Consider the following 144,179-nt stretch of genomic DNA (forward strand, 5'->3'; position numbering starts at 1 on the left):
CCGTCTCCCGGATCTTAGGTGTGCCACCGGGGGATCCCTTAGGAAGTGTGTAGCGGTCCATGACATTCGTCTGGGCTGAGCCTCCACGGAGGTTGGTCTTAACTTTCCGTTTGTCACCCTCGGGCTTGCCCGTCATGGCGAGCCGGGTGCCCCGAAGGGAAGCTTGAGAACTGGTCCAAATTGCTCCTTAGAATTCACCCACAAGAACACCAGAGGCAGAGATGAATCAATATGAGTACACAGCCACACAGTCGCTAGTCTCACGCCCAGTGAACTGACATAGAAGCCAGCCGCGATCAGCAGTCACCCCAATGAGTGGTTCAGGAGAAACAAAACCGAAAGTGATGTGGGGCTGCGGGCTGAACACCGTCAGCCGTTGTTGTTGAATTACTGTCCGGATAGAGTCACAACTCAAGGCCCAGGCGATCCCGTGGAGAAGGCCACAAAATACAGGATGGCGTAACTCGGGAACCCGAAGTCCGATTTAGTCGCTGAGAGCAGCTAGTGCATCAGCTGAGCTGTGCCCTCAATGATCTTCCGTCAAATCAGGATATTATCCAGGATAGATGCGGGAGGTGGCAAAGGGTCTCGGGAGCCCTGTGCTCACGCGGCCATCACGGATGCGCGCGAAGCTCCTCCGACAATAGCAATCTTAAGAGGCATTGCATAGCTTTTTACACACTTCGACTCCAATTGGATCACAGTCTCTCTCTCTCTCTCTCTGTCAGTCAGTATCTCTCTGTCAGTCAGTCTCTCTCTGTCAGTCAGTCTCTCCCTCTCAGTCAGTCTCCCTCTCAGTCAGTCTCTCTCTCTGTCAGTCTATCTCTCTCTTTCAGTCAGTCAGTCTGTCTCTCTCTCTCAGTCAGTCAGTCTCTGTCTCTCAGTCAGTCAGTCTCCCTTTCAGTCTCTCAGTCAGTCTCTCTCTTTCTGTCAGTCAGTCTCTCTCCTAGTCAGTCAGTCTCTCTCTCTCTCTCTCTCAGTCAGTCAGTCTCTCTCTCAGTCAGTCGGTCTCTCTTCCTCAGTAAGTCAGTCTCTCTTTCAGTCTGTCTGTCAGTCAGTATCTCAGTCAGTCTTGTTCTTTATGTCAGTCAGTCTCTCTCCTAGTCAGTCAATCTCTCTCTCTCTGTCAGTCAGTCTCTCTGTCAGTCAGTCTCTCTGTCAGTCAGTCTCTGAGTCAGTCAGTCTCTCTCTCTCAGTCAGTCTCTATCCTAGTCAGTCAGTCTCTCTCTCTCTCTGACAGTCTCTCTCTCGCTCTCTCTCTCTCTCTCTCTGTCTCTCTTAGTCAGTCAGCCTTTCTCTCTCTCAGTCAGTCAGTCTCTGACGACGTGAAGATGATGCGTGCACGCCCAGCGGCCATGCAGCGAACTCTGTAGCTTTGGAGCCATGACAGGCCCTGTGACGCTTCTCCGGTGATGCGACGACGACCTTGTAGCAGCGACATGCTTCTCCGGTGATGCGTCGGGTAATAGCTTTGACGTAGGCATGCTTCTTTGGTGATGCGGCGGCGACCTCTGCGGCAGCGACATGCTTCTCTGGCGATGCGACGGCAACAGCTGCGACACGCTTCTTCTCGATGCGTCGCGCTTCCAGCTCACAGCGACACACAGGCTTCCTCAGATAGAATTCCCAGCAAAGAAATTCAGAGGGGAGTTGGTGGTGAAGTCTTTTGTCCCTGACATTTGTACAGGAGGCAAGCACAAGTTCAAGCCCTTGGAGTAATATTCTGCAAGATGATGAAAGGTCTGTAAATGTTCCTTCTCCTTTCCTTGGCAATAAAGAAACCACTGCAGGCCAACCCAGCAAACAGCACACTGGAAGAGGGACAGTCCAAACTCCTGCAGCTTCCTTGGTTCTTCTCATTGGCAAAAGGTTCGTCTTGTTCCCAGAAGTGATCTCTAGTCTTGGGGTCTGGGTCCCCATATTTATACTCAAATTCTCTTTGTTCTCTGAAGGCAGAGAGGCCTCTGCCTAGCCCAAACCAGTTCTGGTCCTTCCTGGAGCACTTTGTTGACAAGACTCATTCTTTCCTTTCACAGTGTAGGCCAGGGACATCAGACACACCACAGGAGGTGGTGCCAGCATTGTGGACGGAAGGCACAGCCCTATTCAGGTACCAGGTGCAACTCATCCCACCCATCTACATGCAGATCTCTCAATTCAGCCCTGTGCTGACTCACCCTGTCTCCTGGAATCCCTCAGCCCCTGTCACTCAAACTCCAGACAAGGAATACACAACCTAGAAGAGGCAGGCTTGGATAGTTAGTCAAGAAAATACCTACTTTCTAAAAGTGGTATTTTCAAACACAGAATGTTAACACCAAGTTTACTAAAAGATGTATTTTATCATTCTGAGTTCAGGCATACTAAACTCGAATTTCTACCTAGTTCCCTGACTGAGTCAGTTAGGATTATAAGATGTTATAATCAAACTGCCCATTATGGCCTATGGGGAACAGGTAGCCTTGCAATAGTGAAAAACGAAAATGGATGTAATTCACTATTAGGACATGCCACACACACCATGGCATGTCCTACCTTATCCTTACAATGCACCCTGCCCTTGGGCCTACCATAGGGGTGGCTGATATGAAAAAAATGGAAGGTTTAGGGCCTGGCAAGTGGGTGCACTTGCCAAGTCGACATGGCAGTATTAGACTGCACACAGGCTCTGCAATGGCAGGCCTGAGACGCACTTTACAAGCTGCTTCTGTGGGTGGCACAACCAGTGCTGCAAGCCCACCAGTAGCATTTGATCTACAAGCCCTGGGCACACATGGTGCACTGTACTAGGGTGTGATAAGTAAATAAAATAACCCAATCATGGAGCCACTAATCAATACATCATTTTAACATAGCGAGCACTTGCACTGTGGCACTGAATAGCAGTGGCAGAGTGGGCTAAAGAACGGTGATGGATTAAACCCAGATTTTTTGACTGGGTGTGAGTGTTTGTTTGGTTCAGATGCTCAGTCCATTACCACCCCCTTTTGTACCACTGAATAGTAGTGGCACAGTGCCCAAAGCATCTAACCAGCAAAACAGATCAAAAATAGAGGAGGCAATCGGTAAAAAATGAAAGGGAGACTCACACCAATGATACCAGGTCTAACAGGGCTAATGGTAAAACATCTGGCCACTGCAACCCTGGGGTCTCCTGAATCTTTGACAATTTCAGTTTGAGAGTACTACTGTACTTCTCAACCAAACCTGCTGACAGGGGGTGATTCGCAGCATGGAACTTCTGTCTGATGTGTAGTCCCTTGCAAATCAGCAGGATAACCTTGGCATTGAAATGACTTCCGTTATCACTCCAGATTAAACGGGGCAAGCCGAAGTGAGGAAAGAACTTCTTCAGGAGGATCTTTGCAGTCGCAATGATTGTATTTTCCTAAGTGGGGTGGGCCTCAACCCATTTACTGAATGCACAGACAACCACTAACACATACTTCAAGTTATTGACCCTGTCCATTTCTATAAAATCCATTTGGAGGATCTCAAAAGGAAAAGTGGAGGGTGCAAAATGACCAGGTGGTGTGGAGGTACCCTTGCCTGTATTGTGCACACCATGAAGTATTTTACCAAATAAGCAGCTGTCTTGGGGATATTGTCATTCTGCCACACGGGGTCTAACAACCTTGCAAATACCCTTGGCACTGATGTGAGCTGGGCCATGTGCCATCGTCACTACAGGAAGAACATATGCCTCTGCCAACATCCATCTATGCTTCCCTGACTTATCAATCCAACATCCCTCATCATTCAAATTTGCTGCACTCTCTTGCCACACCGCTAATTCCTTCATCGTGGCCTCACTCTGGATTTCCTTAACATTCTCGATGGTATCCTCAAACATGGAGAAGTCGGGCACCCACCTAGTGGGACCGGCTACAAACATTCTTTTCATCTTAGTGCGGGCTGTCTCCTTAGCTGTCTGGTCTACAAAAGCGTTCCCCTCACCCACCTGGTCAGTAACCTTCTTATGAGCACTGCACTTCACAATCGCCAATTTCTTAGGGAGTGTCAGGGCGGACAGAAGCCTATATATGAGAGGACCATGCTGAATGCATGTCCCATGGGACATAAGGAACCCTATTTCTGCACAGAGCCGCCCAAAATTATGGGCGGCCCGAAGGTCTACTGGCTGCCAGTATAAATATTAACAACCAGTCCCTTGCTCAATTCACAGGCCGGAATAAGGGCAACTAGCTCAGCTGCCTGAGTGGACTTATAGGGAACTCGTGAGGACTTGACTACCGTGTGCAGCGTAGTAATTGTGTATGCTGCAGTGGTGGTGCTATCTGGTAATTTGAAACAAGAGCCATCGACATATAGTTCCCCTGGGGTTCAGATAAGGGAACCTCAGTCAGGTCTACTCGTCCTTTTGTCGCTTCCTCCATCCGAAAAATGCAATCATGTATGTCAATTTTCTCATTCTCAGAAGGGAGGAGTAGTACCGTGGCTGGATTTAGAGTCGCACCGCGTTTGATAGTAATGTGCTTTTGAAAGAGCGTCAGCTCGTAACCGGTCAGACATGCACTGGTGATGTGCTGCGTCTTTGTATTATTCAAAAGTGTATCCACCGCATGGGGTACCATAACTGTGGGGTCATTATTAAGTACGAGTCCAGCCGATGGTCTTATCGAGACAGTCACGGCAGCCACCGCTCTTAGACAGCTCGGGAGGGCTCGGGCGACAGGGTCAGTCATGGCAGAGAAATAAGCACACAGTTGTTGCTTATCTCCGAATTTTGTGTTAAAACAGAAAGCGCGGTAACCACCCAGCTCATGGACATACAATATGAAGTATTTTGCATAGTCCGGGGTACCAAGCACTGGAGCCGAGCAAAGCGCAGTTTTCAATTGCTCAAAAGACTGCTGACACTCTGGCGTCCAAGGCAGGGGCTCATGCACATCTTTTAGTGTCAGGTGAAACATTGAATAAAGACACCAACTTTCCTTGCATTTCTGTGACGTTAACTACAGGAATGTGCTTGGATCCCCAAACGTCCTACCACACACTTGTCCAAATAAAAACACTATCCCATTTCTATGCCTGGGCCTAGTGCCCGCGATAGGAATGGTCAATGGTAGACCATGCATAAAATAATCCCTGGTGTCTAGTGGTTTTCTGCCGCCCTTGGGGGCCGATGGGCCTACAATATATGGGCGATCTGCTTCTTGTGGGGGGGGGGGGCAGAAAATGGCCATAAATACTTCACCAATAATAGGGAGTGGCCTTTGCAAGGGCCTGCTCCCCATCTAAAATAACTATCCCTGGTGTCTAAAGGTTTCCTGCTCCTGCTCCTGCTCCACCCCTCCCCCTCTCTCCCCCCTTGGAGGCAGATGGGCCTACAAATATGGCTGATCTGCCCCCATGGAAACAGAAAACAGCCAAAATATAGTCCCAATAACGGGGAGAGACCCTTGCCCAATGGGCCATTACCAGGCATGCATTCTGTGTAAACCCCTGGTGTCTAGTGCTTTTCTGATCCTCTTGGAACAGATTATCCTAAAAATATGGCCTATCGGCCCTCAGAAAACAGCCAAAATAATGCCGCCAGAATGGGCAGCAACCCTTGCCCAAGGAGGCACTACTGACATTTATTTGTTTTAAATCCCGGGTATCTAGCAATTTTCTGCCCCCTTTGGGGCAGACCGGCCTAAAAATATGGACTATCTGCCCTCAGAAAACAACCAAAATAATGTCGCCCATAATGGGGAGTGATCCTTGCCCAAGGGGCCACTCCCATTCATGTATTTTTTTTAATGATTTTCTGCCCCCACCCTCCTCTCGCTCATAGGGACAGATTGACTTACAAATATGTCCGATCAGCCCCAGGGGGTAGAAAATGGTCAAAATATATTCCCAATAATAGGGAGTGACCCTTGCCTAAGGGGCCGCTCCCCGCAACTAAATAAAATCCCTTGTGGCTAGAGGACTGGATCCCTGCTTTGGAGGGGTGTGTTCTTTTGGCAACCCCCAAGCTGGGATCCAATTGGGAAAGGAAAATTCTCCACTTTCCAATGGTACCTCTCCTGTGTGCTTCCGTGCTCAGGGGCTGAGATGTGCCCCCGAGCACCTAAGCAGCAAAAGTTAAATGACCCAATCTGCTGACGTCAGCGCGCCATGCGTGTCGATCGTCATTCAATTTGACCCAAAAATATGCCTCCGGCTGCTGCTTGTGAAGGTCTTCCCCAGGTCATGGGTCTAAAAAAAATTTACAAAAAAAGTAATACCTCTGCAGAAAACATCAGATGGATTTCCTGCCACATGTGCCAGGATGGCTTCGAGTGATCTTTGGCACACAAGCACTGAGGTGTAGGATGGCTCCAAGCCGTTTCCACACACGGGTGGTTAAACAATCCTCTTCCTCAATTTCACGCCCATGCTGTAGGCGCCGATAGTAGAAGCACCCCCAAAATAACCATGCTGGAGTTCAGAAATAAAGGAGCAATAAACAGACCTTTAAATTTATTTTGTTTTCATCTTGCCACATTTGCAGTGCATTCACAGACAGAGGTCAAATGTCAGGCTCTGTCTTCTGAGGGAGGTTGGTATTTACTTTTCTTTCTTGAAATTCAAAGTGAAAGGATTCATGTGACAATTTTGCCTGCTACTGGGGGAAATTAACTGAACACAAAATTCAGAATATGCCAGAATTAGGAAAGCACAAATGAAGCACATTTTTTGTAATTCTGAAGTGTGGTGGAAACAAATATTTGAATACTATCAAAACAAATCAATACACTTGGTGATGCCGATCTCCACATATTGTTGTTTGTGCTGTATGGTTGTACCAGCTAAACTGTATGTTTGTGAAAATGTAATGGTAATTTCAATTAAAAATGTGTTGTTTGTATTGGAAGTGCGCTACCACACCATGCATACTCCACTTTACGCCACTCAACTCTCCTCGATGCCCCTCCGTGTCCATCCACTCTAGGACACTCTACTCTATGCCACTTCACACTACACCACTCTACGACCTTTCACTCTATGGCACTTTACTCCATTCTACGCCACTCCACTCTACAACACTATATTCCACTCTATGCCACTCAACAACACTCCACTCTTACACTTTACACCACTCCACTCAACTTTATTCCACTCTACAATGCTTCACTGAATGACACTACTCCATTCTACTCCACGCCATTCTTGTCTACGAAGCTCGCTCTATGACGTTAAATGCCACTCCACTATATGCCCCTCAACTCTATGCCTATCCAATCTGCTTCATCCTACTCCACAACATTCTACACCACTCCACCTCATTCTGTGACCCTACACACTATGCCCCTTCACTCTACTTCACCCTACTACTCCCTACGTCACCCCACCACACTCTCTGACCGTCAAAACTAAGTCATTCAACTCTATACCACTACTCTAAGACAATATACACCACCATAAACCACTCCACAACACTCTATGCCACTCTACTGCACTCTACATCATTCTACCCAAATCTATGACCCTACACTCTAATAATCTATCCCACTTTACACCATTCTACGTTACTCCACTCTACAACATTATATTCCACTGTACGCCACTCAGCAGCATGTCATACCACTCCACTATAGAACACTCAACATCACTTTATTCCACTCTACGACACTTTACTGTATGACACTAGTCTGTTCTATGCCACTCCACTATATGTCAGTCCTGTCTTAGAAACTCACTTTATGTTATGTTATAATATCGGATTTGTAAAGGGCATGGCTGCCCCAGCAACGGGACATCCCAGCGCTGCATCCACAAATTACCAGACTGAAGAGGAAGAATCGGCAGAGGATTATTCAGGGAAAAGCCAGGTCTTTACTGCCCTCCTGAAAACCAAATTATTCTGTATTCTCCTGATAGTGCACGAGAGAGCATTGTAGCGAGAAGAAGCTAAGGCCCAGAATGACCGACCACACTACTCTACGCAACTCCACTTCACTCTATGCCACTCCACTCCACTCCACTCGACACTCTACTTCACCCTACCCCACTTCACAACATTCTACCCCACCATATCCCACTCTATGCCCCTCCACTCTACGCCACTCCATTTCACTTCAGGCCACTCCACTCATCGCACCTCCACTCTTTGATGCTCTCCTTCACACTACTCCACAACATTCTACCCCACTCCATTCCATGCTATGACCTTCCACTCTATGCCACTGAACTCCACACTATGTGACTACACTATACAACACTATACTCCACTGTACACACCTCCACGACAATCCACTCTACACTACAAAACTCCATGCCCCTCTTCTGAATTCTACACCATTCTATGGCCCTCCGCTCTATGATATATCAAAACGGAGGGGCTAGGGGTGCTTAAAGGGCTAGCAAACGTGCCCCTAGGGGATCAAGCATGCACATATGGTATACAAGTTCCTTTTAGAGAGTGTAGAAGACAAAGAGGCCTAGTAGGTCTAACACACTAACCCTATGGTGGAGACAGGGTGTCTCCCACTTTGGGATTTGGGGCCCTCACACACCCGGCTGGGGGCCATGCTTCATCATAGGGCATGCTCCTCGTCAGGCTGGCGCTGCAGTGCCTGACGGTCTTCCGAGCTGGCGGAGAAAGGGGTAGGTCTTCCGGCAATCCAGCCACTGCTGAACCAACGTTAATAATATTAATGTAACCTCCGTCAGTCTTTCAAAGGAGCTAGTGAGCCACCCAAATTGGGTCGGTCTGCTAATAAGGTACCTCATTGCTAGGTTACTTAAGTGTTTGGTTTACACTTGACACGAACACTGGAATCAACCACTGTGTAGGTCGTAGACATTTGGTCCTGAAGAATTGCCACATGATCCTCCTGACACATTGGTCAAGAAACATGTCGACCTCTATTCCGTAGCCACAACTGTCCATTACCTCCGTGGTGACACACCTTTCTCTTGCGACACCAGTTCTCTTGTACTGACGGAGGCACTTCTCTACAGGCAGCTTTCTTCACTCCTCCTCGCCTACACCTCGCCGCACCCGCTTCGCGGGTGCCGCTTCGCGGGTGCCGCTTCGCACAGGAGTGCGTGGGGCTCCGTTTGATCCACAGCAAGGCGGCTTGGGCGTGAGGCTCGGCGGGGCTGCGAGCGTGCGGGGGACTCTATCTACCAGGAGCCCCTGCTAGACCGGGAACCAGCATCCGGTCCGCTCTCCCTGCTGGCCCGCCCCCCGCCCACCTGAGTGCAGTAAAGGCGCCCTCCACCTGATTCTCTTGGGACACCAGTTCTCTTGTACTGACGGAGGCACTTCTCTACAGGCAGCTTTCTTCACTCCTACTCGCCAACACCTCGCCGCACCCGCTTCGCGGGTGCCGCTTCGCACAGGAGTGCGTGGGGCTCCGTTTGATCCACAGCAAGGCGGCTTGGGCGTGAGGCTCGGCGGGGCTGCGAGCGTGCGGGGGACTCTATCTACCAGGAGCCCCTGCTAGACCGGGAACCAGCATCCGGTCCGCTCTCCCTGCTGGCCCGCCCCCCGCCCACCTGAGTGCAGTAAAGGCGCCCTCCACCTGATTCTCTTGGGACACCAGTTCTCTTGTACTGACGGAGGCACTTCTCTACAGGCAGCTTTCTTCACTCCTCCTCGCCTACACCTCGCCGCACCCGCTTTGCGGGTGCCGCTTCGCACAGGAGTGCTAGACCGGGAACCAGCATCCGGTCCGCTCTCCCTGCTGGCCCGCCCCCCGCCTAACACGTTACCCTATAATACACTTTCTAACTCCCGCAGCGCGGGACGCAGCTCGGGGCGAAGACCGGGCTAAGAGCGGGCCGTTTGAGGCCGTTAGAGGCAGGTAGAGACTGGACTGGGCCACCCTATTTGGTCCCACTGCTCTCCCCTACGGATACCACTTTGTTTATAATATCGTGTTTTTATTCCATCCACCATGTCAACCCGGGAGTTCAGAGATAGAGCGGCCAAGTCCAAAGTGAAAAACGGCACTCTAGACGATTTTATTACTAGGACCAACACAGCGATCGACACTGAGATCGCTAAAATGCAGCACAGGGTCTCCATTGAATTAGACGCTGCAAGAAGACTGTCACAGGAGCTAGCGGCAGCCAAAAGATCCTCCCTAGGGCCCATTGCTTGGGCCAAAACCCCCGAGCGCCCACAAGGACCCGACGCCACTGTAACTGATCAATTTCTAGACACCCACCAGCCACAAACAGCGAATACATCTATATCACAGGGGGGGTTTCCGTTTAACTCGACAAATTCCCCACAATCGCATCTGGGTGAAATCCTCGGGCTGGAGAAGGAGGCTGGGGAGGGTCTATTGGCATCGGCGCATAATTGCAATTCTGCACCACCAAAAGGAGTGAATCCTGTCACCCCACGAAATGGTCCATTTAATAAAAGGAAGCGCAATAATACTTCATCATATGCAAGGAAAAAGGCCAAGATACCGACGTCCCAGTTTCTAACCAAGACATCAACCCAGGTATTCCTTGATCCCCTCCTAGTGACTACCATCCAACCTTCTGAAATAAGACCAGAAGTTTTCCCTCCACAACTGGTTATTGCACACGAAAATGAAAACCCCGCAAAAGAAAGTGATACCATTGGGGTCCCACTCTGCACTATAAAAGGGAAGGACGTTGAGTTTTTGACAATTGTGTGGGAAACACTCAAAAAATTGCTTTCCCCCCTAGAAACGAGACTTTCACACATTGAAACCCAGCTCCTGGAAACTGAAAAAAGCATTTTGAACCTGGCAACCATCAGTATGCAGGACAAAGGTCCAATATGTTCACATGGGTCTTGTGCCAACACGGTACTATCGGATGTTATTCCTCCAGTTATCACTGTCCCGGCGGCTCCCCTGATGACCAAGCCCTCGGAATCTATCAATGCTACCCCTTTTCCCACTATTGTTATACCCGCAGCTGTTACTACTACTACTATCCCAAAAACCAAACCGATTCCACTACCACGGCACAAGGTTAACATACATGTCCCCTCCAACAGGGCACCGATGACCACCAACCAATTGGTGTATGACAACCCACCACCAACCCCAGCGACAGTAGGTCAATTAGCACCACCAATGATAGATCACCCAAACCCGAGCTTTAATGGTCGTAATTCCATCCACCCCACAACCCAGAGAGCTAACACCAATAATACTCGTCATTTGGGTTATATTGACCTTCCTCCTGAGGTAAGCTCCTATGTAGTGGTTCTGACAGGGGTCACAGAATTGACTTTCAACCAGCAGGAGGACTTTGTTTCACTAAAGAACAAAGTGATCCACTGGCTTAGTGCCAATAGGCCAATACCCAACCACCTAAGGAGCAAAATCCTTATGGTGCGTAGGGTCCCATGGGTAGGCACCACGCATAAGACCGTTAGTGGTGATTGCGTGATTGTCTCCTTTGAGGACCCTAATACTGCCCACGCCATACACTCCTGGTACTACAACAGCACAAATTCACCAATAGCATCCAGGCCCGTCACTTATTTTTATCCATCCCACTCTTATTCGACCCCGGATGGGAATTGGAGAATGATCACGGAGAGGAAGGGTGGCAGGGGTAGGATACCCAATCAGTGGTCGTATACATGCGGTGGTTGGAATGGGGTATCGACTTCCAACAGATATGGGTGCCTTGAGCCAGTGGATTGACGTCCACACCTGCTCACTACCACAGCTTCAGCACCCGCCCCAACAAGTCGCATGCTTCACCCGACAGGGCTTCCAGCTTCAACTATATTAAATCCACCATTAAGCCAACCGGTCCCTCCCCCACCACAAAATCCCTCGGCGGATTATAACCTTACTGAAGGGTTAGGTAGGCATGAGGTGTCATCATTAAGGTTAGCTAAAACTAAAACCTACAATCCACCTAGGAGTGACAAGGATAGCCCTCCCATTCAGGCCTGCCCAAAACCAAAGTTGGTGCCACTAGTAGAATCCCTCCCCATTGGCCAAAGAGTTTCTACCCTACGCGAATGTCCCTTGCCATTAGCTACTATTGGTAGATAGGAGGCTACAGGAGTAATTTCCATACTCTCCTGGAACGTAGCTGGGCTAGACAACAAAGTAGACTCACTTGAATGGGGGGAATTCGTAGAGGGGTATGATATATGCCTATTTCAGGAGACGTGGGCTAGGGAAAGACATCTCCGTCCGGGTTTTGCCACTTTTGAGATCCAGGCAAAATGGGGAGGAAAGGGCCGCCCTTCAGGGGGTCTTTTGATCTGGGTTGGCACCCATTTGGGTTGTAGGGCCACACACGTGGAAACCAATTCTTTGGATTTCCAGTGTGTATCTCTGGAATGGCCAAATGGAGGAAAAGTAACACTGGTAAATATATATTCGAGACCAGTGGGGGTAGCAGCCACTTCAGGAACAGTCGAGGACCTAGCCTTGTTTCTTGATTTGCTCACTGTCTGCTCTCCAATTATTGTAAGGGGTGATTTTAACCATCAATTCGAACCCCTCCCCGACCACCTGGCGGGTATAACCAGTGACGAGGACGAATTGTGGAACATCCCTACTTTGACCGAGGTACCGGTTAAGGCCTGGACCCCACTCGCTACTCAAATAACATCCTTTACCCTAAGTCACTCACTGAGGGCTTGCAATGGCCGAATAAAAGGGGATATTCCACCTAAACATACCTTTAATAGATTTGGTCATGAGTCACGCATTGACTACATTATGGTCTCGGTCAGGGACTGGGACAAAGTGAAAGACTTTGAAGTAATCTCAAGATCTGACAGTGACCATAATCCGCTCTCTTTAAAATTTGAGCTGCAGGGGCCACACACAACCGAGGCAGATGAAACCCCAGTACACCAGGTGGATCTCGAATTAGTCAGCAATAGACGCAGAATCAAATGGCCCAAATTGCTGGAAAATCCGAGCAACATCGGAAGACTGTATCTCATGGTAGTCCCTGCCCTAGAAGGGGTTGAGCGCTGTTTGAACCAATCAGCTAACGATTTGGAATCACTTTGCACAGGTAACCCTGATGAAACCAACCCCACCCCGTGTAAGCTTGTACAACAGAGTGACCTATTGGACATTCACTCCGAGTTATGCACCAACCTGGCAGAGGTGCTGAACCCGGTGGCCAGGCTTAAGAAGCCCAGGCAGAAACGAGTCACCTGGTTCAGCGCTCCCTGCAGGATAGCGAAGGCTGCATTGCTACAATCACTCAAAGCACGAGACACTCCTAGTAAAATCAAGGAAAAACGACTAGCTTACAAATTAGCCCTTCGCGAAGCTAAAGTAGACTGGGATGAGGGAAACTGGACCAAAATGACAGCTGCCCTTGCATCTCGAGACGCCCGGATTTTCTGGCAGATCGTTAAGCATGGCTCAGCTGAACCGCTTGTAGCAGTAGAGGCCAATATAGCACCATCTGTTTGGGAGGAACACTTTAAAAACCTCTATCAAACACACGTTAGCGACCTCCCGATGACCCCATCGGAAGAACCACTGTATTTAGCCACGGGAAGTCCAGCCACTATGGATGGATTCAGTGTGGAGGAGGTCGCCATGGTAATCATGGCCCTGCCTGCCGGTAAGGCGCCGAGCCTCGACAGGTTGCCAGGCGACCTCTATAAACACGAACCCAAGATCTGGGCTCCTTATCTCAGGGTGTTATTTAACTCAATCCTGAATGGCATGCCAATCCCTTCAACATGGCCGGGCGCAGAGATTGTCCCTATCTTTAAAAAGGGATCGCCTCTGCTACCGGCCAACTACAGGCCAATAAGCCTGATTGACGTGTCACAAAAACTTTTTGCCAAGCTGTTGTTAAATCGCCTGCTTGAGTGGATTAGGGATTGTAATATCCTGAGCCCTTACCAAGCAGGATTCAGGGAGAAGGTTTCAACCATAGACCAGGTCTTTCGGCTTGTCCTCATCTATTGGAAAACGGTGCAGATGGAGGGTGGCAGCCTCTATACTGTATTTGTGGACCTGAGGGCGGCGTTCGACCTGGTCCCCCGGTCCAAGCTGTGGGAGGTGCTGGCTACTCTGGGGGTCCCTGAGGGGTTGTTGAAAATGATAGTTCGACTTCACAGCGCCAATTTCGCTCAGGTGAGATGTGGCAGGATGGGTGCACTGTCCGAGAGGTTCCCCGTTGGCAGGGGGGTAAGACAGGGTTGTGTGCTCGCACCGACCCTGTTTTGCCTCTATGTCAATGGGGTCATCTCCCATTTGGAGGGGATTTCTAACTCCGACGCCCCAAAGTTGGCAGCGGTGAGGGTGCCCGCCATCATGTTTGCCGACGATACCCTGCTGCTATCAAAATCTCCAGCGGGTATCCAGCGCATCCTCGATGGCTTTGTGAACTTCTGTGAGGGCCATGGTTTAGAAATTAACACTCTTAAGACTAAATTCATGGTCCTCAATCCCCCACCGAAATTCCATTTCATCCCCAGAATTGCACAAAGCAAGCTAGAGAGGGTGAAAACCTTTGAATACCTGGGCATCATGCTAAATGACAAATTAACATGGAATTCGCACCTTGAGAAAGTCCTCCTTAAATTGACCCAACACTCGGGGGGGGGATCATGAGCCTCTTGGCGAACAATAAATCCTCAATTAGGCCTATTGGTCCCCCAATGCAGATTTATAAAACACAGGCTAAGGGGGCTGCCATGTATGGGTCTGAACTTTGGGGGCATGTAGGAACATCTGATCTCGTGAAGGTGGAGAACAAATTCATCCGAGGGCTTGTAGGACTCCCTTCCAGCACGCCCCTAGTCCGTCTTAGGTTGGATCTGGGTCTGCGCCCATTAGACGATGAGTTGGCTTTTCGTCCATTGGCCTACTGGCGCAGACTCTGGGCAACCCCAGAATTGGTTAGTTATAGACAGGGACTACAGGAGGTGCTTGCCTTGCCGAACGCTGGAAGAATCCAATGGCTCAAATTTATTAAACTGGAACTGGAGGGCTTGGGACTCTCTAAAATGTGGTCTGACCCCTTGGCTACCTGCCAACTTATTTCCAAAAAGTCACTAGCCAATGTATATCAGGAAAGCAAACGAACTTTACTCTTTCACAAACTCAAACCTGGGTCTCTGACAGATTCTTTTATGTCTTTCAAGGCCGCCTACAAATTTGAACTAATTTTAGACAATGTCTACCCTCCCCTGTTAAGGAAATTATATTTGCAGTGGAGGCATGGGTCCCTCCCAATTCGATCGTTCACATGTAAATGGACCAAGGACGCAACCAGCATTTGCCCAGCATGCAGATCCTCTGATGAATCTGAACTCCACATTCTCTTTTTTTGTCCTGTCTATCGAGAGATCCGTAAACAATGGATAGTCCCACTATGCAGGAACTTGGGTCTGGTGAAGTATTTGGCTGCTTTTAAAGTTTTGAAAACTGATTTGACTGATCCCATTGTGTTCACAGTGGCCAAATACCTAGGCGCTATGTGGAGTATCAGAAGGAAATGTCTTAGGGCTGGCAACTGATTCAATTGCTTATAAGAAACTGAAGTCGAATTTGGGACTGGATTGTGCAATTTTTCGATTTTTGATATTTTACACTGTATAACCTTTCCATGGACCAGTTTTTTAAAATTTATGTTCTATATGCCTTCTCACCAATAACAGTTTTAAAAATAATGTATGCTTTATATGTCTTTTATGGTAAAAACTTTTACCGAAATAAAGATTTTCTGAACTCTGAACTCTGATTTTAATTGGGACCAGTGGACTCTCTGATTGAATTTGATTTAGAGTACCACTGTGCCTCATTTTAGCATTGTCTGCTCATTTCTTTCCCATTCTGCACGCACATCTACACTACGAGGCCCTATACCCGCACTGCACCTAATGGCTTGGGATGAAACAAACGATCTCCGATAAAGAGCCCCATGTAGGGTGCCCATCAGGCGGGAAACAGCCTTCACAATAAAGGCTGAACAACAGATGTCTTTACAATGAAGGCAGAACAATGACAACGTCTTTACCACAAATGTTTTTACGATTTTTTTTACAACGACTATGCCTTTACCATGAATGCCTTGACATGTATGCCTGCCTCAGGGAGACCGAAATGCATTGGTTTCTGATGTTCCCTGGAATTCATTTGATTTGATTTCAAAGTAAAAACTAAACATTTCCACATTGGATCCTTGCGAATCCCTTTTGGAAAACGCACTTGCAGATTTTATAATTCCCCAATTGTATTATTCCAAACACATCCAAAGGTTGAGGAGACAACCGGGGTGTATACACACACACACAAAAAAGGTTGCTCCCGGTTGGAGAAACTCACATATAGGTTTTTTTATTTCATTTAATGGAGACTGTAGCGAAGCCAGTAGGAGACATTAAAATCCATTCAAATACAGCCTAGCGCGTTTCAGTCTACATGCCCTTGTTCACAGGCAAACCAGGGGTGGCATTTGTCAGTTTGCAGTCACCTGATCTGACATTTATAGGGCACACCAAAAAAATCGCAGCCTGTTGCTTCGGTCTCCTTAGAGGGTTAAGGCCGGTGCTTAAGTTTTTTGATGCCCCGACTAGACAGCTTGTGGTCCAGGCAACCGTCATCTCTCGTCTGGACTACGCCAGCTCTCTGCTGGCGGGGGCTAACCAGGCTGAGTTAACACGCCTGCAGCGGGTGCAGAACGCCGCGGCGAGAGCCATTGTTGGACTTCCTAAGTTCTCCCCGGTGTCTCATGTCATCCGCTCCCTGCACTGGCTCCCGGTTAGGAAGCGTATCCTCTTTAAGGTCCTGTGTCTGACCTTTAAAATCCTTAGAGGCATAGGTCCCGAGATCTTGGCCAACTCGATCTCCTTCTATGTCCCTACCCGCAACCTTCGATCACAAGGTCAGGCCCTTGCTGTTGTTCCCAGATTTAGGCTCAGCCGGATGGGAGGCCGTTCCTTTAGGGTGAGAGCTGCGTCACTTTGGAACACCCTCCCGGTTGAAATTCGGCTGATAGAGGACTTGCTGTCGTTTCGTAGAGCCATAAAAACCTTCCTATTTTAGCCCTTCTGTTTTAGCACTTTTTTGTAGCATTCTGCCTTGTTGTGTTATGACTGCTCCGTGTCTCTGCGCCGGGATGCTCCTTTGCTGGAGTCGCTGTGCGCATAACAAATTGTTATAACATAACATAACATAACATTCAAATACTCGCCCCTCAGTAGGCATTCTGCAAGTGCAAGGCATTATGGTTACGGTATACGTAGTGCTGCAATTGTTTCCCTCCAGTGAGTTTGTCGTTACTCCAAGCATACAGAAAGTCAATAAAGCCCCAGTGGGTTGATGAAAATGTCTTGCTTCTAACGGGACCAGTGTGAACAAGGTGGTCCATCCACCGAAACGCGTCTCAGAGCCTTCTGTGTAGTAAAATTATTGTGATTCCACTCCAGTGTGTCGGTACCAGTTTCTTCGAACAAGACCAGGATTGTAGCTTTTATATATATAAGATCAAGGGCAAGTGTTGCCCGAAGCGCGTCGTTCTGAGGAGCAAATAAAGATCTACATGCCTAGGATTTCCAGTGGTTGGTGGTTCTCTGTTTGCCCGTCATTGATTTGGAAGGGCTTGAGAAACTGATCTGTTCGTTGATATATATATATATATATATATATATACCTTGTGTACAGCAATCAATCCTTAAGTTGCCCAAAATTCGAGTGCACACTGGAGCCAATTTCTTTTGAAAAATGTATTCGGGTGTCGGACTATAAATGTTTTTCAAACGATTAAATAAAGTTACCAAACAAACAAAATGGTGTCAGTGACATAGAAACAATTCATATAAGTCTTTGAAAAATGGGCAGACATGTTGGAGTGTCGTTTGTTTGAACTTAACACACTCTTGAAATATATACAATCTTGTCATTTGTAACATAAGTAGTTCTAAAAATGCTGTTAATCACGCATTTCATTCCACTTAATTCACGTTATTTCATTGTTTTAAGGGAAAGGAAAACGGGAATAATTGTTCGTCATTATCCCTTCGTTAGTTTAGTTGTTCCGCCCTGAATGGGCTTTCAACCTCTATTTCTCAAGATTCCATCTACTTTGCAAGTGCTTCATGCTATCAATAAATGTTCATACTTATTTGGCCCTGAATGGGCTATCTCTTTCCTTTTGAAATTAAACTAACTTTATCTGCCCTTATTTACATACAAATAGAATTCTAGATATTCTAGATACATTTTCTTAGTTATTGTATACAGTTGGGTAAAACACAGCTCAGATCGAAACAACCTTGTTATCAAATAATATCCCAGATTACTCCCAAAAACAATCCTAACCAATATGAACCCACATTTCCTCTTCATTGTTCAAACCCATGGAGCCTTGCTTTGCAATTGGATTATGTACTTCGATTCTAGTGCACGTAAGCGTTTGACTCTATCTCCACCCCTTTCTCCTCTCTCAACCTGATCCAAACAGTAAAATTGTAATTGTTCGCTATCACTATTGTGATGAAGTTGAAAATGGCAAGCAACAGGCTTACTGTGATTGGCTGCCAACAATCCGAACCAGTGAGTGTTGACAGCCATCTTGTGACTCAGTAGTACTGAGTCACTAGAAAACAGTAAAACAAAGTTAAAAGTAAAGAAAAGGGGGCAGGGTAGAAACACCCTGACCCGCTAGGACCCCCCTAAATATATACATATACATTTTTTAAACGTCCAAATGCGTGCTGGGTGTGCAAATTCGGACAAAATTGTTTTTAAAAAATGAGCAGGGGCGCCCCCACTTTATTTAAATAAACCCCCAGGTGGGCCAGGTCCCTGGGGCAATCGTATAATTATACCTCCACCTCCTCGGGGCTATGTAAATTAGGTGCAGGAAGGCACACGCCCTCCCGCAGCCCAGGGGACCACCACCACCTCGGGGCTTTGAAAATAGAGGGAGGGGGGCAGCGCGGCCCCTCTCCTGCAGCGCTTGATGGCCCTGGGGACGCCACCCTCCAGGGCCGGTTCTGCAATGTGCAGGGGTGTCCACCACGTGATATTGCTGTTTGCTATGACAGGGCGGAGCATGGCTTCCACCCTGTGATAGCAAACCCTGGTTTGCTTTGTTGAAGCAAGAGGAGGAAAGCGTCCTCTCGCTTCAATAAAGGAAAGGGGAATTGCTTTTGAGCAATGGAAACTGCATGTTAGCAGCTCCTCTTGCCAAAAAGCAATGCCGGCTCCCAAAGCAGGCGGGGAGCCGGCGGGGCATTGGGGCTTCCCCCACAGTCCCCAACAGAGAGGCCAGGCCCAGAGGGATGGGGTCACCGGGGCCAGAATGGGTCTGGGAGGGTGGCCACGCGGCCCCCTCCCCTTTACAACAAAGAAATTGAAATATGTAGATGTGGGCATGTCTCAGGGATGGGGTCCCCGAGGCGAATGTAAATTAATGAAAGTGAACGTTTTTTTTTTCTAAAAAGTTTGGAGTCACGACCCTAGTGCGTCTTTTAGCTGCACTCGAGTACTTCTCAGATGTTTAAAACACCGAGGGGCATATTCTTAAGGACACATCGCCGAGTTAACTGCACTTTATTGCAGCCAAAATGGTGATACATTTAACACACCATTCACAAGCTGGTGCAAACAGCTCATATCACCAATTTACCAGCGATAGCCGCCTCAAAAAACATTGTCACGGATGACCCCAGCAAATATCGCTAATTAGATGCATAGTAGGTGTTCCTGTGCAAAAAGCAGCAAACACACCACTTCGCAACATTCTCAACGACCAGCAAGATCGGCGAAGAGAACGCTAAACAGGCGATAAGGCGCGTTAGCACCTGCTCTGACCTGGTGTAAAGTCAGACTACAACCTGCAACATGAAAGAGAGTCACAGCCACACCTGAACGACAACAGATGCCATGGAGCCAATGATCATGCAGCTCGGACACCCAAGAGTGCCCCGACACCCCCGCCACCACTCCCTTGTCCACCATCCCCCCTGATCCCACCGACAAACAAATGTGACAGCAACCTTCCGAAATCTGGAACGTAACAAATCGGCTTATGTTGCACAATTATAACAATGAAGATGCATGTGAGGTTGGACAAATGCAAATCACAGTCATCTATGGATTTACATATAAAACATTTTATTTACACAAAACAACAAAATAAAAGTAGGTACAGCCATGGCGTGTCATCCCTCGACAATCTGAATCACAGCCTGCAAGACAAAAAGCAAGATAAGATTGTGCGTTATTCGCTCATCAAAGGAGAGAGAGAGAAAGAGAGAAAGAGTGAGAGAGGAAGAGAGAGAGAAAGAGTGAGAGAGGAAGAGAGAGAGAAAGAGTGAGCGATAGAGGAAGAAAGAGAGAGAGAAAGAGTGTGAGAGAGAGAAAGGAAGAGAAGGAGAGGGAACAGGAGTGCCGACACTGCAAACAAAACCCTCACAGCTCACCTTTCCGCCACCGGTGTGTCTCCAACCATGTGCCGGGACATACTGCAGCCCTAAAGCTTACTCATCTGAAACATAGTATAGAATCAGTAATGGGAGAGTACATACAACTGCACACGCCTTCATCGCTGCGCCGCACCTGCGCACCCAGGCTGCTGCACCCCATCCACTCCCACCGCCCAGAGGTGTCTGCCCGCCCCTGCGCACTCAGGCTGCTGCACACCATCCACTCTCACCACCCAGAGGTGACTGCTTGCCGCAGCGCAAACAAGCCTCTCTGCTCACATTCCGCCATTGGTGTGTGTCCAAGAGGGCCCACCACGTGCTAAAGTGACCTTCAAGGCCGGCACCCGCGTCCTTGGCAGCCAGAAGGTCGCACATTTGATTTTGGGTCTTGATATCGCAATGGCCAAGAACATATCAATGCACCGCGCCGAGGAGTAATCTTTGTGAGCTCACAATTCGAATCGGATCTTGATTGCCAGGATTGTGTATCAAGGCCTACGCATCATCATAGGCTGCACACCCAGTCAGCTCTGGTGGCACTAGCTCAGTGGAACTCAAGTCATCGCCACGTGGCGGGAGATCCATGTCGGGCAAAGTGCCTCAGCTGCCACCAACTCTGTGTTTTTCAAGTCATGGGAGAGAATGGAAATGGCGTCGAGCACGTGCGCCTGGCCCTTTTTCTTGGCAGGGTGACATGCCCTGTGACGCCGGTGCTGCATGGGTGTGGTGTGGGTGTAAACCAGCCGTGAGGGAGTGGCTGTGGCATTCTGACAACTATACCTGTGATCAGCAGATCACTACAGGGAACACCTGGGACATGTAGCATTGTCGTTCCTTCCCTGTAAGCGTAAGCGGAGTGGGCTGGCTGAAACACGCATCCTTCATGACTTAACCAATCTGGCAGTTTGAATCCGCGCACCAACCGAGATAGGTACACAATGGAGGCGCGACTCCGCTTTTTTCTCCCCAAAAAATATATATTTTAGTATTTTAATAAAAAAGAAGACATTATATACTTTTAATAACAAACACAAAAAATTACAAAAACTATTTTTAGGATATTAAAGTTACACATTAGCACTAATTTTTTTTTAATTAATGAAAAAACCATAGGTTTAATTATCAATTATAATTAGAAAATAGAATTTGAAAAACCTTTGAAATTCACACAAAAAAACACAGGTTTCAGGGACATTATAGTTAGAAATTAACATTTAAAAAACCTTAGAAATTCACTGAAAAAACCATAGGTGTCAGGGACGTTATAGTTAGAAATTAGCATTTAAAAAACTTTAGAAATTCACTAAAAAAATGTAGGTTTCAGGGACGTTATAGTTAGTTGGACATTTCACTGGTACAAAACCAGAGAAATTCAGCCATTACGGTTAGTAGAGCTAACTATAACTAGCGCCCCCGCATTGCACAGCCGATGACGTCACATATTACATCACTCATGACATGGTCAGTGACATCACTATATATAAATATGGGTTTATACTTGCCTGTAGAGTAGATACATTAATGGAGTAAAGGCAATCGTGGTAAAGGCATAGTAGTTGTAAAAAATAGTTGTTGTTAGAAACTTTAGTGGTTTAGACTAAGTAGTGGTTAAGGATTCGTTGTTTCGTCTGTAGTTGTTCAAGTGGTAGGTGTGTGAGGGCCCCAAATGTTATGTTAATTGGGATTTGTAGAGTGCATAATCACCGGCAGGCCTCGAAGTACTAAGAGAGAATATCTATGGACCCCCCCAGGGGCTGACTGATAGTCCCAGGTCAAAGTGTGTGTTGTGTTCGGGCCTCTCTAAAGAGGAGGGTCATCAGTTTTTTTTCCTGAATGGGAGAAGGGCTTTTTCCTTATGAAGGCTTTCTGGTAGCTTATTCCACAACTGTGGGATCAAGTCGTTGTGTTGAACCGCGGACAGGCCAGCCGGCCTGCATCGGATGACGGGAGGGTACGTCCTGGGACGTATCTCCCCAGGCGCTCCTTGATGTAAACTGGAGCATGTCCATAAAGGGCCTTGTGGGCAATACAGAGGTCCTTGAACCTGGCTGGCTGTTTGATGGGGAGCCAGTATAGCTGTTGCAACAGAGGTGTGGCCCGTGCATGTCTAGGGAGCTTGAAGATCAACCTGGCTGCAACATTCATAGCTACTTGCAGCTTGCCTAACAGCTTTTCAGGAAGTCCAATATAGAGCGCATTGCTGTAGTCGAGGCGGGACACAATCAATGCAGCCACCACCATCCGCAGAGTGGAAAATGAGAGGAGGGGTGACAATTTCCTCCGCTGTCTCAGCAGGCCCACGTAGGTCCCAACCACTGTGGACACTTGATTAGACAACATGAGCTTGTCGTCTATTTTAATGCCTAGGCTTTTTACAACTGGATCCGGTGTGGGTGTGGCGCCCAGCTCCCGTGGCCAAAAGAGGTCAGTCCAAGGGTTGCTTCCTGTGGTGATGGCTAGGACCTCAGTTTTGCCAGGATTTACTTTGAGTGAATTTGCTGTCATCCAGTTGACAATGTATCTCAGGATGTTTTGCACGAGTGAGTGGGCTTGTGAGATATTGTCAATTGTAAGGATTAATTGTGTGTAATCGGCGTAGTTGAACACCTGGCAGTCCATGCGGATCAGGGCCGCCACCAATGGCCTGAGATAGATGTTGAACAGAAGCGAAGATAGTGCCAACCCTTGTGGGACTCCACAGATTAATGCCCCTTTATTGTACACACAGTCAGGAAGGAGGAGATCCCAAAGTGGGAGACACCCTGACTCTACTATAGAGTTAGTGTGTTAGACCGGCTAGGCCTCTTCTTCTTCTACTCTCTCGAAAAGGAACTGTATACCATAGTTGCTTGCTTCCTCCACTCTATGACCCTAGACTCTATACCATAATACTCCACTCTGACATTCTAACACCACTCCACTCTACGACACTCCATACCACTTTCATCCACTCTATGACACTTCACTGTATAACACTACTCCGTTCTGTGCCACTCCACTCTATGCCAGGCTTGTCTGCGACACTCATTCTTTAACACTCTATGCTCCACCAATCTGTACCACTCCACTCTACACCCTTCTACTCTATGTCACTCTACTGTACTGCCACCGTTTCATAGGGAGTCTGGGGATGCTGACGCACTATTTATATATTGAGAATCTGACACTACTTGTAAGTCAGAATGCTGAAAGACCTGACCGCCCAAACCAAAAACCTACAGCATCTAATTGTAGCCTTAACTAAAGAAATAATTAGATTAGTTAGAATTCAATTTTCATCTTCTTCTGTGGAAAGAGGAAAAATAATGTCTCACCTAAAGAGGAGAAGGTGCTCAAAGGAAAGGATAAAAAATCAGAGTAGGATAATAAATAGTTGAACTAAGAGAGGCAGCATACCGCAAAGATATGAGAAAGTATTGGGAAATAATTTCTAATTGCTAAGGGGCAAGAGTAAGGTCTCACCCCATCCCTATAAAGGAAGAGCAATAGAGCAGATATGTCTCAGAGTTGTATGCAGCAAATGATAGGAAGGTCCCAGACTTTTAAGAGGCCCCTTATAGACTGGAAATGGATTTGGGGGCTTTTGGCCACTCCTTTGGCTGAGCATATTCAGGTTCTCATTCATTCTATGATAAGTTTAGGTGCAACGGGCCCGGATGAAGTACCAATCTCAGTTATAAAAAGAGAACCTAAGCTCTTGGGACATTTCCTGGCTCCTGTATTTGCACATTGTTGCTGTCAGACTCTAGTCCCTCCATCATGGTTAGGGAGTATTTTAATTCCATTATTTTACAAGGTAGCCGTAATTTACCATATAATTATTGGCAAATTGCCCTCTGAGATGCAGTAGGAAAATCTTTGCGAGAAGCATTTTCGAAAATTTGCTCTATTGAGTAGAAACTGAAAAGATCATTCATTAGAACAAAATGGCTTCTGGAAAAATCAATCACCAGTAGATAATATCACATCCCTTCAGCTCCTAACCCATAAATATGTGAAAATTAGAGGTTCCTAAATATTTGCAGCTTTTATCAATTTTTCAACCGCATTTGATAAAGTTGACCAACCTACGTTATGGAGAAAGTTATGTGATCTTGGTATCCCAAGGTCCCAGTTCCGTTTAATTATTGCATTACATTCTGCCACATAGTTCCAAGTGCTGATGCTGGGAACAAGGGGTTATTGCCAGTAATTTATACTAAAAATGGCCTGAAGAAAGGCTGCCTTTTGGCTCTGTTGTTGGTGAACCGTTTACATGTCTGAATTGCCTTCCTTTTTGGATAATAGTACGGTCAATTCACCAAAAATTGGGGTAAGGTCAGTGTCTTTCCTGCTATATGCAGATGACATTGTGATCCTGGATTGAACACTGATGGGATTGCTGTCATTGTAGATATTCACGTGTACACATTTTCTGAAAATTAATGTCACTAAGACTAAGATTCTGGTATTTAAAAACGCAACCTCCCAGAGATACCATAATTACAATTGGGTGAAGAAAAATGTAAGGTAGTTAAGGCATATCCATTTCTGGGGAAAATCATGTCGGGAAAGTTGAATGACTCAGATCAGTTCTCTAAGAGTATCGTCAAGGCTAAATTCCAGGCCACCGAACAAAGGGCCTTTTACAATGCTGCATGGAGAAATGAAATGTGAGCACTTACTATCTGAGTATAAGGCCAAAATCCAGTCCCCCGAGCTTTATGCATTGGTATAAATTGATGAGAAGAAATTGGATTTTTTGGGGATAAGACAGAAGGGTTATTTTTAAGGAAACTGTGAATTTAATACACAGGCAGCTCTTCCGCCAATTAGTTTAGAATTTAGGCTACAGAGTGCCTTTGTACAAAGTCTTTCTGCAGTTATTCGCTGGTGCTTTCAGCTATTAAGAAGTGATGTAACATCATAAAGAAATGTTATGCATAAAGAGATCTTTGAAGTTAGAAAAGAAAAGTCCTTGTTTTATAGAAATGTTATCCATGACTTAAGTATGTTTGATTTAAATCAAGAGCGTTAACTTTTCTGGTCTGAGCAGCAACTAATAGCCTATAATAAGCATGTTTCCTCCAATCTAAGTTGTCATTTGGAAGCCGAATAATGTAGGCAAAAATCTACATTTAAGGCGATAGTGAATGCCTTCATTACGAGAAAGCCTCGGCAGTATTTAACTTGCAATATTGACCATGGTGTTAAACATTGCTGGTCTCCACTATGTCTTGATATTGTACCATTAAGGATTTTAACTGTCTGCTGGCATCATTTGCCTAGTTGGTATGTTATATATAATTTTTGTAATTATGGCGTCCAAGATTTATTTGCCCTGCACTGTTCCTCTATCTCCGTAAATTTTTTAGACCCCCGTTTCTGAATTATCAGGTTCAAACAACAGCGGGCGTTTTAGACTTATTATTATCACCTCCTAATGAAATGATTTGTACGCACGTTTTTAAAATACTTTTTACACTTGTACTGATTATGCAGTTATAGATATTGTTATTTATTAATGTCGTTGGTGGCCATTTAATTAAATGTCTAGATTGAACGATGTAAAAACTTGGTCCACATCCTAAATCATGTATTCTGTGATGCTGTATTGTATTGTTTCTGTAGACCTCATAGGAGTCTTCAATCTTGAAATAAAACTTGAACCACACTTCACTGTACGACACTACTCCATTCTATGCTACTCCACTCTACGTGCCTCTACTCTATGCTACTCCTCTCTTTGACACTCTACTCCACTCTATCCTAGGCCACTCTATGGCCCTTCACTCTGCTCTACAACCCTTCACTCTGCTCTACGCCACTCCACTTTACTCCACAACACTCCTCTCTAAGACACTCTACACCACTTTGCTCCACTCTATGTCACTCATCTGTACGACACTCTATGCCACTCTACGCCCCTCCACTCTACACCACTACATGCCACTCAACGCTACTCCACTATACTCTACAAAACTATACTCTAATGTAAGCCACTCCACTATACAACATTCTTCTCCAATCTTCACCACTCCACTCTATGCCACTAAACACTCTAAGATACAACACTCTACTCTATTTTACACCACTCCATGACACTTCACACCACCTTATTCCACTCTACCCCACTCCACTTTAGGACACTACTCCATTCTACGCCACTCCACTCTATGCGACTCCTCTCTTCGACACTCTACTCCACTCTATGTACCCCACTCTACTCTATATACCACTTCACTCTATGACACTATTCCACATCATTCCACTCTGTGGCGCTCCACTACACCCTATGCCTCTTTACCCTACGCCACTCATCTCTACGATACTCAACTCTACACCCCCCCACCCTACTCCACTATACTTTAAGCCACTTTAATCCACTCCATGCCACTCCATGAAACTCTACTCCACCCTACACAACACTCTTCTCCACTCAATGTCACTCCACTCTATGCCATTCTACTCCAATATATGCCACTCCAGTCTGCACCTCTAAACACTCCACTCTGACACTCCACTTTATGACACCGCATGACACTTTTACTCCACTCTGCTGTACAACACTTCTCTCTGTGACACTGTACACCACTCCACTATACACCACTCCATGACATTGTACTCCAATTAATGCCAGTCCACTTTACTCCACTCTATGCCCCTCTACACCACTCAACTGCACTCCAAGCCACTCTGCTCCAATCTATGCCACTCCAGTCTGCAATACTCCACTGCACTCCATTATGCCACTCCGCCCTATGCCCCCTCTCTTCTACGCTACTATCTTTTAGCCATGCTGAACAGCAGCCACGCGGATGTACATCATGGCTAAAACATATTGGCAAAGCCAATAGCTCTTGCATAGGTGAGACCTATGGCTTTGCCAATGCTGGTTTCTCTGGTGTCTCCTGACTATAAATGCTGCTAACTGTACATTAAACTAGAAATGTTTCAACCAAGGGCACTACACAATATCTAATATTAGGAGCATCCTTCACCTGATCTCCAAGATTTTGGACTATCTATCGATCACCTACGTGATTTGTTCAACTTGGTGAAGACATCTGAAGTGCCACGTAAGCCATATTTGTATGATGTCCTCAGGAAGATTAACTTTGATAGCCTTAGATGATCTTTTGAAGATCAAAATTTCCTGGGCTACCTGTTTCAATCTCGAATTGTGTGTTAGAGACTCCAAAATGCTTTTCATTCTGGAAACATATAATTTGGTGTAACGATATCTATGCTGTATTGTAACTTTTCCAAATGTTGTCTCTTTCCACTTTGAAGCCTTATGAGAATTGTATTCCATGTGCGCCTCATCACCGGAGGCTGCATGCACCTTATTTTTCTGGCTCACCCCTTACTTCCCAGAACCGCAACCTAGCACCGGGCTTATAGAGGCTGCAGCAGTCCTTCTAGTAAGAAGCCGCTCGGATCCATTGCCACCCATGCAAAGTGTAAGCCAGGTTTTGTGTACAGACTGTAAACCAGAGGTGCAGTGTCATTTTACAATTACTCCCCCTACAGAGGTGCCCACTGTGGCCGCTACTCCATAGGGGGCGCCAGGGCATCGACTCACCGCCTCGCTCTGCAACTAATTGCTGGAGATGTTACCGCTTTTAATGATTAAATGATCTTGGATCGCTTGCACGTAAAAGCTCTAATCACCTTGGCAGCAGAGGGCCCTACTAGCTGCATTGCACCTCTGTCAGCCTCACACAGTCACAATACAGATCTGACATGCTACACTAGCCTAACAAAGTGTGGTAATTGAGACAATTGTGCTTCAGGGCTTGTCAATCGCGTGCTCTTTTGCTCTATGAGAAAAGGAGTCTAGCTTTAACCCTATCGCGGCTTCTGATTGGGTGTAAGCTCTTGGGCCTGGCTGCTTGCCCGAGTTAGGGTAATTGTGGGCCCTGCTGGAAGCACATCCCAGCTCACATCCAAGAGGCTTGGCCCGGGTGAGTAGTCTTCAGCAGTTTCCCTTTGGAGGAGTGCATGTGTGTCTGCATGCTTGGTTCTGTGTATGAATGTCAGGGTTCCTGACTCTGTATGGGTGCCCGGGAGAGCAAGCATGTTTATATGAATGAACTTGTAATTTTAAGGCCTGTGGGGCGGGAGGTGTTGGAACAGGACCATGGGTGCCAAGAAAAGGCAACATCCGATCTTCTTCCAAAATAGCTGATGGCAGCGGAAGTGGAAAAACTATTAGGACAACTGATACGAACCACAGCATGGCCCAAAGAGACTGCGCTCCATTTTTAGGTCTCGCCTAGCGACGCAGCGCATGCGCTGATCGCTTGCAAGATCTATTGCTGTTGCTTTTCTTTTGGAAGAGGGGTTGGTGACCGCCCTTTCTCCCTTAGGCCACGCCCACTCAGCTCACGCATGGCACCAGTCAGTGCACGCTCAAGCAGTATCTGTAGCTTTAAGAGCGCTCCTTTAAAGCTAGCTCCACTGTACGCTGTGGCAGAGGTCCTTGCTGAGGACCAATGCCTGCTCTGTAGTGTGCAGCACTGCACACCAACCCAGCACCGGCGGATAGAGGCTGCAGCAGTCCTTCTAGTAAGAAGCCGCTCCTCTGGTCCATCTCACCTGCCAGCCTCTGCCGCCTGCGCTCAGGCCGCTGAACCCGTTTGCATTACAGTCACGTCATCGCCGTTTAGTTGTTAAAGACTCTGCCAGGCTCACGGTTTCTATGAAGCTGCACTTGTGCACCCTTCCTGTTATTTTAAGCCCTTGCACTCTTCATATGGATTTATTGTATGCGGTAGCGTAGCAAGAATGTGATGGGCCCTGGTGCAAGCAAGAAAATGCTGCAGAGTGTAAAATGTGCCCCTGAGGGCTCTGGGCCTGTTGCATGGCACCTACTGCACCAATGGTAGCTGTGCAGCTGATTTTATGGGAGACAGTGGCCAGCTCATGCAAATAACTTGAAAGAGATGAAATAGTTAATCCCGTTATTTGCTCGTTAGATTTTGTGAGGGCTGCTGAGCCCCTACAGCCAAAGTGTCCATGGCTATGCTACTGTGACCACGTTCATTGTTAGTGATCGACCAAGCAGAGGCCTCGCAGCTAACTTAAATCAGTACTTTCTCCCTTTAGAGCAGCAGGCTGTAGCCAAATCTACGCTCAGGGCGCCGGACTGACACTGCCTGTCAGTGCTTGTCCCTCACACGTCAGGAGGGACTGATCAGATAACCGCTGAGGTAAAGGTGAAGCAGTGTTTACTCTCTTCACTCATGATGAGGCAATGCCTGAGCAGAGCCAAGGAGCGAAAAATAATGAAGTGTGTGCAGCTCTTGAGAGAGGCCTGGGCCCATTGACTGGACAGCAATAGGCACTGCAGCCAAGAAGCCCAAATAAACATGGTGCACACTGCCAAGGCCGAGCTGCCATTTTAACCCTCCCCTAGGGTAGAACTGGATAGGCTAACTCCTACATTTCACAGAGTTTGGATATGGAAAATAAGGTGAAAAATGAAGCAATTGTTGTGCTGGAAAGTCCATTTATTGATGGAAAAGCGACAATAGGAAATTGTAAGAGGAATCAGTTAAATATATTTGTAATAAGCCGCCAAGGTACCTCAATGTGCTGGTTCCGTCTGGGTGAACCTGCAGGTCACAAGTGAAAATCCCAGAAAGGCCATCCTGGAATTTCATCCTTCAACGATTGATACGGTAAAGGTCATTCACATGGGTGATTTAGAACATGTTGCATACCGGGTGTACACAAGTGAAATAAAAACAGTGGTATTAAGCCCTACATTTAAATCAGCACAAACCTTTCCAAGGGAACGCTGTTGTGGTCTTTGTACTTTCTCAAGAGAAAATTCTGGATTTGAAGGACATCAACGTCACATATGAACGGATGTATGACGTTACAACGCAACTTTTACAACGCAAAATCTATTACAACGCATACATTTACAACGCAAGTTTTTACAACGCATATACCTTTACAACGCATACCATTACAACGTAAGTATTGGTAAGTATATATTAATTTTTTTATGTAAATTAATTAAAATTAATAAAATATCATTTAATTTAATTAAATTAATTTAATTTAAATTTAATTTTACTTTATTTTTACACTGTACCCCTGAACCCCAAAAACCCAAAAATGACCCTGAACCCTAAAAAAAACCTTTACCCAAAAACTAAAAACTGACCCTGAATCCTAAAAATGCCCCTTTACCCAAAAACCCAAAACTGACCCTGAACCCTAAAAATACCCCTTTACCCAAAAACTAAAAACTGACCCTGAACCCCAAAAATACCCCATTTACCCAAAAACTAAAAACTGACCCTGAACCCTAAAAATACCCCTTTACCCAAAAACCCAAAACTGACCCTGAACCCTAAAAATACCCCTTTACCCAAAAAACCAAAACTATAACATTTGAAATATAATTATATACTTACCAATACTTACGTTGTAATGGTATGCGTTGTAAAAACATACGTTGTAAATGTATGCGTTGTAATAGTTTTTGCGTTGTAAAAGTTTCGTTGTAATGGTAGTGCGTTGTAAATGTTGTTTCCCCATATGAACATCTTATGTAACAAAATACCATCCTTCTTGTGAGCTGTCCGGCGTTATTTTGGCGCACAGAGGGGGGCAGAAGGACACAGGAAGCTGAATGAATGTTGTGAAATAAAGCGATGGGATGCTAGGGACAAAGCTTACAGTGTTTACCCACTAGCACTTTCCATACATAATTGAGCCCAACAATTCACTATCAAAATTATATACAGTACAAGTTTATGAAATCCAATCAATCTGAACATTTCTAGCATTCCATTTCATCATTTTTAGCTCTTCTGTGCCATTACAGCGCCGCATTGCAGTCAAGTACATACCACTCCACAACACAAAACACCATTCCACATAATTGCACTCCTCAACACAATCCAACTCCACATAATACCAGTACACCCAATACCACATAATTTCTATCCACACAATGTACTGCACACCATGCCACATAATTCCACTACGAAAATGCACTCCACCCAACACAATTCCGCCCAACAACTAGTAACAATTCCAATGCAGCCCACATAATTCCACTACACACCACAAGCATACACTCCATAACTCATGGGTAAAACACATTGTAATTTACAATGCCAATAGCTCTAACTCAAGCAAATGCGAGACCTATTGCATTCCCAATGCGTGTCATCAGTCAGTCGCTCTGACTGAAAAATCATCGGGTTTCTGTATGCAGCTTTCAAAATGGTTTGTGGTAGTAGTGTAGGGGAGGATGACTTGCAGGGCCGGCCATAGCGGGCACCGGGCAATCCCCCGGTGCGCTGCACAGGTGGGGGTCGGTTTTGGGCACCTGGGGGCGTTTTTGTCGGAGGGCCTGTACCAAATCGGCCGAAAACCCTGTACCAAATCGGCCGAAAACCGGCCCAGCAAAGAGCTCGGCGGGACCTCCAACCGGGGAGTGATGACTTGGTGGATGGTGCCTCATTACAGCTCTGCCTCCGTGCAAGGGAAAGCTATATGCGGACTACGCTGCACTTGTGGAACCTGCTGAACCGGTGAAATAGCTGCAGCGTTTAAAGTTTTCACATTTTCAGATTTCATGCGTGACTGGCTTTTTTTCTATCAGGCATGTGTGCTCGCTCTGTTGTGAAATCATCAACACAAATATCAGAATGCAAAGAAATGAATGTCAAACAGACGAGCTAGAAACGTTGACGCTCTGCTTTTACATCAGGGGAGTAGGTTCCAATAGTGCACCAGGTACAGTGGCACCGCCGCCTTGGAGTGTGAGCTGCCCTCTTCATCTCGATTAGTTGCAGTTTGCAATAGCAGCCCGTGGCTGGGAGGCCCCGTTTTCTTGCTTGCATTATTAGGGCGCAGGGTGGCCCTGCTGAGCCTCTGCGTGTTCGTGTTCAGTAAAAAAGGGAAACATTACGGTCCTGTACAGTGCAAGTTCTGGGTGCTTTTTCTAATATTCTCCGTCTCTCCTCATTGCACACGGTCAAAGATCAAGCAGCCGCTACTGACGGACACAGACATATTTTTAAAACTTCAAAAGGCTGCAACACAGACACTGCCCTTTGAAATACCTCTGTTAGCACTATTTTCTGATGGAAAAGCCAGTCACAAGCATAGTTTCTGCTCTTGCAGTCTGAGCGGTTCCTCCTCAGACCATCTTGTTAAATCCTAGAGGTGGTAAATAATTTGTTAAAAAGCCATAAATGCACTGTGTGGAATCTACATTCTTTGGCGAGAAGGCACCCCAAACTCACATTGCTATGGTCGCTCGGGACCCTTCAGTGTTCGCATTTATGCCCTACCTATACGAAAGCTCATCCTGCGCCACTGCTGGAAACACTTGTAGGAGATACATTTAACAAGCATTTACAATGCAATGGTTTTGCCTTTGTTAAAGTTAGAGCTATTGGCATTGCTCTTGACATTATTTTTATTTATGTTTTTTTAACATAAATAAATGGCATTGTCATTTACAATGCCACTAGCTTTATCTCTCGCAAATGACACCCACAAACACACACACAGAGCCCTTCCACACACACACCCACACAGAGCGCCCCACACACACAGCCACACAGAGCCCCCCCACACACACAGCCACACAGAGCCCCCCACACACACAGCCACACAGAGCCCCCCACACACACAGCCACACAAAGCCCCCCACACACACAGCCACACAAAGCACCCCACACACACCCACAGAGCACTCTACACACATTTACACAGCACAAGCAGGCAACAGGGGCACACGGAGGCACAAGCAGGCAACAGGGGCACACGGAGGCACAAGCAGGCAACAGGGGCACACAGAGGCACAAGCAGGCAACAGGGGCACACAGAGGCACAAGCAGGCAACAGGGGCACACAGAGGCACAAGCAGGCAACAGGGGCACACAGAGGCACAAGCAAGCAATAGGGGCACGAAAACGGAGGCACAAGCAGGCAACAGGGGCACACGGAGGCACAAGCAGGCAACAGGGGCACACGGAGGCACAAGCAAGCAACAGGGGCACACGGAGGCACAAGCAAGCAACAGGGGCACACGGAGGCACAAGCAGACAACAGGGGCACACGGAGGCACAAGCAGGCAACAGGGGCACACGGAGGCACAAGCAGGCAACAGTGGCACACGGAGGCACAAGCAGGCAACAGGGGCACACGGAGGCAGAAGCAGGCAACAGGGGCACACGGAGGCACAAGCAGGCGACAGGGGCACGAAAACGGAGGCACAAGCAGGCGACAGGGGCACACGGAGGCACAAGCAGGCGACAGGGGCACACGGAGGCACAAGCAGGCGACAGGGGCACACGGAGGCACAAGCAGGCAACAGGAATCCTTGCAAAATTTGTTTGTGTGCTTTTCGATAGCATAATTTCTATGGGCATGTATTAAAAAGAGGAAGCAGGTTGGCACATAAGACGACTTAAAATTGACTTACATTTTTACTGTATTATGTATATAGATTAAATGATTTTTAACTTAATCTATATGGTAGCACTCTTAAGACTCAGGATTTAAGCTATCTTTTATAACGTCTTTTTTCTAAAATGTGACTGTAAATATTTTTATGATACTTTTATGATCTGTGTAAGATCGAATAAAGGATTTGATTGATTGACTACTGCTAGTCCACTGAACAACATTAGGCCATGTGTTAGTTGACACCTACTTTGGTATTATAATCCCCAACAGAACTGAGCCAGAAGAGTGTCCGAAGCTTAACTGCAATAGTGGATAAACATTTCACATTAAAAAAATTAAAGTTGGCTCAAAATCAGTGTTTCCTGCAAAGTGTCTTTTGCATAGAGACCATTTGCAGTTTGAGTTGTGCAGACTAACGAAAAAGCATTGGAATAATGAGCTCCAGATCATGCTGGATTTCAGATCCTGTATTTGGAAGGTTATCTTCGATGAAGAAGCATCATAGCAGCATTAAAAAACTTAAATGTGCAAAGAGAAAGGACCCTTCAACTTGACAGCATATTTTTCTCTTTTGCTAAATATGGCGAGTATGAAATGTAACGAGTCTTAAAACTGACCTGAATGTTTACCTAGACAGAAATATGGTAAGGAATGTGTGCCCTCTCCTTGTATCGAGATGAATCTAGTAATATGATCGCACCACCGAAAGACGCGACCTCCGTCAGCAAGCACTACTCTCCAGCCATGTAGCACCTGCGTGACTGTCCCTAAAGCTGGAGCAGCAGCCTATGAGCAAAATATTTATCCGGAGAATAAACTTCTCAGAAGAAAGTTCTCACTCGAGAAAAGCAGCCCATGGGCAGAAATCGAAAAGCACCCTCCAAGTTAAAAGGCTGTTGCCAGAGATTCAGTTCCTGATCATAACTTCAGATCTCTCTGTACCGGAGAGAGAAAAAAACAGGCCAGTCAGCCTGAGGGATTTCACCACCATAGAAGAATCACTTGGCCAAGCTCCCTGCACTCCGTCCCACAGCGGGACTTAAACACCTGAATTATCGATAGCAGCGAGAGCCGAGAAACAGCTCATCGGTAATGAAGGAAAAAAAGCACACCATGGCCGTCATATAGGAGTCCTCTTAGTCACATACGAGGCGGCTCAGACAGAACTCAAAGAGACCACTCAACGGGAGGTCACAAAATATCACGGGAGGGATGCCTGTCCCTATGAACTTCACCTTTAGTTCCATATCACATAAGACACCGAAGATCACAGAAGAGAAGCCCTGAGAGAAAACATAGAGATGAGAACCTTAACGGTTCGGTGCTATGTGGCAACTGCACACACAATGAGGAAGTCGTCTCACCCTCGAAGAGGCGCACGAAGACGGCTGTTCGGCAGCGCCCCTTTGCTCAGCACCCCTCGTCTCCTCCAGCTGAATCCCCAACACCAAGGAGGGGTCCCAGTTCCAGCCCAGCTGCTTGCACATCCCACAGGCAGTGAGGGGAGCGCGAGGCGACACACCCGGACGGCTAAGCCTAGCTGCTAAGCACCTGTTCACGCTCCTGTGCTTCTCACGTGCTTGTTTGTCTCCCCCGTCCCCTCCTCCTTGGCGCTCACACTCCCCTAGGCATACCTCGGTGCACACAGTCCCCTAGGTCTGCCTCTTTCCGTTCCCTCCTGGGGGTCCCGGGAAGCTGCCTCCTCCTCCTCCTCCGTGGGCTCCTCTCCCAGCGCTGCGGCCGCACACCTTTTGCCCAGCAGCTTCTTGGCGGCCTCGTCCTGGCCCAGCTTACAACAAACCGCAAACCGAGGGGAAAAAGGCAGCCAATCACCGCGCAGGTCGCCCGGCGAGCCTCCCGCAGCCTGAAGCAATGGCAGCGCGGCTCCCGGGTGACGTCGGCGGTTGTTCCCTCGGCTTCTCCGCGGCCGCGAGGCCAGCATCAGGCAACAAGCGGGAGGGGGCGGGAAAGGGGGGTGGAGAGACGCAGAAGTGCCGGCAATGCCGGACCAGACTCGGGGGCGTTCCCGGCGTCGCGTGACGTCGGCAAAAGGGAAAGAATGTCAGGAACGCCCCCGTGTCTGGTCCGGCATTGACGGACAGGCCCCTCGTCCAATGGCAAGGCTCCGTTTACGGAGCCAGCCAATCAATGACGAGGGCCGACCCAAAGCACCCTACAGTTCTCAACAGGATTTCGCCTGCGCGAAAAGCTGCGCAGAGCGCAGCTTTCGCTAGGCAAAACCTAAAAAAGAATTGTACAATCACATTTACGCATAATATTAGCACCTCATTTGTGGATGATGATTGAAAAAAATCCTAAATCTCTACGGAAATATGTGGTCTCTTCAGCTGAACTCTGTGGTATATTCTGCACTCTTCACTTGCGCCCTCCGTAGCGGCCCAAAGATGGCACCAACACGAGGCATTTTGGAACTTGGCACCTCAGTCAAGCGCCTTGTTCACTCACTCAATGGAGAAAAAAACCTCGAAGATGCACTTCTCCGAACAGCCGCTGAGGGGCAATAGTACACAACGTAAATTAATCTATAGAAGATTCAAGCTACAAAACTAAAGGCAATTATATAGTAAAGCCCGTCCATCCATCCAATGGACCACGAGTTAATGCAACAAAAAATGGCGAGTTAAGAAACTTGAAGTTTTCTGCACAAACTAACACTTCCTACCCTCTCGTAATAGAGCAGAGATAAAGGTCTCGCCCCTTTGCTCACAGTAGTTCATCGCGCCAAGATAGAACCGCAGCGCATCTTGGCCCACGGAGGCGCCAGCCGAGGAGACTTGCTGCCATGCGAATGACTAATAGGATTTCCTCCCACACACGGCCCGAGGGTGCGAGCACCTGCTGTGTGAGCTCACCTTGGGCCTGAGGTTTTACATTCACTCAATTAATAATTGCATGATTGTAGGTCTGTATTGACACTGCAGCTGTCGCCGGCCTAATGTGATCAACTCCCTAGGAAGCATTAGTGAGAGGGGCTTTCGCTCCGCCCACATGTTGACTTTCTTGGGTACAGCGTTTGTTGAGCAGAAGGTGTGAAAACAAGTGTGTGCTATTTATTTCTTGTGGAAAGCTTATGCTCAGCAGAGCAGGACTGAACTGATTATGGGGACAATCCAATGATCAAAGCTATAGGTCTGATCTGTTTATTATAAAAGATCTCACCAAGACAGTAGGCCCGATGTATTTGTTGAGAAACGCATATGTTAAAGCCCAATGGTGGATTGTCATAGGCTCCGTTAACCCCTGTAGACGGGTATTGTGTGAGATGGGACCTCAAATGCTACTGCAGGAGGAAAGGGGTTTGGAGTGGGACACCCCAGCTGGCAAACCATAGGGATTGAATCATTGTATTGTGGTAATCCTTGTTAGTTCCTCTTTAAAGGGGGCTGTTAATTGTTTTGCACATACTTGCAATTTTAAGACTGACTGGCATTTGCCTTATGAAAAGGCTGTCGCTGAATTCTCTCGGCCTGACGGGTTATAGAGACCAGCCAATGATAGAGGCTGCAGGTGTGCTTGGTTGATTGCTACGTCATATACCATAGGTCTAATCTGTTTATTATGAACTGTAATGACAAAAGCAGAGGACCGAGGAATTTTTTGTGAAAACAATATGTTAAAGTCAATAGGCATGTACGGGAGGGTGGTGAACCCTATAAACAGATTTGATAAGGAATCTCAGGTTTTTTTGTGGAAGGCAAGGGTTTGCTCTCAGTCACCCCTTCAGATAAACTTTGGGTGTAGAAGATTTACACTTTTAGAATCCTCTAAACTCTAATTTTGAACATATTTGTGATTTTATTATAGTATGCCTAATTGTTGCCGTGTGAGATAACTTAAATGCAGTGCAGTATGCCTGAGCTAGGCATGGTGACAAGACATTAGAAAGGCTGTGGGCCTTAGTGTTTTACTAGGAAACATTAAATCAGATGCCATAGCTCAGATCTGTTTATTGTAAAAAAAAAAAATGAACATAAAGGAAGTAGGACTGACATATTTATTGTGAAACACACACAACAAAGCTAATAGACATTTAAGAGCGGCCAGTAATTATATGGTGTTAAAGCCTGTAGACAGCAGTGGCGGCTCCAACGCAATCTAAAAACGTCAGCGTGGTGAGGCACTCTGTGTGTTAATCAATATATTTTAACTCTTCTTAACGTGTTCGTTCATTTAGGTGCACTTGGGGTACCGCCCTCTGACTCCAGGGCGTAAGTAAAATATCACTGGAGGAACGCTGGCTGTGACACACCTCACGTCCCCAAATTGCACTCTGGACGGTTGCACGTCCCTTTCAAAAAACGTAAACCATATATAAGCCAAAAAAATCTGTAGTTATACAGATATAGAGGACCGTCACCCCACTGCCGGGCTCAGAGCCAGGAAATGTAGAATAAAACGATGTTCCTGCATAGTTTTAATTTACATTTGCCAGCTCTTAGCCAGCGCCGTTGGGAGGGGCAGGTCCGAGGTATGGGAGGGGGAGGAGAAGTGCTAGTGCACTCCACTCCCTAAGTGCTCATGTGTGTATGGCTGGCCGTCTCAGGCCAACCAAAACACACATGCACACTTAGGTTTTCTCCAGCCCAGCTGCAATGAGCAGTCGGACTGGAGAAAGCCCACAGCAGACTTCCTGGTTTGAGCAGGGCGTATTTCCTGCCTGCTCAGACCAATCCCCCTTTGCAGAGTCTGTCCCAGGGGCTGCTGGGACCAGTAGGCAGGAAGAGGAGAGAAGGCACGGCGAGACGAGATGCTGGAGCGTCTGGCGGTTAAAGGTAAGTTTTATATTGTATTTCCCATCTCCCCCGCGTGACCCCACCCGCCTCACCACCAGTGGTTGAAGGAGGGGAAAAAAAAGTAGGGGCACTTGAGTGGAGAATCAGGGGGCAGGAATAAGCGAAGATTGGATCAGTGGGCGGAGTCAGGGGTGTGGCTAGAAGTAGCAAAACATACCAATTTTTTGTACGTTTAGCATTTAACTGACCAGTTACAGCTTATAACGTTATTTAATTCAAACAATGGATAAACATGTGTATTTGAGGTTTAATTAAGGAAAAAGCAAACACTCATAGGTAATACAGGTTTATGTAAAGCGTGCAAAATATAAGCAGGAACAACATGTTACCTTAATGCCTTTACTCTCATTGTAAAGTGTGGCTCAATGGTTAGAGCGGCAGACCCTGATGCAGAGGTCTAGCACGGGACCAGGGTTTAATTCCCCGCCTCGACGGGTCTTGGGCTCAAAAATTCCACGGACCTGATAATTCTCGCCTCGGTGCCTATTCCAATCATGGAGTCCCACTCTGCAACTCTGGGCAATAGCTTGCTTAATCTCCACAACGGCCCCCACAACGCTAAGGATGCCTGGCCTCCACCTTGGGGGTGCCCAGGAGTGGACACCTCACAGGGAAAGCCAGGATGGGTTCCACAGCTGTATTCGTACAAGCACCTTGAGACCCTTGCGGGTGAGTAGTGCGCTATACAAGTATCTATTTACATTTTTTTACATTTACATTGTTCAGAAATCCATGAGTATTTTTTGTTTCAAACATTGAGGACATGAATACAGGGCTCCTCCTGTGCACATGTATTAAGGAGGGCTCAGAAAAGAAAGGGACTCTTCAGGAGAATCTAGACTCAAGGAAACCCACAAAGGCTCCTTCATATTTATGTCAGCCAGCCAGCTGCTCAATCATAATATAGCAAAAAGAACAACTGGTGGATAGAATGCAGAATAATGTCATACATTTACCCCAGTACAGAGATCTGGGCCTGAATCCATAGTTTTTTGCTCACCATGCCATTCCAGTTTGGACCCAGCCATATGCAAATCAGTCTTGATGCTGCGCCCAATGGGAACAGTCCAGGCCGAACTGCCAGGCCAGGTCCTCCCTGGACTGGAAACAACCATCCTATGACCCGTTTTGGGCTTTCAGCCCTCCTCAGCCAGGATAGCTTGATTCCAGTGGCATGGAGAGCACAGGACCCGCGTCTGGGCATACAGGTCCCACTCGGGGTGACAAAAGCAAAAAGAACAACTGATGGGCAGAATGTAGAACAATGTCATACATTCACCCCAGTACAGAGATCTGGGCCTAAATCCATTGTTTTTTTGCTCACCATGCCATTCCAGTTTCCTCTTCTGCCCCATCACTTCGCCTGCCCCGTCCCTTCTCCTGCCCGTCCCTTCTCCTGGCCAATCCCTTCTCCTGCCCCGTCACCTCTCCTGCCCCATCACCACTCCATCCCGGTCACCTCTCCTTTCCTGTTGCCTCTCCTGGCCCGTCACTGCTCCTGCCCCGTCACTGCTCCTGCCCCGTCACTGCCCTTGCCCCATCACTTTTCCTGCCCATTCACCGCTCCTGCCCGTTCACCGCTCCTGCCCGATCACTTCTCCTGCCCCGTTCACTGCTCCTATCCGTTCACTGCCCCTATCCGTTCACTGCCCCTATCCGTTCACTGCCCCTGCCCGGTTACCGCTCCTGCTTATGACTAATCACCGCTCCTGCCCCGTCACTTCTCCTGCCCCGTCACTGCTCCTGCCCCGTCACTGCCCCTGCCCCGTCACTGCCCCTGCCCCGTCACTGCCCCTGCCCCATCACTTTTCCTGCCTGTTCACCGCTCCTGCCCGATCACCGCTCCTGCCCGATGACCGCTCCTGCCCCGTTCACCGCTCCTGCCCCGTTCACTGCTCCTATCCGTTCACTGCCCCTATCCGTTCACTGCCCCTGCCCGGTTACCGCTCCTGCCCTGTTACCGCTCCTGCTCATGACTAATCACCGCTCCTGCCCAGTCACTTCTCCTGCCCCGTAACCTCTCCTTTCCTGTCACCTCTCCTGTCCCGTCACTGCTCTTGCCCAGTCACTGCTCTTGCCCAGTCACTGCTCCTGCCCCGTCACTGCTCCTGCCCCGTCACTGCTCCTGCCCAGTCACTGCTCCTGCCCCGTCACTGCTCCTGCCCCGTCACTGCTTCTGCCCCGTCACTGCTTCTGCCCCGTCACTGCTTCTGCCCCGTCACTGCTCCTGCCCCGTCACTGCCCCTGCCCCGTCACTTTTCCTGCCCGTTCACCGCTCCTGCCCGTTCACCGCTCCTGCCGATCACTTCTCCTGCCCCGTTTACTGCTCCTATCCGTTCACTGCCCCTATCCGTTCACTGCCCCTATCCGTTCACTGCCCCTACCCAGTTACCGCTCCTACTCATGAAGAATCACCGCTCCTGCCCCGTCACTTCTCCTGCCCCGTCACTTCTCCTGCCCCATCACTTCTCCTGCCCCGTAACCTCTCCTTTCCTGTCGCCTCTCCTGTCCCGTCACTGCTCTTGCCCAGTCAATTCTCCTGCCCCGTCAATTCTCCTGCCCCGTCACTTCTCCTGCCCCGTCACTTCTCCTGCCCCGTCACTTCTCCTGCCCCGTCACTTCTCCTGCCCCGTCACTTCTCCTGCCCCGTCACTGCTCCTGCCCCGTCACTGCTCCTGCCCAGTCACTGCTCCTGCTCCGTCACTGCTCCTGCCCCGTCACTGCCCCTGCCCCGTCACTGCCCCTGCCCCGTCACTGCCCCTGCCCCGTCACTGCCCCTACCCCATCACTTTTCCTGCCCGTTCACCGCCCCTGCCCGATCACCGCTCCTGCCCGATCACTTCTCCTGCCCTGCTCACTGCTCCTATCCGTTCACTGCCCCTATCCGTTCACTGCCCCTGCCCGGTTACTGCTCCTGCTCATGACTAATCACCGCTCCTGCCCCGTCACTTCTCCTGCCCCGTCACTTCTCCTGCCCTGTAACCTCTCCTTTCCTGTCGCCTCTCCTGTCCCGTCACTGCTCTTGCCCAGTCAATTCTCCTGCCCCGTCACTTCTCCTGCCCCGTAACCTCTCCTTTCCTGTAACTTCTCCTGCCCCGTCACTGCTCCTGCCCGGTCACTGCTCCTGCCCGGTCACTGCTCCTGCCCGGTCACTGCTCCTGCCCGGTCACTGCTCCTGCCCGGTCACCTCTCCTTTCCTGTCACCTCTTCTGTCCGGTCACTGCTCTTGCCCAGTCAATTCTCCTGCCCCGTCACTTCTCCTGCCCCGTAACCTCTCCTTTCCTGTAACTTCTCCTGCCCCGTCACTGCTCCTGCCCGGTCACTGCTCCTGCCCGGTCACTGCTCCTGCCCGGTCACTGCTCCTGCCCGGTCACTGCTCCTGCCCGGTCACTGCTCCTGCCCGGTCACCGCTCCTGCCCGGTCACCTCTCCTTTCCTGTCACCTCTTCTGTCCGGTCACTGCTCCTGCCCAGTTCACTCTGTGTAGAACATTGACAAATTACACAAGGGGGCAAGTTCCCCATAGTACTCTGTTTGGGGAAAGCTCCTCTGTTATGCCCTCCTCTTTCTTGAGCTCGCCCATGTGCTTCTCCCCATTACTGCCCCACAAGCGGCCTCCGTGTTGCTTTCCACCAATCCTTGGATTGCCTTTTCTCCTTCCTTTCCACTCTTGCTTTTGTGTCCCCTTCAGCTCTCTCCAACTGTTGCTCCTGCGTCCCTACTGTCTTGCTGCAGTGCCCCCCACCCTTCCGTTCACTTACAAAAAAAACACACCTTTGCACATTAATTTTTTTAGTTACCTGGTACAACTTGGATCAGTAATAAAAAGGTTTTTAAAGCAACACGTAATTTTGTAGGGGCTCACATGTATGGTGCGTGCGCCTATAAATACACACAGGTGGCCATGTCGAAGGCTTTCGTATTATTATTTTTTTACTTTAGCCACCCTGCATTGAATCACTGGTGTTGTGAAGCATTGCTGAAAACCATTGCCATTTATAGTGGCTCACACCGGCGACACCTAACGGCTTTATCTGCACATGATATGCAAAAAGGCAGGCAGCGGGCGGGCGCATTGTCATTCCAAAGGGGATAATCAGCCTCAATCGGAATGACAATGGGCCTGCCCTCAGTCTGTGAGAGCTCAGGGAGGGGCTGCTGCAGCCTCTGGAGCTCAACAGAGAAGTGCGAGCTGCCCCTGGGCCACCACGCAAGCTGCATGAAAAAGTAATTTTTTAAATAAAGTACAACTATTCTTGCCGTCCCGGGATGCTTCTTTGAAAGAAAGAAGTAGGGGAACGGACTGAAATATTTTTTTTAAGTAGGGGCACGCCGTGCCCTTCCGTCCCCGCCCACTTCTACCACTGCTCACCACCCGTCCTTTATGGCGGCCGCCGCTGGTAGACAGGTGCTATTTTGTCACATGTATTGTCACAGATTACCGTAGCAGGCAAGGAGTTTTGTTAAACACTCGCGACAAACCCTGTGGGTAGATTTGCACTATGGTAAGCCTTGTTCGGCTCTCATAAAAGGAGTAATATACTGCTTTGCCAAATGTAATTTTGTATATTTGTAATTCTATGACTAAATGTCAGATGGATGGGTTGTAGGCAAGCTTACCTTCATTTCAGTAGGTCTGTGTTGGCAATGATAAGGCCTGATTAGTACATTGGTGAAAAGTGGGAAGAGTGCATGTATGATGAGTTTTAATTATAATAACCCAGATCTTCCGGCCTCACCAACGCTTGTTCTATATGTGAATTAGTTTGTTTTCCTCTATTATATTTGTATGCATTTTTAGAATCCATATATTGACTCTTTGGAAACAACTGCCTACACGATGGGAAAGAGCCAGGATTCCTTATTTCCTTTATCTAGTAATATTACAGGAAACCAAAGATTCCACTTCTTTGATTAGGAGTGCAAAGTTATAACAGCCAACAGATGATGTAGAAAAAATTCCACTTCACTTTTCTTTGCTGTGGATATCAATGTTTTGACTTCTACAGTTACCTGCTAAACGGACCCAGCCATGGATGCTTTTTATAAAAATTGGTAAACAGTCTTTTATTAAAATATTTCGATAAATGTCAATTGGGGAAGACAACGAAATACTTACTTACCAGGAGTAGTTTTACAGCATGAAGTTTTCTGGCTGAACAAGCTGTGCATCTAATCCGCCATCTAGTGGTTTGGTCCAGAATCGTGTTTCACCTGTCTTCTCTTTTTAGGTCTCGCCTACGCAGAGCGCATGCGCGGTTTAGGAGACCTTTAGCCATCGTGCAGCTCTTTTTAGAAGCACATACTCGTGCTTGTTGCGGCATATGCCTTGCGGTAGTGCTCAGTGGCGCGCCACAAGCACGAGTATGTGCTTCTAAAAAGAACAGGCTGCGCACGTACGCACGCACCACTTGCGTGCTTGTTAATCTTGCTCTCTCATTCCCTGTTAGGGCTTTTGATTTGCTGTATATGATCCGCCTCACAAACATGATACCTTGGTGTCATCATTGTTCTATACCATTTGTCTCAGTTTAAGCAGCCCCTCAGCTCTGTTCATGCTAATGGACAAAGCTTCTCTTTCAGGAATGCTGCCTGTCTGCTAGTTAAGTGAGATGCTGCTCTCCTAACCTGTGACCTTGCGCCGGTTTTCTTCAGGACTATGCGCATGTTGACTTCACTCCAAACTTTGGTAGGTGCACGGCTCACAATGCTGGCTTTCATTGTAATGGCTCAATAGATACGGTTTGACCGTGGACTTCTAAAACTCGTCTTGAACCCTTAATTGCTAGGCCCATACCTGCCTCGAGTTCCTAATGCTCTGCCTCACGCGTTGCCGGTAAACAACCTTTACAACGCAACTTTTACATCGCAGAGCCTTTACAACGCAACCATTACAACGCAAACTATTACAACGCATTGCTCTGGGGGGCGCTCTAGGATAGGGAATAGGTTAATTTACTATCCAATAACCTTCCCTAGTGTCCACGGGGACTGGAGTTGGAATAGTAAATTAAACTATTCACTATCCAGCACCCCAAAGCACTATGTGTTGTAATGGACTGCGTTGTAATACTTGCTTTGTAAAGGCATGCGATGTAAAAGCATGCGTTGTAATGTCATACATCCCGCGTTGCCAGCATGTGGTTGCCTTGTTGGGAGGTTTGCAGACTAGGCAGGTGGAGAGCGGTTTACACTCCTCACTGAAGCAAATGTTGCTGGGGATCACAGATCACCTTGCAGCAGGTGTTGTTTTCCTTCCCATCACTTCTTTTTTTTGGGGCAGTTTTCATGTAGCGCGAACTTGGCCTGAAGGTATTGGACCCTTTTACAGGAGCACCAGTTACATTACACAAGAACACATTCATTTTTGTAAGCCACGGGGAGATTAATTGATTTGCCCAGAATCCTAGGATGTTGAGCGGAAGTAGAGACACAAACTTTGTTCCCCAGCTCGGCAGCTCTGGCCGTGTGCCACATCCTTTGTTTGTGCTGTGGTAGGTGATACGTTTGTTCTGGCCAGCTCCCCCTGCACTCACCGGACCTCATAAATGTCTCTCCTGCTGCTCTGTTTGCTCCCAGCGAGAACACGGCCTGGCTGGACAGACTGCTGGAGAGCAGGAGCCATTTTGCCTGCCCCCTCCTGTCACTGGTAGATTAACGATGGGGGCTTCTCATTTTCACTCACAATCAGGGCACTGTTATAGAAGCTGGTACCGCAGTGCTGTAAATGGGCAGGTAATATTCGGAACTTAGTATCTACGCTTCCTTAATTTGAAAGGGAGAATACCTGCACTTCTCAGCACTGCTGCAATTTGCAATGCCTTTAATGGGAGGGAACCAGCATTTCACAGGAGCAGACAGGTACTCCAGTGATTACCTGCACTTTTGTATATCAATTTAAAACACTGTGGTACCGCATACGTTTCTCTCAGCCTAATGCTTGTGGGGGCAGGGAATGTTGCGGCAATTCATTACTACAGCGCTCTGTGGTGGATTTCTTGGGAAAAAGTTATTTTATAAAATAATTTTGTATATATCGATAGTATTTCTTCTCCTTCTCTCTTCATCAGTGTGTAACCTGCAGACATAGTTTGAATCTGAGTGAATTAGCTCGGTTGGTTGACTTGACATTTGCAGTTATTTCTTTGACTGTAGTTTCTATTTGTGCTTGTTTTGCTTCTTGTCTCTAGCTTACTGTGGGTTTCATTTCCATTCTCTGTGCGGTCCGTTGGGCCTCTCTTCTGCAGTCTGTGGTTTGTCTGCTCACCTCTTCTGGTCCATCCCCCCCCCCCCCACCTGCGGCGCCTCAGTGAGCTGTGCACTTGAACAGATGTAGGTCTGTTATTTGCACGCCTTTTCGATATGTGCGCGATTCGGCACGTATCTCTTGCTTATAATTAAAATAACCCGGTTCTTAAGTAGCAGTTGGTAGTACTGATTTTCTTGGTTCTATAGCACTGTAACTCACGGCTGTTGGGACCTGCCTCGCTCTAAGCGGCATCAGGGAAATGAAAAACTCCACTGGCCTGTGACCGTAAACCCTAGCTGGTGCAGCAGTTGAATTGTCTTTTGTGTGTTTTGAAGACATTCCTTTTGTGACCTGGCCTTTATTAGCCAGTCGTCTAAGTAAGGGAAGACATGTATTTGCTGTCTTCTTAGGTGTGCTGCAACCACTGCTAGGCATTTTGTGAACACCCTTGGTGCTGTAGTGACTCCAAACGGAAGGACTTTGAACTGATAATGTTGTCCTTCTACTACAAACCTGAGGTATTTTCTGTGGGCTTTGTGAATTGGGATAGGAAAGAGGGCATCTTTTAGATCCAGTGTAGAAAGAAAGTCCCCTTTCTTCAGTAAAGAAAGTACCTGTTGGAGCGTGACCATGTGGAAATGTTCCGAATTTATGTATGCATTGAGAGGTCTGAGGTCTAGTATTGGCCTTAGAGATCCGTCTTTTTTAGGAATTAGAAAGTATAGAGAGTATACTCCTGTTCCCTGTTGATGTTGTGGAACCTTCTCTATGGCATGCTTTTGTAGCAGTGATAGTACTTCCTGTTTTAATAATGTCAGATGATCTTGACTCATTGGACGCTGTCTGGGGGGGATGTTTGGTGGGGTAGCCGTGAGTTCTAGGCAATAACCATGTTGGATAATATGTCTCACCCACCTGTCTGATGTGATGTTTTCCCAGACAGGTAGGAACTGTGATAGGCGTCCCCCGACCGGTGCTGCATGGTCTGGGGGGAGCTGTATGAAGTCACTGTTTTGGGGTAGGAGAGTTGCGGTTGTTGTTGTTTCCGCGACCTCTACCCTTGTTGTTACCTCTGTAACTGCCTATAGAATTCCCTCTAGGGGATGTTGGTGTAAAAGAGGTTGATTGCTGGCTTGTGCCTGTATTCTTTGATCCGCCTCTATAGGTGGACCTACGAAAGGAACCCCTCTGAGATGGCTGTTGCAATGCTCCCATTGACTTAGCCATTTGTGTCCTTTTTCATCTTTTCTAACGCCTCATCTGTACCTGAGCCGAAGAGTGTTTTCCCATCAAAAGGCTGGTTCAATAAAGAAGTTTGTACCTCCTGTTTGAACCCTGAGACCCTGAACCATGCATGTCTTCTTAACATGATACTGGTGTTTATAGATCTTGCCGCAGTGTCTGCTGCGTCTAAGGCGCATTTAATGGAAGTGTTGGTTATTATCTTCCCTTCTTGTATCAGCTGATCTGCCCTTTTTGATGTTCCTTAGGGAGATGTGTAATGAGTTTTTCTTACTCATCATAATGAGCTCTATCATAACGTGCAAGTAGCGCCTGAGTATTTGCTATGCGCCAGCTGTTTGCCGCCTGGGATGGTACTCTTTTGCCAGAGGCATCTATTTACTTGGACTCCTTGTCAGGAGGAGGAGCTTCTCCTGCTGTTAGTTAGTTTGACCTCTTACGAGCGTTTGAGACTACTAAGGAGTCCAGAGGTATTTGTCCCTTAATAAATACTGGGTCTTTTGGGGCTGCCCTATACTTTTTGTCAATTCTTGGGTTTAACACCCTAGCCCTCACAGGATCTTTAAATATATCTGATGTGTGAGTGAGGAGACCCTTAAGCATTGGTAGTGTCCCTGAGGATTTTTGTGCAGCAGGTAGTGTTTCTAAAAGGAAATCTTTTATCTAAGTTTCCGCATGTAAATCTACCTTGTGGTATTTTGCTGCCGCCCTATTAATCAATTGTGCAAAACCCGAATTATCATCAGGGGGGAGAGGGTTTTGAGGGATACAGGTCAGGGTCATTATCATTATCGGACACTGCGTCATAATCTTCCCATGGGTCTGTGTCTTCTGGGATAGTATTGTTATCATCCCTAGGAAGGTCCCCATCCCCTGTGTCACTTTCTACATCTGTTTGAGGTGTAGATGGGCGTGGTGTAGAAGGTTGAGGGATAGCTGGCAGAGTATGAGGCAGAGGAGAAGAGGGTGAGTCCATAGGCTGTGGAGAAAGGGGAGGAGTTGTATTTGTCCCCCTCGTTCTATTCCTAGGAGGAGGAGCTTTCTCCTCCAACGGTTGAGTCTTCCTCTTTTTAGGTAGTTTTGTTACCACCTTGCCAGTTTGTGGATCAATGAACAAAGTCTTTTGTTTTGGATCCGTTTGTTGCTCCTGTGTCGGTAACGAAGTCTTTGGGTCCGAAAGGTGCTTTTGCTTGTGTGTCTCGGTGTTATGTGTTTTCGGCACCGAGTGTTTGCTCGAGTCCGATTTTTTCGGTGTCGAGGGAGTCTTCGACGTCGAAGCATGTTTCTGTTTCGACATGGAATGTTTAGACTGCAAGCTCTCTTTGGTATGGAGCTTTGGTGTCGATGTCGACCGTTTCTCGGATCCGACATAGTGGGAGGCCGAGTGTTTCGGTTTCGTTGCCGAGCCCGAAGGCGGGGCGTCGGAAACTTTTTTCGGTTGTCTGACCGGGCTCGAATGCGGGGTCGACACCAATCGGGGTCGGTTTTTTGGTAAAGGGACGTCGTCACTCACGGTTTGCTGAACGTCGACTTCTTCGACATCAGACTCGTCCGCTTCTGACCCGACCCGTTCTAATCTTCTTCTTCCTCCTCAGGGTGTTGGACCTCGAACAGTTCTGGGATTGCATCTGACTCCATCCTCGACATCTCGTGTCTTCGGGCTCGACGGTTTCTAATCGTCGACTTGGAGGAGAAAGCCGCACAGGCTTCACAGTCCCTGGATTCGTGGTCAGGTGATAAACAGAGGTTGCACACCTCGTGTAGGTCCTTGTGTGAGAATTTAGCACCACATGTTGGACATTTTTTGAATGGAGTCCTTTCCATGGACTCCGGGCTGGACTATGACTACATGGGCCTCCCGGTCTCGTCGACGTAGAGTTGGAATTTATTGTTGTTGACGTCGAAGCGCGTCGAAATGGGAACGAACTCGCGCTCGATAAACAATACAGTCGAATTGGAAAGGGAATACGTGCCGAAATATAACTTCTTTCTCGAAGTCGATCCGGAGCTCTTCGATTCTCATCCGAACCCGATGGCGGAAAAAAACAATCTAAGGATGGAGCCGATGCCCAATGCGCACTATCACCCAAGGGAGGAGTCACCAGCCTCGTGACTACAAAAGACTTCTCCAAGAGAAAAACAAGTGCAATCATCCGAGCCCAACACCAGATGGCGATCTATTCATATATGTACCATCTGCAGCCCATATGCCTCGAACCCTGTGTTTCTGGGCAAATCACTTAATCTCCTCGTGCCTAACAAAAAAAATGAACTTGTCCTTCTGTAACGAAACTGGTGCTCATATATAGCACTTCGATACCGGATGTCTCGGGTCTACTTCGCGCTATAAAAAAATCTAAAAAATAAAAATGACCCTCCCCCAGCGACTTATTCCCTAGGAGGGGGACTCCTCAAACGGATCTGGAGCGCTTCGAAGCCAGCCTCCGCATTACGTGGAAGTCGCTATTGGACCCTGTTGGTCATTTGTTTATATTACTTGTGTTTTGTTTTTCCTTTCAGGTCTACACATTTTGTCTGTGGGGCCTTCCCGCAGATGACAAACTGTCACACTTAACATTGGAGGGTCATGGAGGTGCAGATGCATGCAGTAATGTTTCCTCTTTCAGGGCTCTGCTCAATTCATCCCCAGTATGGCGGGCTTCGTTTTGGCTTTCTTTGAGCTGCCTCCACTTGGAGACGATTTGGCCGATAGTGGATTCCTGCTCCATTCAGACACAAAGTAACCTTTCGTGCTATCTCTTCTCCATAGGTAGAGCACCCTAATTACACCAACTGGCTTCATGTCTCTGCTGGGAGACACTAAACTAAAATCTCTGAATGTGCGGGGCTGAAACTTCCCCCAAAAAAACAGAAACAAATCTAGCGAAACATATTACAACATGACCCCGATGTTTTCCTTCGGCAGGAGACCCACCTGTTGGGGGCTGATCACTACCGTATGGCACACCCGAGATACCCCAGACGACATTGGGCATACACAAATACCAAAACACTTTGGGTGGCCATTCTCTGTCAAGGAGAGGTCTATACATCTGTTACCAAAGTGGTACAGGATGGGGAGGGCCGATATCTGGCCCTACATCTCCTTCGGGGGCAGCCGAGGTTTACATTGCTCAACGTATATACACCAAACAGGACACTTACCTTATTGCATATTGCAAGAACAATGGGAGGGGGTGGAATGTGAGATTATCATATGTGGGGATTTTAATCTGGTGTGGGACCCCGTCCTAGACCACCGCGGTGCCACATTTCAACATGCGGGGACCATGTCCTCTAACCTCAAGCATGACATTGAGAATCTGGGCTTAGTAGATGCATGGCGATATAAACACTCCGACACGCGGGATTACTCTTTTTACTCAATCACAAGTGCATACCTCCTACTCCCAAATAGACTACGCCTTAGTGATTCACTCCCTCCTTCAGACACCTAGGCGCTGAAGAACTCTCACACATCTCTGTTTCAGACCATGCACATTTAGAATTGATGCAGCCCGGCAGTACTTTTTCTAAGAAGAGCCCGCCGCCCTGGGGCTTACCCCCTCACCTCCTACGGACCCGGTGAATGTGGCAGAGATATGCAAGGGCATCACTGATTACTTCGCCCTAATACTCTCCCCGAAACCTCCCTACACACTCTTTGGGACGGATTTAAAGGAACCATCCGGGATACAATCACATCTGTCGCTATTGCTCAGGCACGGGAGGCCAGACTTGTAGAATCTAACTTAAAGGTGGAAATTAAACAATTAGAGCAATAGGACAAAGCCATAACCTCCCGTCGCACCAAATGGCAGCTCGCTGTGCAGATAACTTTGCACACACCGGACAGAAAAGGCTGAGTGTGCACTACTGGCGCTGAAACAAAGCTACTACGAGGGGGGCAACAAGGTGGGCAGATTCCTAGCTTGTAGACTTTGTCAGGCATGTGCCAAGAGGCATATTAGCAAATTGTGTATGGGGTACGAGGGATGGGCAATACTGGAACAAGACAAGCTCCAAGCCTTTCATGATTATTATCAAAGGTTATACTCCAGGGACAATCCACCCCCAGAGCAGATCGAAGCATATTTGAACATCTGTGAATGGGAACCTTTACATCCACGCCATGTGGATCACCTTGATGAACCGATTACTCTCGAGCAACTACATTCAGCGGTCTGGGCTCTACCCCTGGGAAACCCCAGGGCCTGATGGCCTCTCAGCTTTGTTTTTATCAACTCTTATTACCCGACCTAAAAAAACACGTAGTGCGGCTATTTAATTCCTTCACACATAAAACAGGCCTCATGCCAATGATGGCCTCTGCTGAAATCTCTTATACCCAAGGCAGGCAACGATCCAAACTCGTGCTCTTCCTATCGCCTCCATAGACTTACTCAACACAGATGCAAAGCTGTTTAGTAAAATCCTGGCCTCTAGGCTCAAACCCTATCTTCCAGGCCTTATCAACCCGGATCAGGTTGGCTTTATTTGCCATACACAGAGTGCAGACAACGTCCACCGCACAGCTCACCTAGTTGAAAAATCGCAAGGTTATGATATCCCACCATGCCTTCTCTCAATGGACGCGGAAAAGGCCTTTGATATGGTAAAGTGATCCTTCCTCCGTGCTGTGTTAGTAAAGATTGGGCTGGGTTGGCTCTCCAAGATAATGGCCTCATATGTGGCACTGGTAACCACTGTACGGGTAAAGGGACAAATCATGAGGCCTGTAACCATTCTACGAGGAATGGCTCAGAGGTGCCCACTATCGCCCATATTATATGCCCTAGTGGTCGAGTCCATTGCCATTGTAATCTGTAACATGGACACTATGAAAGCCATTTCCTTTGGTGTCAAACACCACAAGATTAGCCTCTGTGAGGATGACCTTTTCGCACTCTCAGCCCGAAGTCTCCTTTCCAAGCATTGTGACCTGCCTGCAGGCCTATGAGGCAGTCTTGGGCTTCTGCATCAATATGGCCAAGTGATCTGTACTGAACTTGACTATCTCAGCTCAGGCTCTTCTGGCTCTGCAGAGCCATGTGCCCTTTCAGTGGTCCCAGGAAGCCATTAGATATCTGGGTCTCAGCCTCACTCCCACGCCTTCTTCTTGGGACTCGCGCTGATTGGCCCCACCTCTGCCGCTCCATCCTGGGCGACTTTCAGAGGTGGAAGCCCCTTCACATCTCCTGGATGGGGGGGTGGGAGGGGGGGGGGGCGGTGAATGTTGTAAAAATTAATGTTCTCCTGCGGACATTTTATCTCTTCCAGACCTGCAGGACGATATTCTATGCCTACATCGGGAAATTTGAACCTTTATTTGGATTGTAACAACTCCGGATTGCTAATTCACTCCCGCAGTATAGAGGAGGCTTAGCATGCTCTAATCTTCTTGAGTATTACTGGGCAGCCTACCTGCATCACATTTCCGAGTGAGAAGCACTGGTTCCACATGGACAGAGCAGTGGCATGGCGGCCTTTGTGAGACCTGCACTGGCTGCCCAAGCACGCCCAGCCGCTTAGTGCTACCCCTACTCGGACGGTCCTACACATCGGGGACAAACTGGCCCTAAAGAAAGGTCTGACCACCTTTCCCTCCCCAAACACACCAAGTACACGGAACTCCGATTTCCCTCCAGCGCTTTCACCTCTCATTTCGCCTCTGGAGCGATGGGGATAGTCGGGCACTTGGTGATCTCTGCACGGGAGACGTCATGAAGTTCTTTGACCAGTGCAGAGCGGACTATCAATTCACGGATGCTTCACGGCTCCAATATTGCCAACTGTGGCACTGGGCCTTACAAGCCTCGGTTTATTCTGTGGCCACTAGTCCCAACACGCTCTTTGAGAAGCTGGTCCAAGCTTTTGAATGGTTCAAGAGGCCTCATCTCTAACACTTACCATACGCTTCAGCACTCACCAGTACTGCGCACACATGCCCATCAGTCAACGAGGCACAATACCGCACAGGACGATATAACGTCCAAACATTGGGAGACATTATGGTGAGATATACCCAATACCTACGGCAGTCTCTCGATCAGAGAAACAGCATATAAATTGATGTTTCAATGGTATCACACACCGGTCCGTCTCGCTGCGGTCTACCCGAGTACTTACCCTCTCTGCCGGCGTTGTAATGAGGACACAGGGGACCTCCACTATATTTGGTGGTCGTGCAAAGTAATTACTACATATTGGAAGGAGATACTGGGCCATATTAAAGACCTTGTAGGCTACCAACTCCCAGCCTCGTATATCACACTCATCTTGGGTGTCAGACCTCTGTCCTTAGGAAGCTTATCAGTTATCTGCTCTTAGCGGTGCGGCAACTTATAGCAAAGGAACGGATATCAAACAACCTAACTAAGACAGAGACAAAGTTCCAATGCCGGTGGAAGCCCCTAATTCACCATCTCATGCACATAGAATTCCCCTGCTTCAGCCCCATGAAACTCTAGATGCTCCAGCTTTTTTACTAAAACTGGCCTTTGCACCCCATATCACTGTATCAGCCAACGCTGGATGGAGTGGAATGCCATGCACCTTTCTCAGCGCAGGATTCTATTGCCCCAACTCATGCCCTACATGCAGTGAACCAGGACCTGTACTTACCTTATCTTTTATACAACCTTTAAATGTATATGTGAAGGGTTTTTCTTTTGTCTTGGTTGTTTCTTTCAGTGTACTCAATCCTGAGGTGTCGCTAGACGATCTAGTGAGCATTTATTAGATGCTATTTCACTGTGACTTACTGTTTCTTGTACGTATCTGGTGCTGCTTTATTGATGCGTAACTACTTGTGCGAATAGGTCTCCTGCTATTGTGCTACTCTGACAGAACTTCCTATTGTTCCTATGCACCAACAATGACACCATGATGTGTTTGTTTTGCCTTTTTGATATACAATAAAAAGACCTCGAGTAAAAAAATATTCCACATAAGAACTACACTCGCATGCAGTTTCCAAGCACGCCTCAATCTTGCCTGCAAGATTCATTACTATTTTAGCAGTGGGACTGAGGCGCAACTCTCTGGGAATAGTTCTGTTCCTGATGTTTAGTAAACTTGATCAGCGAAGGTCCAGATCAAACGCCACTCAACCGGTTACAGAAAATTCCTGGACACGCTTGTTAAAGGCCAGGAGGCAAAAAACAGCTTTATTTTAAAAACTGTACAAATCCTTATCCACAGTATAAACAACCCCTCCCACCCACCCAGATTTTCTATATAGCAAAAGATGATATTTTGTAAATTAGAGTTAAAAACAAAGTCCTCGTTTTTCACAATGTTTTGTCTCAGAATTTAGTAACAAAGTTGGTTTTGCATAGCACATATGCCCCTCACCTCCCTGGTGATGAAGCACGGGTAAAGTCCAGGGTCAGACAGTTCATCTCCATCACTGGAACAGCCAGAAAATAAATGGTTTAGAACGCCATCGATGGCACAGTTCAAAGGCCGGTGGGTGACCTAGGAATAGTCGAGGGTGGAGTAATGGGCGGGGAGTTGTTTTACCAGCAGGCTTTTCATACCCATAGTTAAACCAGTCCATTATCTAGGAGTTAATCTCAGTTTACAGACCAACCAATGGTCAGGTGATTTACCCTCTCATTGAAACTCTCAGCAAGGATGAGCTAACTTCTCTTCCCTCTATTTGAAGAATCAAGAGAAAGTGCTAAACCCAGTCCTTACATCAGATTAATGCAAGCAGTATCCTATTCCCAGTAGTTGGATCGATCCATGACAAGAGATTTCTCTCTGGCCCGCTGCAATTGGACCAGCCAACAGCAGACGTTCACACGAGTTCAGGGGGGAAAATGGCATCACACTTGTCTGAGCTGTTCAGTGGTGGCAAGATGACCAGAGAGGCGCAAAGCATCCAGCAAACATGTTCTCTAAAAGTCCGTTATTCAAAAAATTAAATAAAGAATAAATAATTGATTGTTGCTCCATTCATTGGCCTAGAGACATGGCATACCATGGTAGTTGAACAGATGGGGTCTCAGACTGCTAGGCGGCTCAGTAACGTAGTGAATGCCAAGGAGCAGCCAGAAAGCTCAGTCACCCGGTCCACCATCTCCTGCACGGCTGGAAGTGAAGGGTACTGCAGGGCAGCGCCTTTGGTGGCCAGCACTACCACTTTCAGGGCCTGACATAATGCGTTGCTGGAGGTGGTCACCTGCGCCCGCAGCTCTTGGGAAGCTAGCAGGCGCGCTAGTGTGTCACCGATAAAGACCAGCTTGTGCGCTGTGACAATTACAAACTTGCCATGGGAGATGAAGACCTTTGGTGGCTGGTTGCCACGGACGCTGGCAAAGAATGAGTCTATGGCAGTTAACAAGGTGGTGTAGTGCCCTTGGCACTGCCCGGCATAGAAGTGGAGGAGCTGCAGGTCTTCATGTGACGGATCTGGTGACCTCTCTCCAGGGTTATTCTGCAATAGAGAAACAAAAAGTGAGAACATTGAACTCTTTACCAGCTAAGAGATCAGACATTCCCACTCCCAATCCCAATCCAACATGAACTGTCAACTGAGAGGCAAGGAATTCCCATTACCGCTTTACGTGAAAATAGAGAGAACTGTCCACTAGTTTAACAAACTCAAGCTCCCTTTTGTAGGAGAGGCATTTCCTGCATACTTTGGGATGATGAGATGGGGTGAGGTTGCTTGCAGGTCAGATTCGGAATTAAATGACAGTATCTGGTTTTCGAGTCTTGACAAACAAGGGCAACAGACCCGATTTGTAAACTTGGCAATTTCTAGAGCTCACATATGTATGTGGTGGTGTGGTAGAGGGGGTGAAAAGATGTTAAGAGGAAGCACACTGGATGTGGCAAAGGTTCATCATTGCTCTTTGTGCCTGATGCCTTTCAGGTACCGAGGTACTTCCCCATCGCCAGAGTAGCTATCGCCCCTCTGCAACTCACTAGAATCAGCGGAGAGCTTCCCAATATGTGCCTGGTCCATTCAAGGCACATGGTGCTTTCATCATATACCAAGTTCACTATTTTAGATACCCTCTCGCCCCAAGGACCCACAGCCTGGCCAGGTACTTTCTTCCATCTACGTCTCACCAGAGCCCTTAAGTAGAGATAAAGACAGGATAAACTGCCTTCTCGATTATATGGATACTCCTAGTCTTTGCAGTCTGTCCTCTTTGCAGCTGACTGGAAACTGATTTCCCAAAACAAAATGCTGCAGTAAGGACAAGAAGTATGACAGAAACAAATTCCTGACCAGGCTGCAAACAAATAGCCTTTAAAGACCTTCCTGGCCAAAATCTTAAAATAACAAGCATTTGCAATGCAATAGGTCTCGCATTTGCGAGAGTTGGAGCTATTGGCATTGTAAATGACAATGCCTTTTATTCGTTTTGAAAACCTGCAAGCGGTGCATGAACATGCACTTTGTACATATAGCCCTTGCTTATTAGAAGCAAGTGTGGCAGTAAAAGAGACTGCCAGTCTTGCTTCTCATAAGCAAGGACTATAAGTACAAAGTGCTTGTTTACGCACAGCTTGCAGGTTTTCAAACACATAAATAAAAGGCATTGTCATTTACAATGCCAATAGCTCAAACTCTCGCAAATGCGAGACCTTTTACATTGCAAATGCTTGTTACAGCCTGAGGCAGGACCGACAGTGTCACAATAATGACACGTTTCCTTATTCACGCCCAAACGGAAGTCCCCTCCCACCGGATGGCTCGGTTTTCAGATTCTTTCCGCCCATGAAATGATAGAGCGCTGCTAATACCCTGGGTATCTGGTGGGATTTATCTGTTCACTGTTTATGAGGACGTGAATGGAGATGCACGTTATGCTCTAGTGACAGACAGTGCAGCTCGTGTGCATTGCACGTCGGTTACAACAAATATTTCCAGGGCACCATTGGTAATTTTCAAAGGATGGAAGGAGAAGCTGCTCACAGTCGGGAAAGTGACCCTCACACGGGTGTCTTCCCTGGTGCTAGCCCCACAGCTTGGTCTGGAATGGGGGGGTGGGGCTGCCACTGCTACCCCAGGCATGCCTTAGCTACCCCCTGCACGTGCTTTATTCCCACACTACTCCTGGCACTTGGGTGAATTGATACCATTAATGGGGATAACTTCAGTGCATGTGAAGTGGGCGGGGCTCGCAGCACATGGCCCGCCCATCTCTTCACCTACTCATACCGGTATGTGGCGGAGAGTATTCTTAAGTTCATGTCTACTCTACAAGCAGCAGCTGAGAGGCGCGCACAGTTCAAGTCTAGGTGCTAGTGTTCTTTCTGCCCGGAAACTGGGGTGGCAGAGAGCTCCAACTCCCGTGTTTTGTGAGTTTATGTGGACATGTAATATTACAAAATTAATAGAGGAGTTGGCCTAACGGCTAAGGCGCTCGACCTCGGACCTGGGGATCTGGGTTCGAGTCTCGGTAACGACGCCAAAACCTCCTGTGATTCTGGGCAAATCACTTAATCTCCCCGTGCCTAAAAAAAAAATAAAAAATGAAAGTGTGTCCCCTCATGTAAAAACGTAACTTGTGCAATGTAAAGCGCTCTGATAACGGATTCGGTTCGGTTCTAGTTCGCGCTATATAAAACTAAAAAATATATATATATATATATATATATATATATATATATATATATATATATATATATATATATATATATATATATGTTTATATAGAACCTTATGGTTGTTTATTTACATATATATTGTGGTTGGTTGGAAAATGAACAAAAGCATGTCGGGTAGTTGAATAAATGACTTTATTATATTAAACTATATTATATAAATAAAATAAAAATGGAAAAAAAATACAGCAAGGTATTTATTATTGTGCTCAAGATTTTCGTATGTTTTATACCATAAATGTATGTATCCATTCATGTCTGGTAGTTGGATAAAATAACTGAATAAAAAACTTTGATAACAAAACGACGTTTTATCCAAATTGCATACTTTTTTTTTACCAAAGTTTTTGTTGCGTGTGCAAGTGTTTGTATGTAGGTATGTTTGTGTATCTGCACGATTTGTCCACAACATACGAGAAACAGTGGGTCTCACTACTCTGCGAGGTGCGTAATTAACAAATAAAAGTGTGTGTACGCATGTTTGTGTGTGTGTATGTGTGCGTGAGAGACCACGTGAAAGTTTGTGTGATCGATCTGTGTTCACATGGGTGTTGTGTGAGACAGGCTGGAAGAGAAGAAAGACCAAAAGTGAAAACAAAACTGGAAATTGGAATGCATGGGAGGGGAGAGAGAGAGTGAAAGAAAGTGAAAGCGAAACAAAGTGGACGAAACAATAGGAAGAGGGAGCGCTAAATAAAGAAATATGAGAAATAAGGCAATGAAAAAGAGAGGAGAAAGAAAGAAACGTACGCGTCTATGAGCGAGTGAGGTATAGAAGGAAGGAAAGATCTACGAGAAAGGAGAGGGAGAGAGGAGATTAAAAACGATGAAATGGGAGCGAAAGGGAAATAGAAATAACAGGAGAGGAGGAAGGAGGATAGAGGAAGCGAAAGAAGGGAGGAATGCGTTTGTATGAGTGTGCACAGGTGAGAGAGGGTGAAATGGCAAGGCAGTGAGACTTGGGACGTCTGCAGACACTCGACAACTGTGATCAGCTGTTTTAAAGAATGCGCAGACTCTGCTTTGGCTTGATAATGGCCTGCGCAAACACACAAGTGCCTTCAAGGTCAACAAACTGGGAAGGGCACCTTGCCCCGAATCAGTCAACGGAACTGGCAACAGTTTTTTTATTAATTTAAATAAGTCTTTGGTAAAGCGCTGTGCCTTGACTGCAAAGACAACAAACCTGACCATAAACTAACCAAGGAGTTCAGCCAAACGGGGTGAAAAACCCTTACGTGGCAGTCTGATCAAAGGCCCCGAAAAACACTTGTCAATAAAAATGTTTATAAAAACTCTTTGCTGGTGTCCAGCGCAGTGCGCCTCTTGCCTAAACTTAGCTTTCCGTCCCACGAGGCGAAGGGGCAGCAGAGTGCCATCTGCGTGTCCTGTCTTAGAAACATAAGAGCGCAAGCTGTCCCTTATTACTCACTGTGTCAGGAATGTGCTGTGGGAGGGGAAGGCGCTACTTCCCTGAGCACCGGTTTATTTTGGTGAGACACACGCTGCTCCGGTTCATGCCGGGGACTGTAGTTGTGCGACTTGCCTCCCTACTGATTTCTGAAGGTGGGTGAACTACAAGACCCATTAAAGATGCAGTAAGGGCCCTGCTTTACCACTGCGTGCGATCGGAGTCAAGAGTAAGTTGATGAGGTCGAGAGGGCGGTTCCGGGCAGCCCTCAACTAGTTCAGCTGCATGTCATAGCCAGTACAGCTCTGTTGCAGCTCTGTTTTTGCCTCATAAACTACTCATACGGAAAACCATATTGGTATCGTGGGTGGAGGCCCTGAAGACACGCGTGGAAGGAAAGGCGACAGCTCACACTTAAATGCTGTGTCCGCACACAGCACCTTATCACAGACAGTGACAATGGTTTGTTGTTCTGTGCCAGGCACCATGGGCAATGGAATGAACAAGGTAACGTGTGCTGTGACTGCCCATAATTTCTGTTCTGTTACCGTAGCATGGGTTTGTTGGTTCGGTCCGGGTGAATAATGTGATTAAAGGAGAGCCTAGGGAATGTGTGAAAATAAAATGCGGTCCGTTCACAAGCTGGTAAATGGAAGCAGCTGACATCAGATTGTCCGGTTGGGCGGAGCCTAAGGGAGACAGGGAGGTCACCAACCTCGCTTCCAAAAGAAAAGCGACGACAATAGATCTCGCAAGCGAGCAGCGCATGCGCTGTGTTGCTAGGCAAGACCTAAAAAGCATATGGAGTGGCTCATTCTGTTGTCCTACTGGTGTCTACAAAGAGTGAATGCCTCTCAAAAGCCACAGGTGCGGTCTTTGCTCTGCTGGGGCCAGTATGAACTCTCTGGGAGTATAGTGGGAAACACAAAGATATTTTACCTATGAAAGAGACACATTTTTGGGAGAGTAGTTCCACGGTGCAGTGGTGCTAACCATGATAGGCAGAATAAGCTTAAAGACAGGGGCAAAGCCATTGCTCTGTGCATTTGTGTGCAACTCAGAGTCTTTCAATACTTTTGACGGAGTAAGACTCAGGAAACAATGGCGCCAAATGAGAGCTCTGCAGGAGGCAGGTATCAGTGACATTTATGATCACATTGGTCAAAGATTAAAATGACAAAATCAACCTGGGCAGAGAATCCATTCCAACAGAGGCGTGCGGCAGGGCTGCATGCTCAAGAACTTAATAATGCTTGGCTCCAACATCTTACCGCATTGCATAAAATACTCAATTGAGACCATTTTAGTTTAAGATATAATGAAGTCCAACGGTATAGTGATTATCATGCTAATATGTACATTTTGGTCAAATGCTAATGTTTTATGCAGCGGATTATCATGTGTTATAGACTGACTATAATTGTTTATGTGTGTTAATGCAACCAAATTCAATTATTAAATGTTAATTACAGGTCCGTGGGAAGTGTTCCTCTCCTTGAATTTCTTAACATTTGCAGATTAAGGAAAATGATGCATCTGACATTGGTATAACTGTCCATCTTGTTGCCTAGTTAGGTACATCGCAAGTCACATAAGCATCAGACACTCCAAGTGTTTGCCCTGCTACAGCATAATTTGCAGTCAGGAATTCATGGCAGGTCATGCAATGCCTTCTAGGCAGAGGAAGACTGAGGTTTAAGGTGGGACACACAAATAATTATTTTCTTGGGCAGATTAAAGTGAATCGCTTATTTTTGAATGAAAAGAAATACAACAGGACAACAAACCGCCATGTCTTTGTGGAAGACCTTATAATGGACTTTATCTCATGTACTCAAAAGCTGTACTTTTCCTTGGCGAGGTGACTGTTGCCAGAAATGCAGACTTCGAGGTGACATAATGAAGGCCACAAGAAGCCTCCAAACTAGAAAGGTTTGTGCATGACAGAAGATAACATACAATTTAAATCACATTGAAGAGCGAGGCTTGTTCTGAACCAAGAGAAGCAAAATAACAATGAAAATGAACTCAGGGCCTGATTCAGATCTTGGCAGATGGCTTACTCCTTCACAATAGTGACGGATATCCTGTCCGCCGAAATATAAACCCCATTATATCCTATGGGATTTCTATTTCAGCGGACACGATAGCCGTCACCGGTGTGACGGAGTAACCCTTCCACCAAGGTCTAAATCAGGCCCTTGGTCTTGAAAGAAAAGCGTTCATGATACTGGGCTTGATACTTTACAATAAATCACTCATAGGTTGGCATGAAAGGATGCTCTTAATGTTGCTTCTCTCTATAGAACCCAGTAGCAAAATCTAGACTCCTTGCTCTCATACTGCCCGCTGTGTGCCATGATTAATCTTCACTGGCAGAACTCGCGATGACAAGGTTCTTGCCTTAAATGCCAAAAATTAGAATCAACAGGTCTTCGGAAAGCCTGCTCTAAAGTTCAGCAATGGAATGGAGTAATGAATATCTAACTAGTCCTGCTTGCGTCACCCCCTACTGTGTAGCTGATAAACACTAGATTCTCATGGATGAATGTCACTAGTGACCACTGACGGGTTAATCATTCACGTGCTGGTCTGATTTGTAGGAAAGCCCTAGTACTAGCTAACTCGACAATCAATCATCCACAGTAATTTCACCATCGGGAAATGTGGGAAGATAATGCTTCTGTCTGATAGGAGGAGACACGAGAACTAAAACTAGTTAAGACAAAACATACTACTGCTGAAAAAGAAGGATACGGACATTTCTCTAGCCAGCCCAGCAGGAAAGTATTCCTGGAAGCAGGAATATCCAACGCGACCCACGGTGGCTGGAGCCACTTTTGAACCAAGGATGACCTGGTGAAGACTGCTTGTTTGCAATCTTACTTCATGTGGATAACCAGATTATCTGTCACTGATTGGCGCCAAGCCTGGACGCCCTTGTTTTAGGGAGAGCACCTCTCTTTCCAAGTGGTTACAGCCTAGTTAGGAAGTATTCTTCAGGCATACAGGAATACAGTACCAGTGGAGTGAGGCTAAAGGACATCTGTCGCTTAATGCCCGTCCACTGACTGAAACTGAACATGCAATTCAATACTGAAGAGTTTACAGTATACTTCAGCTGTCGCTCAAAGTAAGTGGCACAGACCCCAGGTGTAGAGAGGGTAAGGATTCAGCGACACCCGCAGTCGCTAAAGGTCCTCGGCACAGTTTGTGAGGGTGGGGTAGAGAGATTCCTCAGTTCCCTGACAAGATGCGGGATGGGAACACCAAAGCAAGCGCACACTGGATCACTCATTGTTCGTAAGCCTGCAGCTGCACTTGTCCTCGCAGTGTCTAGTGACGAACAGAACAAGGCCCCATCATGCTGTGAAATACAACTGAAACTGTTACCAACAGCACCAGCGAGTGCACGGAATACTACAGAAACAAGAGAAAGGGTGGCGAGCCTGCTTCTCTCGAACTTACAAAGAAGGCTTGTTTGTCAGGAGTTCAGGAGCCCAAGTTTCATTCTCCAGGTTATTCATAAACACACAGATGGATACAGGCACCTCATACACTAACTAAAGGTGCTGTGCCTGGTCAAAATGCACTGCTTTCTCTTTTACAATTAAACTTTTTCATCGTCCACGATGTAGGCAGCAAGATTCGACACAGAAACATAGAAAACGTCACCGTTGATGCTTTTATTTGAGCAGCGTAAAGTCTACATCTGCCTTTTAGCGGGCCATCATCCAAATAGAAAGTTAGCTCTATTATTCTACATTTGATATTCCTCCATGTCCAGTTGCCATGATGGCCTGGGGTGACAATGAATGATATCTGCAAAGGATGCACCTGGTGGGTGGTTTTGAATCCAGTCTGCATGTCCCTGGCGTACGAGTGGGTAGTTTTAGTTCGCAGAGGCGCTTGGTGGGTTGCATCCATGTGGATTCTCCTAGCCTTACGGCGGACACGTACAACTTTTTAACTTTGCTGTTGGGAACGGTCACCGGATCAGCCATCCTGAAATGCTAATATCAAGTTGAACACCAAGACCCACAGGCATGTGTGTGCACTTGCGCCGTGCAGGTTTTCCCAAAGCCATTGTCTGAATGAGTGCCTGGATTTCCAACATGGTGATGCACCAAAGTGGATAAAGGAATAGCGCTTCGACTTGTGAACACCGATGTGCACCGCAGAATGCAAGCAAACACACACAGGAGCACTCTTTGGCCCCGTGGTTTGTGTTCTTGTTGATGCCAGCGCCATAGGTTCATCCCAGTGGGGAGCAAAAAGTAAGCCAGAAAAATGAAATCCCCGTTCACCTTCTGAAGATATTGATTGTTTGATAATGGGTATCTACCTTCTGACGAGGACAAGCGCCCTAGATAGGTGTGGCTGCATGTGCCTGGATAATGGGGACTTAGTGGTACTGGTGTTGGTGTGGATTTTTGTTCTCTTTCGGTTGGCACACCTAGGGCGACCTAAAACACGGCAGTCTGGTATACCAATGTGTACACCGATTGCAGGGCTGCAGCGTTTCCCTCTAGGATTCTTTGTGTGAGAATCAAGAACTGGGTTTGAAATTGTTCAGGTTCTTCAAAATGCACCAAACTTGCTTCTCAGGAATTGTTTTGGTCCTAGGACCCTGTAAGGAGTGCGGCATAACCGCAAAATGCAAGCATCCAGCAAAAAGGCAATCGATATTTTAGGGATTCAATCAACCATACTCCGATGCTGTTTGATTGGCACCACGGCAGGAGTAGCGCCCTTGCAGTGCCTTGGGGATCCTGGTGGAAGTGCATCCTGTGCTGACACAAGCTACTCAATGCTTTTGCTTCAATCAGTCCACCCAAGCACATGCAGCAGCAGGGCACTCATGCGGACAAACAGTGCTGATGAAGACAACATGTATACTGGCAGCAACCGCCATCACCTAACTAGCACGTGCACCTTGAAGTGAGCTCCCTCACCCAGACAGGAAGTCTTCCATCCTGCACTGATTCAAGGATGACCTGTGGACCAGGTCACATCTTCGACATGGACAGGAGGCGGCTGCTCAGAGACATTGGTCAAGCTGACCATGTATGGAGAATACGGTCCAGGCGCAAGGACAGCAGGGTAAATACAAGAACTAGTCTGGCTCCGATGCCTGTCCAAACTTTAATCTTCATTTACCTTCCTGTTCACTTCCAGTTTAAGACTGTTCCCCAAAACTGACTGAATCCCCATCTTCACATGCCCTCCATTCTCAAGCAGTTTGTGCTCCTCTTTCTCGTGTCTGGTCAGGGAAGCAGTGCATTTGTCCTCTAGGCTCCTGTTCGGATCTCGGTAACCTGAAGCCAATCATCTGTTACCTTCCACAGGCGCAGGCTCTGCATACCTGCTGCAGCAGCCAGCTGCTAGTATTGGGTATTCTGACCCATAACCTCCCTGATGAGGATCTGCTTTACTTGGCAATCCTACCTCCTGTGTCACCTTCCAAAGCTACCTCCCGCCTGTGAGGTCTTCTGCATCCTGTGTCTATGCTTCCAGGCTCTGCATTCCTTCCTATCCTACCGCACAGTGTCCCCGCCATGCCGCCCCAGGTGCAACGCTCTGCAGCACTTCCCATCCCAGCTCCACCCACAGCGGGGAGCCCTGCACAGCCGTAGAAAGAGTACTGGGAGTCCCAAGCGTAAGGGTCATGTTGGTACCTTGGAGAGCTGCTCGTGGATCACCGCGTCCAGTTCTGGGGAGGTCCCTGGAGATAGCTCCTCTAGCGTGTCCGAAGGGCTCTCCGGGTCTATGAAGGGCTGGCCATTCTGATGAGGTGCGCGCACTCCTGGAAGGCCACTACCCTTATGCGAGTTGGGTTTCTCAGCTTCCTGCAGGGAAGAAGCAAAAATTGTATTTAGTAGAGTCAACAAGACAGAAGAAAGAAACCGAACAAGGGACAGAAGAATGCGCAACCCTGTCGACATCGAGAGCAACAATAGTCCATTAGAGCGCTAAGATTGGGAAAACTAGGCATAAAAACTCTAGTATCAGGCAGTATTTAATTTGAGCAGGTGGTTTCTGGTCCTCTGCACCAGCACTTAATTGTCAGCACCGGATCTACTGACCCTCCACCGTTTGGTGGCGCTGTCTGTTCAGTTTTGAGATGAGCACAACAATCATGTTTATTAAGTCAATTTTCATTCAAAATGAATAATTTCAGCCTTTCATCATTATTATAGCTTTGTGTGGTCTGAAATAGTCTGAATTGTCACACTCCTAGGAGTGTGATAGTTAGGCTTTATGTTGGTACTGTCATTGCCAGCACTGGCAGGGGCAATGGGAGGTGGAGGAGGGCCCTGGCACTTAATGTTTTACAAATTAAGTACTGGTATCAGGACGCAGAGCAACAGAACCAGTGGCAGGGAAGGAGGCTAGTGCCCCAAGACACTATAAAAGATTGCTGTGTTAGAGAGGAGCGAAAGAGAGCCGGGGAGCAGAACACAAGCCACACAGTGGGTGTCAACGAAGGATGGAAAGGCATCAAGACACCACACAAGAGCGTGGGTATCAGAGGTGGGACATGTGGGGGTTGGTGTAAGGAAATGTTGCAAAAGCCCTATATGCCATAGGAGCGCTGGCGCAGTGCATGCTACAAGAGGATCAGTCATGGGAGGGCCATAAGGGAGGGGCAATTCATGTGCCAGCCCTATGCTGATCTTGTGGGGGGATGCGCCAGGAACACCAGCACGGGCATGTGGGAAGAGAGGTCGTCCATAGGAGAACAGGGTATGAGAAGCAGTACTGGGGTGAAGTGGAAGAAGCACGAGCCCTGAGACTGCAGAAAGAGCAAAAGCTGTGAGCGTGCTGTAGGAGGGCTGGCTCGTGGGGCACAGCAGAAGCGCTAGATGAACCTAGATACATACATGGAGAATAGTTTGTAGCTTGAAACTCTAGGTTCATGTGCTGCTCATACTCTATCTACTTGTTACATCTTGAAAGATCTTTGGGAAATGTTTTCATATTACTTTTGCAAGTCAATCATAGAAAGAGCCAAGACCCCTTGATTATGTTGATCATAAACCCAAAATTCCCACTTAGTGACCACCATCTTCAGATTCTTTTTATTCACCCTGTTTGGTGTGCTGCGTATATTTTTCCCCGCTTAAAACAATATTTACGTTTCAAACATTAATCGGCAATCTATGTGGTGGCTGTAGCTCTTAGGACTCTAAAAATATTTTAACAACTTTTATCTGGTAGTTTTGGATATGCCAGATTCCCAGATACCTGTACCCTTGAGGATGCAGAACTAAATGACACTACAAAACAAACCTTTTCCACTTTGCCACATAACACGTTTGTGTGGTGGATTTTACTGACCTCTCTTTAAACATTCATAGACTTAGGTGGTCATTTTGAGTGGCCAAGTGTTAGGACCTCAGAAGCCATGCTGGCAAGTTTTAATATTTGATCTCTGGATGCAATATCTGATCCTCTTCCATTGTTAGGTGAGAAAGCAGTCATTTACATCTGCTATCGTTTTATGATCGTGCAGTATTTGTGAATACCTTACTTGACGCACCCATTGACGTGAGAAAATGGTCATCTCTGAGGACCTCACATTTACTGAGGACCTGTGAAATTTGGGGAAAGTTTAGGCAAATTTCCTGTACCGATTGGGCAATAAGAATGCATTCGCTGCGACTCTGGGTGTGTGTACTGTGCCATGAAGTCTCCACATTTTTTGTTGGTGTTGCAAATAAATCTAGTACGTGCACCCCATACTGAAAAGATCTCTTTCACCGTGGAATCGTCTAAATGCCAACCATGATGTATTTTAAATAGGTCTGCCTGTGCATTTGCTTTTCCTGTTCGATGCTATGTTACCAAAGAAATGTTGTTTTGAATTGAATAATGCTATGTCTACTGTGCTGGGTTTGTCAGAGGGAACTTTGTCTCTCCTTGTTTGTTGATGCAAATCACTCGAATAGTTTTGCCTGTAAGCATTTGCACCATTTACCCCTTTTCTCTGGTATGAAAGGGTTTCACGTTAATCTGTGAGCCCCATCCATCCGTGTTTTGAAACAGCCTTTCCAGCTATGGAGTCCCCTGGTCCTGAGTTTGGAACGTTGCACGTACACGCCCCACCCGTGTGTGTGATGCATTTTTATCACCGTTACACTTGGGGCCGGTGATCTGAATGTCCTCCTCTGTTCATTCTTTGTGGTTTGGTGCTCCGTAGCTGATAAACACTAGATTACCATGGCTGAATGTCACTAGTGACCACTGACTGGTTAATCATTCACGACTGGTCTCATTTGTAAGAAAGCACGTAGTACTAGATGACTCGACAACCAATCACCCACCATCATTTCCCCACCAGAGAGTGACATCCGATGCAGGGCGCCGCTTTCGGAAATGCCAGAATTCTGTTTTTGCACTCACACTAGCATCTCTCTTTGGGGGAAACTGTTTCGTGCCCAAGTGAGTCTTGTGTGGAAATGGTGTAGTGAGATCACTGCACTGAGCCTGTTCTGGCCTTGCTGACCGAAGTTCCTCTCTAAGAGCCAGTCCTCAGGGTAGGGGATTAAATGGACTGGCTGTTGACCTGTGGACCGGGTACACTCTGCCAACACCAGCAGGCATTCTGTAAATGCTATTGGGGCTGGAGCTGTGACTAAAGGGAGCACTCTGCATTAATAACGCCTGCCCACTTCTTCAAACCTTCAATAGTTTCAAATACATTGTTACGTGACAATAGGCATATTTGGGGTGTAATGTTGGAGGCGGTCCTATTTTTCGAACATTGTCGGTCACTTCCTGCAGTATTCCCTGGTATACCATCAGCGCTATAATGTGGTAGGATACGTTTCTATCTTTCATTGACAGGAAACGCCCATCTGTTCCCGTATTTGTGCTTCCTTTTCACATTTGCATGGACTTACGGTCTATCCTTACCTCAGGTCACCTCTTAGCGTGGGTGTCTTTAGACAAGCATTTGCAATGCAATAAGTCTCGCATTTACGCAAGTTTGAGCTATTGGCAATGTAAATGACAATGCATTTTATTTATGTTTTGCGTTTTAAAACATAAATAAAAGGCACTGTCATTTATAATACTAATAGCTCAAAGTCACGTAAATGCGAGAACTATTGCATTGCAAATGCTTGTTTGCCAACGTCAAGTTTTTTGTCTCTGGTGTGTCTATGGAATCCATTCACAAATCCTTCTCTGCAGATCTTTAGTGCTTCATCGTTGCTCTGTCCAATCTTACTCTAGCTATCAAATTCCAAAATATTTCATATAGATTTGCTTTTTTGATAAATCCTGAAACCACAAGCGCTTAGTGTTATACAGCTCAAAAGCCCTACGCCCCTTTTCATTTATTTCTAATGCCTTTGCTCATCATATTGCACTTTAAAAAACAGTGTGTTATAGCAAGCATTCCAGTTAGCATCAGGACAGCAACATGAAACACATTTCCTGCTTCTCAGATGCTTCAGTCAATGTGGAATAGAACACAGGCAGGGGGGGGGGGGCACACCCCTACAGAGGGCCCCCCTTTAGCCCAAAGAATGCATATGAGATATGACCTATTACATTACGCCCTGGGTAAGACTAAGGCCTGAAGGCCACGCACCTGTCAGACAATGTTGTCCACTTGTTAAAGTAGATCTTCACAGAACCCTAGTTTGCTGTAAACGCGTTCATTACCCAGATCAGTAACTAACTAGCATTACAATACCTCGTAAATTCCCTTCAGAATCACCAGTGAAACGGATGTTCGCTTTATGATCCAAAATCTAAATAAAAGTATGAATTTCTCTTAAGCTTACCTACATAACCATACCGTTCCAAGTGTGCTTCTCATGACCTCACACATTCAATCACACGTGACAACAAGCATTGGCAGAGCTAGTAGGTTTTGCCTTTGGGACCTGTTGGCTTTGCCAGTGGTTTTAGCCATGCGGCACAGCATCCCCGAGGCTGTCCTGCATGACAAAAGGATTTAACAAAGAAAAGCTTTTGAAGTACCACAACAAAGGAGGCCACAGAATGTTTGGTCATTCAATTGCAAGAGTTCTAAGAAATGGCTTGTGCAGTGAACCGTGATTGTCACCCACACAGGGTCCTCAGTGACCTAAACAACAGGGTCCTACCTATCTCCCTGCCTTTGTGAATACTGTGGAAGGTAGTGTGAGCAGTGGCACTGGTGAATGCTCAGCACGAGACAGAGTTGCGCCATGATCTTGCCCGGCAAGTCAGTCAATTGAAGAAAACCCAACAGAGCCCCATGCTACAGGAATGATGATGGATTGGCAGAGGTTTTAATTTCCACCTGGAGAACCGTGCAAGCATATTTAGAGGGCTTTGTGACCATAACACCCAGTAGGCAGCCATCTTGCCAAATCCGTGAACTCAGTGAAATGAAACAGAGGATGAAACTACTTGGAAGTCCTATTATGTGTGAAAAACATACATGCAACACACATTCTTACATATGCATATCTTATCTAGAACTGAGAAGCAAGGCTACAATTACTACTAATAAGGTAATGAGGGACATATAAAAATACATATTTTTGGAAGCATGCATTGTTCAGCCAATTGCATGAGATCTTTGCTCCAGTTTTTTTCTCAGTCAAAGAGCTGCTACGAGTGACCCACCCAGCGTCTATCATTTTTTCCGATGAGCAATGCTTCCCCACTTGCTTGTGTGTGCTTGGGTGTCGGGATGCCTTTATCTTGCAAAGGCCTGAAACGGATCTATACAGTGTGTAGTGTCACGTAGCAGTCTGTGAAATTTGTGTAAATTTGCTCTGGCGTAATTAATTAAAATTTCAGATAACTTAATCAAAATCACGCATCATTACTCGAAAAGCAAAGCCAAAATGTTTTCAATATTTTAGTGTGATATGCGCCTTTGCGTCCATTTTGGATTGTGCCGAGGCCCTCACGCTATACTTTTGCTGGCAACAGCACGTATTTATGCAGCATGGCTTAAGGGCATGATTTCGAGAATTTTGTGTACTAAGCGTAAAGCGAGATTACGCCACCATAATGGAACTTTCACTCGGGTCTTGTGTCTTGCTGAATTCAGTGGGTAGTTCTTTTGGGCCGGACCATGTTCAAGCTAAATAATTGCTTTCTTTTTTAACACAATTATGTAATTAAGTTTTCAGTCTGAAAGTGCAGGCAGTAAATACCAGTCCCGGTGCTTTTGTTGAGGGCGAGCGGGCATGTTTTCGGCATAAATAACACCTTATCTAAAGAACAGGAAATATGATATCGTTGTTAGTTCAGTGTAGGCACTGTAAACCGTGGAAATTAAGTTGTACTCCTTGAACCTGTCGCCTTCTGAGTACCCCCCTGCATTAAGAGAGGCTTGGCATCTTTTTCAGATCATGTTTCAGAAGCCAAGACTATCACAGAAATGATATGATCCTTACTTTTGTGTATGCCGCGATGCAAAGAGAGAACGTTTGTTGAGATGTATTCAAAATGCTTTTAGCGTGGAAAATTGCAATTGCTCAGCTAATTAGACAAGAACACAACAGCATGTAAATCTAGGCCAGGGACTGTCCTCAGTTGATTTCTCACCCTATTTTCCTCTGCAGCCGTTTCCTTTCAGAGGCCCTGTAGGGTTAAGGGGGGGCCGGGTCTCGGTGCGCTCGTGTGTATGTGTGCGCGCAAGTGTGTATGTGTGCGGCGGCGGGGGGTGCCTCTGTATGTGTGTGTGCGTGTATGTGCGCTCGTGTGTGTGTCTCTGCTTGTGCGCTCGTGTGTGTGTGCGCATGCGTAAGCAAGGGGAGGTGTGGCTGTGTGTGTTAGAGCTTCCCAGGAGACAGGAGATGTGCACACGCGCGCGCGGCCCGCTCCGATCCCATTTATGCGAGTGGCCATCTCTTGTCTCCTGGGAAGCTGAGCCGGTGACTATAGGTCTCTGGCGAGACCGCGCTTTCACGCGGTAATCGCCACGAGACCTAATAAAGGTAATGGCCAGGTATGTTCCGGAATGTCCAATTCACGCTCTTTTTCCTCTAATTACTATTCTGGGATCTTGAATGTTTACAAGAGGTTTTCTTCCTTTGAAATTCTTTTGGTGTCAAGGAATTTCTTTTCAATGCCAAACGGTTTTTGGGGCAGTTACACTCCAGAGTGACCGTGTTTTTTTATGGGTGTACACCGGGTCTGGTCGACTTGGAAAGACAACGAGCGAAGGTGAATTATAACCCTTGCATTAACTCTTCCCAGCATCTTTTCACTTTGACCTGAAAGACAATTTGTCTGTACTGAGAGACAGTACCCTTTCTTTCTTTCTTCTTTTCAGCCACTAATATGCCGTTCGACATTAAATATGTTCTCAATTTGAGAGAGAATTTTTTTGCTTATACCCTCGAGTCCGAGTTTTATGGTTGTGAAAACATGTCTCTGTCTGAGGCAATGACTTTGATTTTTCTCACACCGACAAGTCCTTGAGGACTTGGCCAAAGGCTCAATTTAAGTTTAAACAATTGATTCTAGAATGTTAGATTTGGGGAAAATGTTCTCCACGTGTTTTGTTTGCCCCTGACTCGACCCCTCGTCATCAAATTTAAACCCAAATCAAACAAGTGCTGCTCCAAAGACACACGGTTACTTGAATCTGATCTCTACGTCACAATGCAGTGATCCCAATGTTGTCCCCTTCTAATTTTTAATACCTTTGGTCTGATATGGAACAAGAAACAAACCCTTCAGTCTTGTGTTTATGTGGAAGAACAATTACATGAATTACACAGGTCATTCAACATAATTTTTCAAAGATAACCCTGGTAGAACAGAAATGAAGCCCTCTTCATAGTCAAAGATCCTGAAAAAAGGAGAAAGCAAAACATCCTAGTACATGCGTGCTCTCCAACCTGGACCTGCTCTGGTCAAAGAGTGTTGAATTCTAATGTGATCCTACGTTGATACACTTGCTGTTATTCTTTCTCTATTTATTTTAAAGCTGATGAAGAACCTCAGATTACATTATAAAAAAAAGAGTTGTCCTCCTTAATGAAAATGATTAGCTCCTTAAAGCTTCTGAAGCCACTGATAGAAGAAAAAAAAAAAAAGAATATAAAGATGGTAGTCACACACAAGGGCACAGCGGGCTCAAGGCCGACCTAATCAAGAGGTAGTGTTTCCATCTATGGTCGATGGCCAAAATAAATAATTTCTGAAACCCATTCGCACCCAACCACTAGCTGGAGGAATAATGCACAGCATGTGACTTACAGCATGGGCGGATGCTGAAAAAAAGGGGGCGTTACAGAAGTACTAGCGGTGAGTTGCTGTGGGAGTACTGACTCTTGGGAGGTGTTGGAGTTCTGTCAGTGGTGCACTCACCTTGAGATGGACGTAGTCGTACTCCTCAGTTAGTTTGATGCCTTCATACTCATTTGGCCCTAGCTCTGCTTTGCCAGATATGAAGACTGGCGGTGGAGGTGGCAGCGGCCGGTCCTGGATGCTTCCTTTGCGTATAAAGGCTGGCGAGGCGCTCTCGGTCACAAGGCGCTCCGCACTGAGCTGAGTGGGCAGGGCAGGCAGCGGCCGGCGTGAAAGGCTCTCATTGGATGGCAGCCGTGGCCTCTGGAAAAGCAGGTTGGCATTAGCCTGGACCAGCCCAGCCACACTTGCACTGCTTTCGGAAATCTGGCAAAGCAAGGATGGCAGAAGAGAGCTCGTTTCGCCGCCCTTCACTGGCGTCTTAATGCTCTTAGCCCGCCGCCCTCCAGATGACTCTGGTACACCAACTCCACCACGTGGAAGACTACGCAGGGCTTCTTCCAGCAGCTCTAGGTGCCTAGCCAGACGCTGGTGTAATGTCGGGTCCGAGGCCTGCGTAGATCCCATAACTGCCACCTGTGCAAAGCCAATGAAGTCCTTCAGGGCCTCGCGCAGCGGCTCCGTGTCCGGCATCTCTGGTGGGTGCGTACCAGCAAAGCCCGCCAAGAGGCCCTGCAGGCACTGGTGCAGTCGTGCTAGCGTCTCGAGTGCCGATACAACATCGACCACTAGTTCCTTGACAACGGGCGGTGCATCCTTGCCAGAGCCAGACTCTACAGAGGACTTGGAACGGCTGCTGCCAGCACTAGAAATGGATAGACGGTGGAGGGCAGTAGGGGGAGAGCATGGCTCTTCAAGTGCTAGGGCTGGCACGTCGTAAACCAAGCCGTCTGCCTCTGCACAAAGCACCTCTTCAGGGACCTCATAGAGGTTCAGCAGGGCCGAGGCCCTCTTCAGGTTGGATGGAGCAGAATAGACATCCTCGTCATCTTCTTCCTCCAGAGCTTCCTCAGCCATCTTCTGGAAGGCAGGTGGCACATCATAGATGTCTTCTGGGATCTGCTCGGGCTCGGGACAGCTCGTGGGCACGGGCTGTGGGGCCACCCGTGCTACCTTCTTGCCAAAGGAAGTTGGGGTATCATAGACTTCACTGGGTGAGTGCGGTGCTTTCAAGGGGTCTCGGAGCGGATGGGGGTGGTCATAAACCTGCAGATGGAGAGAAGAGAAACAAAGCAACAGGTGAGACAAACCAATACATACCCTACCTCTCTGCTCCAAGCCAAGGGTCAGTAATTCACCATTTTCAGACTGTTCAAATTGCACTGCACACCACCTCCAAGTCCCTGGCCTCCGTTACCTAGCTATCAACTTGTCAGATGCTGCGATTCAACCAGTCTGGTTATTTAAATAACTGCACTAAATTGGCTTGGACAGAACACTAATCTCCACAAACTTAATTGTGCGCCGGTCTGTGGCAGAGTGTGTGCTGTACACATAACAAAAACAACAACTTGTAGATCCATATTTATAATGGGAAAAGCAAATGTATACATCTCAGCGTGCTAAACGTTGCCAGCTGAAATCCAGAACTTGCTCTTTATCGCCTCTGCTATGGTCAGACGAGCATCTCTCCACAGTCGCCCCTTCTTCTGGTCTGCCCTACTCAAGTGTCCCCACATCTTCACGCGCTGCACACACCACAAATCCGCTTCTAGGTCTCATCTCCCTCTGCCAAGCAGACTCGGAAGAAAATGATGGCAGCTATAATCCCAAACTTTGTATCTCCCCAAATGAAAACTGGAGTGAAGAACACAGTGGGGACGAAAGGTCCTTGAGAAGCATACTAACAAGATAGTACTGGAACTGAACAACACAAGCGCGTCATTAGAAGAGGGCCTTAAATCACCACTCACAAGAAGGGATCTACGCAATGCTACAAGAACTATAATATGCAAGCACAAATGCAGAGACAAACCAGAACAAAGCCCTAGCCCCAAAAGCTTAAGCCCCCAACCCCGCCAAAAGAAACAATCCACCACAAAGTACCACCCTAGAAAGAAAATCTAACAAAGCACCACTCCTAGCAAGCACATTCAACAAACACTCAAAATATGAGTCATGAAACCCAGCCCTGAGATAGGAGACCGGATCCTAAAGCCCAAAAGTGGGAGCCCATAATATCGCACTAGCCCTGATCTCAGGAGGTGCCTGGAAAACAAGGACTGCCTCCCCAGCCCACCAAAAACTGCTGGAAGTAATGCAGGCATTGCCTTTGTGGGTGTGCGCTTGCAACTAGGAATAGTGAGGAAGGTGTAAGTAAAGTGAACACTGGTCATTATAGTAGTGAGGATATGTTGAGTGCGTAGTATTAGCCTACATACATTTATTCTCCCTCCTCGAAACACTCCTGAATCACAGGTCTGGACTCCCTGGAGTTGGCTACCGCGGCAGAACCAGAGACGCCATTATGTATCGCCGATAGAACGTCAAAACGGAAGTCATTCATACTTAATCACCAGATTTTCGCCTCTTTCTAATGAACATTTCCCTTACCGCCTACCCATGACTAATAAGAGCAAGCAGCTTTGGCTACATACAGAGGTTGCGACCTATGCCATCCCTTTATATGGACCTGGACCGTATCCTACTGTAACCTGTGCCCAGCCATCTTAATTACCAGGTTATCAGTTTCCCTCAATTTATTAGCTGGAGACGATTTCCTTTAGCATCTCTTTTTTATGTTTGAAAGCTTTATTGAAATAAATGGTATATAACAATAAGGTGACATCAGTAGAAAGACAAAAACAGAGTGCAGAGGAAAAGTATATGGACTACTGATGACAACACTCGTAATCTAAGCATTTTCCAAATTTTTTGGGGAGGGAGGGGGATGGAGAAAAGGGGGAAATGACCCGAGACTGGTTCGCATGGTGTTATATGGTTGTCACTGCCTTTATTGAGAAGACTCCTGTGGACTGTTTGATTTGCTTAAGCTCCACCCCTATGGAGCTTTGCTTCTTTAAAATGAAGAGCCTGGGAGCCCACGATACCACATATCCGGTGGTTAACCCACATGTATGCAGATGACCCTTGAAATACCTGCTAGCATGTTCACACCCTGAAGAAGGAACTGTGTATATGTTTGTCTTTTTGTTCCGAAACGCGCTTAGGCATTTTTCTAGTTTAGTCCTTGTTTATGTATTGTTGTTCATTAAATTATTTCATAGTGTGTCTTTGTTAGATGTTAAAAATGTTCATTTAGTTAATGTCTGAAATGTAATATTGTGTAAGTTGCCTTGTGTTCTTCACCATGGGTCTTTGTTTATCTATTGTTCATACCGCCATATGAGAAAGCAAGCAATTTTTTAATGTGCTTTTAAGTGTTTATCTTATTTAACTTTTTGATACCAATAAAATGTGAAATTATATCATGTGGTAATGTTTCATAATCTGCGGGCCAACTATTTATTTAGTATGGAGTAGTTACCCTTTAAAGTATAATTATATGGAGGAGGTTTTTGTTCTTTACGTTGGCTTATGCCATACCACAACCAAAATCAGACAGCAACCCAGATCACTGTTACACGCACTAGAAATATGTGCATATAGTGTTAGAGTCCGTATGCTATGTCCAGACCAAATCATTAACTGGCGGTCAGTTTGGGAATAAGTGCACCCACATCCTTCAGGCGCTATGAAAAGTATAAAGATGTTACTTTAAAAAAATAAAAAGATGTTACTGCCTCCAGAAGGATTAGCCTCGGGGGAAGGCTGGGACCTCTGCTCCTGGCTAGCTTCTGCAGAGCTGAATGGGTTGATACCACTCTGGAGCTGCCGATGAAGGCGGGAATTCAGTAAACCATTGGCACTAGGAGGTTTTGGCACTTACCACCCGCAGCACTTGCTGCACGCAACAACCAAGCCCTGCAGGTAAGATGGGTAGTGAAGGCGGAAGGGCGTGGCGCATTTTCTGAGGGGGTCATGGTGTAGGTGATGAACCTAACTTCAGACCCCGTTGATCGGTGGTGCTTTGCAGGGTCCTACTCACCCTCTTCAGCTGTTTTACAGCTACAGGTACTCATTAAGTGAGATACTATTGCACAATAGCATAGATTTAGGATTGTGTCCCGATGACCAGGCAGGGGACACAGACGCCACCAAACGGACTCACTAGCACGGCTTCATCCCCTCAGTGTACCACTACCGTCCGCAACATCTGTATTAATAAATGAATTAAAATAATGACGTAAACTAGCTAGCACTTGAGAGGTCTAAAGCCCAGACTTACTGCATTCTCTTTCTGGGCCTTTATGTGACAGAGGCCAAGTTGTTGAGATTTTTATGATGTGGAACTGTACGCTCCACAGAGGAGGGAAATTCCTCGGGGGGGGGGGGGGTAAAAGTGGCCACAATCACTAGTTGACTCCACTGAAATCCGAGGTCCACGCTTGGACTCGATCCGGAGGCCACGTGTACAGGGCGGGATTCTCCTACTGTGGACTGAGGGAGCTTCACATTCCGCCCGAGGCACTACACCCGCTCCGGGGCTCCAGAAGACGAAGGCCAGCCACCAGCGCTTGGAAGCCTGCTATCAAGGCACCCACCATACCTGCCTTCAAAAACGTTAAGATATGTCCCGAGTCTCAAACACACGTGACTCCTCAGCTGCCCTCAGCGCGATAGCCTATAGGAGTGACATACCACCGACCCCAGGCGGACAGAAACCAGAAGCCACTATTTTCTAATTATAAAAAGTCTTAAAAAAAAATTCACGCCCCCACTCCTGTTCTACAGAGCCAAGTCTCACTGCCGGCGTTACCCCAGATAATAAAATTTAGCACGAACATGGGTATGAAAGGCGTCCCTATCTACCAGCTGCAAGACCCCCGGGCCTGTCTCTTCGCCAGGCACTCGCTGTCCACACAGTCACCGAAATATTCAATCTATTCACCCAGGAACCTGCAGGTCGGCTCGCTGGTTAACATGCCACACTGAACAGCCGACCCTTCGAGGCCACCCCGCTCTAGATGCCCCTCCCTCCGGCCGCCATCTTTCCAGGCCAGGGCTTTTCTGTGGCAAGACACTGGCACTACGACGGATGGTGCAACTGAGTTTTTTCAATGAAAAGGAACCAAAACTTCAACTCCAAGATCACAACAGGTTATCAAGTGAAAGGTCAGGGCGGAAACAGGTGAATCATGCAGATGACATATACATTGACACCACACTCCCGCCGCGCCAAAACCAATGTATACAATGCTTCCAAATACAAGACCAGGCACGTCACTAACACATGTGCACACAATACACCCATGCCACGCCAACAGTTCGCAATTTCAAACCTCATAATAGTAAGGCAAACTGAAGACCGTGCCTACAGCGAAGACACTACACTAGTTAGCAGATGGCACAGTAAGCAAACTAAGCCGGCAAGACGCATGACAGTGAAGGGTAACTCTAGCTGGCACCCTCAGCAGTGCCCTCGTGGAAGAGAAGGGTGCGGGCACCGCAGGGCTCGCTTCCACTGCCTGGCGGGCGCCAGCGCCAGCGCCGACACGCCCGGTCAAACAGCAGCAGGCCCGTCGTCCAGGCTTGTGAACAGCGCTTCCTCGGCACAGGAGGTTATTTCGGGTCAGCAGGAAGTGGGCCCGGGCCCTGCGGTGGCCCCGCGGGCTGCACCTTATCCTGGCTGTCGCTTGGAGGCGCCCGTGAGCCCGCGGGTCTGGGGCTGTCGACTAGTGTCCAGAGGCAAGCTGGAAATGCAGACAGACCTCGTTTCTACTCTGAGGTGAGCCGGAACAGCAGCTCTAGCCGGCACTGAGTGAAAGGCGTGGCGCGCTGCCGCTCACCAATGGACGAGCGGGCGCCTTCAGGGCACCGGGAGGGTTCAAGGCACTCGCTGCAGTGTGGAGAGGGCGGGGCACGGGGTGCCTTAATTCAGCAACTGTAGGTGGGCACGGAGGTACCAGGTAGTTTCCAGCCTTGCACTGAGCGGGAGACGGATCGCTGGTCCCACAGGGGGTAGCAATCAATAGTGCAGCAGGGGCAGTGGCACCAGTATCCGGGGGCATTAGGAGTCCACTGCAGCTTAATTATGGCTGCATCTGACAACCTAAACCGAGGCAGATGGTCAGTTTTCCTGGACTGCATTAGGACCGGGTGCACTACGACAACTGGACTAAAAAGGCTTTAGCTGGAAGTGAATCCTGGTTGGTGCGCTGCTAGGGAATAGTGATGGGTGTTTATAGTGCTACAAGGTCCCAGCTTGAGACAGAAAGCACTGTGAATATGTGATTAATTTGAAATTGTACGGCACACAGAATAAGATAGGCTGCCTATGAAATGCGCAAGGAGGTTAAGGAACGGATTTAGAGCCTGGCAGCTAAATACACCATCAAAAACGTGACGAACAGATGGTCCGCTTTATTACAAGTGCATTAGGATATAATGGACAGGATATTGGTCATGTTTGTGACAGAATACGAGACAGCCAGAGACTAAATCAGGCCCTTGGTGTTTAAGAGAAAAGAAGAGTCTAAAATATATATTTAATAATGCACACTAACTGTACGACGTGCAAACATTTTTTTAACATCCTAATAGAAGAACACAGTTCAGATCTCAACTGATAACACCCTTACATAAACTCTAAAAATGAAAGAATATTAGTCACCATGAGACCTCAAATGACTCAGTTAAATCAATCTACTGGCTTCCTAGCACCAGTTGGATTAGCTGATTAACCAATTACACACATTTACATTTTTTTGAGGTAGCATGCGCCCTGGCGACATTGCTTTTTCCATCTTTCAGTGTCTGCCTCTCCCTGGCTTCACAGAACAGGAGACACTCTCCCTTTCCTTTCAGCCAGAGACTGCCAAAGGTCTGCATTATCCATTCTGGGATGGATGGATATATAGATATATAGATGGATAGATTTCTAAAGTTGAAAAAGGTAGGTAAATTGTTCCCAAATTATCCCACACATTTAAAACACTGAGGTAATCCAAAATCCATTTACAGGTATAGGAGGTTTTGTTTATTTGTTCACTGTGTCTCGTGCCTCAGGCTCTCTCTGCCTAATCAGCCCACTAGTGGCATTTGAGTTACAGGGCCTGGGCGCACACAGTGCGCTGTTCTAGGGACTTACTAGTAAGTCAAATACGCCAATCATGGAGAAACCAAATGCCATCCCGCTTTACTTACAGAGCACATACACTTTAGCATTGGTTAGCAGTGTTAAAGTCCCAAGAGTCCTAAAATCAGCAAAAATGAAGTTCAGCACACAGACAAAAAAACAAAAGGGCAGAAGCAAAAAGACTGGGGGAATCACCCTAAAAGTTGCCAGGTCTAGTATACTCATACATTTCTATCCATCAGCGAGAATGTAATGCTTAAAAACCTCTCACTCATTTTCTCTTCAAATTCACACACAGACATAGCAACAAAAAGTATTAAGTGCGGAACTCTGGTCGCGATGCATGACATAAAAAAAAAACTACCCATACCGACCTTATGACAATCACTAACCATCTGCGCGATTCCGAGTAGCATGCTACCCATCTACAAATGCAGTATGGTGCTTCATTAAATGTATGAAGCAATGAATAAATAAAACAATACAGCATACATAACTTCTTAACCGCGGCGCAAATTTCGCAGCAGGAGTGCTAAAGAGTGGGCGGGGCCGCATCGGCCATCGGTCGTGCGCAGCACTGGGCAGGTAGTGCTCGCGTTGGCCAATGCACGACACGAGCACGGAACGGGTTAAACCCTACAGCTCTGAGATCATAACAATGGCAAAACAAAGCTAGGAAAATCTCTAATGTCATATACAAACCCTGCTTTCTATAAACAAATACTTGGATCCAGATTTAAAGTTTTGTTTTAAAGTCTGATGCACGCACAAATGGATATTTGCACAAAGATCGGAATTCTGAGCTCGGCACTAGTTACCACGTTCTACAATCTACTACTGACTGATTTAATCAGAAAAAGGCCTGAGGAAATCTATCAGGATAAAATGCTACGCATACATTCAAAAAGATGCGGTCCCGGGGAGGCTGTTAATAGGTATAATCGAGCGCTTTCACCATCTAGGAACAGTGTGTGTCCATTAGGTGAAATCGAACCCCCTGAGAGACCATGAAGTGCTATTAAGCACAATACAAACATCTGAAATCAGTACAAACGTATGTATTTTTAATACGAACGCATGCTTTTGTTAATAAGTGTATTTTCTTAATCTATCACTCCCTAACTAGGGACATAGGAGTGGCAAATGCAGGGCTGGTCCCGGCATGGTCCTGAAGAAATGCTAGGGGTAGCATGAAACATGTTGACCTTTCACTTTCACTGAACCAATCCTCATTACAGGTTGGTTTACAGTGATATTCACCCCACTTTTAATATACCTGCCTAGGAGCATAATAAATCTGTTGAGGCCCACTAAGCACAGTATTTTTAACTCACTTACACCCACTCCACCACTTGTTTGCACCACACATAGTCTTTCACTTTCAAGTGCTCCTGCGTAGTTCGTGAGTCGTAGCATGCCCCTTTTCGCAGAGAACTGGGATGGCCCCAATGATGAAGCATGTCACCGTGGGGCAACCCCGGTGAGTGAGGGGACACTAGAAAGAACATTTTCTTTCTTGTAAGGTTACACTGATCATTTAGTTCAATTTCCAAAACTTGAGCTAGGTCTCGAGACCCAGTAATTTGGATTCCAACTTGTGCATTAAGACTTTGGAGGGTGACCTAGTCTCTCATTCCTCCTTCCCCCCCTGTCTTATATCTGTTAAACACTGAATCCACACGTTAGCCTGCATTCTAAGGCGGGGAACTCTGAAGTAAATTCTGTTACCCAATCAGTACCAAACACCACAGTAGCAGCAATTACAGTGTGCACAAATTATAATCCCAATTCTACATCACCAGGAACCATTGCCTTTTGTCTCCAAAATCAGTCTTTGTGCTTCTCCCATGATGATATCCATACATGTACATAGCTTACTATCTACTAGTCTCAGTTTCAGGTCACTAATCTCATCGAACGTGCCACTCTTTCTACCTGAATCCTTATCTGCGGTTGTTACGCCTGCTTTTACCTTCATCCTTAACGCCCGAAAGGGCTCGTCAAACTCCTTTTGAAGAAGTCAGACTTGGATCAGAAGGCAGAAGCTTACTACAGGCTCACCCTTCTTTGGCCAGTAGTCACAAAAATGGAAGAGAAGTTATGGCTCACCAGCTTTCCAAACATCTTGAAGAGCACCAGTTACTAGTTGAAGTAGGTTAAGGCCTAGGTTAGGCACCAAAATTGCCCCTTAGGCTGTTCTGAATGTAGTCAGACAAGATTACAATGATGGAATTTCCCCTTATCCTGCTGTTGCAGTGGTGTCGGCCTGTTACCGCAAAATGGCGATCTTGAAGAAAAACCTTCTTTTTGTTCTGTGTTACTTAAAAGCTCGTGTGGTTAATACTACCATCTTTTCCAGAATAAGCTATGACAATAATTGCTACACTGGCCTTCCCGAGTCCGACATTTACAAGCTTCCATGTGTTCAAACGATGGCCGCTCAACTTAATTTCAGGCAATATCATAGGTTCTATGAGGCTTGCCGTAAGGTGCTCTCGTTGCCAGTTTCTTGAAGGATCCCTTATAGAGGTGCTCTACATTGCCCGCAGAAACTATTATGAACCAGGCACGGTGCCGCTTATATGTTTAATTCCAAGTCTAAGTGATGCTTTGTTTTGGCGATTACATGCTGCTATCAGTCCCCCACGTTAGTAAGTCTCTTTTTGGGAGGGTGGGGGTGAGGCGCTTGTGGGTGATGATCCTCGTCTCTTGTGGCTTCATCTATTTGGAATACACTCCACCTTCTATTTTATTGATTATTTTCATTTTTTCTTGTGTTGTCAGTTTAGCGCCAAGATGCCTTAGGACATTTGTTGCACTTTATAAAGCAACATCTCAACCCAACTCATAGCTTGCATGAATAGGTTTTCAGTATATTTAAACTGAGCCTTAAGGCACTAATCTCAGGGCCAGTGATAATTTTAGCAAACAGTCAAGGAGAAATTATGGGCTGCGGCTCTTTCCACTTGGTAATCAAACAATGTTACCCGAGGGATACCTCAGATATCTGATCGATGGGTAGAATGAAAGATAGCTCAGCTCTGTCCAACCAAAGGTAAACTGCTGCCACCTAAAGCAAATGCTTCTATAACCCGTTTCTCAGAGAACATTGTAAAACCAGTGCAAAATTAGGTTCAATAGACGCTTTCTGTAGTTTTTCCCAAAGATGACATTTATGCAAAGACAGTACACCTGCACTCCCCTCATGAAGGGCTTGCACCACTGTGTCCTACCTCTTCAAACTAGTGAAGATTTGTAGAAAAATGCTTTAAAATCTTATTCTGCAGTCAAACGAAGCACAAGTCTGGCAAAAGCAGCACAGCTCAACTAATGTGTACAATAGTTTACTAATCGAACTGCATTGTACAATGAAAACACTACTTTGTGCACTCCTAGTTCCTGTGTTACAATGACAAACGTGTAACCTTGTTGCCTGCCTGGCATCTCTCTTGTACCCAACTCAAGATTGTACATTTTTCTACCCCCGTCAGGTTAAATGCTATAATTAACATGACATTTAAGAACAACCATTATAGAGAATAATAGGGCCATTCTCCAAGGGATTTTGGAGCAATTTGTAACATATGTTACATTTGATAATGCACACTGCCCTTGCTGGATTTTAAAAAAGCATTGATATTTTAGAGGATTTGACACTTTATGTGCTGGGAGTTTCAGAAAATTAATGAAAGTATCCTTGTTATTATAGCATGTGCCACTAAGAGGGATTGTTTCTTCTGGAGTGACGCCTTTTGAAAGACACTACCTATCGGCCACACGTTCTACATGCTTCTGGGCTTGATGGAATATTTGTATCCTTTGCATGCTAATTTATCGTTCATTGCAAATTTATCTCATGGAATCAACCTTTTTTTGTCCGTTATTTAGGTCTCATTGCTTCCTCCGTTGAGTTAGGTCAGTAACCTGAAGTGGGGTGCCAACAACAGCTGTTTGGATTTAGGATAGCACTCATTCCTTGCAGAGTAATTTAACTGTGGTAATACTTCCAGCTGATGGGCATGCACTTTTCACTCTCAGGGGGAATAGAAGATGGATTAGTGATCAAACAGTAAACTTGCCAGTCAAACATTCAGAAAGCAAGTCCTTTAACCGAGTAAAATCCATATTCTGAGATAGGTACGTGTGCAGCTTCAAACAAGTATATGTCGAAACGTCCCCATGAGCAGAATGAAAACGACCCCTAGGCTAACAGACTGACAAAAGCGTCTTTCTGAAGATGGAATTTGAAATATTTCATGAGCTCTTTGTCATTTCAGAAAAGGAATTTGCAGATCAATGTCAAAAAATGTTGTTGGGTAGAACGAACAGAGTTAAAACAAGTTCTATTGTGCTTTGCAGTGAAATCTGTAGAACTTGTTTTTTAGTTGTCAAATCACTCATTCCTCGTTTTAAAGATTTCTGCCAATAGTCTATTAACATTGCCAAATCCACTATAACATGTTTGCTCTAATTGTATTGGGTTTCACCAACGTGTAAAATGCACAATTTTGCATTCTATTTTCTTGTATTAGCTCGAAGGATAGCTCCACCCCATTGTTTGAAGTGTTAGCCCCAACTCCTTTGGTTGACCTTATAGGACCCTCCAAAATTCACGTCTAGTTGCGCCCCTGAGAAGTACCCATGCGACCCTTCCTTATCACTGGGTCCCACTGGCTGCAGGCGAAGTTTCGGAGTGCATCATGCAACCCCCACAGCAGAACATGCATTAGGGGCAGAAAAACATACCCGAAAAGCTCGGCAGTATGGCATGGTTAGGAGGTATTGGGAGTAGGGCATCTAGACAAAAGCAGTCCTAAAGGCTGAAAAAAAAATACAAATGCCTTCCGTAGAGGGTCAAGCTGCATTTTGAAATCAGTTACCTCATCTTAAGGAAAAAAAGTGCACGCTAGCAAGCGGTGTGTAGAACAGTGTGCTCTTTGTAACAGACATGCATGCAAGGATGGAACAAATCAATCTCTCTCCCTCAATCTCTCTCCCTCAAATTCCCTCCCTCAAACTCCCCCAATCTCGCTCTCTCTGTCAGACTGTCTATCTGTTACTGAATACAACCCATAATGTGATGCGATCATTTGTAATATATAAAAGGTGTTGTACGTTGCTAGGGGTACACTGTCATAGTATTTACTACCCACACTTTTTTCACTCCATGTGTTATATATGGTGCACCACGTTTCAGTAGTGCTGTGGCGTATATATTGTTCAAGGCATCTGAAGAGCTACAACGCCAATTTCCGAATGAGTATTAACCACTTGCTCTTTTTTTCTGCTGGCATTTGTCATATATAACATTCATTGGTTAAGTGTACCACCATTTTTCTTACAGATTCCAGGGGAACCTAAAAGGAAATAGAAAATGGGTACAGGACATTCAGCAATTATTTAACAGCCATTGATAGGGAAAAGTATTTTGACCAGAGAAAGTTTGTCATCCTTATTTATCGACTAGGCAGAAAAGGGCAAAATGAATGTGCTACGCAGGGAATCACAATGCTGTCGTTACAACGACCGCGTTGTGATTCCGCATACCATTACTCCGCCAAGTCGGGAGAAAGACTTGCGGAGGGGGGGCGCTGGAGTTTGAAATAGTAGAATTTACTATTCCAACTCCATTCAGTGAGGACACTAGGGAAGGTGTTGGATTTAAAATCCAACACCTTCCTCACCCTTCCGCAAGTCGGTGTTCCGACTTGCGGAGTAATGGTATGCGGAATCACAACGCGGTCGTTGTAATGACCGAGTTGTGATTCCCTGCGAGGAGAAAAATTAGCGGTAAACGTTAATTACCGGGCAAAACCTATTCGCTCACTGGCCAGAATACAAGCAATCTCTACCTGGTGTGTATGACCCTGCAGGGGAAGGGTGCTCTCTACCGGAGGCAGAAACTACAACCATATATACCAGCACGGCAGCTTGAATCGAGTGATCTATTGCTCCTATGCCCAAAACGTATCAGAACGAGGAGGTTCTGAGGCTCCGCCATCAGATTCTTGACCCCCATCACTGGAATAGGCTACCCTTATCTATCCGAGCATGCACGGACTACACCACATTCAACAAACTTCTGAAAACTTGGCTCTTCTTAGTAGTTTTAATTACAATTTGCTCCCACACCAACGGCATGTAGAGATCCCCTCGGTGATTATTCGTGGGCCTAAAAAATTTAATAAATAAATGAAGATGAAAAAGTTGTGCTGGACATATATAAAGTGGTCTATGTCTTGAAAAGTATTTAATCTCATAACCTGGTATTCGGGCAGAGGGGCAAAAGGCTGTTATGTGTAACCAACAAGAGTCGCTAGACCAGTATGTACCGGATCTCAGAATGTGTGTGTCAAGCTGCTAGTACAAAAACTTTGCGGATGAGAGGGCATCAAATCATGTGTCACTCTTACACTAAAAAACTTCATGAGATATTGTGGACATTGTGAATCTAAAACTTTAACAAACCATATCAGCTGCAAAAAAGACTGAACACAATCCAAAGGTTTTGAACCAGTCATAATTAAGAAAGTGCACATGGTTCAGAGTATTCGATGAAAAGAAAAAAAAACAGGGAATATGAAAGAAGACATAATGAATGAAATTATTTGAAGAAATATACTTTTGGCCAGTCGAGAGAATGCAGCAAATGTGGACACCGTCATCAAACCAAAAATCTACAGTTTTGCTCCATATTCAGAAAAGATTTGGTAAGCGTGGCGCAAAGGGCACTTTGCAAAAGGCGGATAAGGTTAAAGATATGGTAAGGAATGTGGATAATCTCGTTTTATTAGTAAAGAATCAATCTTGTGATAACATTATGTGTACACTGAACATTCAAAAACAATCTATAGAATGTTTGGTTGGTTCAGGCTCCACAATCACTAGTACTGACTGTGATGTATTTAGAAAAGAATGGCCAGATATTATATTTATTTTTTATTTCAGAGTTTTATATAGTGCTAGCTAGACCCAAAGGTATCGGAGCTCTTTACATCTTATGTGAATAAGCTCATTTGAACTACATGCGAGGATTTGTGTGGGTCACAAAAAAATTCATACAGCATTAAGGTAGACAGAACCAGTCAAATACGTCTATAACATTACAGCATTATGGGAAAGGAATTAGTGACAGAACGATACTAATGGAATCTAATACATGCTGGGTGTCAATAAATGATACGTTTTATGACTGTTTTTGGACCAAAATAAAGTTTCATGGTATAAGTACAAAATGGCAAGATATGTGTAGCACAGAATGGCAACAATGCCATCAATTATAAGCTTTGAAAATGAAGTTTGATCCTTGTGCTGAACCATAAATGCCCGGTACCAACAATTGTACTGCAGATATTACAAAAATAGTCAAGTTAATTTTTTTTTAGGAAAATTACAATGATTCCATCACAAAAAAATGGTGCACGGATGACATTGTGGTTCTCATCTGCAGTTACTGCATGTAAGTAGAGTTGAGCGCTATTCTGCAGGAGTCAAAGCTTTTAGCCCATCACATTTAGGAAGCAAATTAGGTAGATTTACAAAGGCAGTATTGGGATCCTACCTGCTTTATTACTTCTTTGGGCTGGCATTGGCTTGGTTAGGATTCCAACAACTTATGCACAATTAGTATTTCTAGGTGATTTTAGTTTTTGGAAATAAAGGGGCAGAGCATCAAATTGACTGAGTGTAGGGATACCGTGAGAAGGAGGGCTAACTTTACAAAAGGAGAAATTAAAATTTGAAAATATGAAAAAAGAATATTTACGAGTCATAGTAACTAGTTGTGGTGTCCTTCCAATAACGGATCTGGTAGAAGCTATAACCTAAAACTAAAGTTCCTGTGCACATTAACAAAAGACAACTAATACTCTTAGGTTTTTATGAGCATTATTCGAAATTCGTTAAGGACCTTGCTGATGGAGCATGTTTAAATGAGATTTGAAAAAGAACACAACCTTTATATGGGACGAATCCAAGCAAATCTATTTGAGGATGTAAAACATAGAGTCTTCCCAGGCATTGAAGTGTTTCAATCCAAAACTCATCTGTTTCATTACTGTTGATTCTTGTATGTGTGATGTTGGTGTTTCAAGTCAACATGATAAAGATCGAGAAAATAGCATCAGGTTTGCTTCATGCACGCTAAAGACCTCAGAACGTAAATGTTGAATCATTGACAAAAGAGGCGTTGGCTTGTGACTTGACGGTGGAAACGTACAAGCCCTTAAAGCCCTTTGCAAGCCAATAATTCAGAACTTGTCTGTAGAAAAAAGGTCAGCTCTGCAAGGTTAATGTGTCTGGCTGCTTGCATTGAGGAGTACCAGTTTGATATAGATCACATTTAAAGTAAGAGGAAAGTATGTGCAGATCGTTTACCCTAGATAGCTGTGAAGAAGGAGAGAATGTGCACTATGAACTTGATAAAAGCATTACTTTTCAGTGTGGATATTGGTTAAGGACATGGAGAAAAATGTAGATGATGATGAGTGGAAAAGGGAGTTGCAATCAAATCAAGAGTTGGTGAGTATCACACAGTATGTAAGGAATGTGTGGCCAAAGAAAAATTGCTTACAAAAGAATCTGCAGCATTTTGAAAAATGAGAGTAACTTTACGAGCAATACAGTTTGTTGTGCTAAAACTCAAAGTTAGTGCCACTGTGCAGGTAGCAAATTAACAAGCCGGGTACAAGCAAGACACATAGGGGGGAAAATGAAGGTGGTTGTGGCTGGACATGGACACAGATGTTGAAATCCTTGTTCAGGCTTGGTGGTTAGTTGAAATGCTGACAAGCCCATGATTACACACTAAGCCCTGCTTGGGCCTACAGTAACTCCTAATAGACCCTGGTATATGTTAGGGATAGAGTTTATGGGCCTATTTTTGGGGTTCCCGCCAGAGAATAGGTATTTAGTAACTTTAACGGATTACTACTCAAAGCGGTTAGAGTGGAATGTCATTGACAGTGCTTAAACTATGGGTGTCAAATGTTTTATTGAAACTTTCCTTATGGAAGGTTTTCCAGCTACTATAAATCAGTGACCATGGTATGCACATCAAGTCTATCGAGATTTCATAATTTTTAATGGTGGCAGTTATTCAACACAGATGTACTGCATTATATCACCCACAAGCAAATGGTTTAGCCAAAAGGATCAATCGTTTTTAAAAAGAATGCATACAGTGGGCAATAGCATTTAACTTTATCATCTATCATGCTCTAGAAACAATGACTTGGGCACACAGAAGGACATCACATTCAGACACCAATGAAACAATGGTGAAATGGAGCAAAATTAATCTATTCCGTGCCCAGCATGGAATGTTTAAGAAGTATTAAAGAATGGTACGAAGCTGCAACAAGAGCATCACTGCAGATAGATTACATAGGAATCAGAACAAATGTTACATTTATCACCAGAAAAAAAACAGGCAATTGCACCCACTGAATTGAAACCGGTTGATCTTGTTAGAGTAAAAAAGCCCATTAAGTCAATTCAAAATACTTAATTTCTCGCAAGGCGGTTAGAGTCAGTTTGCACCCAAAACTAGAAGTGGTGGAATCTCAATAGAGCGAATAACGTATCCAATACTTCCAACAATGTAGAGAATGACACAGAACAGTTCTTGGGTGAGGGTGGTGCCGAAATGGTATGAAATTGTCTAGCTCTGAGTTGTTAGGGAACATTGGTGGTGACGCACAAGTACTGGTGACCGTATCAGCCAGACCCACAAGAGCCACAGAAAGTATCTTTGTTTGAGAGAGGCCTCTGTTGGACCAGGAAGGGCACGTGCAGCACTGCCACGAGGACACGCATCAATTACAGAGCACTGCCACAGAGAAAGGACTTGGAATAAAATAAATACCCCAGTCAGGGCTTCAAGTGGGCCGGGTCCTGCCAGTTCTCAGCACCGAAAGTTCTAAAAAGCAGGTGTCCCTATTGGCCTCTGCATTTTTGCCTTCACCCTCCGGGAGAAAAATAACTCACTCTGCAGCAGTACCACCCTTCACTGCCTTTGATGCAACTTCAAAGACACTCCAGACCAATTGCGCTGGCTCGTGATTGGTATAATTGACTTGTTACACTGTTATCTGGATGCAATGACAGAAGCAGCAAAATACCAGTCTGGCGGCACACCATGCTAAGCACAGATTTTTAGCTTACATGTTTTACGCCACGCCCTTAATTACATTGGCCACGCCCCTTTGAAAGACCACCCCGTTTTTTCATCCCACTTAAAGGCCTGCCTAAAGTGAAAACATAACAAGGTGCTGTGGCCTTCCTCCAAAAGGGTTTCGAACTACGTGTACAGAGTCAATTCCCCACTCCATGTGGAAACAGACCCAATGTTACTGACTCAGACTTTGGAGTGGTCTCAAGTGATATCTACTGATCTCTTGGTAGACTGCGGCTGCTGCAAACAACGAACCCTTCTATCCAAAGCAACATTGGCTACCAGCACAAACATCTCACAGCATACTCCCCATGGGTCTGTAGCACTCCAGCCTTGGGAGCCCACAATGTAAAAATCTCATGCAATTTCATAGACTTGTCTTGACGGTTTTCAGAAAAAAAGGCTGCAGTGGAGTCAGTGTCCTTTGTATTTGTCTAGAATCCCCCCGATTAATTTTCTCCACTGCCTGTGCTGCGAAGAAAATAATAACAGCGAGAGAGACAACGCTTATCACAGACACTCCCCGTTGATGCCTACCTTGATCAGAAAACATTTTTCAAAGAAAAACGGTTTTGAATTTTTAACCCAATACTAGATGGCAGGAGTATGCACCGCATGTGAATAAATACCAGATTCAAGCTGCAAAAACAACAAATACAGAACTACTCATACCGATACAGTACCCATAACATAACAACCGCCACAGAGAGACCAACCTAAGCACTAATCCAGAGAGAAAACCAACAAAGCTTTGGGCTGCATGTGAGACTAGGGGGACGCTGTCAACAGAGGGGGCCTTGCAATTTATTTAATTGTTTCTGCAAGTATGCACCAGGAAGCCTCTGGATGCACACCACTCTGGGAGGTATGTATGTGCAAACTTTGTCATGGCACTCATCTGCTGGGGATGCAAAGAACTCACCTCCTCAAGGTCAGGCTCAACGCTGGCCACGTTTCGAGGCACTTTATAGATATCGTCTTGCATGGATGAGACAGCCGCAGGTGGAGGTGGCGAGAGGCACAGTCTTGCTCCCGGGGGCACAACGTACACCTGTGAAGCAAAAGAAGGAAGCTTGAAATGGTGTCTGTGCAAGAGAGTATATAGGGGAGAGACTAGTCAGGCAGAGAGGGAGGGAGGGAGAGAGGGAGGGAGGGAGGGAGGGAGGGCGTGGTGGCCAGGCCAGGGGTCTCTTTGCTCCCTAATCCTAAGCATCAGTTGTGGCAGGAAGAACACAGACACCTTCACAAAGGGATACAACCCATGACAACCCTGGAGCAAGGAGGAACACAGCAGGAGGGACACAGACAGATGCCGGTACATAGGACGAGACAGCCTCTGGGAACAAAGAAAGAGACCGGTACAAGGAGACCTCACATTAGACAAGATATGCTCTTTTCGAAACAGATAACAGGAGGAAGGAGATTTAAGCGAAGAAACCTCACTAGGACACAAGGGGCAAGCTCAAGTGGGAGTGTAGGAACACCTCCAAGACACATAAGGCAGACCTAGGGAGCACAGAAAGAGACATCTCCAAGGAGACTGGACACGGGACAGGGGTAGGATGCAGATTTGAAAACACAGCAGGTGGAAGGGCACAGAGTGAAGACACCCCCTCCAGGGCACAAAAAGGCTGACTCAAGGTAGGAGGAGAGACACCCTTTCCAGGACTCAGAGCATGGCAGGTCGGGCTGCTGGGGTGACTCCCTGACAACACCACACAAAGGGTACAGCAATAGCCAAGACAGGTCAGACCCGGAAGCAGAGTGACGAAAAAAGGCACCTCCTGGAAGAGAGCACAAAGCAAGACCAACGACTCTCAAGAATTCACCTCGTGAAACAGGCCCAAAAGATGAGATGCCCCGCGGGGGGAGGACAGGGTAGACACCCTAAGGTTAGAAAACACACGTCCCTACAAAGACACCAAAGATCAAAGGTCCTGTGTCAAGAGGGGGTGGAGGGAGTCGAAAAAGTCCTCAACAGATTAACAGTAGAAGAGCTCTAGGAACAGCGAAAGAACTACCTCTCTCCCTACACACCAGAGCACTGGGAGAAAAGAAGACCCAGTGAACCCCAATGCACTGGGGTTTCACGTCCCCCACTCTCCCGATGTGTGACTGCTCCCACGTCTCACCTCGCTCTCCTCCTCCGCTGGCAGCTGCGTCTTGCCCCGGGGTGTCCGCATTATGTCGGGTACGAGGTAATCGTTGTCCTGCGTCCTAGCAGGAGACCCTCCCTGCAGCAGGGGCTTGGGGCAGGAGCGGGCCAGGGGAACCTGGTACACTTCTTGTGTTTCCATGGACCTGAGTGGACCCCGGCACGGTGCTTCGCATCTGGGAGGAACCTGGTAGACCCCCCAACTCTCCTTCCCTGGGGTCTGGTGGCCATTATTTTCCCGGTTGGGGCGCTGCGGGGGAGGAGGGGAGCAAGGTTGGCTCTGTGGCATCTGGTCCCGCCGGGCTCCAAGCTGGTAGTTGACGCCTGCCTCCAGCAGCCTGACGCGATTGCCTGGCACGATGCCCTGTCGTCCGTGCAGGGAGCAGAGCCACCAGCCCTGCAGGCCCGCCGTGTCAGGCTCCAGCACAACCATGATGTCCCCCTTACGGAAGGACAGCTCGTCCACCGTTTCAGCCACATTGTCAAACAGGGCCTTCGCCAGCAGGGTCTGTGGGCAAAAAGAAGGCAAGAGTTACAAATAGGCCACGACTAACCACATCCTCTTCACACAACCATAACAACGCTCAATCAATGTACATTAGTGATGCCCGGACACATTTTTGTCAGTGTTTCAATGCCTGAAGATTAAGGGTAATTAATTTTTCAACAGAATGCAAAAGCTCACAACATACAGTAAATCTCAAGTTTCACCCACAGCCCTTTTTTCTAAAATCCAAAATATCTGCAGCTTGAAAGCCTGCTGCATACTTAACCATGAACATTAAATATATCTGCTAAGTGCAGCCAGCCCTCCATGCTTCCCTCAGCCTGTGGAGAACAGCTGCTCCATCAGGCGACTGTTTTGCAAAGCAAATTCTGCAGGAGGCAGGGACACAAAACACACTACCAAAGGTTCTACAACAGCAAGCAGGAATGCACAACAGGAGCGAAGCACTTCTTAAAAATGCAGTGGTGCAAAGGTGTCCTCCACTTTCATGGCAGTCAAGGAGCAGAGCACCACAGGCTGCTGGAGGGGCACGATTAGCAAGTGATGAATAACATCTTTTATAAACAGTGCTTAATATCACCTGATCAACTGGATGGAAGGCTGGGGTCACCGACTAGGTTGTGAACAAGAGCCCAGCTGATTGCAGATACATTGCTGCAGATGTAAAACAAATACAAGTGCATTTGTGACTCCTCCCCAAATTTACCTTTTAATCAATAATAGACCCACTTTAAGTTCTCATGAAGTGGCTTAGTTTATATTAGAGAATAACTACTACACTGGTACTGCAACTAATGTGGGGCCTCGCTCAGAAGTGACAACCCACACTTGGCATCTCTCCAACTAACGGCCAGTACCGGATGGATGAACAGACACCAGCAATACAAATCTGGATGAAGGACAGCTGGCTTCAGCCAAATAATTCCAAGCCATCATCCTTGGGGACAACAACAGCTAAGGAAGGACATGGCACCATACACTTGTAGTCTAGGGCATACCAGCAAGTGTAAGTGTTTAGTATCCATATAAGACGGTCGTCTTGAAACCCCATGCACAGCACTTATCAAGTAGTAAGACATGTTTTCAGACTATGAAGATACTAAGAATGCCTGTCCAATCTATCCTGAACTATCTTCGAGTCACAGCGGCGAGTGGTAAAATTAATTCCTGATTCAACTATTACAAACCGATGTTAAAGTCCCTATAAGATTGTGCAGATGTACACTACAAAATCCAAAAGAAGCTATCAGATGAGATACAGGCCTCAGAAAGCTCGACCATTTGTGAAACCAAAGTGACTCTGCGGTGGCTTACAGCCAAGGACAAGGTGACCTTCAGGAGATGCAATCTAAGGATATAACCTCAAGGAAGAAAGCAACGTCACTGGCTTAAACGGATAAATAATTTAGCACTCAGTCTTGATGCTCTGGTTTAAGGTTCTCCCACAGCTCTATTCAAAGAAAGGACGATCCTGCTACTGAAAATGTTCAGACCTGGGGACAAGCATTAACCTGGACCAGATGTTTACCACAAATAGAAGTCAGTGAGTGCTACCTATTAAATAAAGCACTTAGGGGATGGGGTCATATATCAACTTAACCTGCAGATTTTAGATCAGACAAGACCTCAGGGAGGAGCAGAATTACCAGCACTTGTCTAGTGCCTGCCCAGGAGACGCAGTTACATATGAAACAATGGTTCATTGTCTGCTGGTTTGCTAATTTTAATACACAGCTAGGAAGAGATGGTTAATTCCTCTGTTCAGGTTGTACAATGATCGATCGCTTGCTGAAGCACTATTTTGGTGCTACTCGTAGGTCGTGCATTTCATTCTCTGCCTCCAAGTATGTCCAGCGAGCATGGCCCAAATGTACGCAAGGTCTGGCGATCTAGATTACAACTACTATAGAGCTGCTGCCTAGTCGATTGTTCACCGTTATCATCATGGTTAAGCATGTTATACCAATACGCATATTTCGCCTTTTCCTTTTTTACTTATGAACATACACACACGCACACACACATTACAGATATATATCACACATATATATGAACACACACATATTTATTAATAATAATTTAAAGATTAAAATCCAATGGATACTTGTAATTGTATTGTGATTTTGTGTGATAGCAGTGTATGTTGTTATGAATTATAGTAACCTGAAATAAACTTAATAATGAATGCATGACTGAATCTGATGTTCAAAGGGCAGACTAGGGATGTCCAGCCAAACTAGTAAAGGTCTTACAATGACCCCAGAGTATGATCTGCCCTCAAGAAACGAATATTTCTTTAACTGTCAAAAGGGGGGGGGGGTGGTAAAAAAACAGTGAATAAAGTGCCCACTCATGTAAAACAGACTCCATACTTTTGACAGCTTTTGGAAAGGCCTCAAATCACATCTTTTTGCCTTTGCCTAATCAAATGCCTTTACGGTCCCAGCTACACACCATCAGAGCAACGTAGAGACCAGTGCATGGAAGCAATTTACTCTGTAATGTCACTCAAATAATATAACCACTCAGGCACTGTGATACTTAATTTGCATGTTTTATATGCTCAGCAACATCGCTATAGGCATGCACACTGATCGAGTTTCATGCAAACCACTGCTTGAATAAAAATAGAAAAATAAAATCTTTACTCCAGGAAAAGGGCCAGTTAAGTATGCTGGCTATTCCCACCAAACATAAAAAACACACTTACAAGCAAAATCCACTCATATGTAGACCAAAATGTGCTGCCCGATCGACGGCTGCAGGGGTTCCTGCCTTGTAGTGGGGGTTTGAAGTGTGCCCCTTTCTTTTTTTATTGAAACTGCCAGGCTCTCCCAAAAAATAAATCTATTAATTGGATGAAGAGGAAACAATGTGGGGGCGGTGGAGTACTGGGGGGGAGAGCAGTACACAAGAGAGCAAGAGAAAATATGGAGTCTCAAGGGGTAATAAAAAGAAATAAGCATGGGCAAAGCTAATAGGTCTCGCCTACGCAACAACTACTGGCTTTGCCAATGTGTTTTTCCCATGTTGTACACAAGCGTGGCTGCCGTTCAGCATGGCTAAAAGTGAGTGGCATAGAGGTGAGTGTTGTGGAGTGTCAGAGTGGAACGGCGAAGAATGGGGTAGTGTTGTAGAGTGGAGTGGCACAGAGTGTTGTGTATTGGAGCAGCATAGAGTGGTTAACAGTGACGTGGCGTAGAGTAGAGTGTACTGGCGTACAGTGCACTGGTGTAGAGTGTTGCAGAGTGTAGTGCTGTAGAGTGCAGGGGCACTGAATTCAGCTGCGTACAATCCAGCGTCGTAGAATGCAGTGGTGTAGAGTTATGCAGAATGGAGTGGCGCAGTGGTGCGGAGAGTTGAGCAGCATAGATGTAGTGGCGTAGAGTGGTGTAGAGTAGCGCAGAGTAGAGTATAGTGCAGAGTGCAGAAGTACAGAGTAGAGAGGCAGCAAGTGCAGTACTGCGGAGTAGACTGTCATAGTGTAGTGCGGGAGAGTGGAGTAGAGGGAAGTGGAGTAGAGTACAGTGATACAGAGTGTAGTGCAGTGGTGTATACTACATTGACAGAGAGCAGTGGTTAAGAGTAGAGTGGTGAAGAGTTCAGTGGCGTAGAGTAGATTGTTTCAGAGAAGAAATTACTGGCGTAGAGTGGAGTGGTGCAGGATACAGTGCAGTTGCATAGAGTGTAATGGCGTAGAGTAAAGTGGTGTAGAGAGCAGTGCCATAGAGTGGTGTACAGTGGGTTGGCGTAGAGTGCAGGGGCATAGAGTTGAGTGTTACAGAGTAAAGTGGATTGGCATTGAGTATATCGGCATAGAGTGCAGTGGCGTAGAGTGGGGTTGTGCAGAGTAGATTGGTGTGGCCTAGACTGGGGCGGTGTAGAGCGCAGTGGCAAAGAGTGCAGTCGTGTGGAGTAAAGTGGCGAAGAGTGTATTGGCATAGAGCAGAGCGTCTCAGGGTAGAGTAGAGAAGTGTAATGTGATGGGCATAGAGTGCAGTGATGTGAAGTTGTGCAGTGGTTTGGAGTGGAGTGGTGCAGAGTAGAGTGCAGTGGTCCAGAGCAGAGTGGCGAAGACTGTATTGGCGTAGAGTGGTACAGGGTAGAGTAGAGAGGCTTAGTGTGATGTGGTGTAGAGTGCAGTGGCGTAGAGTGGTGCAGTGGCGTGGTGCAGAGTAGAGTGTAGTGGCACAGAGTGCAGTGGCGTGGTGTAGTGGAGCGGTGCAGAGTAGAGTGCAGTGGTCCAGAGCAGAGTGGCGAAGACTGTATTGGCGTAGAGTGGTACAGGGTAGAGTAGAGAGGCTTAGTGTGATGTGGTGTAGAGTGCAGTGGCGTAGAGTGGTGCAGTGGCGTGGTGCAGAGTAGAGTGTAGTGGCACAGAGTGCAGTGGAGTGGTGTAGTGGAGCGGTGCAGAGTAGAGTGGAGTATGCATGTAATGGTAGCACACTACTGTTACAGGCACCACTTTTTCAATTAAAATTACCATTACATTTGCACAGACATTCACTATTACTATTACAACTTTACATTGCACAAACGGAAATGTGTGGAAATCGCATCACTTCAGTGTAATGATTTGTTTTGATCATATGAAAGTATTTGTTTCCTACAAACTTCAGAAATAACAAAAAAATTGACTTGTGTTCCTAATTCGAATATATTCTGAAATACTTACACAGTTCATTTAAATGTTGTTGTGTTAGAAAAAAAACTCTTTCCTACCTACCCCCAGTAAGAGGCAAGATTGTCACCTAAATATGCTCACTTTGAAGTCGGAGAAAGAAACTTAAATAAGCGCCCTCGGAAGAGAGCGCCTGACATTTCACCTCGGTCTTTGAATGTCGCGCAAATGTAAGGAGATAAGAACAAGATTTAAAGATCTATTTACAGAAAATGAGTTTGTGAAAGAATACCATAAATGTGCTTTAGACAACAGGAGGGGTGAGCTGAACCTGGACAGCCTAATGCAAACAAAGACAGCAAATGGTAAAGCAAGAAAACATGCGTTATAACCACAAAGTTAATGGCAAGCAACAGACGGAATGCATTCCTAGGGTCAACTTTCTGAAAGTCCCCAAGATGTCTTTAGCAAAAAGACAGCTGCGTTGTCTGGTAGGCTGGGACCTGAAATGTAGATCACTAAATATGAGCACTGGAGGGATACAAGTCAAACAATCAAAAGGATCGTAAAGGGGCTGCAGGGTAGGGACAAGAACTGGAAAGAAAGCCATCACATACGAAGCAAGCAAATGAGAATCCGAATGCAGTCAACCAATTGCAAGCATTGGTCGGGCTCTAAGCCCATTGTCAGGGCCGGATTGAGAACCAAAACCGGCCCTGGCAAAGTGCTCGGCCGGCCCCCTGGGGGTGCGACCGAGCTCTTTGCTGGGGCCGGTTTTCAGCCGATTTTGTTGCAGGGATGATTTTGCAGCTATGCCTGTAACAAAAACGGCCCCCAGGGCCCGAAACCGGCCCCCACCCTTGCGGCGCACCGGTGGATTGCCTAGGGCCCGCAACGACCAGTCCGGGCCTGCCCATTGTAGGTCTTTGGTATGGTCAACACCATTTTTTTTTTTGCAAACAAAACAGTTAAAAACAGTTTTAGGCCGGACCTAAAAATGGCGGCAGCAGACAAATGTAATTGGCAAGAGCCCCAGTTTGAGTCATAGAATTAGTGGAGATGGGCAGGGTATGGGGCATAGAATGGTATTTAGAGGAAACATTCGAAACCTTCCACTTTAGCTAAATATTTATGAGGCTACAAATTTGAAACTCCTAATTTAAACACAATGCAATCTATGGAAATATTTGACAGCCTGGCTCATATGTTCATTAAACCTTTTCGAGGCTTTTATGAGACTAAATATCCGACAAAGTGACCAGCTGACTGAAGGAGATGGTCATTCCTGGGGTTTGCATTAAAAACACTACAAGACTATCCGTGCTTTAGGCCCCGCTCCTTCATCCTGCAACACAAGCTCTGTGGTATTTTAATCCACAAAAAGCGGTTCAATTATGGAAGGAGCATGGAGTCAGCATAACTCCTTCCTATGTGTGTAGATTTCTATAGAGGTACAAGACATAACAGCATTTGCACAATTCTCTTTCCACTGATGTAGTGTTTTAAGCCTCCTAGTGTGTAAAATTGAAATAAATGTAAATAGATACTTGTATAGCGCACTACTCTCCCGCAAGGGTCTCAAGGCGCTTGTACGAATACCGCTGTGGAACCCATCCTGGCTTTCCCTGTGAGGTGTCCACTCCTGGGCACCCCCAAGGTGGAGGCCAGGCATCCTTAGCGTTGTGGGGGCCGTTGTGGAGATTAAGCAAGCTATTGCCCAGAGTTGCAGAGTGGGACTCCATGATTGGAATAGGCACCGAGGCGAGAATTATCAGGTCCGTGGAATTTTTGAGCTCAAGGCCCGCCGAGGCGGGGAATTGAACCCTGGCCCCGGGCTAGACCTCTGCATCAGGGTCTGCCGCTCTAACCATTAAGCCACAATTCTCAAGCACATAGGCTCCTCAGACTCACTTTGAAAAGATATACAATTTGTCCTCCCGGGTTACTGAAGAAGAATAAGAGGAAAGTAGAATTAGCCTGTGAGAGTTTGTTCAAGCCACGTGGGATTATGCAGAAATCAGGAACAGCACATTGAATCACATTTGTGTCCAATGCTGGAAGCATGTCTGATGTTCCCTTTTCACAGCCTGCTTGTCCATTGGATTTAGGCACAAGGCGGAAGAAAATTCAGATTTTTTTTAAATTTCACTTCGAATGGGCAGCCTTATGAATCAGCGGAATAATTTATTCAAGGTTTGCACCACACAATCTAAAACGCAACCATCAAATAGATGTAAATTGTGGGTTTAGATACAAAACCAAAAGCAGAATTGCTATTCCTCCTTCTCCTGGTTCAGCAACATCTCATGTCCCCATGAAACACTGAATTTCAGCTTTCCAGCCAAAGAACCTTGGCTTGGCATCATGAAGATGGAAGCCTTCATTATCCATACTAAAGCGGCAGCTCACATACAATTAATTGACATGCAAATTGTCTGCTTAGTGATCCTGCTCAACGCTGCTCAATCGCTGACCAGGACTGCAACAGTCCTGGTCAGCTTACCCAGTCAATCCACACTGCTGTAGATCATATTCTGAGCTTCACAACTCAAACTTTAATTAAGCTTTCCAGGCACACCCCCACTCCCACCTATTGCCAGGTAGGATGGCTCAGTGCCAAAAACAGAGCACTCTACACATTTATAACACTTGTTTTCAAATGAATAAACTACCTGACCTAGATCAGTCTTGAAAGCTCCCCAGCTCACTAAACATCATTGCAAAATCTTCAATCTGCCAATTTCGAGCTTCTGACTGGCGTGCATCTCCCAACCGTTGAGGCTTTTACCTAGTAGGCCCATTCCATTGGAACACCCTACTAAATAGTTTACAGATTTCTGCCTCACTAATGGACAAGTTGTTCTGAAGGAGCATCTAACTAAAAGAGTAAGTGGATAGCACCCGGGCCACTATGTGCGTGTATATAGCATGGTTGCACGCTGGTTTTGCTGCCTCGGACGCCGTTGGTCCCTACAGGAAAAGAAATGCACCGCATTGACAGGACCGTTTGATAAATCGGTGTTAACAGAGCACTCGATGCACTGTCTGTAAAAGTATAAATTACAATAGATCGATCGAAGAACATATTAATTTACGTTTGGGGACCCTCAGACATACAAGGCACAAGAATTACCTATACACAGGGGTGTCAACCCTCGATTTAATTGGTGACACAAATATCAACAGGAGAAATCATCATGGCAAGGCATCGTTGAACTTGCCAAATAAGGAGAGATCCTCATCTTATTTGGGGGACCCGCCCCAAAAATAAAGACTGCTAGTCAAATACTAGCATTATGAACAACCTACTTACAAGGCATTTGATTGTACCCCTACAGCATATGAATTGAGAAGGTCCTGAAGAAGGTGGTCAAGATGAGGCTTATTCCACCTAAACGCGTGTCAACTTAGTCATATGCACTCAGCCCACTATATGGTCATGGAGACCTCAAAAACCGCTGACCAGGATGTATATGTGATTCAGGGCTGATTTTGAGTGTGTATGGTATAAGTGAGAATGAATGTGGATCTAATTGACTAATTTGAATTGCTGGTATGAATTTAGGGGTGCACTGCACATTTGTGTTTTGTGTTGTATAAAGAAATATATAACCGTTTGTGCATTGATTAAATGTAGAAAAAAGAATATGAAAAAAAGATTTTGAATATGTACGTCTTTTACGAAAATTATTTTCTATTCACTTTTTGCTAGTATTGATGAAAATAAGTATAACATATTTAGCAAAATTAATAAAAAATCTTTTTTATTATAATGTTGGTGTTGAGTAGATGTCTCACACATTTTTCTAAGCCTGTAGGAGCAGATTTAGCCCAAATGGTAAAGAAATAGAGGTCAAGTGGGAGGTTGTAAAATAGTATTTTTGTTATGGTTGTTCCCCCTTTTCTCCCAGACCTAACTCCCCCTTAGAGGGGGGCCCTTCTATAGAGCAATACTTCACACTATGCAACCCCACTGTAGAATACTGCACTTCAGTACATTCCACTCCACTCCTCGCCCCTCCACATCATGAAACTTTACGACACCACTCCACTCCAACCCACTCCACTTACCCCACTCTACTCCAATCTAACCAAATCCACTTCACTCCTATCTACACAAATACACCCCACTGCACCCCAGCATACCCCACTCCACTTTACCCGATTGCACTCCAATCTACCCCACTACACCCTAATCTACTGCACTCCAGTCTACCCCAGACCACTTCAACCTACCCACTTCGATCTACGATAATCTACCCTACTACAATCCACCCCAATCTACCATACTCCACACCAATCTACTGCACCCCAATGTACCCCACTCCACCCCATACTCCACTCCAATCAACCCAACTCCACCCTATCCCACTAACTTAAAGCCATGCTTAACAGCAGCCACACTAGTGTCCAACATGGCTAAAACACATTGCCAAAGCCAATCGCTCCCGCACAAGTGAGACCTATTGGCTGTGCCAATATTTGTTTCACTTGGTGTTGTGCTCATTTCACTGACTGTCCGGCTGCCTTCTCTATTCAGCCTTTCCAGGACAGACTTTTTACGCCTGTGTGGCCAGTGCAGTCCTCCCAGTCATGCCTGCCTGAGCTGCGAGTGATAACGCCTGCTCCCAAGTACCTCATTTGTCCTTGTACTAACGGAATTCTGATGCTGCTCCTGTTCTACCTGCTTTGTATGTGAAAGAATGTAACACTGTTGCTGCCTGTTCTGAACAAGTTCTGAGTGTGACAAATGTCAAGGCCTACTACTTTGATGTAGTCTTATGAGTGTGTTGGAAATAGGCACAGCTGCCGGCTATGTTGCTTACACTCCCTGTCTCTATGTGAAGCTAAAAGGAGCATTTTTTTATCCAGTTTTTATCTGTGCTGTCTTTTTAACTTATTGAAATTGTATTGTATGTGCGAACATGTATTTTATGATGCACTACACTTTTATGATCTTGTTTCTCGAGATCGAACAAGGTTAAATTGACTGAAATAGGAGCATTTATTGGACAGCAGTTGTGTGGTCTGCTGCTAGTAGAAAGGCCTTCTCTTTGCTGAGCCGGGCCAGCTGGTGCCAGGCGGACATGGTGTCATAAAGAGACCTCTTAGGTGTGTGTGCAGCCATGTGCTTCGGAAAGAAGCAGAGACAAGTCTTTTTATTCATCTTTTGTTTTGTATTCGCCAAATACAATGATTCTGAGAGGCCACCAGGAGCATCCTACCTCAACAACTGAGCCCCTTCCTTCAACTGCCTCTCTTTGCACACAGAAACACACTCCACAATATAGCATGGAAAGCACACCAAGCATAAGATATCGCCCCACTCTTTTTCATATGCACAGTGCCTATCTTGCAGTTGATACGGATACGGGAGTCCACTGACGTGGCGTTTTGACGAGTCATTGGGTGGTGCCATCTATATTCATCATTGAGACACATTTTTGGGCCGGATGTTGTTTGAGGCTACTGCTATTTAATACAAAACTATTGCTTTTCTCTATTCTAGTTCTGGTTTCCAAATCAGACAGTCCTCACTTGACCATATATCCCTTCAGCGGGGGCTTTTATTTAGTAAACTAATCGGCTCTGTGAGTTGGAGTCGTTTGCTTACGTTGAACCAATTTGCCTACCACATCTGAAAATACACATTTGTATTAGAAAAGCCCAAGATGGGAACATAATATAATGCCTTGCCAACATGAAGCATGTCGGTAAATCTTGTTTGAGCCCTTTCTACATCACAGAGCCTTTCGTGGAATGATGGAGTCAAACTTGTCCCTACAAGGAGGGGTTGTCCAGCACACTCCCTTCGTGAAGGACTTAACTCATGGCCAAGGGCTTCACAACAATGTGCTCTTTGTGAAAGACTTCAGTAGACAAGGCCCTTAACGAATGGCGTATTCGACGAGCGCGTTCCTCTTTGAGGATAGAGAACAGACCAATGATCTTCAAGTACATACTTCTGACCACATGCCTTGGAGGGTGGGTGAGGAGCAGGAAGAGAGAACACATAGGCCAAACCCAGCACCACAGAAATATTTAAGCGCACGTCAGCAATAGAATAATTTGCGACACAGTTTGTTCCCTTGGGCTGGGGAGGAGCCCTCGCAGGCCATGGGAGAGCAGTCATTCGGTCCTGGCTTCCCCGCCTCTTGAAATGCATCGCACCAGCCTCAGGAGCAGCGCACAAAACCATGAAAACAGTTTTCTAGAAGGCAAAGAATCCTCATTCTCCCCAGAATGCATCTCATTTGTAAAGTGTCTATTTCTGAGAGTATTTTGGATATTTATTTCAATAGCTTCAACAAGTACTAGGAAGAGTTTGGGGAAAGTTTTAAGCCACTGCACTGGTTTCAATAAGCACAGAAGGGATGTACCACCTGTTGGAAACCGGCTATTTCGGGTAGGCTAAGGCTGACGCCAAAGCCAGGCCGAAACCACCATTCCAGTCAGGGCAAGGAAGTCACACGCCAAGATAACCCCTGCTCACCCTCTAGGTAGCATGGCGCGAGCAGTCTAGGCTAAACTCGGAGGCGATGTGTAAAGCATTTGCGTCAGCGCACAACAGCAACAACATACTAGGTACACCACAAAAGAGACTCCACACAAGGTTATATTAAAATAACTTTTGTATTGTCAAAACATATCAGATAGAAATTACACATGTACATTGTGCCAACTGGCACGGCAATATTCACAAGGGATTATTTACACGACAGGGCCACATGGGCCACTGTCTGAATCAACACTTTTCAGATATAGAAATACTTGTCAGAAATTAGAATAAAAGTATATAAACTTCACTGTAACACAAAGTAACAGTTATAGATCACATCCAGTAACTACTGGGAACAGGTAAGTACCTCCTACGCAACCCTAAACCCCTTAGGAGACTGTCACGCAGGGGACCAGGACCTCACTAGGACCACCTGTACTAAAAAGAACAACCACCTAAGTATCACACAGCATTTAGGGGTCTAAGAAAGAACACATTACCCATGATGTATGAAACACATTCAGAGGAGTAGTAAAGGAAAACCACCTAAGTACCACACAGCATTTAGGGGTCTAAGAAAGAACACATTACCCATGATTTATGGAACACATTCAGAGGAGTAGTAAAGAGAAACACATAATGTATAAACCTACACATTCAGCGGTGTTAAGAATAAAGCACATGATGCAATAAAATTACACTCAGAGGTACCAGAATAATACAGTAGCGCAATAGTCCCATGATGTCTAAAAACATTCAGAGGTGCAGGAATAAGACATGATGCAAGAAATCACATTCAGAGGTGCAAGAACCATAGAGTTGCTCAAAACCTACATAAGCCACCACCTGTGGCAGTCCCTAGGCCAACTGGCCTTGTTGGGGCTAGAACGCCCTGAGTCTCAATGTCAGGGGCCTAAACGATGCAGGGGCCCACTACTTGCTGGGCCCCTGAGAACACTCACAAGGGCCTAAACGTTGCAGCTGGCACTAAGTGCTGCGCAGCTGGGAAGGCCTGGCACCACTGTGCCCTCGCTGTCCCACACAGGGACTCTTTCCTGAAATTGCGCCTAAACGGTGCAGCTGCCCACTAATTGCTGGGTAGCTGGAGAATCATCAATACTGCGCCAGGGCCCTCACTGGCCCTCAGGTGCAAACTGCGCCGAAGGTTGGAGCCACACAGGCTCTGAAAACACTGGTCAAACGTTGGAGCCACACAGGCTCTAAAACACTGGACAATCGTTGGAGCCACACAGGCTCTAAAAACACTACAACTGCCCTTGGAGCGCCTCGAGGGCTCCAGCCAACGTTGGGGCGACCCACTGCCATCCGGGGCCGCCCTAGATGCCCACAAAGTCGATCATGCCCCTACGAGCCTAGCAGGCTCTTAGAACCACTGTGGGGTCCGTGGAGCCAAACAGGCTCTTAAGCAAAATATGGCCCCTCTGGGCTCCGCTGAGCTCACACACGTTGGGGCGACCCGCTGCCAACCGGGGCCGCCCTGCCTCTGTGCCAAAGTCCAGTATGCCCCTTGAGCCTCTCTGGGCTCACCAACCGTTGGGGCGACCCACTGCCATCTGGGGCCGGCCTTCTCGCGCCAACTATGCCCCCCGGGATGGAGGGCAGGGCACGGGCCATCAAGAGAGCCTCCGGGGCTCTCTACACATCGCGGGAAGCAGAGAGGAGCGGCCCGCTGCCTCGATCAGACGCGGCCGTCCGCAGAGCTCCCCGCCTACCCCCAGCCCTCCAAGCACTCACCGGGCTGGTCGAGGGGGCTCTGCCTCACACGCGGCTTCCTCCGCTGAGCTCCCCTTTGCCGGCGAGGCTCTCTCGGCTCTCGGGCACATCTCCGGTCTCCCTCCACCGAATGGGAGACCGGCACCGACAACCTGCTTCTTTCTCTCGGGGCTCCCTCCCGGTCACGGGAGCCCCGCAGCAGCCGCCGCCGCCATCTTCCGCCCTTCCTTCCTTCTCCTTCCCGCCGACTGCGGGGGGCGGGACTTCCGGCCGGCCGCGACAGGATTGGCCGGCCGGTCAATCACTTCCGGGTCGCCGCGGGCAGCGCGGCGGCCCGATTCAGACAGGCAGGCGGGCAGCTATCCAAGGGAATGATAAAGCGAGGTGGGCTCTCATGCATTAAATAAATACGGGCGTCACCTCAGCGCGTCCAGCGCTATCGCCGAGCCTGAAGCGCTCCTAAGCGCTAGAGAGTCCAGAAAAAGCGCTCTCAAGCGCTTGGGTGAAGTGAAGCGCTCCTAAGCGCTAGAACACCGGTAGAGCGCTCCCAGGCGCTCAGGGGGAAGCGCAGCGCCTCCAGGTGCTAGAAATCCAGCTCCAGCGCTCTCCCCAGGAAAATGCAGCTCCTCCATGCTGCCACGGTCCCAGAGCCTCCCAGGGATAAAGCAGAGTCCCCCCCTCAGCCCAGGCAGGGCAGAGGGGTCCCCCAGGAGTCCAGGCATCCAGGGGCTGGGCAGCGCCCACCCCTGCTAGATTCAAGTCCAGAAAACACAACAAGACAAGAACATTTTGGAAGGGGCAGAGCCCCTTCTTATACACAGAAAAGGCTTTGAAGTCATTTGAAGTCTTTGTGTGAGCGAGCCCTAAGCTCTGGGTGTATCTGGTTTCCCTCTCCTGTCAGCCTCAGGTCAGAGGTGACAGGGGGCCATCAGGAGGGAGAGCCATCAAGGGTGGGCCCACAGGCACAGCCTGGCTCCACCAGACGCTCTTTCCACTCCTCCCTAACAGCAGATGTGGGCCTTTCATCTACGGCTTGACTCAGACCCCCTCCTCCAGGCAGTCCATCTACCAGCAGGCCCGAGCATGCCTGGGCCAGGCCCATCAGCCAATCACGTGCCAGCAGACTCACTACACAATTATGCCAACTTCTAAAAGTGGCGCTTCTAGACTAGACACAGCCATGCCGCATACACCATTCTGCAGCATTCATTCTCACGAGTTCATACATATCAAACTCGACCCTGCACTCCCCATGCATCAGGAATCTACCATGGGCATACATATTCCCCATTCATTCCTATGGGAGGGCAGGGCGCTCACCATCCATACCCAGAGAGCACACGCACTTTACACTGTACCACAGTGAAAAAGTGCGCAGAGGCCTAAAAATCACCAACCCAGGTCCAAAAACAGGCTAGGAAAAAGCAAAAAGTCACGGGGTGAACCTGCCCAAAGGACCGGGTCCAACACCACCCAATTGTGGGGCATTGTAGGCATAATGGATCCTGCTCTTAAGATTAACTGAGCTGGGGGCTCATGGTATCAACTTCAGTAATTTGGTTCCTGTGAGATATGGTACTTTAATTTCTACTTCATAGAAGCACAGGTTTGTAAAATAGCCTTTGTGCGGTTGGGGGTACCACCACCACGCCTTAGGAGCCAACCGCATAAATGCACTAGATTACGGAAATGGCCCTACGCTATTGCTGAATAGAGTCAATTTCCACAAACCCACAAAGAACCTCAGGTCAGCTAATAAAGCTCTAATATACTGCAGGAGAATTTAAAAATCTCGGTTGAGTTTCTTTAAGGTTTTGGCTTTCACCCATTGAAACAAGCTCCCCCAGAATGTACTGTGTCAGGTCTACCGACCTTTTGGAAAAAACTGAAGACATGGCTATAGCCACTCTAGGTCATAATCAGAACTGGTACTGATTAGGTCTAGCGCCAGGATATCCTGTAGTGCGCTTTAAAGTACTCAATAAAATACTGTACAGGAAAGTGAGAGCACTTACCACAAATCACACGGTTTAATCTACCCAGAATGCACCTTCTTTTGTCCATCTACTGACTAATGGGCAACAATTTAGGCAAAACGTAGGACTATTTTGCTGTCCTTTGAGAAGCCGGGATTCAGTATCATTAATGCCAGAGAGATGGGATGAAGGCATTGTGAAATCAATTGTTGAAGAATTAAGGAGAGTTTCCCAGCGGCCAGGGTGTGGTGCAGGCCAATCACCCAAGACTTTAGAAAGGCTCTCAGATAGATGGCGAGCATTTTCTCCAAAGGAATTATTGTTTTACGTCAGTTTTTATTAGACTATTGAAATCCCCTTTTTATCTTTTATTACTTTTTACTAATATAGACACAATGTCCAAAAAGTATTGTACAACTTGCACAATCCTTTGACTTTTAATCCAAAGTACACAGTCAACACTGGTTTTGGGAAACACCCATTTTACAAGGCTTTCAGAAGATGAAGTTTAAATGGCCTCCATTTGTGAGGTTTCTAGCTATAGACATTCCATATTTATTCCGTCGGTTGCGCCATTATCAGTATCCACAAGGAGATGATGGACGGGAGCGCAAGGCCAAGACTGATTTGCCTATAGGTGGGTCTGAACTAGGGTGGCGAAATGAACTAAAGAACAATGATGGATTCAACCCAGATCTGCGACTGGGGTGAGTGTCTGAAACGTTTCCGCATTCCGTCCATCATCTCCTTGTGTGTCCATTATCAATATCAGCAACTCTACGCAATTGCATCTGAACTTTTTGATGGACTCCCTATAGTGAATACTAGACTATATGTAACGCCTCTAAGAAACTACACGAATGGAGGGCATTTAAACTACGTCGTTTACATGTCTTGTGGCTGTGTACTTTGGATTAAAACACAAATAAAGGATTTGGGAAATAATTCAGGACTAGTTAGACATTGTGTCTATGAAAAAAGAGAAAAATTCGTTTCAATAGTCTAATGAAACTGATGTAAAGGAGGACCTCCTTTGGAGAAAATTAACCATTACTTTACCCGTAGGGACAGGTTTTGGAGAGACTGGTGCCAGGCTACATATTCCTGTAGCCCCATTTTTACATGGCTGGCCATACCCAATTCATTGTGTCCAGAGTACATTTTCTTGCCATCATCCATTAGTTTCTTGGAGTTTTAGCACCCATCAGGCCGTTTTCTGAAGAAATTCTGTTAACTATCTGTGCCAGGAAGAACGAGACGTTCTTAATCAAAAACAAAGACGCCCTCAGCCCCATGTTACTCAAAAGATCTAAAAGAATTATAAACAGATGTAGATGTCAGGAATAAAATGAAGAACAAACTACTGACTGGCTGAAAAAATAAATACAAATTACTAATCTGCAACTATAAATCCATGATCATGACAGAAACATCCAGATACATTACGGATAAAATTAAAACTGCTAGAAATTCTTCTGAAGAGTTATTTAAAGCAGTGAAAACTCTGTCCAACTGCAATACTAATAACACCACAGAACCCGACCAGTCCCTGTGCAATAAACTAGCCGACTTTTCCCTATCAAATGTTAATGTAAACTTCAATGAATTCACTTCTTCTTTAAGAAGTTATTCCAGTGGTATACTCACAAGTGCACGACTCAATTCACCACTGGTGCTCATCCCCAGATTCAACAAAGCCCGCTGGGGTGGCAGAAGTGTTTCCTTTGCCACTCGCAAACTGTGGAATTCTTTGCCCTGTAAGCTTGGGCATTCACAAGCTCTATAAATCAATTGATGAAAATCAGCCACCTCGGGATTGGCACATTTAGCCCTCTTTTACTTGCTTTTCCCTCTCCGGCTGCTTATAATGTTTGTACTGTAAACCACATTGTATATGGCGTAACTTTAAAACCTCTCTCTCGATCCGCTCTCCCAAAAATCTCATTTTTGAATGTCGTGAATCTGTTTTATATTACTCGTGTAGCCTACATTTCCTGACACAGAAACGCTTAGCCGCTCAACACACATCACACTTAAGGCTACAACATCCTGTGTGATTATGTCCACTCTATACAAAACTAAAAAAACACCCAAATAATAAACAATCATTATAAATAGTCAGTGAGGCTAGGGCCGACCGCAGCCTACGGGCGCCCTGTGCAGTCATATTAGGCGGAGTTTAGAGCTGGTGTGGGAATCCCGCATAAGGCTGTGCACACGCACACTTCTTGAAGGCCAGGAACTCTGAATGGCATGGCCCGGCCCTGCCACCAAGCAGTGCTGTGCTGTTTATAGGCACGTATACCCACCCCAGGAAAGCACCATCCGAAAACTATTTTAGGGACATAGCTGGAAAAACAGGGCTGGTGAGGTTTCAAGGACAGGTGACAACCCCTATAAGCACAAGCACTACACACACGCCCCCAGCATGGGGGCGGGGACTCACTTGACCGGAAACCTAAACACAGAGACGCACCCGTGTTTTTCGAGAAGGCGGGTTGACCTCCCCAGGGCAAATATGTATTTTAAGTTTCGAATAGTTCCTCCAGCCCGATTCCTGTCAGGAGAGGGGCAGAGTACACGTTGCAAGGTCATTTCCTCCGGGGAAACAAACTGCCTTTCTGCAACATGAGCCGGGCGGAGCTCGCAGAGTGGTGGGTTGTATACATCACGTTCGCTGATCTGAATATAGCACGTCGTAAGAGGAGGCTATCCATAGAGCAAGAGGTACCTATAGCAAAACGAAGTTTGCACGAGCTTTAAATATCCCCAGCTGAACCTGCTGTTATTTCTCAACTGCAGACAAAAACGTTGTAACAATCCATAAGATTGCTGATATCACAAACACTGCAAATGAGAGTAATAAAACAGGCATTTGGAATTGACTCCAATATCTGGCAGGCAACTGTATCCCTCCCCTCTCAAAAGTTATTGTTTTTTTTCAAGAATGCAGAAAAGCCGTTCTCTGCAAGTACATGTTCAGCTCGTAAAATTGTGATTAAATCACGTTACAATAAATTTGATGCACATGTACTGAATAAATGCGCACCGACCAGCCTCTCTAGGTAATTTTAGGTCAAGTTTCACCAAATATGGAGCTATATTAAAAAAAAAACTCAATGTTTTCACAAATAGATCCATTTGATCTGTTATAGAGACTCCTAAATCCATCCCATCTTGTGCATATGATTAAATACTGGCCTACTGAAATAGACGCACGATTTTAGATTGCTCATCCCACTATTTGAGACTTTAAGAAGGAAAACATGTATAGATATTCGCACAGGAAGTGCTAGACACCAAATGTATCTTCTTCACACGAACACTGAGACAAAGAAGATCCGACATGGTAAACGTCCCAGTTATTCAAACAAAGGAAAACATGGCAAATTGGGCCTTGGAATTGTGAGAATTGTTAAACATTTCCACGGGCAGTGAGGGGTCAAGACACTTCTATGAAGATACAGGGGAGGGCGTACAAAGCATAAAGGTGAAGGCTTCAAAGTACACAGAAGAGCCCGACGACCTGCTGATCACAGCGCAGGAAATATGCCATGGTATATGGGGAATTGTTTTAAATAAAGCCCCGGGCTAGATAAAATCTCTGGCGATTTGTCATGAGCGAGATAGGTATCTGGAGCTCATATTTTTCTGTAATGGGTTACAGCCATTATGAAAGGAGTGCCTATCCCACCAACATGGACAGGGGCCGAAATCACCCCATCTTCAAAAAGGGGTCACGTGACTCGCCTGTAAATTACAGCCCCATAAATCTGATGGATAGTTCATAAAAGTTGTTCTGTAGAGTAAGCCATGGTAATCTTCTGGATTGGATCTCAACGGAGGAAGTGTGGACTCCTCTCCAGGTGTGATTCAAAGAGTGCACCAGCACTGTTGACCAAGTGTTCCGCTTACAGATGGTCTACTGGAAGAGCCCGACTTTGAACGGGGTCGACTTTATGTCGTTTTTGTAATCCTTCGCTCAGCCATTGATTTAGTACCCGGACCAACACACTGACGAGTGCTTGATGAGTGGGGCATCATTTACCTGATCTGCACCACAGGAAATATGCGCAGGTAAGGCGTGGCAACGCTGGCGAGCTTACAGAATCCCTCCCGGTCACCAGAGGAGTTAGGCAGTGGTGTGTACTTGCCCCCACGCTCTTTACATTATATATTAATGGGCTTGTCAAATCCCTGGAACAAGGCAACAATGATGCCCCTAGATTAGCAAACAGGAGGCTTCCTACTTTCATGTTTGCGATGACACCCACCATCTTTCAAAATCCCCTAAGGGACTCCAAAAACTGTTGGATCAATGTGAGTGCTTTTGTAAGATGAGAGGCCTAGAGATCAATGAGAGTAAGACCAAGTACATGGTCCTGAATCCAGGGCACTCTACCAGGGCCAATCCAGTGTTATTAGGGGTCCCTTTGGAGCGGGTGCGTACTTTTGTGTATCCAGGTATGGCATTAACAGAGCACATGGGATGGCAAGCTCACATCACTCAGAGCCAGCTTCAGATGGAACAAATCATGGGTGGAATAACTAAACTTGCATTAGGCTCTCAGTTCCGCCCCGTAGAACCTGCTCTGCAGAATTATAGGCATCAGGCACTAGGGGGCAGTTTTGTAGGGTGCAGAACTGTGGGGCCATTTAGGGGTGACCCCACTAACTGTGGTGGAAAATAGGTTAATGCAACAGCTGGTTGGTGTCCCTGTAAGTACTCCTTTGCTCCCCCTTAGGTTGGGTATTGGGCTGAGATCACTTTCTGACATGGCGGGGAGTGGAGAAGTGTGGCTCAATGGTTAGAGCGGCAGACCCTGATGCAGAGATCTAGCCCAGGACCAGGGTTCAATTCCCCGCCTCGGCGGGTCTTGGGCTCAAAATTCCACTGACCTGATAATTCTCGCCTCGGGGCCTATTCCAATCATGGAGTCCCACTCTGCATCTCTGGGCAATAGCGTGCTTAATCTCCACAACGGCCCCCACAACGCGAAGGATGCCTGGCCTCCACCTTGGGGGTGCCCAGGAGTGGACACCTCACAGGGAAAGCCAGGATGGGTTCCACAGCGGTATTCGTACAAGCGCCTTGAGACCCTTGCGGGTGAGTAGTGCGCTATACAAGTATCAATTTACATTTTTACCCTCTGCTTTTTTTGGAGGAGGCTCTGGGCGATTCCGGAGCTGGAGTCATACTGGCAAGGACTGGTGGAAATGATCTCCCATGCCAGCTCCAGCAATATCCTTTAATGCTTTTACTCCCAAGTGGTCACTCTTCGAGGGAATTAGACAGGCTGCCAACGCACACGTTTTGATTTTCTGCCCAGCCTACAAGAACTGCAGGTGGTGTTGGATAATCCCACTGTGCCGGAACCTGGGAGCAAGGGAAAACAAAGAGGCCCTTAGACCGCTGAGACTCAACAAGAGCAAATTGTAAGTTTTTGCATTTACCCGGTATTGGATGGGAATGTGGAGAACGAGGAACAAAATGTGATTTGCCCACATCAGAGAGGCTGGCAGCGATCGGGTCATAGTCTGATGTAATTGTTTCCGGACTACATTTGACATAAGGGGGTGTTATTTTTGCACAACTGTTTTACATTTTCAGCCATAAGTAATACAAATTGAGTTCTCCAGCCCTGATCTTGGAAATTGTTTACATTTTTAGACAGTACCTTATTTATTGTCCATTGTTCCCAACATAGGAATGGCTGCTCCCATTACCATTAATTTTAAGTACTATTGAGTGATGACTTTTGCATATATTGTTTTATACGTTAATAACGTTTTTATCGTTTTACGTGCTTTTATGGCCCAAGTGCCAATTAAAGTTCTTTTGATTGGTTAAACATTTACTATAAAACATGGTGTTCAAAGGAATAAAGGTGCTAAAAGTATCCAACGAAAGAAGCAGTGATCAATGTGCACTAATAAAAGGGTGCAGTACAAATAAGAAAAGATAAAATACCTCAATAAACAGTATTGTATTTTGATACTGGTAGTGCACTTAGTACCTCATGTGGGGAGCTGAAGCCCTCGTCCACGTGGTATCACGCTACACCATGTGTTATGTGGTTAAAAGCGTATTCTTTCATTCACACTTATGTAGGAAGTGTCTCTATTTCTATTTATTTTGAAAGCTCGCTTTACAGTTGAGCAGAGACAAATAACATCAATAATATCACAGTCGAGAAAAGTACAGGATACGGCAGCACCCAGATAAGGGAGGGTACGACACAAAGTCAGGACCGATACATCGAAAACAAAGACAAAGCAGGAGAGCAGTAGTCATGGGTAATTGACGTGTCAGGGGCCATTCCCTTTCAGGCCGGGCACGGCACATTCTACGAAGTGAAAGTGGGCCAACCTGAAATGAAAACAGACGCGGGTGAATTGTCTAGCGTCGTTGTCGAGGCACTGGTGCGACTTGTGAAAGTGCGAACCACACCCTGCGAGTTGTTTTGGAAGGCCTCCTGTTGTGCAAGAGGTTGGCGCATACAGGGAGCCAGCTCAAGGCACGCGCCACTTGCCTCTAACCGCTGTCACAGGTAAGGCTGAAGCACCCCAAATAAAAGGAACATTCTCCTCTGAAGAAAGGCAAAGTCTATGAAACAGGTGTTCGGAGACTTCCAGTGTAACACGACATTTATACGGCTGCAAAATAACTGAAATGTAAGCGAATTGAGTTGCACCTGCCGCGACTAGTGCAGCAACAACAATGGTGGCTTCGTTGTAGAGCACATTGGAAAAGCTTCAGTTCTGAAATGATGGGACTGTGAAAGAACTATATGGAGTCTATTTGAAGTTACGTCAAAGGCAGTGAAGGGTGGTACTGCTAAAAGATTTATTTTTTTCATGCGGAGGGTGAGGGCATAAATGAAGAGCACAATAGGGACCCGCCTAGCACCAACAGTGCTGAGCACCAGTAAGACCCGGCACACTTAAAGCCCTGTTGGTGACGTCCAGAATCTCTGGAACAGCATGAACTAGCCACGGTGGACCTGTTTGAGGTAATCAATGGGCTATAACAGCATATTAACTATAGGTTAGTATGACTGGGCACCGGGAGGGACCATCCTTCAAGGAGGGCCATGTGGGTAACAGGAAAGAGTGACTGAGGGCAGGCGGCTATAGGAAGGGTTCAAGTGTGTAGACAGCGCGCCTGAGGTCAGACGTCTATAGGAAGGGTTCAAGTGTGCAAGCACAGCGCCTGACGTCAAGTGGCTATAGGAAGGGTTAAAGTGTGCAGGAAGTGTGCAAGCAGCGCGCCTGAGGTCAGATGGCTGTAGGAAGGGTTCAAGTGAGCAGGCAGCACACCTGCAATCAGTTTCCATTGAGTTGAAGGTCAGCCAGCCTGTTAGCACTCGTATGCCCGTCATACACCATTGGACAATCCATAAATCACTGCAGATTAAGGATTTAAGAGGACAAAAACATTCACGGACAGTGAACATTTATGAGGAACTTGGACATAATCAGGTGCAATACGTAAAAGTTTAAAAAGTATAATAAGTCACCAAGCAACAAAGCCAGGACACCAAGCGCATCACAAGTCAGTCGAAAAAAATGCCTTGTAAACCTATAGATGGGGTGGTAGGGTGTGACTGCTAGTGAACAAACAGAAAGTAGAAAAATGCTGCCCGATTCCAGGACTCTGCCACTACTGCCTAGGACTTCCTGGTGGTGAACCATGGTAGAATGATTCACCCTCAAATAAGAGGAAGATATAACTTTTGCAAACCTTTGGTCTTATGTTATCCCTGGTTAAGACAATACTGGTTCACTTCACCTAATCGAGCGTAACACCACCAGGAGAGGCCTGAACAAAGCATTTCTTTCAGAAAAATGCTGAAGTTGGATCATAAGAACCATTGCCAGAAAGTTGGCATAGCAGGACCAGCTGGAAATGGTTTCAAAAGCAGACAGACAGTAGTATCCGAGGAAGGCTTGAGAACATTATTAAGATTCAGTCGTGGAAATCCACTGAAAAAACACAAGTTACGTGGCCACAGGATGAAGTCATGCTGTTCTAAAAACCAAGAATGGGCAAACATTGAGTGCAGAACTATTAACATTTGCTAATGGGGCCCAACTTGAAGGCAATTCAATTAATCAGGAGTTTGTATCCCACGGCTACTCAATCCTGAGGGACTCAAGGCGCTTAAATGTACCTTTGTTGCTGTAGCAAGACTACCAGTGGGACTTGGAGATTTTAGGACTTTAGTCTGAGCCAAAATTGGAACAAAAACTAGCAGAAATGTTGTTGGATGCAGAGGTAAAGTTAATTTAAGGGAGACAAACTTTAGTAAGAGTCCTGAGATCTAAGCACTAACGGAAGATAGAAAACAAGAACAATAATTGTTACCATCCCTGGTAGGATACTGGCCAATGCAAAAGGAACTGCAGAATGATTCTATGCGCTATGAGGGAAGTGAAAAATTAAAAACGGTGTGTGGTCCTGTCCAAAACCAAATCTGTGTCACTTTGAGGGAGTAGGTCTTACGACTTGCAGTTTAAAACGTAAAAACAGTAGAATCTTACTGAAGAAGTTTTAGCTAGGGCAGAGTTGGGGTAGTGCGCCTAAATGAGTCAACCTGGAAGGATAACTAAGCAATTAAGATAAATTACCAACTATCAAATTAAATCTATAAAAGATACAAGGTTGGTCATCAAAGCCACTGACGCCAGTAAAGAACCTGAAAAGAATATGATCATGGACCAATTTTGGAACAATATACAGTGATAAAAAAAAAGATTCACAACCAAAAGTAGTTTGTAAGAGGTTTTAGATCACCATTAGAAGTGTGGCTCACTGGTTAGAGGAGGCAGACCTGGAAGCAGAGGTCAGCCCGGGACCAGGGTTCAATTCCCGGCTCGGCGGGGTCTTGAGTCCTAAAATGTCCATGGACTCGACAATTCTCGCTCAGGTGCCTACTCGATTCACGGGTTCACACTCTGCGACTCTGGGCAATAGCTTGCTTAATCTCCACAACGGCCCCTCGCGGCGGGATGCCTGGCTTTCACCTTGCGGATACCCTGCCGGGGTTATCTCACAGGGGAATACCAGGACGGGTTCCCTAAGCAAGCGCTTAGAAACCGCTTGGTGATTTGCGCTATATAAATTCCTGTACATTTACATTTACATTAAACAGGTATCTCTTTCTTATGGCTGGTTCCCAAGGATAGTGATGACATATTAAGGTAATGATGGTCGTAGCTACATGCCTGTGATCATCAACATCAATAATCACGGATTTACCCCAAATCAACATAATGTAGGGAATTTTTTTATTTTGAAATTGCGATGCAGCGACTTCTATCCGTCAATGATTTTGGGCACAGAAATGAAGTAAGGGCTTCGAGACCGGTAATCGAAGAGAAATACAATTTCCTATGGAACATCTCTTCAGTCAAAGCCACTGATGAGCACCGGTCTATAGCTCCACAATAGCATAAACGTGCCCAGTTTAAGCTCATTAGCCAGAAGCAAGTCAGATTTTTGGATACTGATCCCATAGTGTGATATTTCTCTGCCAACAAACAGGCCTGGTTTTAACCATCCCTGCCCTGGTGTCCAGTAGGGTAACCTTGGTTCCCCGACTAGATACAGGCCTTCTCTATTACTCGCCCCAGCACATGTTTTTATTTCTACAAACAAGATGGTCTAGTTTTAGTTCCTCACTCTACTGCATGAAGGGATTTTCAAGCATATACATAGTTTCAATCTTTCAGTCCGTTCATGGCAGAACTAACCAACTAACAGACCTGGATGTTAGCCCCTTGCCCAAATGCAGGATAGGAGTCTTTCGTTTTGCCTCATCACCCCAGTTAGAATGCAATGGGAGTTCCTTGCCAGTGGTCTGTATATGGCTCCTAAGCCCTCGCCCCCAGGCATGGTTAGATTTTTTTTTCCCGGACCCAATGCATGATGGGATTTCTTCCTCTGTATTGTACTCTTTAACATCATCACCTCAAATCATGATGGAGTGAAAGGTGAAAAAGCGTTTATTGTTCAATTATTTAAAATCATTACAATATGCTAACTGTGTAAAAATAATTATCTAAAAAAGAAGCGTAAGTTATATTCCCTAAACGTTTTCCTCCAGTCAGTTAAACGTAAAACCTTCATAAAATGACATATTGTGACTATGCAGTTTAAAAACAAAGTGCATTAATGTTTTTAAATTGGAGGTGTGTCCGCCTCTCTCCTCCATCCAGTCCTACAGTTTCCTTTTTACAGCGCAGCATTTGCGGACAGTCCCGCGCGAATCAGGTCTGTAAATTTCCCCAGCCGTGCTACTGTTTAACTTGCTGTAGACAAAAAACACAAGTCCGAAATTCCGCAGCATCGGTTGAGGCCCTGAGCTCTGCAAATTGGGATAACCAAACGTTGCCGCTCTCTAGCTAACTTTGGGCAGCAACACAACAAGTGATACCAGGATTCCTGGTGGTAGTCACAAAGTCTGCATGCTACTGATTTGTCCGGACGGGCCCAGCTTGGGTTGAACTCCACTATGGGTAATGCCAGGAGCCTCATGTGAGTGATCTTTTTTTGGGTTTGAACGGAAAGAGCTTGTTCAAAGTAGGGCTGTGCTTTACCCACTTTATAAAAGTCATCCAGTGAGGAGAGGTTTGGGTGATGATGCACACCAGCAAGATCTCTTGCGAATGATTTTTGCTTTACCTGACGGTTCACTGCTCTTTTCCATGCTGCAGTTGAGATGTTCGTGTTGGCCAGGTTTTGCACCTCTATTTCCAGCAATTGATTGGCTACTGCCAATCATCTGTGTTCATCTACTTTGCCCAGTGCTTTGTCACTTTATCAGCACATTACTGCCAATATCCTCACGGCCTCAAGGGTCAGAGGAGTACAGGTGTGGGCATTGCCAAGACAGGTGTTGGTGTTGCTAGAAAAAGAATGCAACTTGTTGCTTGGATAACTACAGAGGATGCGAGTCAGCTGTAAATTAGAGAAAGTAGGAGTATAGCATAAATGGTGTTGTAGCATAGCATAAATGGTGTAGAGGCCGTCTTAGAGTAGCAATTGGAGGCAACCAGCGGGGGCTTCTTGTGTGATGTGTTTGCAAGGGCCAGACATTTCCTCAGATCGTGGCACAGAGTTTGGTATGTTCAGAAGGTGACGTGCGGCTGGTCTGGGTTTGGAAAGCTTTATGGAGGCCAGATGCATGAGTGTGCAGCATGATGGACATGGGGCTTGTGTACATGCAGGTGCATGGGCGAGGGCCAGAGGTGCATTCTGACCACTGTGCAGCAAGCCAGAGGTGCTGGTAAGAGATCAGGAGAATTCAGATACATACCATTAGTTAACAAGAGGTCAAGAGTACTTGACTAAGGGCTTGACATTGGGTTTCACCAGGCTCCTATAAATACGTCACGTGGGTGGGGGGGGGGGGAGCTGGTGAGGGGAGAGGCTGGTGCAGTTAGAAGAAGCAGCCAATCACTGGGGGCTGCTATCTGGCAACCGGGTGCAGGTGGAGGTGGTTCACCGAGTGCAAAGACCTAGTGGTGAATTCCTCCATGCAGAGTTTGATGGCAACTCTCAGCTTGGCTTTCGTTACCATGTTCCAGTGGCAAATGGGATATACCACCCTATGAACAGGTCTAGTTTTCACCTTCTAGTTCCATTCATGACGAGGTTGACTCATTTGTTTAGGAGTCCGACTTTCCCTTCGCCACAAAGCATGATGGGACTTCTGCTCTGTATACACAAACCTGGTGTTTATCTCCTCAGAGCAGTTATTTCTAGAGCCCTGGCCATGGTTCTCGGCCCTTTCTTCAAGTGCATGCCTTTTTGTTCTTGTCCAGTGCAATGGTGAGTCTCCCACCTTACACATCACAGGGGCCTGGTCTTCATTTCCTCTTGATGAGGCATAATGGGTATATCCACCCCACCATTTAAAAGCTTCAACACAATAAACATTTGGATTTCCAGACATTTTGGGTACTAGCCTGATAATTCCTTGTCCGACTCTTCAACATTGTTAATAAGGGTCAATTGGTAGCGATGGTCAAGGGATAGGTTTCAGCTCTTCGGTGCAACCCTTGATAGGGTCTGCCAGTCTGTGAAGAGGGATGTATTTATGTACAAGATTCACCACCCACTGCAATGTGCTAAGTTTCCAGCTTACATACAGTTCTGATTTCACATTGCGTCGCCACGTTGCTAGATGCACAGGGAGTCCTTTTGATCACTTAATGCAGTTTATCACGTACAGTTTGCGTTTGCTTCCAAAGAAGCAACACGCTTAAATAAACACTGATAAAAATGATATGTACAAAGTGAAATTCAGCATTGGAAACATGACGTCATCGGGACATGGGGTAAGGTAGCAACGGCAATACGTCTTCATTCTCGGTATTGCCCGATGCTATTTCCATTGCAGAGTTGCAGACATATATTAACTTAATACATAATTTCTTGAAAGGCTACCACAATTCTTCAGTGTATATGTATGTATGTCGTATTTAGACTGCGCGAACCTAGCCAAAACGCAGCAGAGCAGTGGGTGAAAAGACTTCACAGGTTTTCAGAGTACAGTTCCCCGTTTGCGCTGAGAAGTGGGCTTACAAAACTGGACCTGGGTTTTGTTTAGTACCTTAGAGAAAGAAAAGAAAGCCCGCTGGCAATTAGTGCCTCCACCAGCAGTCAACTGCCCAACGGTAGTTTTTATCCAACCCTCCCACAAGCCCAGCGGCAAGTACTTGGGTATAAGTGGGTTTACAGTAAGTGCATTTCAACTGAAATTCAAATAACTTTCCACCTTCAGGGAATCCCCCTCCCTCCCAAAGATGTGTATATTAAGTAAATAAACAAAGGCCGCGATTGGTCAAATAAGCCCCACCCTGCAGCCTACGTGAACAGAACTATTTTCATAAAATGATGACATTGCACTTACCGTCATGGCCCCGGGGCCTCAGCAGGGGGCGAGGGTGCAACCTGAATGTGGGGTCCTCACCGCTCATCTTCTGTGACAGAGGTGGGCACGGCCGCCGGCCCCATCCTATGACCACTCGTGATTGACGGTGGACACTCTTTATCGGGGTGACTCACAGCTGCAAACACCAGGGGTTTGGACTTACTCTCCTTCAGGCACTGTAAACCACTCCAGCCCCCCTCTCCACCACCAGGGGTTTGGGGCTCTCTGATCGCGCTAACCACTGCCTCCTGGCAGTCCCATACGCGTCTCGATGCTTCTCGCAATACCCCAACTTTAGGTCTAGGGTTCCCCCTGAACAATGCCTCCCCCTTACTCGCTGCCCATTTCCTCTTCTATTGGAGGGAGAAACAGATTTATAATAAAAAAAATCCAGAAAATCCGCAGCCGAACTTTGTGTCTGGAAACTGGGTGGAAGACAAAGGGGCGCCCCTCAAGAAGGCACCCTTACTGCCCACCCTGAGCAGGAGCCGCGAGTCCTTGAACCGGCTGGGAGGTGGAGGAGGGGTGGGTCCGGGCTGGTCCCAGGCCAGACGACCTCTGCGAGTGGAAGCGGGGCTCCTGCGGCCTGGATCCGGTGTCGGGCGACTTCCGGCTGGGCGCCGGCCAGGGATCCCCCGGGTCAGGAACGGGCACCCAAGGGCTCTCCTTCTCCACCGGGCTGGGCAGCTTTGATTTCAGCTGAGCTGGGACAGGAGTGAGGAGGAGGAGGGGGAAAGAAGGGGAGCCAAGGCGTGGGGGAGGGTAGGCAGCGGTGGAGTGGACCGTGCAGAGAGAGAAATTACATTTGCTGAGGAGGCCTGGTGTTCAATTTCAGCAGCAGCGTCCCAGCTTTCCTCCCCCGCCCTCCTCCTCTTTTCCCTCTGCACACTCCTCCTCTCCAGTCTCTCCTCCTCTCCCACCTGTGATCAGGGTCCTAGCGTCCACAGGCGCCACAACACTCGACGAAGGCAGACAGTAATGTTTTAGAAGGATAAAAGTAAGGAATAGTGCATGGTGTAGAGTGAGTCGGACACATGGCCAGGACACAGGGACTACATCATACGTCGTTGTGCAAACAAGTCTGCTGCGAGCGTGCCAGGTTGCAGTGAGAGGGCCAGTTTGGATGCATGGCTGCCAACGTAGCTGTCACGTGTCCCCCTTTGCCATTAAATTACACCTTTTTCCAGGTCTGGTTCTGTAGCTAAGAGCACTTTGCATTCTGGGACTTATAGTTCTTTTCACACGAAGTCCTTGGATCCAAAAGTCTAAACCTGCAAGCCTCGTTGGATTATTTAAAAGAAAACAGGCATGGTGACATTAACATGACTGAGCTGAATGGGTCAACTCAGTAGTTATGTAAGTGTGTCAGGCAGGCGAGGGAAATGATGAGTGCAGTGCGTGTCACACAGGGGAACGATGAACAGAGAGGAGGGTAGGGTGCAGGGACTGTCAGAGCGAATAGCAGAGTTCAGTGTCTGAAGCAGCGCACACTGCCATTTGTATAGCCTCTTATTGGACAGAGAGAAGCGTGGTGCACTGCATAGTTGTGCGAATGTGCCAATCTGGTAAAAAAAAGTGCCCATTTCATGGTTACTGTGTGTGTGTTGAAAATCGGAGGAGGTGGTTGTTTAAGGTTCAGTTACTGAGTAAACGCTTTGACAAATGCAAAACAAGCATTTACAATGCAATATGTCTCGGGATAATTAAGTTTGAGCTATTGGCATTGCTAAATATTGCAACACCAACTGCAACAAAAGTCTATAAATTGTAGGCCCAAAAAAAGTGCATTTATTTTTGCAGCAATGGTGGCATGCTGTGCTTTAGATGAATATGTTTAAAAGTAAAGTGCGCCATACTGCGATTACTACAATAGTTAATTGTAGATGCGTTAACAAATGATGTGTGCACTGATGGCTGGTGGTGTGTGTGCCTGTAGAAATTGTGCACTGTTGGCTGGTGGTGTGTGTGCCTGGTGGAAGTGTGCACTGCCGGCTGGTGGTGTGTGTGCCTGGTGGAAGCGTGCACTGATGGCTAGTGGTGTGTATGCCTGGTGAAAGCGTGCACTGACAGCTGGTGGTGTGTGTGTGCCTGGTGAAAGCATGCACTGACGGCTGGTGGTGTGTGTGAGCCTGGTGGAAGCGTGCACTGACGGCTGGTGGTGTGTGTGAGCCTGGTGAAAGCGTGCACTGACGGCTGGTGGTGTGTGTATGCCTGGTGAAAGCGTACACTGACGTCTGGTGGTGTGTGCCTGGTGGAAGCGTGCACTGACGGCTGGTGGTGTTTGTGCCCGGTGAAAGCGTGCACTGACAGCTGGTGGTGTTTGTGCCCAATGAAAGCGTGCACTGACGACTGATGGTGTCTGTGCCTGGTGAAAAAGTGCACTGACGGTGTGGTTGTGTGTGTGTGGTTGTGTGTGTGTGGTTGTATGTCTGGCTGTATGTGTGGTTGTGGTTGTCTGTGTGGTTGTGTGTGTGGTTGTGTGTGTAGTTGACACCTTCAGGTAATGTTCGCGCTATATAAAATTGCATTAAATAAAACCAGCCCGTGACATAAGACAAGCCGCCGTGCGGTGCAAAAAACTGAAAAGTATCACAGCAACCACAAGCTGGGAACCACGGTTCAGACGGGAGTGGGTTTTCATTCTGGCTCGTGGGAAATATTAGCGCTTTACAAACTGCGCCAATGTGCATTCTGCGTAGTTTGTGTTAGCGCTTTACCATACCGAGGCATTACGAATACCGACCTGAGGGTGGCGCTATAGATACAGTGCCTGTGCCGGACCTGTTGGCTTCGCTGCTGGTCTGCGAGGGGGGTGACGGTGTTTCTGGTACTGTCTGACTTCCAGCATGTGAGGGGAGTGAGAGGATCTTAGTGGTGTGAGAGTTCTTCCGGTAGTGCAGGACTGTTAGTTTGGGAGGCATGTGAGAGTGGTGTCTGTGGGTCTGTGAGATTGTTTGAGTCAGTGTGAGACTGTTAGTCTATGAAGGGTGTGCGTGCGAGTGTTGTACGTAGTGTAAAGGTGTGAGAGTGCTGTTAGTGGGAGACTGCTACTCTATGAGGAGTGTGCAAGTGTTGTTGGTAGTGTAAGACTGCTAGTTTGTGAGGGATATGGCTGTTGTGGGTATTGTGGAACTGCTAGTGTGGAAGAGCTGTGAGCGGCTGGTGATAGTAGGGGGATAAGATAGTGGTGAAAGTAGCGTGGGGCTACTACTTTACACTCACCACCAAGCCAAACCGGCCGTCACTATCCAACTGCTGCTGTAGTCATTCGCTGAGGGTGTGCATTTTTATTTTGGACAGGATGTCTCACTCACATTACTGGTCCGAAATCATTAAGTAGGGCATTGCTAGAAGTACACAGCTGAAAGTACATTTTAGTACCGAAACTGCCTAAACTGAAAGCATGTTAAAAACAAGTATCATGAAGACATTGTCGTAATGCCTTCATTGTAAAGGCCAATCTACATAAATGTCCCCTAAGGAATTATTTCTCAATTCTTTACTATTTATAAAAATTCACATAAAGTGAACATATGTTAAACAACACATGGGATATATCTCAATTCTTATTTATTCAAATCAAGATTTAGTTATGGCAACAACAATACTACTGACATTTCAATTTCTATTGTGAGCAGTATATAACATCTTTTGCTTTCTTTGTATGGACTGATAATATACCATACATCACACAATTTCAGTTAAGTATATAGCTGTTTTCAAAATGACACAAAGGTTCACTTGTAAGCAAATCGATGTTAGAAGCGTCGACGTTTCGGTCCACTATGGTGAAAACATTCCCCAGGACCATCCTCAGAACGAAAAAATGTTGCACATTCCTAATTACAATGTAGAATAAACACAAACAATAAACACATTTTATTATTATCCCTACACAAAGTATCGTCTGCTCACCTCAAAAGACACTCAAAGGGTGCAACCACAAACAAGGAATTTAGCCCTGTAACACCGTGTGAATCAGAACATACAAAAAGTGACTAATAATGTCAAACAAATTATTGAATTAAAGCAGGCCACCAAACGGCTACAACATGTGTAACAAAAGATTGTGTTATAAATGACAAAAGAATTAAGCTGTATCATCACTCAAATTGTCACACCAAAAATGTTATTTATTGTCTTCGCTGTCCATGCGGATTAAATTACATTGGGAAAACTACACAAGAGGTCAAAAAACGTATCTTACAGCACCAATCCCGCATAAGATGCAATGTAATTACTGCTCCATTGGTGGAACATTACCAACTAAAATCACATCTACCTTCGGATATGCAATGGTTTGTTCTGGATATTGTTGTAAGTACTAAACGATATCATAATGTGGACCGGCTGCTCACTTTAAAAGAAAACAGGTGGATTTGGTCCTGTGACACTGTAACAAAAGGGCTAAATTCTCTTATTGAATGGCATACCCTGGCAACTCTGTAATATCGAGATACATCTAGTCCCATTGTTTGGAGTACCTTTTACTTTGATTAATCAATAGGGTCTTGCACTGCCACTTATAAATGTTCTTTGATATGGTTTGACATTCTATATGAATTCCGTTTCCTATTGAAAATAAATAATAGGTATATCATTGTTGGTTGAGTTTACCACTCAAAGATGGCCGCGATTCTAGTACCCGGTCTGACGTCATCTTTAGTTGTTTCAAGTAACGGCGTTCTCTCGACTTTTGGGAGACGAGGATTACCGGTCGGTCTTTGAGGGCAGCGTTTGCTTCCTTACTCTAGTAAGTTTTCGCTTCGCGTCAGTTTAGAAACTGGTTACAGTTAATTTCTGGGACCTGCTCGTATCCAGGGTCATTAACATGTGTCCTCTGTTCATAGGTGTACAGTAAAGACACAGAGCCCCGTATAGTAAGTTGTATTTACTTTTTATTGATGCAATGTTGAAGCGATAATATTGTGTGGAGGCTCGAGCACTAGCATTAATTAAATGTTATTGCACTTTATATTTTCAGAAGTGAAATATCCGTTCTTAGCACGTAAGTCCTCTCCCTACATCGGGTCTCCTGACTGCTTTTGTGATATAGTTATATTAGGGCAGATTCAATAAATCTTTATTCATGGTTTCATTGTGTAGGTTCAACTATTGTTGACACCAGCTCCGAGTGAGTACGTTATTTAGGTGGTGGTTGCTATACCTTTTTAATGTGTGAAAAAGCTTTTTTGTAATTAATAGGTGGCTTTTTCCTTTTAATACATTTTTAGATTCTTTGGACATTGAGGTCCATTTGACTAAACATATACTTCCGGCTGGAAGTATTAGGTAAGCCCTTAAATCAGCCGTTTGGTGGCCTGCTTTAATTCAATAATTTGTTCGACATTATTAGTCACTTTTTGTATGTTCTGATTCACACGGTGTTACAGGGCTAAATTCCTTGGTTGTGGTTGCACCCTTTGAGTGTCTTTTGAGGTGAGCAGACGATACTTTGTGTAGGGATAATAATAACATTTGTTTATTGTTTGTGTTTATTCTACATTGTAATTAGGAATGTGCAACATTTTTTCGTCCTGAGGATGGTCCTGGGGAATGTTTTCACCATAGTGGACCGAAACGTCGACGCTTCTAACATCGATTTGCTTACAAATGAACCTTTGTGTCATTTTGAAAACAGCTATATACTTAACTGAAATTGTGTGATGTATGGTATATTATCAGTCCATACAAAGAAAGCAAAATATGTTATATACTGCTCACAATAGAAATTGAAATGTCAGTAGTATTGTTGTTGCCATAACTAAATCTTGATTTGAATAAATAAGAATTGAGATATATCCCATGTGTTGTTTAACATATGTTCACTTTATGTGACTTTTTATAAATAGTAAAGAATTGAGAAAGAATTCCTTAGGGGACATTTATGTAGATTGGTCATTATTATACCCAGTCCTCGAGGGATAATTGGGTGGCTCTGTCTTTTGTACAATTCATTGTAAAGGCATCTTGTTGTTCACCCTTTTTTATAAAGGCTGTTTTCCCTGATATTACCACAATGATTGGCTGCAGCAAGCATACATGCATCCAGTCTCAAACATGTTCAAAACTGCCTGGGTTGTTTGAAGACAAATGCATAGATTCATCAACCAAAATTGCGATCGCAATAGTTGCGAAACAGCTATTGCGATCGCAATTGCTGTTACCGCAATTCATGATAGTAAAAACCACCAAATTGCGAATTCTCGCAATTTAATTCGCAGAATCAACGTGGAACCCCCTTTGCGATTCTGTAACAGCGATGTTCCACTGATTCTGCGAAATCATTTGCAAAATCGCAAAATAATCGCAAAGAAAATTCATCAATAATCGCAATTTGCGAGAAAAAAACCAAAATCGCTATTAGCGAGGCGCTATTTAAGGAGAACTCAAATCACGTGGTAACCATAAAGTTCAGTTGGAAAAGAAAAAAAAAATTCCTAACAAGATACAGGTGCGGGGCTAAACAAACACACTTAAGGAGACACAGTAGGAGCACGAGGACATTCCCATTCCAGGACTCTACATCGTGGTAAGGTGGATAAGGCTCCAGGCTGCAGCCCGGAACCGACGCAGGATCCAGGAGCGCATCTTCCGGCTGCGGATCACACCCCTGGGCCAGACTGAAGAGGAGATCTACTCAAAATACAGGCTGAATGGGGCAATGATAATCAAGCTCATCCGAGACCTTGACCCCCTGATGCAGCACCCAACAAGCAGAACCAATGCGGTGCCCACCCATGTCCAGGTCCTGTGCTGCCTGCACCTCCTGGCCTCCGGAAGCTTCCAGGGGATAGTTGCAGTTGGAGGGGGGATCTCCCAGAGCACACTGTCCCGCTACCTACAGAGTTTCCTGGACGCCATGCTGACCCGGATACACCATTACATAACATTCCCAACCACCCAACAGGACTTAAAACAAACAAAGCTTCAATTCTACAACATTGTGCAATTCCCCCATGTAATTGGATGCATTGACTGTACCCACATCCACATCTGCCCACCCTCTGAGACAGAATACATGTACCGGAACCGCAAGTCCTACCACTCACACAACATCCAGATGGTCTGCAATGCAAAGACAATCATCACCGACATAGTGGCCCAATACCCGGGGAGCACGCATGATTCCTTCATATTCATGCACAGCGGCTCACACACCCGCTTGGCCAGGTGACTTTGGCGAAGGACACCTCCTAGGTAAGTACAGATGCCCACATACAGCTCGTCAAGCACATGTAGCTCCTTTCCTTCAGGTGACAGTACTTATGGCCTCCGTGAGTACCTCCTCACCCCATACCTCAACCCTGCCTGACCACAGGAACGGCGTTACAATGCAGCGCACATTCGCACCAGGAATGTAATTGAAGGACATTTGGGATGTTAAAGAGCCAATTCCGCATCCTACATAAGACTGGTGGGGCCCTCAAATACCAGCCTGAGGTCTGCTGCCGCATCGTGGCCGTGTGTGCCATACTCCACAATATTGCTATCAAGCGGAGGATACCTGTGGAGATCTCTGCCAGTGAGTCGGAGGGGGACAACCGCCCACCTGCACATGTGCATCATGCACGCGGGGAGAATCCTGCTGAAGGACACAGGTGCCGCAACAACATCACACTGAATTATTTTTAGTGCTCACATACCCCTCACACAACACTGCACTCATTCATGCCAAATGAAATAATGACATGAGATATGATTTGCGTTTGAAATAAATTCTCATTATAATGTAAACAAGATCTTTCTTTGACATTTTTTGGTTCACAAAACATTAAAACTGTATTAAGTCATACAGCCCCATTATTGGGAAGCAGGCCTGCTTTGTACTTCAGCATGGCACTGCTGCTAATAGTCAGTTGATCACTAGCGCCTTCAGCCGGCCGTGCCCTGTCGCCTCTCCACATCCACCTCGCCAGTATCGGGCCTTGATGCTGCAGTGGGCCTGGTACTGTGGCGTCGTTCTTGTACCACCGGCAGGGACAGGCTGCTCAGACTGGAGGTGCCCTCCCTGGCATCATCCCCCCCTTGCATGGGCATGGCCACATACCTGCTGGTTCTGGACAACAGTTGTGACTTGTTCCAACGCCCTAGCAACATCCTGGCAGCATTGCACCATCTGACATTGCATTGCCAGGGACCGGCGTGATAGTTGGGAAGTAGCATTCACGATCAGGTGGTTTGACCTGGTGTATGCCGATAGGCGGGTCAGCAGCTGGCGGTGGCGGCGGCGGGTAATGTCCTGCTGTGACACCATGATCTGGCTTTTCTCCCTCACTGCAGCCGTTAAAACCTGCACGCTTTTGGTGAGCGGGCTCACGTTGTGCGCTGTTTTGTAAAGCTGCAGCTGCATGGCTGCCATGTGCCGTGCCTGCTTCTGGTGGACAGCTAGCATCCGGCATTCGATGCCAAGCCCTTGTTCCTGATCATGTTGACCCCGGTCAGCCCGTGTTGCCACGTTGCCCTGCTGCCTCATCCGGCCACTCGACTGCGACTGCACAGTGGCTGTGCGCCGTGTCTGCCTCCTGGGTGGTGGTGTGGCCTGTTCCACTGCCATGTGTGATGCATGGGTTGGTTGCTCTCCTCCTGAGCTTGCAGGGGTGGCCCTGTTTGCATGGGGAGGTGGTGGTACTGGTGCAGGTGTGTCGGAAGGTCCAGGTCGTGGGGCAGGTTGTCTCTCTTCCTTGGGGTTCTCTGTGTTCTCCTCAATTTGGAGTGCCTTGCTGTCCGTGCTCTGTGGTTCAGCAGCACCTGTGATGTAAATGGGTGCATGATTAATGATATGAATCTTGCACATGGGAAGTTGCGACATGCATGCAGGCTTGCATTCCCTGACTGGCTTTAGGGACATGTTTCACTTTACAGGTCTGGCTGTGTGTGGCTATCAGGAAACTATTATCACACTACAGGTTCCACAATGCAATATGGCGTTTCTGATGTGCATGGCCTGCATCACTGGGGTTTTCAGATGGCTAGCTCTGGGGGCATGGGCATTGTTAGGGGACGGGGTCGCAGTTGCATGGCTCTTACCTTTGGATTGTTGGGTGGGTCGGGAGGTGTCCAGCTGGGTGACCCCCACGCAGGCTGCATGGTTAATGGTCTCCTCCACCAGGTCTTCAAGTGGTGTGTTGGGCGCAACTGTGGGGTCTCCTCCTCCGGTAGCATGTTGCTCCCTCAGCCTCTCCACAATGCGCTCTTTGGCACGGCCTCTGAGGTTGTACCACCTCTTCTTTAGCTCATCAATAGAGCGCTGGGTGACTCCGACAGAGTTGACCTTAGCCCTGATGCGCTGCCAAATGCGCCTCTTGTCTGCTTCAGGGACCTTCCGGGATTGCTTCCCAAAGAGCCTATCATGGTCCCTGCTTACACCCTCGATGAGGAACTCGAGCTCCTGTTCAGAAAATTACATTTTTCTTTTTCTGCCAGGTGCACTGCTTCCTGCTGCTTCCTGGGACATTCTGGATCTGGATGTGTGTCCTGTTGTGGGGCTGCAGGGTGTCTATGTTGGAGCTCTGTGCTGTGCTTCTTCCACTCTCAAGCTCTGTGTTCAGAATGAGTGAGGGAACTGCCTACTTCCTGTTTGTGATGTCATCATTGTGCTCGAAATGCGACTTCCCGTTTTTGCGATCTCGCAGTTAGCGAGATCGCAATTTGCGATTTCGGTAATTGCGAAATCGCAATTTCTCCATGGGAAACCGGCGATTCTGCGATTTTTGTAAAATTTATCAGAAATCGCAATCGGTGGATGCGGCCGACTGTGAATCGCTTTTTTGGTTGGCTTTTATTGATGCATCCCCTTCTGCGAATTCTAATTTGCGATTCGGTATTTTTCGCAATTTAGAAATCGCAGAATCTGGGCTTGATGCATCTGGGGGTTAGTCTACTGTTTTAGGTATGTAATTCACTAAAGGGCCCAATCTGACCCCGTCCAACTTTTACCTGCAGTAGATACCAAAGTGAAGGTGTGCAGCACGCTATTGCAGTAGTGGTACAAAAGATTCATTTGGAGAGGATGTGGCGGAATGGTCAGAGCTCCCTACATAAATATGAATCTGTCCTTATATAATGTAACTGGTGCTCATGGAAAGCAATCCTAAACCTGTAGGTCGCATTTGCGCTATATAAAAACTACAGAATGTCTGTATGAGCCAGATTCTATGTTACATGTGCTAACCCCCTCTTTTTTCCTGTTCGAGTAGCTTTGGAATGCCACGTTTTACAGTTTATTTTAGTTTCAATTCAGTGGCATCTGTGTTTAACAGTAAAATACTGTGCTCTGTGAAAATGTAAAATAAATTGTTCTCCATTTGGCCCCTTAACAGAGTTAGGCGGACACGCAAGCCTCACAGATGTCAGACCTGCCACTCACACCCTTGCCCTTTGGTGAAGCAACGCTTTGACGCACTCTTCCTTGGCAATCAGGACAGATGTTATCTTCTAGGAGCTACGCGGTGCCTCCTTTCTATTGGCGCCAAAGGAGTCAGAGAAAACACGTCCTTAATGTAAGCAGGGGCCGGTTAGAAGGGAGTAGCGTCACAGCAAACAGATAAGGAAAACAACAGATTGTATTTATCACACGTATTCCATAATGCGCAGAAGGACACGTCACTCTACCTTGCCGTCACTTTAGAGTGTGTCACTCATGGATCAGCTCTAACGCTGCTGGTACATCCAGCCAGAAATATCTTCATGAGAGAGCTGATACGGTCTCTTACTTGTAACTATTAGCTTGTTTCGGGGCAATTATAATTGGGGAAATGGTTGAGGAGATAAGTAAAGAATGAGTAATGGTAAAATAAAAAAATCAAAGGACAAAGTAAATAAAAAATAATTAAGACATTAGTTACTTTCAACTACTTAAAATGATGTGTGTCCTGCATGCCGATCAGCGCGGCTTCATGTGGAACCGCGCTGAAGCATCGGATGGATCTGAATTGTGCGTTTATTGTTAGTGCTTTGCAGCGCATCTTCAGCCGAAATTGTATTGGGGGGGTAAACAAAACGGCAACGAAGAACCTACAAAAACACTTGGGAGGACGAAAGGGACTGCCAACAACTATTGTACACTGGCGCACAAACGATGCTGGTGATGGGCTATTTTACAAGGGAGGGTGGGTGGCTGGGTTCTCCTACCCTACAGAGGTCCAGTGTGTGTACGGTGGGGGAAAGAAGGGCAGCTACTCGGACAAAGTGACGGAAAATGTCTAACTCTTTAATAACCCGCGTGCCTCGATGGAAGCGCACATTGGGAAGGAGGGGTGGGGGAGCAGACCACAAACCAGCTTTTGTGTGAAAAAGGCCGCTTTATTGAAACAGGTGCACATTAACAATTATAAAACCTCGGCCAAACGCCTTACAAAACTAAACCTCACTAAATAGTGAACTTCCTTAACTCCATATCACCGCCCCGGCCCCTAACATTTTCCTTGACCCCGCCCCCACCCATACATTACAATTACAAAATACAAACAATGCCAATTCCTGCCTACCCGACTAAAACCCAACAATCCAAACAATTCAATAGACAAACCCCCCTGCCTGCCCCAAACAACTTTGATCCCCCAACCTGTGTAAACCACTCCAGCAACAGTATCCTGCCCAAATTATCCTATCCATGACCCAACTTTTCAACTGAACAACCACAATCCTGTAAATCCTGTCAAAAAACACCACTAACCCCCGCACAGCACCTGTTCCAAGCGACAATACAAGCATAAACCCTGTCCACCTGTTCCAACCAAAACCAACGGGAAATAGCGAAAAACCAAAAAACAGGGCTATATTAATGAAAAATTCTCTACCCCAAAATTATAGGGAGGGAGGCAGGGACAAAAAAGGAAAACATGGCCTAACCTACTCCCAGCCACCAGGTCACCAAACCTAAAATGGTGGCTGGGAGAGGGAGTCCAAAGCATTTATGCTTGGGTTCCCATTGGGCTACAAAACCAGCCCAAAACAGAAAAAACCCGCCTTGTTGCTGCCAGACGCCCTCTCCCCCCCGCCCCTCCCAAACTGCCCGGGGGGAGACCTTCCTGCGGTCGTCTGCCCCCCCAAACCCCCCTTGGGAAGGACGTGTATGGGGGGAGCAGACAACAAACCAGCTTTTGTGTGAAAAAGGCCGCTTTATTGAAACAGGTGCACATTAACAATTATAAAACCTCGGCCATACGCCTTACAAAACTAAACCTCACTAAAAAGTGAACTTACTTAACCCCATATCACCGCCCCCGCCCCTAACATTTTCCTTGACCCCGCCCCTACCCATACATTACAATTACAAAATACAAACAATGCCAATTCCTGCCTACCCGACTAAAACCCAACAATCCAATAGACAAACCTCTCTGCCTGCCCCAAACAACTTTGATTCCCCAACCTGTGTAAACCACCCCAGCAACTGTAGCCTGCCCAAATTATCCTATCCATGACCCAACTATTCAACTGAACAACCACAATTCTGCAAATCCTGTCAAAAAACACCACTAACCGCCGCCACCCAGAAAGGCGTAGGGGGAGAAACTACCCCCCTCCTTTCTGCCCCCCAAAAGCACAACCATATATGACCTGAAAAATTCTAACAGGCATACTCCTGGACTTTTAAATACCTGGACAGCACTTCTCTCAGCTCCAAAAGATACAAATCCACCCCTAACCTGGACAAGTGTACACCGTCACTCCTGAAAAATTCAACCGTGTCAAAACGAATATCTCCATGTGTAACTCTCCCAAAACCCAGACTCCTGCCAAACCTTGAAACTTATAGATTTAATTTCTTACGCGCCCTGTCAATTGCCTTGGGTTTGTTCGCACCTCTCCAATTACTGCACGGCATCCGCTCCGTCCATAAAACATGGCAACCTTCCCACTGTTCCTTAATAAGTGCTAGATCTCTTTTCATTGCCCGCAGTAAAACCACTCCTTTAACCCCACACAAATCGTTTTCCCCCAAATGGATTAAGAGCACATCCGGGCATTGTCCCCAAACCCGCCACGAATTCAGCGCAGGAATCAACTCCTTCCAGAGCATGCCCCCCTTTCCCTTCCACACCACTTGGGAAAGACGTTTATTAAAACCCAAACAGGCCCCAAAATAACTGCGAAATGCTTGAACATGAGCCCATGTGACCAAGGATTGCCCCACAATCCATATAGTCAGTTCCGTCGAGCGGGGTCCATAATATCCTCCCTGGACCAGCCCCTATTATGCGCCTCAGTTACAGCCCCGATTCTAAAAGAATGAGTTCCATATTGTGCCCCATCCAACCCGATGGCCCCCAAAGCGTTACGGAGCACCATGCGAAACTGGTATTCGGAAACCCTGCTCCCATCTGCATGTTTAAACACCACCTCCCCAGCTTTACCACCGGAGCTCTCTCTCAACTGCCGTGCCCACTGCAGCGGGCATGTCCTGGCCGGGGATGGGGCCTCCAACCATACCCCTTTCCCCCGACTCCTCTGGTCTGTTTTGGAATTTGACAGCCAAATATGTACTCCTGTCTCCGACCAGCCTACCTCCTGCCACCCTATGCCCTGTCTAGACTTGGAACCCAACAGCTCCGACACTCTAAAGGATCCAAAAAACATCCACACCATGAGCGTGGGAAACAGACAAGTCTCCGAGACATCCCTGCAAACCGACGGCAACACTTCCAACAACCTAGATACATTCTGCCAGGACAACGGATTCTGAATTGATCGCTCCGCACCCTGCTCCCTTGCCCATCCTTCCTACATTCTCCTCCCAACCTCCCCTGCCGAAGGAGAGTAACCCCAAAGGAGTTTCTCCATGAATGAGACACCCGCCAACTTGCCAGCTATAGTAATTCTAGACAGGACTTTGTCCATCAAATCCAGGATAAACTGAATCACATCTTCAGCTCGACGCCAATCAACCTCCCTCCTACAAGCCCCTGACGCCAAAAATTCTTTCCAAGCGGTGCATATGCCGCTCAGGTGGAAGCAGACAATGAACCTACCACCAATTGTATGACCCTGCGTTGCCTACATACCACAAGTAATCCGGCATGGGGGCCGGTGTCCTGTCCGCCTCCTTGGCCAGCCCATGGAATCTCTCCCACTGCGAACGAGACAGAGCATCCGCAATGTCATTGTCCACACCAGGAATGTGTAAGGCCCTAAAGGCGATATCATACCTAAGGCAACCTAACACAAAGACTTGCATCAGTTTCAAAATCTGTTTGTCCCTTGCTGATTGTCTATTGAGAATATCCACCACTGCCATGTTGTCAATCCTGAAAAGAACCTTCTTATGTGCCAGATCTTGCCCCCACAATGTCAAGGCTACCAAAACTGGAAACCGTTCCAAAAAGGCTATGCTTCTTCCTTCATTCAACCATTGAGCGGGCCACTTCTCCGCACACCACCTACCCTGCCAGTAAAGACCAAAACCATCACTGCCAGCTGCATCCGAGAAAATCTGAACATCCCATTGGAAATTCTCTTTCGTGACTAAAGGAACTCCATTGAAAGAATGTAGAAAGACCGCCCACATACGCAGATCCTCCTTAACTCCAGCTGACAGGCAGACATGATGATGAGGCAAGTGCTGACCTGACAGTGCCCGACCTAAACGCCTACAAAAGGTTCTCCCTGCCCTGACCACCCTACAAGCAAAATTGAGATGGCCCAGTAGCACCTGAATATCCCTCACTGTCACTTTCTGTCTGGCTAACATTTTTTCAATGAGCTCAAACATCTTCACCTTCTTGTCCACCTGCAATCGAGCCTGCATTGCTCTGGAATCAATCTCAATCCCCAGAAAAGACATGGTCGCGCAAGGACCCATTGTCTTCTCCGGAGCCAACGGCGCCCCCAAATCGCCCATGAGCTCTTGGAATGTGTCCAGGGCTGCCTGGCACTCCGTGGAGCCCGGGAATCAAACAAAGAAAAAAATCATCCAGGTAGTGTGTTACCAACTCATGGCCAGCGCGATGTGTAAAATACCATTGAAAAAAAGTGCTGAAGCATTCAAAAAGGGCACAAGACATCGAACAACCCATTGGTAGTGCTTTGTCCACATACCATTGACCAGCAAAATGGATCCCCAGAAGATTCCAATCATCTGGATGGACTGGAAGCAATCTAAATGCGGATTTTATATCGCATTTTGCCATCTCTGCAGTTGCGCCTGCGGTCACCACTAGTGACATAGCTACGTCAACTGAGGAATATGACACAGAAGCCGCCTCCTCATCAATAAAATCATTGACAGAAGATCCCTCCGGCCATGACAGGTGTTGGATTAGCCTGTACTGCCCTGCCTCCTTCTTGGGGACCACCCTAATTGGGAAGATGATCAAATCCTCCATTGGCCAATCATCAAATGGCCCCGCCATCCTCCCTTCACGCACTTCGTTATTCAATTTCTCCTACACAATCGCCTTGTGTTCATCTGCCGATTTCAAATTCTTGGACCATCGACGCAGCCTCGGCCCCCCGTAGCTTAGATGGAACCCTTCTTGAAAACCCTCCAACAAAACCCTCTTTGGCCCTCACATCCCCGTACTCCCCCAAGGCCGCTGCCAACTGTACCAACTTAACCGGCGTATGAGCCTTTGGGCCCAGCCCCCTGTGGTCCTTTACCTCCTCTACCACCCTGAGATTGCTGGGCGGGCCCGCTGTGCTAGGACACGGCTGCTGCCACTGCTGGTTGTTTGTGTTTCTAACTCCCCAGCACCTGACCAAAGGACGGTTCCTACCGCATTGTGAACATTCATGCTTGGACCTACAGTATTCCCTTGTGCACATGCCTTTGTTGAAGTCCAGCATGCCCCAGACCCTGTTTGTGCTGCTGTGGACGTCCACACCCCTCCCCTGGTGGGCTTCCCCTAAAAGGGCGGGTAAACTAAAGGTAGACCACTAGCTGTGAATATGGTCTTACCCCCCGCCGATGCGCCCATCGTGTGTTGCCACAAATCAGTATCTAACTCCCCCCGCTTTGCCTCAGTGTCCCGGGTCAAAGGGCTCTAAATTCCTCATCGTATTGGGCCCAAGCGAAACCACCACCCGTGATCTGCGCCTTTCTGATGACGTCCATATACTTAACAAGCATTAGAAATGCAATAGGTCTCGGATTTATTTGAGTTAGAGCTAATGGCATTGTAAATGGCAATGTCTTTTAGCCATGTGTTATGGAGTGTATGCATGTGGTGTGTAATGGAATTATGTGGTTTGGATTGGAATTGTTCACCCTGCACGCTCACACACTGTTCACCCTGCACGCTCACACACTGTTCACCCTGCACGCTCACACACTCACCACTCACCACTCACCACTCACCACTCACCACTCTGCACTCACCACTCTGCACTCACCACTCTGCACTCACCACTCACTACTCTGCACTCACTACTCTGCACTCACCACTCACTACTCTGCACTCCATACTCTGCACTCACTACTCTGCACTCACTACTCTGCACTCACTACTCTGCACTCACTACTCTGCACTCACTACTCTGCACTCACTACTCTGCACTCACTACTCTGCACTCACTACTCTGCACTCACTACTCTGCACTCACACTACTCACTACTCTGCATTCACTACTCTGCACTCACTACTCACTACTCTGCACTCACTACTCAGTACTCTGTACTCACTACTCTGCACTCACTACTCACTACTCTGCACTCACTACTCACTACTCTGCACTCACTACTCACTACTCTGCACTCACTACTCTGCACTCACTACTCTGCACTCACTACTCTGCACTCACTACTCTGCACTCACTACTCACTACTCTGCACTCACTACTCACTACTCTGCACTCACTACTCACTACTCTGCACTCACTACTCTGCACTCACTACTCTGCACTCACTACTCTGCACTCACTACTCACTACTCTGCACTCACTACTCACTACTCTGCACTCACTACTCACTACTCTGCACTCACTACTCTGCACTCACTACTCACTACTCTACACTCACCACTCTGCACTCACTACTCTGCACTCACTACTCTGCACTCACTACTCACTACTCTGCACTCACTACTCTGCACTCACTACTCACTACTCTGCACTCACTACTCACTACTCTGCACTCACTACTCTGCACTCACTACTCTGCACTCACTACTCACTACTCTGCACTCATTACTCACTACTCTGCACTCACTACTATGCACTCATTACTCACTACTCTGCACTCACTACTCTGCACTCACTACTCTGCACTCACTACTCTGCACTCACTACTCTGCACTCACTACTCACTACTCTGCACTCACTACTCACTACTCTGCACTCACTACTCTGCACTCACTACTCACTACTCTACACTCACCACTCTGCACTCACTACTCACTACTCTGCACTCACTACTCTGCACTCACTAATCACTACTCTGCACTCACTACTCTGCACTCACTACTCTGCACTCACTACTCTGCACTCACTACTCACTACTCTGCACTCACTACTCACTACTCTGCACTCACTACTCTGCACTCACTACTCTGCACTCACTACTCTGCACTCACTACTCACTACTCTGCACTCACTACAGACTCACTACTCTGCACTCACTACTCTGCACTCGCTACTCACTACTCTGCACTCACTACTCACTACTCTGCACTCACTACTCTGCACTCACTACTCTGCACTCACCACTCTGCACTCACCACTCTGCACTCACTACTCTGCACTCACTACTCACTACTCTGCACTCACTACTCTGCACTCACTACTCTGCACTCACTACTCACTACTCTGCACTCACTACTCACTACTCTGCACTCACTACTCTGCACTCACTACTCACTACTCTGCACTCACAACTCACTACTCTGCACTCACAACTCACTACTCTGCACTCACTACTCACTACTCTGCACTCACTACTCACTACTCTGCACTCACTACTCTGCACTCACTACTCTGCACTCACTACTAACTACTCTGCACTCACTACTCTGCACTCATTACTCACTACTCTGCACTCACTACTCTGCACTCATTACTCACTACTCTGCACTCACTACTCTGCACTCACTACTCACTACTCTGCACTCACTACTCTGCACTCACTACTCACTACTCTGCACTCACTACTCTGCACTCACTACTCACTACTCTGCACTCACTACTCACTACTCTGCACTCACTACTCACTACTCTGCACTCACTACTCTGCACTCACTACACACTACTCTACACTCACCACTATGCACTCACTACTCACTACTCTGCACTCACTACTCTGCACTCACTACTCACTACTCTGCACTCACTACTCTGCACTCACTACTCACTACTCTGCACTCACTACTCTGCACTCACTACTCTGCACTCACTACTCTGCACTCACTACTCTGCACTCACTACTCACTACTCTGCACTCACTACAGACTCACTACTCTGCACTCACTACTCTGCACTCACTACTCACTACTCTGCACTCACTACTCTGCACTCACTACTCACTACTCCGCACTCACTACTCTGCACTCACTACTCTGCACTCACTACTCTGCACTCACTACTCACTACTCTGCACTCACTATTCACTACTCTGCACTCACTACTCTGCACTCACTACTCACTACTCTGCACTCACTACTCACTACTCTGCACTCACTACTCTGCACTCACTACTCTGCACTCACTACTCTGCACTCACTACTCACTACTCTGCACTCAATACTCTGCACTCACTACTCACTACTCTGCACTCACTACTCTGCACTCACTACTCTGCACTCACTACTCTGCACTCACTACTCTGCACTCACTACTCTGCACTCACTACTCACTACTCTGCACTCACTACTCTGCACTCACTACTCACTACTCTGCACTCACTACTCTGCACTCACTACTCTGCACTCACTACTCTGCACTCACTACTCTGCACTCACTACTCTGCACTCACTACTCACTACTCTGCACTCACTATTCACTACTCTGCACTCACTACTCTGCACTCACTACTCACTACTCTACACTCACTACTCACTACTCTGCACTCACTACTCACTACTCTGCACTCACTACTCACTACTCTGCACTCACTACTCTGCACTCACTAATCACTACTCTGCACTCACTACTCTGCACTCACTACTCACTACTCTGCACTCACTACTCTGCACTCACTACTCTGCACTCACTACTCTGCACTCACTACTCACTACTCTGCACTCACTACTCTGCACTCACTACTCTGCACTCACTACTCTGCACTCACTACTCTGCACTCACTACTCACTACTCTGCACTCACTATTCACTACTCTGCACTCACTACTCTGCACTCACTACTCACTACTCTACACTCACTACTCACTACTCTGCACTCACTACTCACTACTGTGCACTCACTACTCTGCACTCACTACTCAGAGGTGTGGCGCCGTGGCCAGGGCGACTGACGCTGGAATCTGGGGACCACGGTTCGATCCCAGGCTCCGGCGGCAGGTTAGCCCAGCACCATGTGACTCTGGGCAATAGCTCGCTTAATCTTCCCGACGGCCCCCCAGCGCCTAGAGACCCTTACGGGTGATTGTGCGCTTTACAAATGTGGACTTTACTTTACTTTACTACTCTGCACTCACTACTCTGCACTCACTACTCTGCACTCACTACTCAATACTCTGCACTCACTACTCACTACTCTGCACTCACTACTCTGCACTCACTACTCTGCACTCACTACTCTGCACTCACTACTCACTACTCTGCATTCACTACTCTGCACTCACTACTCACTACTCTGCACTCACTACTCTGCACTCACTACTCTGCACTCACTACTCTGCACTCACTACTCTGCACTCACTACTCACTACTCTGCACTCACTACTCACTACTCTGCACTCACTACTCACTACTCTGCACTCACTATTCACTACTCTGCACTCACTACTCTGCACTCACTACTCACTACTCTGCACTCACTACTCACTACTCTGCACGCACTACTCACTACTCTGCACTCACTACTCTGCACTCACTACTCACTACTCTGCACTCACTACTCTGCACTCACTACTCACTACTCTGCACTCACTACTCTGCACTCACTACTCACTACTCTGCACTCACTACTCTGCACTTACTACTCACTACTCTGCACTCACTACTCACTACTCTGCACTCACTACTCACTACTCTGCACTCACTACTCACTACTCTGCACTCACTACTCTGCACTCACTACTCTGCACTCACTACTCACTACTCTGCATTCACTACTCACTACTCTGCATTCACTACTCACTACTCTGCATTCACTACTCACTACTCTGTACTCACTACTCACTACTCTGTACTCACTACTCACTACTCTGCACTCACTACTCACTACTCTGCACTCACTACTCACTACTCTGCACTCACTACTCACTACTCTGCACTCACTACTCTGCACTCACTACTCTGCACTCACTACTCTGCACTCACTACTCTGCACTCATTACTCACTACTCTGCACTCACTACTCGGCACTCATTACTCACTACTCTGCACTCACTACTCTGCACTCACTACTCACTACTCTGCACTCACTACTCTGCACTCACTACTCACTACTCTGCACTCACTACTCTGCACTCACTACTCACTACTCTGCACTCACTACTCACTACTCTGCACTCACTACTCTGCACTCACTACTCACTACTCTGCACTCACTACTCTGCACTCACTACTCTGCACTCACTACTCACTACTCTGCACTCACTACTCTGCACTCATTACTCACTACTCTGCACTCACTACTCTGCACTCATTACTCACTACTCTGCACTCACTACTCTGCACTCACTACTCACTACTCTGCACTCACTACTCACTACTCTGCACTCACTACTCACTACTCTGCACTCACTACTCTGCACTCACTACTCACTACCCTGCACTCACTACCCTGCACTCACTACTCTGCACTCACTACTCTGCACTCACTACTCTGCACTCACTACTCACTACTCTGCACTCACTACTCTGCACTCACTACTCTGCACTCACTACTCACTACTCTGCACTCACTACAGACTCACTACTCTGCACTCACTACTCTGCACTCACTACTCACTACTCTGCACTCACTACTGTGCACTCACTACTCTGCACACACTACTCTGCACTCACTACTCTGCACTCACTACTCTGCACTCACTACTCACTACTCTGCACTCACTATTCACTACTCTGCACTCACTACTCTGCACTAACTACTCACTACTCTACACTCACTACTCACTACTCTGCACTCACTACTCACTACTCTGCACTCACTACTCACTACTACTCTGCACTCACTACTCTGCACTTACTACTCACTACTCTGCACTCACTACTCTGCACTCACTACTCACTACTCTGCACTCACTACTCTGCACTCACTACTCTGCACTCACTACTCTGCACTCACTACTCACTACTCTGCACTCACTATTCACTACTCTGCACTCACTACTCTGCACTCACTACTCTACACTCACTACTCACTACTCTGCACTCACTACTCACTACTCTGCACTCACTACTCTGCACTCACTACTCACTACTCTGCACTCACTACTCTGCACTCACTACTCTACACTCACTACTCACTACTCTGCACTCACTACTCACTACTCTGCACTCACTACTCACTACTCTGCACTCACTACTCACTACTCTGCACTCACTACTCTGCACTCAATACTCACTACTCTGCAATCACTACTCACTACTCTGCACTCACTACTCTGCACTCACTACTCACTACTCTGCACTCACTACTCTGCACTCACTACTCTGCACTCACTACTCTGCACTCACTACTCACTACTCTGCACTCACTACTCTGCACTCACTACTCTGCACTCACTACTCTGCACTCACTACTCTGCACTCACTACTCTGCACTCACTACTCAATACTCTGCACTCACTATTCACTACTCTGCACTCACTACTCTGCACTCACTACTCACTACTCTACACTCACTACTCACTACTCTGCACTCACTACTCACTACTCTGCACTCACTACTCACTACTCTGCACTCACTACTCTGCACTCACTACTCTGCACTCACTACTCACTACTCTGCACTCACTACTCACTACTCTGCACTCACTACTCTGCACTCACTACTCACTACTCTGCACTCACTACTCTGCACTCACTACTCTGCACTCACTACTCTGCACTCACTACTCTGCACTCACTACTCTGCACTCACTACTCTGCACTCACTGCTCACTACTCTGCACTCACTGCTCACTACTCTGCACTCACTACTCTGCACTCACTACTCACTACTCTGCACTCACTACTCTGCACTCACTACTCACTACTCTGCACTCACTACTCTGCACTCACTACTCTGCACTCACTACTCTGCACTCACTACTCTGCACTCACTACTCTGCACTCACTACAGACTCACTACTCTGCACTCACTACTCTGCACTCACTACAGACTCACTACTCTGCACTCACTACTCTGCACTCACTACTCACTACGCTGCACTCACTACTCTGCACTCACTACTCACTACTCTGCACTCACTACTCTGCACTTACTACTCTGCACTCACTACTCTGCACTCACTACTCTGCACTCACTATTCACTACTCTGCACTCACTACTCTGCACTCACTACTCTACACTCACTACTCACTACTCTACACTCACTACTCTGCACTCACTACTCACTTCTCTGCACTCACTACTCACTACTCTGCACTCACTACTCACTACTCTGCACTCACTACTCACTACTCTGCACTCACTACTCTGCACTCACTACTCACTAGTCTGCACTCACTACTCACTACTCTGCACTCACTATTCACTACTCTGCACTCACTACTCTGCACTCACTACTCACTACTCTGCACTCACTACTCTGCACGCACTACTCACTACTCTGCACTCACTACTCTGCACTCACTACTCACTACTCTGCACTCACTACTCACTACTCTGCACTCACTACTCTGCACTCACTACTCACTACTCTGCACTCACTACTCTGCACTCACTACTCTGCACTCACTACTCACTACTCTGCACTCACTACTCTGCACTCACTACTCTGCACTCACTACTCTGCACTCACTACTCTGCACTCACTACTCAATACTCTGCACTCACTATTCACTACTCTGCACTCACTACTCTGCACTCATTACTCACTACTCTGCACTCACTACTCTGCACTCACTACTCACTACTCTGCACTCACTACTCTGCACTCACTACTCACTACTCTGCACTCACTACTCACTACTCTGCACTCACTACTCTGCACTCACTACTCTGCACTCACTACTCTGCACTCACTACTCTGCACTCACTACTCTGCACTCACACTACTCACTACTCTGCACTCACTACTCTGCACTCACTACTCACTACTCTGCACTCACTACTCTGCACTCACTACTCTGCACTCACTACTCTGCACTCACTACTCACTACTCTGCACTCACTACTCTGCACGCACTACTCACTACTCTGCACTCACTACTCTGCACTCACTACTCACTACTCTGCACTCACTACTCTGCACTCACTACTCTGCACTCACTACTCTGCACTCACTACTCTGCACTCACTACTCTGCACTCACACTACTCACTACTCTGCACTCACTACTCTGCACTCACTACTCACTACTCTGCACTCACTACTCTGCACTCACTACTCACTACTCTGCACTCACTACTCACTACTCTGCACTCACTACTCTGCACTCACTACTCTGCACTCACTACTCTGCACTCACTACTCTGCACTCACTACTCTGCACTCACTACTCACTACTCTGCACTCACTACTCTGCACTCACTACTCTGCACTCACTACTCTGCACTCACTACTCTGCACTCACTACTCACTACTCTGCACTCACTACTCTGCACTCATTACTCACTACTCTGCACTCACTACTCTGCACTCATTACTCACTACTCTGCACTCACTACTCTGCACTCACTACTCACTACTCTGCACTCACTACTCACTACTCTGCACTCACTACTCTGC

General features: G+C 46.7%; 1 protein-coding gene across 1 annotated transcript; it reads right to left on the bottom strand.

The window, feature by feature from the left end:
• Positions 1-54,242: 54,242 nt before the first annotated feature.
• On the bottom strand, positions 54,243-121,029 carry EFS (embryonal Fyn-associated substrate). Its single transcript, XM_078644916.1, has 6 exons — positions 120,141-121,029; positions 91,860-92,390; positions 90,650-90,778; positions 72,476-73,621; positions 64,819-64,989; positions 54,243-55,543 (listed from the first exon to the last, which is right to left on the bottom strand). Exons 1-6 carry the CDS (start codon positions 120,144-120,146, stop codon positions 55,112-55,114), a joined length of 2,415 nt encoding a protein of 804 aa, XP_078501042.1. The 5' UTR covers positions 120,147-121,029; the 3' UTR covers positions 54,243-55,111.
• Between the last annotated feature and the right edge of the window lie 23,150 nt (positions 121,030-144,179).

This window comes from Lissotriton helveticus, chromosome 5_1, assembly GCF_964261635.1.
Source record: "Lissotriton helveticus chromosome 5_1, aLisHel1.1, whole genome shotgun sequence".
In the NCBI taxonomy this organism is placed as follows: Eukaryota; Metazoa; Chordata; class Amphibia; order Caudata; family Salamandridae; genus Lissotriton; species Lissotriton helveticus.

Excerpts from the sequence above, each read along its gene's own strand:
- EFS (XM_078644916.1), bottom strand. Across the intron at positions 64,990-72,475 it reads ACGACTACGTCCATCTCAAG|GAAGCTGAGAAACCCAACTC; the intron begins GTGAGTGCACCA and ends TCTTCCCTGCAG. Across the intron at positions 55,544-64,818 it reads TCCACGAGCAGCTCTCCAAG|AATAACCCTGGAGAGAGGTC; the intron begins GTACCAACATGA and ends TCTCTATTGCAG.